Here is a 110,349-nt window from a genome sequence, read left to right as displayed (position 1 = left end):
AAGCTTGTGTAATCAAAGAACCGCTCCACTGCCAGCAAGCTTCCTCCCTCACCCACGTACATTCATCTCATCTCATGCAGAATACGTCTCTGGGGTTGTTATATAAAGAAGGACAGATAAACGCTCTATTTCTTGTGGGAAGGGTTTGCTCTTCCTGGTAGGTAATGAAGCCAAACTGAAGACAGAAGCACAGATAAGAAGACAAAGAGATGAAAAGGGTGTGTTCTGATGTTACCGCAAGAGCAAACCAGCTGGTCCCTGGAGCAGCTGGGATTCCTGCGGCTCTGGCTTCTGGGATTGACCCCCTGCAGTCTCTCAATTTAAGCTAGTGATTTTACAATCTAAACTAGTAAAAGTTGATTTTCTCTCACCGGCAGCTCCGAGAGTCGCCGTGTGAGAAGCCGCACGGAGGAGGTTTTATTTGGACCTGACATTGACTAAGGCTAGCAAAAAATTCAGAGAAGACTTTCTAGGCCAGAGGGTGACAAACCTTGGCCCATAGGCCAAATCCAGCCCACTGGATCTGAATGACTGCTCTTTATGTGTTTAAGTGATTACATTTAAGTGGTTGTAGAAAAACAACATAATATTTTCAATTTTGCCTCTTAGGACTCAAATGATAAAATATTTACTTATTGGACCAATTTCAGAAAAGGTTAGCCAAACCTATTACTAGGCAGAAAAAACACCCAGTAAATTAAATGTGTAAATAGAAAGGAAGTAATATTAGAAAGGTAGTTTTGTGGGGACTTTTAATTTGCCTGCCTCCTGTGGTCATAGAGAATGTTTATAAGAGCAGTATTATCTGTTTCCCTCCCCAGAACCCATTGTCTTCACTGCTCTGTCATGCTCTGCCCTGGGAGGCTGACATTTATGAACTCATCACCAGGGCCTGCATGCCCTGTGGCTTCCTTTTGAGTTGGACCAATGCATGGCACTGGCAGAAGATCAAAAAAAAAGGGAGGAGAGAAATATCAGGGTGTGTATTACACTGCTTTCCTTTATGCTAGGCCACTGTGTCCCTCTGACTACAATTCCTGTCTAGACCCCCTTTACCATGGTTCCAGCTCTCATGGGTCTCTAATAATACCATTTCTTTCCAGTGCCCCTTCAGGCCTAGGATATCATGGGGTCACTGCTGTTCCCGCAACCATATTCATGCCTTTGTAAGTAGTCCCTTCATTATATGCTTTCCAGTTATACCGTTTTGAGTTTGGCTTCTGTTTCTTGCCTAGACTCTGGTTAATATGGTTAAGATATGCCAGAGGGTCTTTGCTTTGTTTTCCTTAAAAATATCTATATTTCTTATGATCTTCATAAGATCGAAGCCATGCTCATCTGTTCATATGATCTCCACTTCCCCTTCTTTCATTCTTTCTGGAACCTATTCCAATCATACTTTTTAGCTGCACCGCTCCAAAAACAGCTGTTTTTAATTAGAATTAACAATGACCTTCACGTTGCCTGGTCCAGTGGTCAATTCTCAGTCCTCCTCTTATTGGCCAACTATTACCATGTAATAGGTATGAGTCTACTCACCTTCTTGAAACACTTCTTGTTTTGATTTTTGTATTTTTGCTTATCTCATTTATCTCCCAAGACATCTCTACACCACTACTCACTTTGTTCAAAAATGACCCAAACCAATGACAGCTCATTTTGAGGGTTCTTCTGGATAGTGGTATCTGCCAGTTATTGGAGATAGTTATAGGCTAGCAACTCTATCTAAATTGTTTCTCCCAGGTTACAAAAAAAGGATGTCTGAAACCAAATTCATATATATGCACATTTATTAGCAAATAGATACAAAAAAGTCACAAAACCTGCTCTGAAAACTTAAGTCTCATTCCCTTATCCTTTTATAGGCTCTAACTACACAGTCCATAAAAGATTTGTGCAAACACAGACATTATTTTGAAATCATGCCTTGGGTACTGTTGCATAGATTAAAGGCTGAAAGGCTCTCTTGGTTCTTATACCCTATTCAAACAAGAGTGGGGAATTTCTTTAAAATATTTCAACCAATCCACATATCAACATATTTCAAATATCCCCAATTTTAAACCCATTTCTAATATTCATTAGATTATGCTCTACAAGTTTTGTTTTTAATCTAAGGTGTTAAAAAATAGCTTATATTCTTATAATTTTCTGTAGAGTGTAGCCTTCTGGTAAAATCTTAGGTTATGGCACCTGCCGTTTGTATTCCTAGTTAGGCAGCTAACCACCTCTAGAATGTACACAGAAACTGCACACACACATACTCCTATATCACATTCTTTAGGGGCTCCTCCCAATTTTCTAGACCTTTATTTTTTTTGGGGGGGGGGGGCACACCATGCAGGATCATAGTTCCCTGAGCAGGGATGGAACCCGAGCCCATTGCAGTGGAAGCACAGAGTGCTAACCACTGGACCGCCAGGGAAGTCCTTTCCTAGACCTTCAAATGCTGGAGTGTTTTCAGACAGCACTTTAGTTCTCAAATTATTCCTTCCTAACTATTCTTATTACTTGGGTAATTCATTCAGTCTCTTTGCTTTAATTACTAACTCTTGGGGTAAATGGAATTGCCAATACGGCACCATTTTGACTGAAAAAATTGGCAGTTAATATGGTTCAAACTAATATTCTGACAACTCCAAAATTTATATTTTCAACCCAAACTCTCCCATGAGTTCCATATTCATGTATCCTACTACAAATGTTTCATATTCCTTTGAAGGTTTAATTGGCTATACTGTCAAATACTGTTGAAAAAATAAGGGCAGCAAAGACTGGAAAAGAGGACTTGTGATTTGACATCTAGGTTATTCAAAAGGAAAGAGCAATCATAGAGCTAAGAGCCAGTAACGAGATTACAAAGTTTAAAAAACGAATGAGGGTATTTCAGTAAAGATGGTGAATTGAACCTATGTATCTAATTCACTCTCTCCTGAAAACCCACTAAAGCCACACTCCCATTGAAATATCAATTTTAAAATTGTGTACTGAGTTATAGTTTATGTACAATATTATGTAAGTTACAGGTGTACTATATACTGATACAGAATTTTTAAAGGTTATAGTCCATTTATAGTTATTATAAAATATTGGCTGTATTCCCTGTATTGTACAATATATCCTTATAGTTTATTTTATACCTAATAGTTTGTGCCTCTCAATTCCCCTCCCCTATACTGCCCCTCCCCACTTCCCTCGCCCCACTGGTAACCACTACTTTGTTATCTGTAACTGCAGAATCACCTACATTTTAAAATGCAAGTCAGAGAATGTCACTCCTCTGCACTTAAACCTCTAGGGGCATCTCATTTTCTTTAGAATACAACCCAAAGTGCTTACCATAATCTACTAGAAGTGCCGCTACCACTCTGATTTCATTTCCTTCCTTTTGTACCCTAACTCACTGGCCTTCTCTCACCCTGACATCTCGCTGTTCCTCCTTGACGTCCCTGCCAGGCTGTGCACGTTCTTGCGTCAGGACCTTTCACTTAACTGGTCGCTCTTCTTGGAAAGCCTTCACCCCACCCCACCCCTTGCCAAACAACTTCACGATGTGCTCCCCCAATTTCATTCAGGCGTCTATTGAAAGGCCACCTTCTCAGAGAGACATTTCCTGACTTTATCTACGATAGTAATCCAATCCCTGTCATTCCGTATCTTATCTACTCCTTTTTTTCTCTCCAAGTCAGTTACTCCTGAGGTATTATATGTTTATATATTTATTATGTCTGTCCAGTCTCGTAAGAGGATTAGAAATTTGCCTATGTGAATTATTACTGTATCCTAAGTACATAGAATAGTGTTGGCACATAAGAGCTGCTCACAAAATATGTATTGAATACATTGCTGAATAAAGCATTTGGTAAAGAGGTATTAAAGCAGATCATGACCGTGCTGATCAAACAATATGTTTTAAAGTAAATTTTTAAAATGTTTCTTTTCAAAAATGAGTTTTAGGAGAAAAAAATCTAGGCCTTACTGGATAGTAAACATCATTAAAAAAAAAATTTAGAGAAACAACCTGCTTTGCCAAGAGGAAACTTTAGCTTATACCACCATGTCCTGAAGTCTAACCTTTGTTTACAAGGCATTTATTTCTACGTATAAATACATCTCCAGTGTGAAAAACAATAAGGAAAATAAAAAAGAAGTACGGATACCACTGTCATTTGGGAGATTTTTCACGGCTACCACGAGAGTGCAGGCAAGAGACGGTGATGAGGAAGGTGAGTCCCTATGAAGCCAGAGCAAGGGACTCGCATCCAAGAGACTTGGCAGGGGCTAGGGTAGGATGTCAGCAGGCTTCACATCCAGGGCTATTGAACACACTGGCAAAGGCTCTGACTCGTGCAAGGAGAAACATGATCTAACACAGAACTAAGACAAGATTCAGCAGTGCGAGCTCCTGTAAAATGTTCCTAACCTCTGGGGGAAAAATATCTTATATGCTGGAGTTACTATCATAAGTTGCACTAATTTATATATATATATATATATATATATATATATTAGGAATTATCTGCAAACTGTATAAATTATAAATCTCTCATAAAGCATATTTCTATTTTTTAAATGAACTCAAGTACATTTGTGATTCATATACAAAAATTTATTTACAAGTATTACTAAGATCAGCATAACTTTCTGTGATCAGGAATTTTTTTCAACCAAAGATGACTAAAATTATGTAGGGAGGAAGGTCTTAATTAAAAGGGGATCTTTAACTTAGAAAAGATTGGAATCCACTCTTAAAGATGAACTGCATAGTCAGTTTTTCTCAGGAGACCCATAATTTAGGAATCTTCTTTCCACATGTTATTTTCCCCATGATACCTATAACTAAAAGGGCAGGACTATAAATTCAAATTGAGAGAAGGAAACAGAATGAAGCTGTGTAAGCCAAGCTGTCAGCAATGTAACAGTCTTAGTAGATACTTGGGTAAACACATCTAGGGAATCCCTGTCCTATAACACATTTGTGAGATTTTTCAATATTTTGCTTGGCTCTACGTGGAGGATGCTTGAAGTATGAAAGCTGTTCAGTGCCAGAGAGAGCTGTACCAAAGGTATAAAAATATGAATGAGAAGTTTACACATGGATTAAGTAGCAACCTCTGAGTGGAGGCGGAGGGGAGGAATGAGGGATGTGGGAAACTGTGAGTCGTAGATTACGTTTGCAAAAATGACCACAGCGTTGATCCCTATCACACATGCCCTCTCACACTATAACGTTGTAGACGCTCCTCAAAACATGGAGTCTAATTCTCCTCCGGTCGAACCTGGGCTGAATCTGTGACTACATTGACTAGTAAAACGCAGCAGAAGTAACATTCTGAAACTTAAAAGCCCTGGCATTAAGAAGGCTAGGCAGTTTCTGTGCTGATGCTCTGAAAGAAGTAAGTTGCCTTGTAAGAAATCTGACTATCCTAGCATCTCCATGCTGTGAGAAGCTCAACTAGCCACATGGAGAGGCTATCTATAGGGAAATGAAGATCTCCAGCCTGAGTCCCTGGGGGAGCTCCCAGTTGACAGCCAACGCCAAGAGGATTGCCAAGCATCTTGGAAATGGATCTTCAAAACTCAGTTGAGACATTCCAGATGAAGACAGGAGAGACAGAGATGAGCTGTCCTCACTGACCTGGAACAATCTGTTGAATAGCAAACGAAGTAGTGAATGTTACTGTTTAAAGCTAAGAAGCTGTAAAGAAGTATATTATGCAGCAGTAAATAACCAAAGTATGTTTCAATTATATCTGTAAAGTTTCAGTTCTTTGAGAAAAGGCCACATATTTGAGGCAAATATGGAAAAATGTTGACCTTGGTCTGGGTGTGGTGATATTTTCCATTTTTTTCTCTACATACAAAATATTACATATTTCATAATTCAAAATTTAAAAGCATATTTAGACTTGCACTTCTTGCTAGGATAGAGTAAATAGTTCCAAATATGTCCTCCCTCCATAAACAAGTATAAAACTGGAGAAAATGTATGTGGCAAATGTTTACAAGTTCTGGGCTTTAGGTAGTATGATCCCTCAGAGAAGAGAAATGCATGAAGTGAGCTCCCATGCTCTTATTAACTTTGTAGCTTGGTACAATTTTCCAACTTTTATAAAGGGAGTGGAGTCCAAGCAGAGTCGCTGTGGGGAGGCATAAAATAGAGTACAGGGCTGCTTATGCAATTGGAACTTGTCGGGTAGGGGACTGAAGAAGCAGGAGCTGCACACAGGAGTTCCCAAGTCCTTGATCAAAGCCAGCACTGCATATCTGCCAGAGGAAACCATAAGAGGCCTAACAGAAAGCAGTATCTACAGAAAAGAGGATGGAATGGCCGTTCTAGAGGGCACTAGCTTCTGGGAAATGTTAAAGACCCACTCAGAGTGGGGAGACCTCATTAACACGTCTGGTATTCAGGTAAGCTACCCAAGAGGCCATGAGTTATGTGGATAGCCTACTTGCAGAGGTATTCTGCAGCTAACCTAACACAGCCTAAAACCAGACTTGGACACAAGGAAGAAGAGCATCTAGCAAATAACTGCCTGCTGAGACAAAACTCAACAATCATTGAAAGAAAAAAAGGGCAATTTAACCCCGACTGCTTACAATGTATCATTCAAAAATGTTTGGAAAAAAAAAAAAGTTTTCCCACCAAAAATTACTAGACATGTTGAAGGAGTAGGGAAGTGTGGTGAATAATCAAGAAAAAAAGTAATCTGAGGGGACAAACACCAAGATGACCCACATGTTGACTTAGCAAGCAAGCCCATAAAGAGGCTGTTTTTAGCAGTATGAGAAATATTTTAGGGACCTAGAGCAAGGTATGTGGTCGTATGAATAAATACCTAGAAACTCTCAGTAGCGAAACAGAAATTACATCGAAAGCAATGATCAGATATAGAATTTTGGCAGATGAAAACCAAAAACGCAGATGGAAATCCTAGAAACAAAAAGGGAAATATCTGAAGTGAAAAAAAAAATCACTGATGGACTTGATATTTTGGAGATGGCAGATACAGACTCAGTGACATTGAGAGCAGATGAATAGAAATTATTTAATATGGGAGTCCCCTGGTGGTGCAGTGGTTAAGAATCTGCCTGCCAGTGCAGGGGACGCGGGTTTGATGCCTGGTCTGGGAAGATTCCACATGCAGCGGAGCAACTAAGCCTGTGCGCCACAACTGCTGAGCCCACGAGCCACAATTACTGAAGCCTGCATGCCTAGAGCCTGTGCTCTGCAGCAAGAGAAGCCACCGCACTGAGAAGCCAGTGCACTGCAACGAAGAGTAGCCCCTGCTGGCCACAGCTAGAGAAAGCCCAGGGCAGCAACGAAGACCCAACGCAGCCTAAAAAATAAGCAAATATAAATAAATAAATGAATAAATAAATAAAATTATTTAATATAAAAAAACAGAAAGATTTTTTTTTTAAAAAAGAGCCTCAGGTACCAGTGGAATAAAACTATACCGTTTATAACACAGGTACATAAGGACCCAGGAGAGAGAGAAAGATAATAAGGCAGAAAAACAAAAACAAAAAACAAAAAAAACTTGAGAAAATAATGGTTGAAAGTATTCCAGATTTTATTTCAAAAAATTGATCCTCAGGTCCAAGAAGCTTAGGTAACCCCAAGAAGGAGAAATACAAAGAAAAAACACTTGAGACCACTCTAGTCAAAATGGATGACAACCACGGAGGAGCAGAAAATCTTCAAAGCATCCAAAGAAAACTGGCATATTTTATGCAAGGGAAAAATTATATAAATGATGACTGATTCTAACCAGAAACAATACAGGCCAGAAAATAATAAAGTTATAACCGTAAAGTGGTAACAACAACAAATGCCTGTCAAATGAGTATTCAATATGTTACCAAATTATCCTTCAAAAATAAAAATAAAATAAAGATAGTTTCTGAAAAATGAAAGCTCAGAAAATTTGTAACCACCATATCTACATTACAAGAAATACTAAAAGAAGTTCAAGAGGCTGAAGGAAAGGATAACAAATGGAATTTCAGATTTAAAGGAAAGAAAGAAGATCTAAATGTGAGGATAAGTTTTCAAAAGACTAGCTCCTTTTCTTTTTTTTCTTTATTTCCCTAAAAGACAATTTATTGTTTAAAGCAAAAAAAAAAAAAAATTGTTATAAGGTAGTGTTTATAGAGTGTGTAAACGTAAGATTCATGACAACAAAAGCACAAAGTCATGGATGGAAAAATAAAATTAAAGTGCTATGAGATTGAAGTGTGGAAAGACTTGAATGAGTCAGGAGGAGAAAACGTGACCCAACTTATTTTAAGTGCCTAGCATAGCACTGAATACAAAACCTGATATAGATATTATATGAAAAGAGCAATATAGACTAATATCCCTGATGAAGATAGATGCAAAAGTTTTAAAAAAAATATTAGCAAATCAATAGAAATATACAAAAGGAATAACACATAAACATCAATTGAGGTTGCTCCCAGGAATGTAAAATTGATTTTATATTAAAAAATTGGTCAGTATATTTTAACAGCTTGATCATCTCAACAGAAATTATCAAAAAATTTTTTGACAAGATGGAACAGCAATTCATAATTTTAAGAGAAGTATCTCTTACCAGACCAGGAATGGAAGGAAGCTTCCTCAATATTGTAAAAGATATCTGTGAAAAATAAAGAAGAAAAAAATAAAGAACTTGGTGAAATATTGCACTGTTTCCTCCTAAGTTGGGAACAGTGAAAGGATATCAATTCTCTATTTTTATTTAACATTTTACTGTACAACATGCCACAGTGCAATAAGAAGGATAGAAAATAAAGTTCACTAAGATTGGAAAAGAAGTCAACTTTGTATTTGATATGATTGCTTACATAGAAACTATTTAGAAGCAAAGCAACTATTGGAAGTAATACATTTAGCAAAGACATAGAGTACAAGGTCAATATACAAAATCAATTGTATTTTTATATGCTAGCAACAAAGAATAAAAAATTTTAAATCAATTTCCTAGAGCATCACCCCCAAAACAATAAGTAAGAAACAATATCATGGAATTTCCCTAGTGGCGCAGTGGTTAAGAATCCACCTGCCAATGCAGGCGACACGGGTTCAATCCCTGGTCCGGGAAGATCCCACATGCCGCAGAGCAATGAAGCCCATGGGCCACAACTATGGAGGCTGCACTTTAGAGCCTGCAAGCCACAACTACTGAGCCCATGTGCTGCAACTACTGAAGCCTGCGTGCCTAGAGCCTGTGCTCCACAAGAGAAGCCACCGCAATGAGAAGCCTGCGCACTGCAATGAGGAGTAGCTGCTGCTCGCCACAACTAGAGAAAGCCTGCGCAGAGCAATGAAGACCCAACACAGCCAAAAATCAATCAATCAATCAATAAATCTTAGAAAAAAAAACAATATCACATTCCAAAGGAATGGAAGAGATTTGAGACACCATCAAATATCTAAAAGATGTAGCAAAGTTAGTCACCAGCATTTTCCTGAACCATTCATCTTTCTGAACTCTAAAAACCATGGATCATCGTGGATGATGGGAGACTAATGTAACCTTAACCAGATTATAACGCTGATTATTGCTGTCCTACGAGACATCAAGCACTGGGAAGGAAGGGTCTGAGATTTTATCCCACTTGCAAGCTAATAAGTTAGCGTGTTGCAGTTTCACAGACCCTGGCAGAAAACACGAGTTTCCTGGGTTAGAGACAAAATATCGTATTACTTAGAGAAATAGCAGTAGACAGAGTATCAACATCTACACCAGTTCCCCAGGCCCCAGATCACACAGGATGATGCAAAGACACTGAGGTGATCCTTTCACACTCAATTGGGTGTGTTACAGGAGAGGAACCTCAAGCTTAAGGATCCTGAATCTTTTATGTTGGAAGGTAAGCCTGCTTGACCTTTGCCTTGATGGGAGATACTATCTTTCTTCTACTGGACTGTAAATAAACCTACTGTTTGCTCTGAAAGGACTTTGTTTTCTCTGTCTTCCAAGGCTGTTTACTATACAATCATCCTTTGAAATATAGTCTAGGGTAAAGAAAGTCAATGTCTCTGCTTACAAGTTATGCCGATATGTGGGATACCCATTGAGCATTGATTATTATCTTTATTAACCCAGTCTCTGACATTTGGTGTGCTCTTATCAAATCAGTGATCCCTTTAGCACAGAAGATCAAATACAGTCTGCCTTTACATGGTTACGTTAACTGTAATACTCTTTCAGAATCTAGTCCTCAAGCGTCTTAACCATGATAATCATTCTCACATTCTACAGAACATCCCAATGGTCTGCTCTGCAGATAACATCAATCTGATCATTCTGATTGGCCTGGTAAGCAAGAGGGAACACGTATCCTCAATACTTTAGTAAGACACATATATGCCAGAAAGTGGAAAGAAACCCTACAAAGATTCAGGAGACATGTGTTTAGGGTCTGGTGATCTGGGGCACACTGAGTCGTTCCCTCTAAAGCAACGGTTATCAACCGGGGATAATTTTTGCTCCCAAGAGATATTTGGCAAGATCCGGAGACATTTTTGGTTTTCAAAAATCAGGGTTAGTGGGTACCATCTGGTGAGCATCAGGGGTAGAAGTCAGGGAAATAACTAAAGTGGGTAGAAGCCATGGAAGCAACTAAACGTGCTCCAATGCACAAGAAAGCCCCCTCCAACAAAGAATCATTCAACCCTAATTCTCAGTAATGCCAAGATTGAGATTGCTTTAAATAAAAGTAATAAATATGATTTTGCCTCTTGCGATTCCTACATGACAAAAAAAAAGATATAGTGCATGTGGGTCCCTTTAAGTTTTGGAGGTGACGTTTACAGCAGATGGTAATACTACTGTGACCTTTAACTGAGTGACTTAGAGGCTGCACATTTTGCATGTGGCTGTGCACAGGAGAGTGTTCTATAGTAGGTCCATGCTGCCATGCAAGCTGCCCTGTCACTTGGGACATGTTCATGTGACTCCTCTGCCTTTATCCCTGGCCCTAGCACTTGCCTTGCTTCCAGCCCACAGAGATTTTAGCAATAGCTCTTGTCATGCCCATGATGATGAAGATCCAGACATTTCTGCTTCTCCCACGAACATGAATGAAAGATCCCCAGCATAAGCTACTTGATGCCGAAATCTCAGCCTCTGCACACCAGTGCTGAATCGAATCTCGGGGACAGAGTTTGGGTGAAGCAGAAAAGAATAGCTTTAGTGCTTTGCCAGGTAAGGCGGAACACAGTGGGCTCCTGCCCTCAAAAACTATGGGTCCCAGCACAGGAGGATTTGATGAGAGGTTTTACAGCAATCGTTCGAGGGTAGGATGCTGACAAGATTCAGGGGAGCGCAGGGCCTGCACTCCCTTAATCTCATCTCAGGTGGTCATCTCCTAATCTTGACAGTTTCTCTGGCTCCTTTCATCTTGCCTCAGGTGGTTTCTTGGCTGTTCCTCCCTTGATTAGCAACTGTTTGCATCTGCCCTTTGGAACTCAGGGAAGGTCCTGGAGGCTGGAGTCTTGCCTATAAGAAACGGGGGACAAAAGGGCCTCTATGCCCTGGAGCCCCGCAAGGGCCTGCTTGACTTCATCCTGACTAACGAGGAGAAACAACTGCAATGGCTTATTGGTGAAAGGAAGTTGAGGAGGTTCTAGCTTCCCTACTGGAAACTGGGGAATGATACAGCCTGAGAGTTCAGCGGAGAGAGAACTCCATGGAGTAGACCAATGCTGACTGAAAAAAAATTGCACAACGTGAGAGTTGCGAGTTGAGTTTATTTGGGGCAAAATTAGGATTGCAGCCCTGGAGACAGCATTTCAGATAGCTCTGAGAAACTGTTCCAAAGAGGCAGGGGGGAAGATTAGCATATATGTATTCTTGGTAAAGGAGGAGTACATGCAATCAAACACATTTTTTTGCAGGGGGTTTCTGCTCGTCATGAGGAGCAGACGTCACCATGTAGGGATTTAGTGCTTTTCTAGATATGAGGAGATGCAAGGGTTGGGTGCGTAAAATCGGCTCCTGAAAACATCTAACTATCTGAAGACCTGTTCCGCGCATCCTCCAAAGCACAGAGTGCCTCATTCCTGCTCTCCACCCTGAATTCCCTTCAGGGGATGTGGAATGTCAGTAGTCACAGCAGCACAATGTGATTTAGTCCTTGTACAGGCAGATGGCAAGTTCCAATTTATAGTTGACACCAATAAGATACAAGAGATGAGATGGAGGTAACAGATTGATACAATACAACAATAACAGATAAAAGAGATGAAATGGAGGGTGAATTGCCCTTCCAATCCACCAAGGACTCCTTTGGGGTGCTATGATTCCTTGGAGAGAGTCCAGATGTATCCTGCAGGACCCAGGTGAGTCAGTAACAGATTACTCTGTATTTGGTTTCCCTCTTTCCATGCCTTACTTTCCCTTTTTTTAAAAATAAATTTATTTATTTATTTTATTTTATTGGCTGTGTTGGGTCTTTTTTTTTTTTTTTTTTTTTGCTGTGCGTGGGCTTTCTTTTAGTTGCGGTGAGCAGGGGCTACTTACTCTTTGTTGTGGTGCGTGGGCTCCTCATTGCCCTGGCTTCTCTTGTTGTGGAGCACGGACTCTAGGCATGTGGGCATCAGTAGTTGCAGCACATGGGCTCAGTAGTTGTGGCTCACAGGCTCTAAAGCGCAGGCTCAGTAGTTGTGGCACATGGGCTTAGTTGCTCTGCAGCATGTGGGATCTTCCTGGAGCAGGGATTGAATCCATGTCCCCTGCATTGGCAGGTGGATTCTTAACCACTGCGCCACCTAGGAAGCCCTACTTTCCCTTTTTATCTCGGGCTCCTTTGTACCATTTGGGAGGCAAAATGGTACCTCTAAGCCCCTTAGGGTTTTTGGCTGGGACTCAGAATTAAATTGACCCAGACAGATTAACACATGAGAAGCATAAAAGTGAAGTTCATATGAGTTTTACATGACAGAGAGCCCTCATAAGTACCTGAAGACCCAATGAAGCAGCTGGATTTGAACACATATCTATTCTGAATTGGACAAAGAGTAGTAAATCATGAAAATGTGGCAAGGTAGGAGGGGCTGGAGCTAGGCTCTCTTTTTAATTGGGTAGAAAAATGACCAGAAAGATAAGTGTTAGTTTAACGAGGTTTATTTTTATAGATTTCTCTCAGTGCTAAGAATGTTACTTTCCTCTTGGTATAAGGAGGGCATGTCCCATATGGGGATTTTATCTCCTGCTTTCAGGAAGAAAAAGAGGAGGTCACAGTGTCCTTCTTTCACCTGGTTTTTTTTCATGTCTTTAGCTCAAAATAATCCTTATGTCAAAGTGGCATATTTTAAGGTGGCATATTCTGACACCCTTCAGTACCCTCCAATAAAACATCAGCATGTAATTTTGCCTTAGGTTTTCTTTTCTAAAGGACTCAGGCTAAAACACAGTGTACTAGAATATGGATGGCATATGGAAATGTGGTTAGCAAGGGGACTATAGGGATAGGTTGAGTCTGGGTCATGGAGAGCCTTCAGCGTCAAGCTTAGCATTCAAATTAAGCTCAGGTTCTAAGAATTTGTGATTCCGTATTCACACAGAGTGGTCAGAACAGAATTCTGCATCGATAAAGTGACTCAGTGCCTGTCCAGGCATTCATTAGCTAATGAAACTGGGGAGCGAAGATTGCTGAGTCTTTCTCTTCACGTAATTCTTATGAGCTTCTCTTTCATTTAATTACGGGGGTTGCACTCTCATTCCTGTCAGTAGCCCATCTCTCATGTGCTGGGAAGGAAAGGTCTGCCAGAGGTGAAGCAAAACTTCTTCAGGGAATTAGTTAATGAGAAATCTGCAGCAACCACGAGAGTGGAATTTCCCCATCCTTATCGGAGGAAACTATGTAGTCCTCAAGAAGCTAAAGAACCCCAAAGCAGGTCTTTTCTACTATTATCAAGATCTCCATGGTGTTTTAGGCAATTTCTGAAGCTTATATGGAGTCTAGTAGCTATTGTATGTTTCTGATTTACATACAAGATAAAACAAGAATAAATATAAACTAACACAATATGTGACAAGTAGAGCCTTCCTGCAGGACATTTGGTCCTGTCCAAAATGTCCAAAGACACTTGGTCCATTAGATATTTGGTCCATGCCAAAATGTCCTTATATTTGCAGAACCATTAGATCCTGTCCAAAACCATTTGACATGGACCAAATATGCTGATGGAGGTTTTAGACAGGACCAAATGTGTACTAACTCAAATAGGTTATTTGCAAATTATGTGTGCTACAGTTAAATCATCATTATACCTAATCTATAGATAATGAAATCAGTGATCAGGTTGAATATTTCTCTGGCGTTAATATGTGCTTTTTATGTTTTTACAGCATGTAGTTTATCTTATATGGTAAGTGAGGGGAAAGGTAAGCAATATACACATATCTTGTGTTTGTTGAGTGTACAGTGGACTTTTAAGGTTAAAAACAATATGTGCATATTATATTTACATTGTATTAGAGGTGTCTTAATTTTCTTTCTGCAGAAGCACACCTTGAGACAAGAATTCAAGTACAGGTAGTTTATTTGGGAGGAAGTACCAGAAGAGATTGATGGGGAGAGGAGAAGAAAGCCAATAGAGTATGTTTTCAAGCAAGTTACCGTTATGGGCAACTGGAGTATAATCCATTGGGGAACTTGGGATTACAGGGAAGGACATGCTTCAGAGTTTTCCCAATCAAGGTCAAGAAAGCCAACATAATTATTTTTCAGATCCCTTTCACTTGATGAAAGCAGTTTCAGGAACTCTACTAGATTTCATTTTAAAGCCATCAGCTAGGTCTCTCTTCTGCAATATGTCCTTCACCAAGTTGGACCTAAACGAGTATGTCCCATCCTGTTCTATGTCTGGCTACACATAAAACTATGACTCCAGATGGCTTGGGTGTGGGTCAATACCATGTATATAATACTCTGCATACAATGAACAGTTGTTGATTATACCATCAGCTTGAAATACTGGGAAGAACAGTGGATGAGAAATAAGATAAAAAAAAAAAAATCAGGACACCAATGATCATGACATTTACGAGCAGTGCATCACAGATTCAAGTTAGGTGCATTCTGAATCTTAGTGCTAGGTTCTTATCATTATGGAGCACAGCTTCTTGAATGATTTTATCCCTCATATCACTTGGCTCACTGATGGTTACATGGTTGGGAATAAATAGATACTTGTGAATTAACTGTGAGGTTTTTTTTTTAGAAGAGAATATGTTCCTAGATACTACTGTCCAAATTCTTGTCTTAAATTCTCCCTCCTCAGAGAAAATATCTGTTTATGGGCTGTAAGGAGTGCCTGATTGCAGATGTCTCACTACAAAGCTAAGTATGGAGCTGAATCTCAGCAGTCAACAAAATTGATTTTTTTCTATATCCCCTACTTTCCAGGGACTCTTTTCCTCTGGACTCACAGTTCTCAGCAAAGCTCCCAGTGGTGGCAATAAATCTGAGTTCATCATGTTATAGTACTTAATGGACTTAAGAACAGCTGAGCTGAAAAGCCATACCCCGGCAAGAGTTACAAATTATACAAGTCAGGATAAAAGCTTCATAAATATTGACTCCACCTAATGGTTTGTGTCAAAGGAAGAAATCTCATTATAATAATGGCATCATCTCCCTAAAGCATTCCTCTTTGCACTGAGGTTCTCTAGATGTATTAATGTCATCAGGAATTTAGTTAATAAAACTGAATTGTTCAATATCTAATTTCATCCATCCCCTAATGTATTGATAACATAGAAGATTTCTCACAGTGAAATCTCGAAAATTATTGTGATAAGAAATGAAAGGGAATTTGTGGATGGCAAGGTAGCATCATGAATCAACCAGGACTGAGCAAACTGGATTGTGTGAAGCCAAGCATATTTGAATGACGTTGTTTTCCATTCAGATCTTCAGGCCACCAGTTAGAATGAAACAAATTCTTTTGTTTGTTTGACAAAGGATTATATAAATTCTTAAATTCGTTGAGCCACCCAAAAGACTCCCTGGGATCCACCAAAAGGAGAGGCGATGGCTCAATCAAGGAGAGGAAAGTGACATGTTGCGGGTAAGCAGTAAGTCACTACTATAAATGGAAGGAAAGGAATAATAAACTTGAATGCACACACACACAAAATAGATTTACTGAGGAAAAAGAGTAACCATTCTAAGTTAAACAAAGCAGTGATGTTTTCATAAATTAAATCAATGAATTTTTTGTGAGGCTGCTGTGGATCTATTATTGTGTTTGATATTATACTGGGTGTGAAAATGTATGACAAGAACCTTGAATTATCTTTTTTAAAGATGATTGTGCATGCTACAAATAGCTTATAAGAAAGTATTCAGCACAATATTGCTACAGAATGTTTAAGGGGAAAGGATCTCAGATATAATTAATCTCAACATCTTACATGGGGGAAACTGGAGCCCAGAGCTTGGAAGTACCAATATTACACGGTAGAATAAGAGGTATTAATTTTTTTTCTAAGGTAGGTGACCAAAGAACATTTAACCAGACTGGATAACAATGCAAATATTTCTTTAAATACATTTTATAATGAATAATGTTTTCTTAAAATTAATTTCTTAGTAAATAGACATCATTTAAATGAAGATGATGAATGGTGGAATAATTATTCGTTTTAACCAATAGTTATAACCATTATGGAACCCAGCTTCTTAATGATTTTATCCCTCACATCACTTGGCTCACTGATGGTTACATGGCTGGGGATAAATAGGTACTTGTGAATTAACTGTGAGATTCTTTTAGAAGAGAATATGTTCCTAGATACTGCTGTCCAAATTCTTGTCTTAAATTCTCCCTCCTCCCAGAGAAAACATGTGGCATGCACCCATGCTAAATTTTTTACATCTCATAATTTCTTGCTTAATTCTCACCACAGGCTGGAATATGTATATTACAATGAAAAATAAGGAATTAGTATCCTTGTCCTCAAGCAGCTCAGATTTAGAGGGTGACCTAGACACTGACTTAAGTAGTAACAAATATAATGTCACAAGTACAGTAACACATAGAATAACTATATTATACTATAAGTATATGGAAGAAGAAGCAATTTATTCTGCCCTAAGGAGATCTTGGAATTCTCAATTGGAAAATACAATCTTGGACTTCTAATTTTTTAAAAATGAGTTTCACAGGTAGGTTAAACGAAAGATAGATACCTTCTAGATAATGGGAACTTTCTGAACGAAAGAATGATCTCTTGAAAGTATTCTCCTATCTCCACTGCACAGTGGGGCAAGTTCTAAACCAGCTCTCAGAGTAAGAAAGGGAAAAGCTCAAATCAGGGTCAGAGAAGAGCAAATAGGACTCCTGAGATTAGTTCCTAACAAGAGTCAAGTCAGGAAAACAACCAAACATAGATGAATTACTCTGTGAGTCAGACACTTATAAGGGACAAAACCTTTAGGTTAATCTGCAGTCCAAATCCCAAAGTCACACACACAAGAAAAGGCAAAGAATTTATAGGGAAGCTATTCATTTGAAGAGATTCTCATAGAAAAACACTTTTTGCTCCTAAGTTCTGCTAGGAGAAGCCTTGATTCCGACTCTAAGTGAACTGCGGGATGCCTGACAGTTTCCTTTTCTGACATCACTTGGTTTCCAACACTGTTGTTCCTCACAGATAATAACATTCTTTCTCAAGCGTAGCAAGCGTCATTATAGCTTATTGCCTCGTCTATATACACATTAAGGTGTTCATATATTATTAGTTACTTTGCCTGTTAATTAAAAGTCATGTTCGGTTTCCCTTCACCTTATGTGCTCAGGGCCAGCTATTTCCTCATTTAGGAGAAAAACAAAGAATAATATATTCCAGGCTTTGTCTTCTCTTGTCCTCCTTTCCTCTGGGCACTGAGATTCTCAATTTGGAAATCTGAGCCCTGCCTAGTTTTAAAGATACCCATCCTTCCTCTTTTCTTGAGATAGCCCTTTTCTATGTCCAGAATAGACAGGAGCCTTCTTCCCTCTAGCAAGTGGAGTTTGAATTAGTCAAACTAACGGAAAGTACCCAAGCATAAACAGGACTACAAATGGACTCTTATTCTTCTTATTTATTCATTTGTTTAATCATTAGATATTCTTTGGGAGATACTTATGGGCCAAGATCTCTTCTGGTTGCTGGGGATATAGTTATGAATAAGGCAAACAAAACCTTACAAGCATACCGAATCTTATAGTGCAATGGAGACAGACAATGCACAGAAACCTACATGAGTAATTGATTTAGAGTTAAGATAAGCACTATTCAGAAAAGTACAGCACAGTGAGAGACTGTGATGGGAGGATACACCCAGTCTGGAAAATCGGAGATTTCGCTGAGGGAGTGACAATTTTAACTGAGGCTTAAACGAGAATGTGTGTGTGTGTGTGTGTGTGTGTGTGTGTGTGTCTGTGAATAGGAAGAGGAGAGTGTGCCTCCCTGCAGGTTCAAAGTTCTTGTGGCAGAAAGTAATGACATTTTTGAAGGATTGAAAGAAGGTCATTGTGGCTGAACTGCAGTAAGAAAAAGATGGGTCTGGACAAGATGGAAGATGTAGGTAGAGGCAGATAATGCAGGACCTCATAGAGCATATTATGACTTTTGATCTTTATCCTAAGTGTAATGGGAAAGATTGAAGGGTTTTAAGTAGGAGTATTACAGACTGGTATTTGCAGTTCCAAAAGATTACTCTAAAAGCTTTCTGGAGAACGGATTGAAGGGGACAAAAGTGGATGTGAGGAGACTTGGCAATAAGGGTACACAGTAATATAGGTGTGAGATGATAGCTTGTTAGTCTAGAGAGGTGATATGAAAGATAGAAAGGGAAAGATTTGAAAAAATACTTATGAGGTTTAGACAGAACTTTGCAGTTGATTGGAAAAGATGGAGAGGAAGAGGGAGGAAGGGTTTCTTGAATGAGCAACTTGGTAAATGGCCGTGCTACTTACTCAGGTAGTAAACATTGAAAGAGAAGTGAAACATGAGAGCGAAAAATGAATGATTCACTTTTAGATGTGGTTGAGAAAATTGTAAGAAATCCAGGTATGGTAGTCAAAAGAAAGGTGAAGTGAGAGGTATACATTTTTGAGTCACCGATATGTAGCTAATGATTAAAGTCATACATTTCCTGGAAGAGATTGAAGCATGATAAGAAAATCTAGAATCAAACCTTGAGAAAGTTCATCTTTTAAAGATGATATATCCAGGAAAAGGAAAACCTAAAGAATTCATTGCAAATAGCAACAATAAGATTATTGGGAAGGACTATTTCAGTGGAGTTGGGAAGAGGAAGGTGAAAGCAAGATTGAAATAGGCTAAAGTAAATATATAAGAAAGAACTGGAGACAGGAAATTGTTTCAGGAAGTTTGGTCTTGGTGGGGTAGAGAAACTGGGAACAGTAGGTGGAAGACTATGTGAGTAGTCTAATAAAGTTTGTTGTTTGTTTTAAGATGGGAGAGAAAAAAGGTTTCATTAAATGATAGTGGTACATGGAGGTCCTGATCCATGATAGGATAGACTGCCTTTACAAGAACCACCTCCATGGTAACTGAAAGAAGGCAAGTTTAGAGAGATTTGTCATTGCCCAGGGCCAAGGAGTTTACTCTTTAAAATGAGGGCCAACATTTTTTTTTTTTTTTTTTTTGTCAGTTTCTTCCTCTGATCTCAATTCTAAGTCTGGCTTCCTGCTGCTTACAACTTCATTAGGCTTAGAGAATATTTTTTCTTACACAGACACTGCTAATTTAATTTTGCTTCCTCTAGTAGAGCCTGGATTTTGAACCCAGTTTTTCTTCTCTTTCTGTTCTCATAGGCTATGTTTCATATGATTTCTTGCTCAGTGGTTTCACCTCAGTTACAATTCTGAATGCTGTTCTGTTCTGCATCAACTGCTACAAATGAAGAAGCATATATTCTAAGTTCCCAGTCTGGACCAGAATCCAAGCCTCTACTTAACTACTACTCAGACACTTACCATGCTATCAATCATCATCAAAAATGCTACTTGAAAACAGACTAAACTCCCACATTATATTGTGTTGGTGCCTAGAAATTCCTGCTGCCATGCTTTTCCCCTAGAGTAAAGCCCCTTCTGGATGTTAATTCTTGTTGGTGTTCAGCAGTAGTTGTATATGTTACTATTACTCTCCCCTGGATTCTGCCAGAGAGGTCTCTGTATCTCATGGCTCTTCTTGTTAAATAAGTGACCGATATCTCAGTGTCTTATTTCTAGATTTAAAACATATATAATCAAATTCCAAACTGCTAAACTTACAGAAATAAAAAGGCATATAAAGCAATATTAAGAAAAATTTTATGCCAACATTTAGATAACCTAGATGAAATGGACAGATTCCTAGAAAAATACAGACTGCCAAAACCAAATCAAGAAGTAGAACAGACCTATAAAAATAAGAAGATTGAACTAGTATTTCAGAAAAAATTCTCACAAAGAAAAGTCCAGGCTCAGATGACTTCACTGTCAAATTCTACCAAATGTTTAAGGAAGAATAAACACCAATCCTTCAAGAACTCTTTCTTTTTTAAATTAATTTTTATTGGAGTATAGTTGCTTTACAATGTTGTTAGTTTCTGCTCTACAGCAAAGGGAATCAGCTATACATATCCATATATCCCCTCTCTTTTAGATTTTCTTCCCATTTAGGTCACCACAGAGCATTGACTAGAATTCCCTATGGTATATAGTAAGTTCTCATTAGTTATCTATTTTATATATAGCAGTGTATATATGTTAATCACAATCTCCCAGTTGATCTCAACCCCGTTTTCCCCCTGGTATCCATGTGTCCGATTTCTACATCTGTGTCTCTATTTCTGCTTTGCAAATAAGTTCATCTGTACCATTTTTCTAGATTCCACATATAAGAAATATTATATGATATTTGTTTTCCTCTTTCTGACTTACTTCACTCTGTATGAAGGTCCATCCACATTTCTGCAAATTGCACAATTTCATTCCTTTTTATGGCTGAGTAATATCCCATTGTATATATGTACCTCATCTTCTTTATCCATTCTTCTGTTGATGTATATTTCGGTTGCTTCCATGTCCTGGCTATTGTAAATAGTGCTGCAATGAACATTGGAGTGAATGCATCTTTTTGAATTATAGTTTTCTCTGGGTATATGCTCAGGAGTGGGATTGCTGAGTCATGTGGCAGTTCTCTTTTTAGTTTTTTAAGGAACCTCCATACTGTTCTCCATGGTGGTTGTATCAATTTACATTCCTACCAAGAGTGCAAGAGGGTTCCCCTTTCTCTACACCCTCACCAGCATTTATTGTTTGTAGATTTTTTGATTTACATTTCTCTAATAATTAGTGATGTTGAGCATCTTTTCATGTGCTTGTTGGCCATTCTGTATGTATTCTTTGGAGAAATGTCAATTTATGTCTCCTGCCCATTTTTTATGGGGTTGTTTGTTTTTTTTGGTATTGAGCTGAATGAGCTATTTGTATATTTTGGAGATTAAGCCTTTGTCAGTTGCTTTGTTTGCAGATATTTTCTCCCATTCTGAGGGTTGTCTTTTCATCTTGTTTATGGTTTCCTTTGCTGTGCAAAAGCTTTTAAGTTTAATTAGTTTGCATTTGTTTATTTTTGTTTTTATTTTTATTACTCTAGGAGGTAGATCGAAAAAGATCTTGCTGTGATTTATGTCAGAGTGTTCTGCCTATGTTTTCCTCTAAGAATTTTATAGTATCATTTAGGTCTTTGATCCATTTTGAGTTTATTTTTGTGTATGGTGTTAGGGAGTGTTCTAATTTCATTCTTTTACAGGTAGCTGTCCAGTTTTCCCAGCACCACTTATTGAAGAGAGTGTCTTTTCTCCATTGTATATCCTTGCCTCCTTTGTCATAGATTAGGTGACTGTAGGTGTGTGGGTTTATATTTGGGCTTTCTGTCTATTCCATTGATCTATATTTTTGTTTTCGTTCCAGTACCATGTATAGCTTTGTAGTACAGTCTGAAGTCAGCTAGCCTGATTCTTCCAGCTCCATTTTTCTTTCTCAAGATTGCTTTGACTACTCGGGATCTTTTGTGTTTCCACACAAATTGTAAATTTTTTTGTTCTAGTTCTGTGAAAAATGCCATTGGTAATTTGATAGGGATTATATTGAATCTGTAGATTGCTTTGAGTAGTATAGTCATTTTCACAATATTGATTCTTCCAATCCTAGAACATGGTATGTCTCTTCATCTGTTTGTGTTGGCTTTGATTTCTTTCATCTTATAGATCTCTGAGTACAGGTCCTTTGCTTCCTTAGGTAGGTTTATTCCTGGGTAATTTATTCTATTTGTTGCAGTGGTAAATGGGATTGTTTCCTTAATTTCTCTTTCTGATCTTTTGTTGTTAGTGTACAGGAATGAAAGAGATTTCTGCGCATTAATTTTGTATCCTGTGACTTCACCAAATTCATTAATTAGTTCTAGTAGTTTTCTGGTGGCAACTTTAGGATTTTCTATGTATAGTATCATGTCATCTGCAAACGGTGACAGTTTTACTTTTCCAATTTGGATTCCTTTTATTTTATTTTTTTTTCTTCTCTTATTGTCATGGCTAGGACTTCGAAAACTATGTTAAATAAAAGTGGCCAGAGTGGACGTCCTTGTTTTATTCCCAATCTTAAAGGAAATGCTTTCAGTCTTTCACCATTGAGAATGATGTTTGCTGTGGGTTTGTTGTATATGGTCTTTATTATGTTGAGGTAGTTTGCCTCTATGCCCACTTTCTGGAGAGTTTTTGTCATAAATGATTGTTGACTTTTGTTAAAAGCTTTTTCTGCATCTATTGAGATGATCATATGGTTTTTATTCTTTATTTTGTTAATATGGTGTATCACATTGATTGATTTGTGTATCTTGAAGAATCATTGCATCACTGGGATAAATCCCACTTGATCATGGTATATGACCCTTTTAATGTGTTGTTGGATTCTGTTTGCTAGTATTTTGTTGAGGATTTTTGCATCTATGTTCATCAGCGATATTGGCCTGTAATTTTCTTTTCTGTAATAACTTTGTCTGGTTTTGGTATCAGGGTGATGGTGACCTTGTAGAATTTGCTTGGGAGTGTTCCTCTCTTTGCAATTTTTTGGAAGAGTTTAAGAAGGATAGATGTTAGCTCTTCTCTAAATGTTTGAGAGAATTTGCCTGTGAGGCCATCAGGTCCTAGACTTTTGTTTGCTGGAAGATTTTTAATAACAGTTTCAATTTTATTACTTGTGATTGGTCTGCTCATATTTTCTATTTTTTCCTGGTTCATTCTTGGAAGGTTGTACCCTTCTAAGAATTTGTCCATTTCTTCCAGGTTGTCCATTTTTTTGGCATATAGTTGCTTGTAGTAGTCTCTCATGATACTTTGCATTTCTGCAGTGTCAGTTGTAACTTCTATTTCATTTCTAATTGTATTGATTTGAGTCCTCTCCTTTTTTTTCTTGATGAGTCTGGCTAAAGATTTGTCAATTTTGTTTATCTTCTCAAAGAACCAGCTTTTAGTTTCATTGATCTTTGCTGTTGTTTTCTGTGAATCTATTTTGTTTATGTCTACTCTGATCTTTATGATTTCTTTCCTTCTACTAACTTTGGGTTTTGTTTGTTCTTTCTCTAGTTGCTTTAGTTCTCTAAGGTTAGGTTGTTTGAGATTTTTCTTGTCTCTTGTGGTAAGATTGTATTGCTATAAACTTCCCTCTTAGAACACTTTTGCTGCATCCCATAGGTTTTGGGTTGTCGTGTTTTTGTTGTCATTTGTTTCTAGGAACTTTTTTATTTCCTCTTTGATTTCTTCAGTGATCCATTGGTTATTTAGTAGCATATTGTTTAGACTCTACATGTTTGTGTTTTTTACAGTTTTTTTTCCTGTAATTGATTTCTAATCTCATAGCATTGTGATCAGAAAAGTGCTTGAGATGATTGCAATTTTCTTAAACTTACTGAGGCTTCATTTGTGACCCAAGATGTGATTTATCCTGGAGAATGTTCCATGTGCACTTGAGAAGAAAATGTATTCTGCTTCTTTCAGATGGAATGTCCCGTAAATATCATTTCAGTCTAGCTGGTCTACTGTGTGATTTAAGGCTTGTGTTTCCTTATTAATTTTCTGTGTGGATGATCTGTCCATTGGTGTGAGTGTGATGTTATAGTCCCCCACTATTATTGTGTTACTGTCGATATCCTCTTTAATGGCTGTTAGCATTTGCTTTATGTATTGAGGTGCTCGTATGTTGGGTGCATAAACACTTACAATTGTTATCTCTTCTTCTTGGATTGATCCCTTGATCATTATGTAGTGTCCTTCCTTGTCTCTTGTAACAGTCTTTATTTTAAAGTCTACTTTGTCTCATATGAGTATTGCTACTCTAGCTTTCTTTTGATTTACATTTGCATGGAATATCTTTTTCCACCCTCTCACTTTCAGTCTGTATGTGTCCCTAGGTTTGAAGTGGGTCTCTTGTAGATATATGGGTCTTGTTTTTGTATCCATTCAACCAGTCTGTGTCTTTTGGTTGGATCATTTAATCTATTTAGATGCAAGGTAATTATCGATATATATGTTCCTATTACCATTTTCCTAATTGTTTTGGATCTGTTTTTGTAGGTATTTTTCTTCTTTTGTGTTTCCTCCCTAAAGAAGTTCCTTTAGCATTTGTTGTAGGGCTGGTTTGGTGGTGCTGAATTCTCTTAGCTTTTGCTTGTCTATAAAGCTTTTGATTTCTCCATCCAGTCTGAATGAGATCCTTGCTGGGTAGAGTAATCTTGGTTGTAGGTTTTGCCTTTTAATTGCTTTAAATATATCTTGCCACTCCTTTCTGGCCTGCAAAATTTGTGCTGAAAAATCAGCTGATAACCTTATAGGGATTCCCTTGTATGTTATTTGTTGCTTTTCCCTTGCTGCTTTTAATATTTTTTCTTTCTATTTAATTTTTGTTATTTGATTAATATGTGTCTTGGTGTGTTTCTCCTTGGGTTTATCCTATATGGGACTCTCTGTGCTTTCTGGACTTGGATGACTATTTCCTTTCCCATGTTAGGGAAGTTTTCAACTATAAGCTCTTCAAATATTTTCTCAGTCACTTTCTCTTTGTCTTTTTGGACTCCTATAATATGAATGTTGATGCATTTAGTGTTGTCCCAGAGGTCTCTGAGACTGTCCTCGTTTCTTTTCATTCTTTTTTTCTTTATTCTGCTCCATGGAAGTTATTTCCACCTTTCTATCTTCCAGCTCACTTATCTGTTCTACTGCCTAAGTTGTTCTGCTATTAATTCCCTCTAGTGTACTTTTCTTTTCTGTTATTATGTTGCTCATCACTGTTTGTTTGTTCTTTAGTTCTTTTAGGTCCCTGTTAAACATTTCTTGTATTTTCTCAATCCATGCCTCCATTTTATTTTAGAGATCTTTGATCATCTTTACTATCATTACTCGGAATTCTTTTTCAGGTAGATTGCCTATTTCCTTTTCATTTACTTGGTTTTGTGGATTTTTACCTTGCTCCTTTGTCTGGAACATATTTCTCTGTCATCTTGTTTTGTCTAAATTACTGTGTTTATGGTCTCCTTTCCATAGGATGCAGGGTTATAGTTCCTCTTGCTACTGGTGTCTGCCCCCTTGTGGGTGGGGTTGGTCCAAGGGCTTGTGTATGCTTCCTGGTGGGAGAAACTGGTGCCTGCACTCTGGTAGGTGGAGCTGAGTCTTGTTCCTCTGAAAGGCAGGACCACATGAGGTGATGTGTTTTGGGGTGACTGTGAGCTTAATATGTCTTTAGGTAGCCTATCTGCTCATGGGTGGGGCTGTATTCCTGTCTTGCTGGTTGTTTGGCATGAGGTGTTCAGAACTGGAGCCTGAAGGTAGTTGGGTGGAGCCAGGTCTTGGTGTTGAGATGGAGACCTCTGGGAGAGCTCACACCAAATAATATTCCCTCGGGCCGGGAATTCTCCAGTGCTCTTACCCCAGGGGCTCAGGCCCAACCCCTGGCCAGGGAATTGAAACCCTGAAACCATGTGGCATGGCCAAAAAGAAAAGAAAAAAAAAAAGAAGAAAAGAAAAGAAAACAAACAGATAAACAAAACCCAAGACAAATGATAACAGCAAAACCAAGCAACAGCAACAACAAAAAACCAAAAGAAAAAAAAAAAGAACAACCAGCCACACAAAAGAACCCCAAAACAAAGGCAAACAATAAAAACAAAACTAACAAAAACAAAAAACAAAACAAAAACAGGACTCAAACTAAAAAAAATAAAAAATAAAAAAATAAAACAAACACACAAAAATGATGAAAAAAATCCAAAAGCAAAAAACAAAACAAAGAACAAAAACAAACACAACAAAAAAAAACACAAAACAACAACAAGAAAAATAAAAAATACATTAAAAATTAAAAAAAGAAAAGAAAAAATCAATAAAAATAATAAAAACCAAAACCCAGCAACAACAGAACAAAATGAAACAAAACACAAAACAAAACAAAACAATAATAGTAATATTTCCTGAGGCCTCTGCTGTCAATGTCCTTGCCCCCACAGTGAGCTACAGCCAACCCCTACTTCCCCTGGCAGCCCTTCAATACCTCTAGCTAGGTCTCTAGACCTGCTGTGAACACTGTGGGGGAAGCTCAGACTCAGACCTGGCCCAACTCCTACGCGGACTTGTTCCCAAAGTCCACAGCTGCTAAAGCTAGACCAGTTTCAGCTGGAACACTTGTCCGTTGAGATATTCCAGTCACAGGGTTTACCAAGCAGATCATGGGGATTTCATCCATGGCTTGTGCAGCTGCACAGGGAGATTTCCATTCCTGTTCTGTAGTTGCACAACCCCTGGGCTCAGCTCTGGTTTCGGCCCCACCTCTGTGTGTGGACACCCTCAGGCATCTGTTCCCTGCCTAGGCGAGAAGGGGCAGAAGCAGTAGCTGACTGGGGCACTCATTCACTCAGGCTGGGGAGGGATAAGGTGGCCGCAGCTGGGGTGTGCACAAAGTGCCAGCAGTGGCAGAGACTGGCAGGAAGTTGCCACAGACTGGGGCTCAGTCGCTCTGTTAAGCGTGCCTCCCAGTGCCCACAGAGGCAGGGGCTGTTGGGTCAGGAAGGGGGTGGCAGTGGTGGCCCTGCCCCTTGCATGCCACTCAGGAATGGTGCCTCACTTCCAAGGCAGACCATGCTTCCGCTAGGAGTATTCCCAGCCACGGAACCCTTCACTCCCATCCCTTCAGGTTGTCTCTGCACAGCCAGCAGTGGTCCTCTTCCTGGATCTGCTCTCCCAACCCCTGCCTTCGTACTCAGCCCCCGCCAGCATCGGCAGCGTCCTGTCTCAGGCTGGGGTGCCCAGGGCTGATTCTGGAAGAGGCTTTGGCATGAGCAGTGCATGGAAGCCCACTGGAGCCTGTGCAGCCAAAGGAGGTTTTGGCAGTGGCAGCGCTCAGGCCCCCGGAGCCTGGGCGTGCAGAGGAGGCCTTGGCTTGAGGGGTGGGCGAGCCTGCTCACATGGGTGCCCCTGCCAGTGCCCATGGAGGCAGGGGGTGGGGAAGAGGGTTGCAGTGGTGGCTCCATCCCTTGAGCACCACTCAGTAATAGTGCCTTGCTTCTACCGTGGCCCGGGCTTCTTCCAAAACCTTTCCCAGTTGTGGAGCTCCTGACTCCTGTCCCTTCAGGCTGTCTCTTCACAGCCAACAGCCGTCCCCTCCCTGAATCTGCTCTCCAAACCCCACTTGCCAGCACTTAGCACCCCCTGCACCAGGAGACACAACTCAGGCTGGGGTGCGCGGGGCTGTGGCATGAGCCATACACGCAGTTCTTACTTTGTGCTGACTTCCACAGACTGGTTGCTGCATTCCCCTCTGATCCCCCAAAGGTCCTTTTTCGTCCCAGCTGAATTCCCCACTGTGAATGGGCTTTTCTGAGTGTGGAAACCTCTCCTCACCTTCACTTCCCCACCAGGGGTGCTGGTGCATTCCCGTTTCCCCTTTTCTTTTTTTTTCTTTCTTTTGTTCCACTCGGTTGTGTGAGGATTCTTCTTGTCCTTTTAGGTGTCTGAGATCTTCCTCTAGTATTCAGCAAGTACTCTGTGAGAATTGTTCCGTTCGAAGATGTCTTCTTGATGTACTTGTGAGGAGAGGCAAATTCTGCAACCTCCTGTTCTGCCATCTTTTGACTCCTCCTCCAGAAGTTCTTAGAAAATTAAAAGATAAGAGAACACTTCCCAATTAGTTCTATGATGTCATTGTTATCTTGATACCAAAGGTGGACAATGACATAGCAAGAAAAAAAAAAGAAACCACAGAACAATATCTCTTATAAACATAGATATAAAAAAAACCTTAATAAAATACGAGCAAACTGAATCTAGTAACATATTCAAAGGAATGACATACCATGACCAACTGGAATTTACCCCAAGAATACAAGTTTCATCTGATGTACAAAAATCAATCAATGTAATACACCACATTAATAGAATAAAAAATAAAACCACATGATGATCTCAATAGATGAGAAAAAACATTTGACAAAATCCAGCACTCTGTTACAATAAAAACACTCAACAAATTATGAGTTAAAGGGAATTTCTTCAACTTGGTAAAGGGCATCTACAAAAAGCCCAGAACTAAGATCATACTTAAAGGTGAAAGATTGAAATCTTTTCCACCTAAGATGAGAAACAAGATAAGTAGGTGTACTCTCAACATTTCTATTCAACATTGTACTGAAGGTTATAGCCAGAACAATTGGTAGGAAAAATAAATAAAGGCACCTAGATACCCTGGCAATGAACAATGCAAATATTAAGTTAAGAAAGTAATTCCATTTATTTTAACAACAAAAAGATAAGCTATGTAGAAATAAACAACAAAATTAGTGTAAGACTTGTTCACTGAAAACTACCACAAAAAGTAATTAAAGTTGAAAGTAATTAAAGACCTAAATAGTTAGAAAGATATCCTTTGTTTATGGATTAAAAGATCTGACAGCAATATTTCCCAAACTGATCTGCAAATTCAAGACAATTCCTATCAAAAATCCAGTTGCCTTTTTTCACAGAAATTGACAAGTTAATCAAAAAATTTATATAGAAATACAAGTGACCCAGAAAAAAGGAAAAAGTTGGAAGTCTCCCAATTCCTGATTTAAAATCTTACTACAAAGCTACATTAACCATGACAGTGTTGTATTAGTATAAGGATAGACAAATTGAATAATGAAATAGGATTGAGAATCCAGAAATAAAACCACATATCTATAGTCAATTGATTTAGACAAGATGATGAGACCATTCAGTGGGGAAATTTCAACAGATGGTGCTGGGACAAGTAGAGGTCCACATGTAAAAGAATAAGGCTGGACCCTTTCCTCACGTCATATGCAAAACAATGCAAAATGGGTCAAATGCCTACAGGCTAGAGCTGGAACTTTAAAACTCTAAAAGAACCCATAGACATAAATCTTCATGAATTTGGATTAGGCAATGGTTTCTTAGATATGATTCTCAAAACACAAAACGACAAAAGAAAAAATAAGTTGGACTTTTATCCAAATAAAAACTTTTGTGCTTCAAAGGACACTGTCAACAAAGTGAAAAGACAATCAACAGAATATGAAATACGTTTGCAAATTATATATCTGATAAGGGACTGGTATCTGAGATAAAAGAAGTCTCACAACTTAAGAATAAAAAGACGAATAATTTAAAAAATTGTCAAGGTATTTGAATAGACATTTTTATTTGATTTTGGCAAATAAAGTCCATTCTGAACTCTTAAAAGAAATCCATCTACTCGTTTGTCAGAGTGCCAGAGCCTCTGCTTTTGCCTTCTTTCTTTTGCCTGCTGTTTTCATTCACTCATTTGACTGTATGTTGGGAATTTTACCAAGAACTAACAGGGTCAGAGAGAGGTCAAAATAAAATTGTTCAATTTTCCTACTTACTGGAAAAAGAGCCCAAGAATTTGATAGAGTCAGAAAGTAATTATTCAAATGTGTTCAAGTCGCCATATGGACCCTGACAATCTGCTCTTTTCCTGTCGCTCATTATGAGAAGTAGATAAAATGTACGTGAATCTTAAAGCTGTCTATAAATTATAACTTGACAATGTCTTTACTGACAAATTAGAAGTGTTATTTATATGCTATAATTGAAATACAGTTTGTGATCAAAAAATTGCTCTTGAAAACGCGATGTGAAAGTGCATAAGTTTCTTAAAATTAGAGTCTCTGTAATTGGAGCAATCAATCATTTTTCATCTCTGTTTTTCCCCACTTGTGGGCAATAGACAACTTGGGTTAAGAGCATGGCTTTGCAGTTGGGTAAGTCTAGGTTTCTCTTTTGGCTCTACCTCTCTCTCCCTTTGCTGGAAAAAGTGAAATATTATGACAATTATATAATTGTTGAGGGACTGTGATGGGAATTAAATAAGATACTACATGTGAAAAGCTTAGGACAAGGTCTGACATGGGATGATTGCTCACTGAATGGCAACAATAACAATAATATTATATTATTACTGTGCATACTAATGGCTCCAGGAACAAATATGCTGACTTCATGTATCTGTTTAATACAATCAATAATGAAAATTTGCTTTCCTTTGAACAATTAATTGAGCTATACATTCATGGGAAGAATTTAGTAAAAATAATTTGATTATTAGGGAGAGAGGGATGAATGATTTAATGAAAGGGCTTTGTAAGCTTTTTCCCAAAGTGAATGGATGGTCATGAAGAAGGAACTTATTTTTCATCACCTTGCCAACATCAACTAAAATATAACAGGAGAAAAGATTCAGACGATTGTATCAGGTTTCCTGAAACAAGCGTTTATGGAACAAACATCATACATATAATTTTATTTAGAAACAAGTCATCGGTACCCAACCTTATCAGAGAAGGCAAGCCAACTATTTTGCCTCTTTTAAGAAGGCAAGCTCCATGAGAACTGGGATTCCTTGTTCTGTATAACAAAATTTTAAAAAATCAGAACCATCATTTACATTTAAAAACATTTTTTTAAATTAAGGAATCCAGCTAAACGTCTTTAATATTGGCTCATATTTAATTTTCTCATTTCATTGAATAATTTATTCTCAGGTCTTCATTTTGGATTATTAAATTTATTTTCAGTATATTTTATATGAGATTTATCAGACATGATCTATATATTTAATATATGATTTTTCTTTTTCTTTAATATTTAACTTGTAATTATCTATTTTCATCATATTTGTGTATTCTTTGTCCATCAAGTGATACTGATATACCATATTCCATGTTGATATAGTTTTTAGAAAATAGTTCAAAAAGCTAATCTAAATAACTTACTGAATAAATCATGATAGATACCATCAAAGTATATTTGAATGACAGAAACATGATAATCTTTTAAAATCAGGTTTCAAAGACAGTGTTTATTCTCGACATTTTGAGGCTCAAGAAAAAACAGACATTTGAAAGGTTGCAACTATTCTTTTCACTTACTTAGCTTTATAACTAGATATAATGTTGAAGAGCATTACCCCATTTTGCATTTACATTACCACACATTTGTTATTATTTATTCACACATCAACTATGTTTTCACTTATTTTTCCTTCAGATCACTCTGATACTTGCAAATAGGAATAGAAATGACTATAACAGTAACTGCTTTCAAAGTATCAACAATTTAATAGTGGAGGTATACACACAAACAGTAATAAAAAGAATGGGTTTTTGAATTGTGATAGATTTATAAACAAAGTGTTGCAGCAGTCCAAAGGAGGTAAAAAAAAAAATGTAGCAGGGGGAACTATACTCTCATAATAACCTATAATGGAAAAGAATAAAAAAAAATAATATGTATAACTGAATCACTTTCCTGTACACCTGAAACCAACACAACATTGTCAATCAACTATATTTCAATAAAAATTTTACAAAAATGTTATGGCCGTAAGGGAAAAAAGGAGAGATGCAAAAGACTAAACAGAGCTGGTGACATTTGATCAGAGGCTTGAGGACTGAGGAGGTGAAATGGTGGTGGGATGAAGAGTCCAAGCACACAGAAATATATCAGCAAATCTCTGGAGTGTAGAAAAGTGCGGGATATGTCCCGGAGTTAGAAGTCTGACACGGCTGTGTACAAAGACATGTAGTGGAAAATGAGTCTGTGAAGAAAAAACGGTCCTGCATACCAAACTAAGGAGTTTAGAGTTTATTCAGAAAGTTCATTAAAGCAGTGGTCAGTAAAAAGTTTGGTCGCTGCACCTCCTTAACCTTATCACGTGCTGCAGTTCATGTACGTGGAACCGAGTCGATTTTAGAGCAGGGAGTCTCCTGGGAGAAGGAGTCAATGCCAAGGCCAGAGGTCATTATTGCATCTTCAGAGCTATAAAACTGGAACTATAGATATACTGAAAGACTTTGACCTAAAAAGAAAACCAGCATAATTAAAGCCAGTATTAAAGAGAGTAATTGACGGGACATTTGCCAACTTTGAATTAATTAGATTCAGCCTTAATTTTTAAAAGTGCTGCTTGCAGCAAAATGAAACCATCCTTCTCCAATAGAGTGAGATGTTAATGTTCCCATTATGATTTATTCCAAATGTGAGCTCTTCCCAGCTCAAATCTATTTAGTTGGTTACAAATGAAGTGGTGTTTGGGAATAACATCACTATCCAGAAGACCACATCAGGTCTTCTAAATTAGCCAAAGTAAAAGGCGTCGTTCCCATTTCATTGTTATGAAAGTCTAACCCACAGGTTCTCTAGTCCCAGTTTTTGCTTTATGCTGTGCATGTGTCTGAGTGCGTCTGCACGCATAGGAATGCCTGCTTTTAGTGAAATGGGCAACTGTGAGATATATTGATTGGGTTCTTCCTGTCATTGACCGAGTAGCAAATCTGTCACTTCTCCAAGTAGTGAATCACGTTGACAGGGTGCATTATATTTTATAAGATTTTTTTCTTTGGCCAGATCATTTGTAGTTGAAGCACATTTGCCACCTTTCAGAAGTGATCTCTGCAGCATTCCAGAGCCATTGAAATATTTGTCTTGATCTGGACAGTCAGTTTCTCCGCTAGCGCAGAAGAAGATTTTAAACATGAACAAGAGCCTCTCAGCCACTCTTTGCTTTGGACTCCTAACTTTATCTGTAATGATCTTCTTAGAATCGGTGCATGGGCTGCCGTATTTTATCCGAGGTATGTACATACAAATCTAAAACCCTACAGGTGGGTTAAATAATCCTTATCTTCCTCTTTGCATTTCTTTGATTTTTCTACCACTATGGCAGTAATGCGTTAAACATCAATATAATTTAATCATCAAACAACCCTTCAGTAGTTGCTGTTTTAAATTAAATGTAATCTGTGATGCTGTTCTTCTCAAGTCAGTTAATTTTAACTGACACTGTGCTAAGTTAATTTCAACTACATTCTTTTTTTTTTTTCTAATCAAGGGGGATCTCTTTCTTACTTCTATTCCATGATCAAAGATGGGAATGTATAAATAGTAATACAATGCTATGCATATTTCAAAAGTACATCTTGAGGAAAGAAAAATGAGATTTTCATCCAATAAGATTATTAGTAAGTTACTTATGAAAGGAGAGTGGTTCCTAGGAGAACATGTCCATATAGAAGCTTGTGTGTGAAGAGATTTGGGGAGAATAACACACGGGGAAATTTACGTAGTACTTCCAGGAGGATGAAGCCAACACCCACATTACCCATAGACTGTATTTTTCAGATTTCTAACGTACTTAGGGTACTCATGTTAAATGAAATAATTTAATTTATGACACCTACAAACAAATGCCATGATAAAGTTAGAGAAAATAAGTTTCTGCTCTTGTACTATGGTAGCTTGATCTTTCTTTAAAATTTTCAATGCATTCTGTAGTGGAAATATCTTTTAATCTGGGAATCAGTGGAGCTAGACTTAATGCTGATTTATTAGGCAAACAACTTAACCTCATCAAAACTTTTGTATATTTCTTTACATTTTAAAAATAGTAACTTAAAAATGTTGCTCTTTAATATCCCTTCCAGTTTGAAATTCTGAGGTGATCTATCATCTAACTGACCTCCTTGTCTAGAGAGAGAGAGCCTCTCACTTTTGTATTGCTTGGGGGAACCAAGACAGAATGTGATAAATTTTGTTTACGTGACACTGGGTTGAGAAAAGAGATTAAGTTTCCCCTTTCAGATCTAATTCAACTTTCCTAGACCATCTGCCTCAAATGTGGTTTTAAAAGTCAATGAAAATTAGAGCAGTTCTTTTGACAGTAGAAATAAAATTGCAATAACCCGTGTTATTTATATATAGGGGTTTTTCCTTTGAAAAACAAATACAAGCCCAGGGCCTAAATATAAGACAAATACAAGCCTGGGAATGAAAGATTCTGGATTTTATCCATGGCCCTCACATTTTTTCTTTGGTCAGTCAAAATCATTTTACTTGGTAGGACTTCATTGCTTTTCTTGTGAACTCATGGGATTTTCAATGTTCTTAACACAGTGTAAATCTGTGAGGAAGGAAACATCTGGCCATTCATAAAGGACTTTGCAAAATTAAGATGTGGTAACTGTAACTTCTGATATCATGTGTATATGAAATACAGAAAAATCCAGCTCAAACATTTTGCTAGATTACAATTAGATAACACCTCTGACCTCAGAATAGCATATATTGATATGTATATATCATTAGCAACATATAGGAAAGGTTTCTCTCTGGGACCCCTGTTGATCTCAGTTTCATTATATGTAAATGGAGAAGATTAGTTATTGGGAAGATTATTTTCTAATTTAAATTGTCCATAATTAGAGTGAGCTTCTCTCCATGTGTACATTTTTTGAAGCAACTAAATTCTTGACTAGTTTAGTCTTTTAACACATTGTTTTCAAATAAGCATTTGCCTGCTGACAGACCAGCGAGGGGCTGCCATCCTTCTCTCTGTGTTAGATGTCATCTAAGGTCAGTGGCGATATCGGCTGGCTTTCCTTTGCTTGGGGCCATAGGAAAGCCTGCCTCAGTGGGTAAAACTGACACTGAGCAAACTGCCTACTACAAAAGGTGGAGGAGTGAATATCATCACCAGAAAGACTATGGAAGTTTAATTTTTTGGTATATTATCATTTGAGGGGTTTCCAGGTTTCTTTCTGGCAAAATTTCCTGTCTATAATCCTGCAAAAAGCTTCACATTCATATGACAAGCAAAGAGACAACGAAGTCTTTTATGCTTCAGTATCTCAAGTAGTAATGAGTCAGTTTTTTCCTGTGTATTTGCAAAAGTAATCGCTCTTTCATGTCTGAGTAACTTTGCCATCCTTTGTGCTAAAGGGGCATTTGCACTCAGGTATTTTTTTATCCAAACATTTCCTTTTTCAATACTAACTTTTAGTTCAAAGACAGAAATATCAAAAGTATGTGCATTTTTTTTTCTTTTAAAGCTGTATCTGTTTTAATACTAAAAATAAAAGCAAGAAATAAGACTTATTTTCTATTATTTTTCTTAGCCAATATCTTGCCTAACTTTAGAAATAAGAAAATTTTAATTTCTTGAAAAAACTTTTTCCTCAGAGAGTCCTATAAAAGATGGTTTTCTTAAAAGGTAGTGACAAGAATTTCTGAGGACTGTCATGCAGATGTAATTACTAGAAAACAAACTGGTAAAAAATGGTAAATACATTAATTTTCTTTTTCTATTTTTTTCATTGATTTTCTTTTTTGAAAAACGTTCCACTTAAATATGCAGAGAAGTGGACTGTAAATTAAACTAACAAAGCTTCAGATTGATTCTTTTCTAGTTACTTTCCTCCTAGTCTTATAAATTCCCTAAATCGAAGGCGGTGTAACTGTTTCTTTTATCACAGTTCTCTTTCTGAAACAAATAATCATTATCAGCTGGCTATACAATGTTCCTTATTTTTTTTTCAGTTAAAGCATTTTAAAGAGTGTAATTTAACATTTTAGTGAATAGCTATAATAAAAATCACTACACGATTGCATAGTCATGTCTTTCTCTTAAACTAAATTATCTCCGAGGGTCCTTGTTTAATTGATGCTAAGCAAAATTTCCATTGATAGCCTATTATTTTACCTACCCAAAGAAAAAAGAACCCCAGAATTTCACAAATAATTTTTATGTCTGTGAAGTAATGGAAATTGAGGAACTTTGAAACTGAGGAAATTGAGCAACAATAAGTGCGTTTGGTCAATGTAGAAAATTTTGATGTTGCCTCCTACCCCAAGTCATTTATTTATTTTCTTTCTCAGCAAAGCTTTTGTTCCTTTAATTAGCCGCTTAGTTGTTTGAGTTCATGAATTGACATTTTGTAGACACAGGGAAAGAGAGACAATTTAAAGGAAGAATCTAGTTAAATTATGAGCCATTTCTCTAACAGAAGCCACAATATTCCCACTCCTAAATTTTAAACTCACTAATCTGCCTATTGTCCACACAATATCAGTTACTTTGAGGAGATAGAGGGAAGAATGCTCCTATAGAAATTATATGATAAAGGTTTGATTTTGTAGGCCACCTCACAAAGTTCATTTTGTTTACAACACACTAATTATTATTTTGATTGCATTAAAATCTTGTCAAATCTTCATTTTTTTATAGCTTGAATAAAATCTGCTGTCCTGACTTCTACTCCAGAATCAAAATATTTATGAAAATTTGGATGATTTTTCTGTTTTTAGAGTGCTGAGATTGCTGGGCATCTGACCAATGAGTAGGCTGGGAGGTAAATGGACAAAGATGGAAAGATATCAATATGGAAAAAATAGGCACCATCTTAGCTCTTCCACAGAGTTGCCTTGGATGGTTCAAAGGCAATTCCCAGAACACAAAATGGCTCATATTTTAATGTGTATCAAATAAAATCTCAAAATCAAATGTTATTTTTTCTTTTAAAAACAACTTTTAATTTATATTTCTTATGTTAAACACAGTAGTAGAAAATTAAAAAAAAAAAACACACATGAAAAAACAGAAAGTAAAATTTACCTGCAGTTCTACTAACCCGGAAATAATTACACGTAAAATTTAGGCTGTAACCTTCCAGGTATATCCTCTGGCTCTGCCTCCTTCTCTCTCTCAGTCACTCTTTAAGTGTTCACATACATTCAACGATTTTTAAAACCACCCATCTTTTTGGATTACACACCTCTCTCTACACACATTTTATTGGTGAGTATACACATTGAGAGTGTATATAGTGATTGATAGTGTTAGAGTTACCTGTAAAACCTATTTAATCAGAAACATGTTCCTGACACAGATTGAAAATGGAAGTTTCACTACCTTGAGGTAATTGTTACAGGAAATGAATTGTTCCCAGATAAAGAAGATACAGATCGTGGAGAACTATTGCTGGCTCTACTAAATAAAAATTTTGATTTCCAAAGACCTTCCAACATTGGTGAGTTAATAATGTCAAACTTTATTTCTTCCATCTTCTGATCTGTTCTTTCTACATGTTAATTTATATTAAATAAAATAATAATTACTAATTTTAATGCTGCATTAAAGGCTTAAGTGTCTTTCTTTTTTCATATTCACATTAAAAGCAATGGCATTATTAAAAAATATTAAAATCTTATTTTCTTCTATTAGAGGGTCCTAATGGGATCAGTAACTATCTAGTTACAAAATAGTTACCTTTACTCGTATTTTCCTTTTACCTAAGCAATTCCGCACTGGTACAATTATTTTCTTTTACTAAGTGCTTCAAGAGTATTACTAAATGTTCCAAAACAGGTTTCTACTAGAAATTTCTCAAATTAACTGTGGTTTTGTGGCAATCAAGTTAGCACTTTTTTTGCAATCAAATTTTTTCAATTTGGGAAATGGTTGGAATAGAAACTATTGGGAAATGTAGGCTACACCAATTGAGTTTTTTTTTTCTTTGAAGAATAAGAGAATCTGTTTTATAATTATGCATCAGACTGGTCTCCAAGAAATGACAAATATTGTCAGAAACTTAACAAGTCTAACCTGAGAGACAGTGTGACAATATGTTAATGTGGTACCTTCTCAGAAAACATCTGTTCTTCTAAAAAATTGTTTATTCATGGGACAGTGTACTGGTTAAAACAATACTTAATAAATACTTTAAAATACAGGATTTTAAAATTAGTAATATTTTCAGTGAAGAAAATGAACACCATTATAAAAAGAAAAATCTATACTCAAATTGTAAAACCCAGAGGGAGTTGATATTAATATTTCAGGAAATTTGCCTCGATTGAATTATGCAGATAAGATTTGTGTCCTGCTTTGTTTTACATAATGTTGTTTCATGAGAATTTCCCCAAGTTGATAAAATAGTTTATTTCTAAATAATAGTCCTTGTTAGAACTATGGTTTATTTAAAAAAAAACAAGAAACAAAAACTCTGTGCTTATTGATAGAAATTAGGTACTTGCTCATTACATTACTGATTATATTTCAATATTACAGGCATTGAAAAAATGTTTGGGGATTTATATTAGGGACAAGTAGGTATCTCAATTCATACAAAAAGCTACCTTTGTCTTCCTTGAATGTATGACCTGAAATGAATCAAATATTACTTGCAATGTACATTTTTCATATGACAAATGTGTCTTGCAGATATAGAACTGGCTAACAAATTGGAAGAACTTTACCAGGTGAGAATGTGAAATACTTGAAACTTCAATTTTAATAATAACTATAAGACACTTTCTTTTGACACATAGTTGTTGAAATTACTAATACTGTATTATAAAAGTTTTATTCCTGCTAGAGAAAGAGTGAAGTAATTCACTAGGAAAAAAATAATAAAATTCTACTAAAACAAAGAAGAAAATGAAACAAAACCATAACCGAAGTGACCATGGGATAAAATGTCTAGAAATCTGGATTCTAGACCCAGCTCTCCAATTACCTATAAGACCATGGAAGAATTAACATTCTATTAACCCAAATCTCCTCATCTGTAAAATGGGAAGCTATAATAGATTGGTGGTTTCAAAAGTTATAATTATTTTTTAAAGCAGAAAACTTTTTCCAAACAAAATTGTATGTGGTCTCAGTAAATGAAATATATAAAAGTGGGGCTGTTCTGCTTGAAGCAGCTAGTTTGGGGAGGGAGGGGCCCTGAAGTGCTGCTTTCTTGACCTGCATTTGGCCTCAATACAGAAAGCCCCTTAGCAACCTTATCCCCTGACTCCTTGCTATGAGAAAATTGGAAAATCATTGGATTAGATGATTTCTTAACTCTCTCAAACACAACTGCATGCAAATCCACTATTATACAAACTGTGTGGCTGTTTGTGAGAGAGAATTATATCCCATCAATTCTTAGCATCTAGGACATGGACGCATGCAGTAGTTCAGGCTGAATTCTATTTTGGTAGAGTTAGGTATTTAGGGTTTAGGCAGTCGGCGAGCTTGTTAAAAATTAACATGGCTTACACTCTAGATGGAAACCCTAGGGTGTCAAAATACCTCTCCTTTTCTGCCAGAAGGACAAATATTTCAGGAAATCCAAATATTCACATAACTCTTTGGAACTCCTTGAAAAGACTGGTCATTATAGGTGACGTAAAATCAAGTCCAGCTACACAGGCTGTGTTTACAGGCTCTGCGTTACTGAACACTCTGACTTGACTTCTGTCACCAAAAACCTGTTTGTTCCTGATCGCCTGTTAAGTCATGGACCTTTCCCAGCCAGTTTCTAAATGCCAGTTTCCTTTTATTTTTCTATTTAATTCTTTTTAAATTTTCTTTATTCCTCTTATTTCCTTTTCTGTTCCTTTTTTCTCCTTCCTTTCTTCCATCTTTCTTTCTCTTCCTCCTTTCTTCATCTATCTTTCTTCTTCAATAGAAAACAACAGTGTTGTTATTAAAGATTAATACTTTTCATATGTGATTTTTAACAGCTGGAAAAGCTAAAAGAGCAGCTCATGCAGGCAAAGGATGCTGAGATATCTTATGCTATCGGTAGTCTACCTTCTTCCCATCCTAATAAGCGAGGTAAGTTTTCACTTCAAAGTTTTAAAATTGACTTCTAAAAGATGACTTTTGCAATTATGTCCGACGGGGAAGAGATTAAGTTGACGTTTCTTAATCCTATGCTAATGATCAAGATCAAGGCTCGTATTTTTAAAACATTTTCCAATGAAAGTGTTGAACCTATCTGAGCTCTGTCATGTATCCAACAATGGGTATTAAGGTCATACATTCCAGATTTAAGTAAAATAAACCCTTATTGTTTAAAACTGTGTCCTGCCCTTGCTATTTTGTTTAAACACTGGAGCTGGAAGGATCACAAACAGAAATAACCGAGTTTTAAGTCAATTCAGAATTTTAGAGCATCTTCATTGAAGTAAGGAGTACCCTCATTGCTTTAACACTTAGTCCAAGTTTAATTTATAATATCTTATTTTAGAAAAACTTGACTTTTGGATCCCTATAACTTTTTATAACATCCTTGGAAAATTCTTGTTTCTTGCTGAATTAGTTCTTACATTTGAAAAAATTGTGTGTATGTTTCTTTATTCATGTAGTGATGTGAGATTTGCTAAGGCATGTTTTATTCATTTTTACTTGTCCCTTTCTCCCAGATTTGTCTTTAACTTCTGTAAAAACCTGTTTTTACAATGGAGGAGGATGAGCTGATATTATTTAGACACTTAGTCTCTACCAGACGTATTATATTTTACTATCTCAATATGTTATGGTTAAGAACATAGACTCATAGCTAGACTGCTTGGGTTTAAATATTAATGTTGATATATCCTACATGTGTGACCTTGGGCAATTATCTAACTTCCGGTGTCTCATTTTCTTTGTCCCCAAATGCAGATAATAATAATTATCTTTGTGGGATTGTTGGAAGGATTTTATGAGTTAATATATGAAAGGCACTTAGAAAAACGCCTGGCATATAAGATGTACTATGTAAGCCTAACTTATAAAAATAGTTTTTATCATTATTACTATAATTATTATTTTATTCTCATCATAATCACCATAAGATAGCTATTACTCTGCCTATTTTATAGATGGAAAAATTACATCTCAGAGCGGCTAAATTATATGCTGAAGATAACCCAGCTGCTAAGTGAATTAACTAGCGAGCCTGAAAGACACTGGTAGAAGATAAAATGGAAGTGGAAGGGAGGGAATCTTCAGGCTTTTTAAGGACTTTAACTTTTACTAACTATCATATAGGAAATCATTGAAAAGCTTGGAGCAAATGAGTGATATGAAATAAGTTTTAATAGAACCACTCGATGCTTTCTGGGGAATATACTGCAAAGAGGGGCAAAGATGGAAGCAGAGAGACCTCTAATGTGGTTAATTTAAAGGTTCAGATAATATATGGTGGTAACTTGAATTAGGTGACAGTAGTGAATTGATAAGAAGGGGTCTGATTCTAGGTATATTTTGAAAAAAAAGTTAAAATTTGCTCTAGAGTTATATTTGAGTTGTTAGAGAAAAAAAAAGAGGAAGTTTCAAAAATGACTCCAAGGTTTGGTTCTCAGTGACTAGGAAAAAAAGGGCAATTTCTATTTATTGGGCCATAGAGAGCGGGAGGAGGAGACAGGTCATGGTGGAAAGGTCTGGTGCTGGAAAACAGTTGAAACAGAGATTTGTTGGATCTTTCCATAGTATAGCCTAGGCTGTGATGTGTTACCAATTTTAATCTAAATCTCAGAGACCTTATACAATAAAATCCAAAGATAAAGTTCACCCCTCCTCTATTTTGTGACTATATCATCTAGATTGTTGCTGTAGCTTGACTGCCTCCAAGGTTACCAAGACACCGGGGAGGGAGAGAGGATGCATCCCAGCTCTCAACTGCCTCAGTTCAGAACTCAGTTTGGTGACATGCATCACTTCTACTGAAGTCCATTGCCTAGAATTAATCACTTGGGCTGCCACCAAAATATTGGCAAGACAGGCTAATAAATGTTAGAAAGCACTTATAGTACTTGGGGAGTACTGCCTCAATCACAGTCAATCCTTAGATCTTTTCTTAACCAAATAGGCTACATTCTACCAACTCCCATTAGAGACAACCCCAAACTCCTTTAGCTGCTGCACCCAGAGCACAGAATAGGCTCCCCAGGAGATACTTACTAATCTTTGTCAAATACAATGTGGTTCCTCTTCATTCACAGACCTATTAGCTAAAAGGAGAAAATCAATAATTGGCCGAGGAACAGGGACTGGATAACCACAATCAATAATCTTATTCAGAGAGGAAAAAAACAAGAGACACACAACATCAAGAATGCTGGCCTCCAGTAATTCTGAAATCCCACTGGGCAAAATATTACAAAGGTTTCTTACCCAGGTGATGGAGAAAGGTTTCTTGATTAGACCTGCTAGTGTGTAGGAGGAGTGCTTTGTCCATTGTGCTATTTCCCCTGGCTCCACCTTTCTGAGGTTTTTCCTTGATTGGCTTTTTCATTTGCATTGCTGGGCACATGTTATGTGCTCCTTGGGGAATATTCCCTTCTTGAGGGTTGCACAGTTTCTCAGGTCTCCTCCTACTCTCACAAAGTTGGAGGCCCAAGGTTTATTTTGTCCTAAGGAGTCAAAGACATTTTTTATTCTAGGATTTATGGTCTCTTTGACAATGAGGTTCTCATAACAATCTAGAAAGCTTCTCAGCTATTTGCTACACACAATCTTTTTTTAGACAATTTTAACTCTTTTCCATTTTCATCCCCAACTGAGTTGCCTTGAAGACATCTGGATCATACTTTGAAGGCTCTACACATAATCTGATTTTTGCCCCAAGCTCTTTATTCCAATTGATATTTACCTGGCATCACTCAGAGTCAGTTTAAAACCCATTTTATAGTTTTGAGATCTAGAAATAGCGCTTGCAATCTTTCAAGATTTTGTATTTCTGAACAACCTTTATTTCCTTTTTATTTATTTGCAAAGATACTATTTTCTTCCTACGTGCACTATTTCTTGCAATACCTGGTTAAGTGTATCCAACAGCAACGTAAAAAATATTCTGTTTTCCTAGTTTTTCTTCTAGAAGTTCAAGAGGAGCGCAATCTGAACCTGAACGGTTGCAGATGTCAGTTTTACCACATACTTCGCTACTCTGTAAAATTGCTCTTCCTGTTTCCAGCCTATGGTATCAGTTTCTTTGTCTGCCATTAATCAGTTGCTGAGACTGTGCCATTACTGAAGATCTTCTTAGAGTACCATCCTCCTTCAGGTTATCAAAGTGTATTTTGGGGTAAATGGGGCAAAGCACATCAACAGAGTAACCTTACAATCTCATTGGTGTAACTTGGTTTCAGATTTATTTTGTGTTTACATAAAGCCATAAGTACCTTGGTTGTTTTCCTTTGCTTTGCCTGCACAAAGTGTGTCCCCGTAGCAGGATAGGAAAGACATGGATGTAAACGCACTCTTACCTGACAAAATTAGGCACGTGATCTCAATCTAACTTGATGGGGTTGGGGACGGACCTGGGAAATGTCAAGAAACGCAAGGAACTGTTGGAGAAGCCTACCTCTACCGTAGATATTTTGAGCTTAATTATGACATGTATAACAAAATCTTCCCAGTAATGATTTGAGTAAACCACTGAGTATATAACTTTGAAGTTTAGGGAAGTAGCCCAGATTGGAGATCTAAATTTGACAGTTATCTGCATATCAATATTGCTTGGTATTGTGATGAGACTGTCTAGGGAATCACTCTAAGACAGATATAAAACAAAAGACATCCAAGGCCAAGTCCCAGGCCATATCAAGGTTAGCGACTGGGCAGATGAGAGAGAATTAGAAAAGGAGGTTGAGGAGGAGCAGCAACTGAGGAGAAAGGTGACAAAGAAAGAAAATGCCTCAGAAGTCAGAAAAAAAAACCCGAAAACACTGTTTCCAGGAAGACATGGTTCAGCTGTTCCTAAAGCTATGACAGGTCCAATAAAATAAGAACTGAGACTTTCCATCTGAACATCAATGGGAAGGCTTTTAATGGTTTTGACAAGAATTATTTGATGGACTTATGGTTAAAAAGAATATGATGAAACAATAGGAATGACTAAAAACAGACAAAATTCCTCAAAAGGGTAGTAAAACAGGATATTAGAGCAGCTTGAGAGGGTCAGGGAAACTTTGTGTTTGTTTTTAAGCAAGGAGATATTAAAACATATATTATGTAGTAGGAAAAAAAGTAAATATTTATGGTGATAAGCATATGAATTAGATGCCTAGGTTAGGTGAAAAAAACAACCCACATCATATCTGAAGTGTGGTTTTTATTGGCATAACTAAAATCAGTCTACCATGAATAGCAATGTATGAAGGTAAAATGGACTCGGAGATTCAGCTTAAAGCAAGAGTATCTTATACTTACTGTGAAATATTGTAATTGGTTTAATCATTTAATATATAGTTGACCAACACCTGCTAAATTCTTCCATTCATTAGAAATATAGCTGTCCAACACGTAGCATCATGCTGAAAACAGGGATTACAAGAGTGAACCAGATAGATGTCAAGAGACACCAGAATGCTGGCTAGGGTTTTTCCTTCATGTAAGTGATAAATAATAGATAAGCATTGAGGAGTTGGCTGTACTGGTGATACCATTCATGAAAGTTTCCTTCAACTGGTCCAAAATTTTCCAAACTATATTCCAGTGCATACTTTAGTCAGCTGCTCGTGTGGTGTAAATCTTGGATATGTGTACATGTATATTTTCCTTCCAGACCACTTTATTCAAAGATATCCAAAGGGACAGAAAGGGACTTTCCAAAATACTATAAAAAGAACATTGGATTAGAGGGCCCAGTTCCTCAGTTTACGGTCTGAAAATAAACTTCTGCTTGCATAGGATTCGAGTGTGGTTTTGTTTAAAGAAAGCTCTGGCTCTTTTAGGAATGGAGAGCAGACTCTGAGTGCTATCATAACACTGTGTGTTCATGGCAATGAGCACTAGGGTAACACCGCTCACGGAATGAGCGGAGGTAGGGAGAGAAACCTAGGCAGGAAGATAGACTTTTACCATGTATGGCAAAGAGTGTCTTAATGGTACTGAGTTTTTCTACTCATTTTAATTGTGCATCACATTAATCAATAGTGAATCAAAGACCCATCTCCCCAAGGTCTTCATTTTATAAACCACTTAGATTGAAGGAAATTAGAGAAATTTGTAATTAAGTAGATGAAGCTAACGTAAGTCAGACAATTGATTGGGAGCAACCCACAGAAGATTTAAAATGACTCATTCGTGCATTTGAAGATTAAAATGCTGTTCGAATTGGTTTGATTTTTCTGAAACATCACTTGATGATCCCAATGTGAAGACTCCATGTGATTACCAAAGTATTTAAAAATCTTTCGGTGGTTTGCAAAGGGAACTTTAAATTCTCGTCCTTCTTTTTTCTTCAGTAAACGGAAGCATATTTATCTCTGATTTTGCTTATGTGACTTCCTTTTTTGGGACTTAAGTTACCCCAACGTTAAAATAGAGGGGTGTGTCTAATAGGATGGCCTACTGTATTCTCTGAACTGCTTTATATGCATTACAATGTAGAACAGTGCTGTCCAATAGAACTTTCCTTGATGGTGTGACCATTCTCTAAATTTGCACTGCTCATTTCGGTAGTCACTGGCCACTAGGCACTATTGAGCACTTGAAAGTTGGCTAATGTGATGGAGAAGCTGAATTTTCACATTTTATTTAATTTTAATTAATTTAAAGATCCACATGAGGCTAATAATTACCATTTGAACATCCGTTTTAGAAAACTCTCTGATACTCATGCATACATAAACTATTTTATACAAATGTAATATGTTATCAAAAATCTTCCTACTAAAGAATTTATTTTCTTTCTTTTTTAGCTTGCTTTTGGAAATACTGTGTCTAAAGTTTTTCCTCTGGATGCAAAAAAACATAAGAACATTAGAAAAAGTTATATAGCTACTCACTCTACTGCCTAAAGATGGTAGCTATTTCAAGCATAAAGAAACGGTGGCAGAGTTTATCCAGCATATTACATGCTTCAAGTTGATGTCGTGAATAATGATGACACATCAGTTGCACTTTTGAATGGCATGGGACCATCAGAATGGCTTTGTAGAGCTAAAGTTGGGAGTGCTGTATCTATTGTATGCTTTCCATAAATTCATTGTCTACATATAGTTTTGTCCAGTGGAGACTAGGCTGTTGAGCTATCAGTTAAAACATTTTTAAAAGTGTCTTGGAAAATTAAAGTAAATTATATTGTCTCAAATTATATGGAAAATATGCCTCATTGTCCTTTTTTGTGTGTGTGTGATTATGCTGGCTATTATCTCTTTTCTGTTCATGAGAACAGTGGTCACTGAGACAACTACAACCAAATGAATACATTACTAGGAAGCAGAAATCTATTGTTTATCAGATTCTAGGAGAAAGTAGTATTAGATGTTTCAGAGATAGATATTAAGAAAATTTTCTTACAGAACAATTTGCTTTTGAGTCCTTAATTCTCGTTTCTGCCTCCTCCACAACAATATCAGAAATTGTTTGAGACTCTCAGCATGTCTGTGAGAGCCTAGACTCAGTGTACTAAAAACACCAAACAAAACAAAGCAAAAAGCCATTGGATTTTCCTTCTGAACAAGCTTATTTAACCAATTCAAGGCTGGGAGTCCGATTTCACTTTTGTTTGCCACCTGTTGTGGCATAAAAGCAATGTCAAAGTAACTTTATAATTAAAGAATATCAATGTCTAGCTGTCCAGATGAGCCTACGGGCATTCCCTTACCTCACAGAACAGGGGAAATGCAGTTTATCTACATGATGTTAATTGTGCGATGCTTAAAGATAAGACTATCTCATGAGCTAGAATGAACAGTATTACTTAAACTAAAAATAAAATTTAAAAATACATAAAACAGACCAAGTTGAGTAACATGCCTGTAGGGCTTTAAATACACTTGTTAGGAGCCAGTTAAATGTACATAAATATTAGTTGCTCAATAATGCCTGAATATTCCCACAGATTTAAACCTGTTGTAAACACAAGCATGATATTATCATAAAGAAAGACAAAACTCCTGTTTTCATCATCTCATGTTTATTAACTTCGGAGCATTTGAACAATATTGAATTATTTTTAAACTTTAGGGGTAATGTCATTCAAAAAAGCTTTTGATACTTCCTCCTTTTAGAGAAAGTTATCTTTTATAATTTGTTTTCTTTTTATAATTTGCTTTAAGAAGTTTAATTTCCTACAGATATCTGTAGATTACAGGTAGAATTTGCTAGATATTTGTGTGTGTGTGTGTGTGTGTGTGTGTGTGTGTGTGTGTGTGTAGGAATTAACATCCCTCATGAAAAACTGGTTATATAATTAACGCTAGAACTCAGAAATCCGTATTCACAGTTTGATCTGTGAAGCTTCACACAGGAACAAAGAGAAATAAAAGGTAATCTATTTCTCTGAAACTAAATGAAAAGTCCTTCAAGCTGGTGACTTTCAATGAGATATAGCTGGATTTAGTAATATACAATGTGTTGTACAAATAGATGAGATGACTCATTCTTAACAGAAATTATGTCTTAATTTCCTGCCACGTTAAAAGAGTGCCCTATTTTAAACTAGCATACTGCTGACATTTTCTGTAAAGTAGTGGTAAAAATTAAAATATGAAATAAAACAGTTATAAGTGGAGGAAACATTTTTCATTTTTTCTTTATATAAATCTTGTGTACATGCTATGAGACTAATGCATGACACATTAGAGTATAAATCAATATATTGTGACTTCTTACTTTAGTTAAAATCGAGTCCATAAGCATAATTTCGACTTTAAAAATTAAAGGAGATAGGAAATCAATTTGTTTAATCCAACTTTAAGTCTTTACCATGAGAAAATTTTAAGCTAAAGTAGATTTTAATCTTTTGTCAAAGCATGAAGCAGTAGTACCCAGTTGAATTAGCAGCTGACATATATCCAAATGGGAGAAAAGGAAAGAAAGAGCTTCTAAGGAATGACACATTTCTATAATTCATCAGAAAGTTGGGCAAGAGAAATTATAACAAATAATTTTTTCAAATAGTGAGTTCTGCAGGATATTTGTTCATGTACCGCTGCTAACTTTCTAATGCAAGTTTCTGAACAGAAATCGAAGAATCAGAGATTTCTCAAAATTCATTTCTCTTTGCTAAAGCTCCTCTATTACAATTAAAAGAACCATTCATTTTCATTTTTTCCCTAAACTTAAAGATTTTCATCAGTTAGAAAATCCATCTCCCCCCAAAAGAAGAAGTTATATACAAAACCACTAAGTATTCTAAGTACATATGTTCATTTCTACATCTGAGTTTATTTTATTCTTTGGATCGTATGTTAATTCATTTTTACTTAAGATCAACAGCTACCCATTTCTCTCCTCTTCTTCTAATATGACTATACCTTCTCATTACAGTCTTCCTTTTTAGGCTAAAATAAACCTTTTCTCTACTGGCCAAACTTTTTTCTTCCCACATGTCAGGTCTGTTTGACAGTGATTACTAGGGTTTAAAGCAGTGTTTCCAGAGGCTTTTTAAACTTCTGCTGACTTATGCTAAATCTCTGGTCCAAGGAATAAGTTATCTTTATGTTTTGAAAGCATATCCAATGCACAGTGGGTTTATGCTCCAAAATGACAGCAGCAACGCAGTTTTGCTGAGACGTGAGCTTTCCAGAATACCAAACCTTATGCTTTCATAGGCCAATTAAAAATAATGTGAACCATTTTAAAGAAATCATTCTCAAATATATTATACTCATCAATGCTTTATTAAACACAATATATGAAACAAACGGATTCTTAGATGAGTGATTAACATCAAAAAGACTGCTTATTGTCATGTGCTAAAATGTACTCTGCTACAATTAGGTGAACTTCTCTGGCCCCAAGAGCTCTGGTGGTTTCCTATTTGGTGATTCTTTGACTTCCTGCATACTTTCATCTGTTACTTCCATGTGTAGTTATTCTCATAATGAGCCACTGCTACTCTTAATTAACTATAAGTTGTAATTTAGAGAAATGGAAAACTGTTAGGGGACACGAGATAGCCAAACTTGGCAAATGAGTAATATCCTTCATTTCCTAATTCTAAGTCAATGTGCTCTGATCTACAGTGTTACTCAGTTCATTGGGAGAATAAAGTGTATAGGCTTAATTACTGCTGTTTCTTCTTGCCCAGTGATTTTTTCTCTTATTTCTCGTACTGGGAATGTGTTTTATTTGGTTGAACTGGATTGACATTTGAATGGAAGGAAAGCCTAATTTCATAATCATTATCCAAGAGGCTCACAGACAAAGGATAAGAAAGGAAGAAGTAAAAGTCTTCAAGAGAAAATATACAGCATAGTCTTTCCTTATTTGCCAATGATGAACAAATGGATTGTACCTAAACTTTGCTGAAAGAAATCAGTCTTCAGTTATTATTCTTCAGTAATATATGCAAATGGTAAATGCACATAGAAAGCATTTCATGCATTGTGTTTCTTAGAAAAACAAAGTTTGGGGCCAAATAACCATTAATGAATAACTAAAATATATATTTTAAAAATATCCATGCATTGAAATTATCTGCAGAATTTAACTGAAGTTGTAACAATACTGTGATGTGATGAACTGAAGTTCAAGCTCTGGAAAGGATTACAGAAGGTTCTTTAAAAGTTTAATCATTAAGGAGTGTGAAGAACTTGACCGAAGCATCTTCTGTGTTGCTATGATATTTCACCCAAGGAAGTTGTGTCTGCAAAGATGAAAGTTGAAAATGTTAAAGCTAATGAGAACTCTGTGGATAAGGGGAAGCCCATCAACTTCAGTTCAGAAGAGCTAAAACTCTAATTACAAGAGTTTTCATTATAGCTCTTATTTATGCACCATATTTTTATTACAGAGACAATAATGCAAAATGATAATTTCAGATAAAAATTTATTTAAAAAGAGTATTTTTAATGTAACAGCTAGGCACTTATGTTGAAACCACACTTCCTTTCTTCAGGTGTCTCTATTTCTTTTGAGTTTTCAATTTTGGGTCAAAGGATGTTGCCATGACAAGCAAAAGAGAAAGAAAAGCTAATTACTACTTTCTGTTTATTGTTATATTAACATGTTGATTGTTGTATATTTTGTTGTTTTTAAAGGGTCCAACCTTATACTCATATTTAAATACAATGTTTCTGTTATTTGAGATTTATGTTAATTTATCTGAATGATAGTATGTTCATATTGTTCTAAAATAAAAATTGTCAGCAACATGTGTCTCACAGGATTAAAATTCTTAAGGTATGTGGCAGCCGGGGTAGCGCAATTAATGGTTATATTTCTACCACATTTCATCAAGTGGGCATCCTAATTTCAACGGCAGAGACCTAGAACTTGCTAATTGCATCTGGAGAAGTTATGAAACTTTACCACTCTGAATTTGAGTTGCTTAGAACGGAAGCCTACTAAAAACTCAAAACTTTGGTCCAATATATTAACGATTTGGGGAGGACGCTGTGTAAAGATCAGATGATCTTCCTTTCCAAAATGCCCATCAGGGAAGAGATTAGCATTTGTTCTGGAAACTAAGTAACACACAGCAGCGTGTCTAGAGTTGACCTCAAACCAAGAAAAGCTTCCACGATTAGTACCAGCTTCATTTTTAGTGTGAAGACTTATAGTGAAACCCAGAAGGTGAAAACCCACAAGTAAAACTGCTCCACATGAGCGAACATCAGCTCCCACAGAAGTGAAACAAAGATCTTGGTAAAGTCTGAGAGACTGCTCCTGTTTGTTTAAGAAATGGATAATCATTGAAGTTAGCAATAACAATTTAGCACACAGACCTTATGGGTCATAAAGAGAATGTTGGCTTAGAAGTCCAGAGACTGGGTCCTGGATCTTGCTTTATCCAAAGGTCTGTAAAATTTTTGGTCAAATCAATTTCGTCTCAAAGCCTGTGTTCTCATCCGTTTAAAAAAAAAGATCCAAGTTAAATGAGACTTTATGTTCTTGAATCTCAAAAGATTTAGCTGCATGATTATGTGAACATTATTTAATGACTCAAATTATCTATTAAATGATTCACATAGTGCATCTCCTGTTTAATTCAAAGAAATGTGACAATAAGAAATAATATAGCACAAATAATTTTGAAAAGTTGACTGGTAATTCGAAATATATGTTGATGGGCTTTATTACTCATAAAATATAAAACATGAAACTTCACATGAGGAATTCAAAAAATGTCTGAGAAATCTTGGTGACAGTGGCAGGAAGAAATGAATAGGAACAATGGTTGACCCACAATGATTGAAAAAAGGAAGAGAGAAAATATATCATGTCAAGTTCTTTTCTAAACATGTTTTTAGTGATACTACTATCTTGAGGTTGTAATAATAAGGACAGTGATTGTCATGATACTCTATCAAGTCTGTTAAGTGAAGGACATAATATACTAATTTGGGTTTCACTCAACAATGATTCAGAAAACTTTATATTAAGTCAACTGCCTTTTCATAGTTTAGTAGCTCTCTGGAGTTTTTATGGTCTAAAACTTCATATAAAAATTTATAGGAAAAATTAGTTTCTTACATGATTTTTCATCATGACCTGTTTTGAATTCAGAAATACAAAAATGGGTGATCATCGAGGGTTGCAACGGCGATAGGATACATGTGAAAACCGACTGAACTTGATTATTTTAACCTCAATGTCATAATGTTCTCAATACATCAAGAAACTAACGGACTGTGGCCCTGAGTTCAAGGAGTTACTTCCTTTTTAATAGCAATTAGTTAGTTCTCACTGAAATATAATGTGGTGATCGTTAACAGCCCTGAAGAGGGACCGTACTTGGTATATCTCTAGATATAAAGAAAGAAAGTTCCATCTGAGTTTTGAAGATGGTGCTGTTCAAAAGGCAGTGATGTTGGCTGTATCGGTCCTCCTGTATTTATGGACATTCAGTAACTTCATAACTTCATTGATCGACGACCCCACAGAGAAAAAAATTATTTTAAATAGGTCATTCTGAAAACGAGAGAGTTGAGGTAAAATACTGACTTTTCATTGTGGTTGAGAGTATTTGATGAGGAGAAAAAAAATGGCATGACAAATTAAGAGAGGGTCAAGGTTAATGTGATGCTTTTGGGGCATCATTGATCTGAAGATTATCTTGAGAAAAGCAGAAAGCAGAGTTTTCTCTCTGTAGCCTGATACTATCGAAGCAGTTCTGGGTTGTCTTATCTGTTTGGGAAGAAGAATGCACCCTCTGTAAGCCCTACTGGGAGAAAATACATTGCCTAGATTTTATATCCAACAAATATTTAGTGTTTACAACATATAATATGTGTGATTAAATATACTGATTAAATATACTGTTTAAATATAAGCTAACAATTTAAGCTTTCTGGAATTGAATTCTACTTGTATCACTTTCTAGCTATGTGGCATTGTGGGTTAATTAATATATTGAAGCTTTCCATTTATTTGTATAACAATTATTGAGTGCTTAACACGTCAGGCACAATTCTAAGTGCTTAATGTATATCAATTCATTTATCTTCAGGACAATGCAATGTGGTAGAACTTCTTATTATTATCCTTATTTTATAAAAGAGGATTTTCAGAATTTAAGCAAGTTGCCACAGCTAACAGATAGATGACCTGGGATTTGACCCACAAAGCCTGATCTCTCTACCTGGCACTTTTACCCCTTGTACTGTACTACTTCTCAAGATATGGGGATAGTAATAGTATTTACTTTATGGAAGATGATAAATAAATGAAACAATGCATGTACAGCACTAGTATAGGACTCAGCAGAGTGTTAATTTTCAGAACTGTAATATAAGCTATCACTTGCACGTATTGTATGTGTGATTCATTCTAGGATGAGTACAAGACTCTAATCTTCACAACACCCTTATGTTATTATCTAAACATACAAGCTGTAGAGAAATAAGGTATCTTGATGGGAATGAATGACAAAACCAGGATTTGGATTATGTGTCCTGATTCCATGGCTAATACCCTTTCTGCTATACCATTCTCTCTCCTGTGTTCACGATGATAATTCTCGTAATGTAGCTATTAGCAACAAAATGGTGTGTGTCACTACAATGTGTCTTCTTCATAGCAGAGGGAGTGCTACACACATATATATATATTTATGAAAGTGATTTACTGTTAATTAGAATTTTAATCTTTGTTTGTATATTAATATTCAGTAATTACATAGAAGTCTGTGAGAATAACCAAATCTTCTTTTTTTAGGGTGAAGTAGGTCTGGGAATTGTTTTTTTAATGTCATTTAAATTATTGAGCTTCAATATACTAATCAAGTACAGAAATGTTTGAAAAAGTGAATTTATAAGCTAAGAAATCAAAAGGGGGGTTTATAAACCAAGATGGATCAGTTAGCCCATTGTGAAATGTTAATCAAGCCTGCAAGTATTGTTACTTCTCCAAACTGTACTCACGATTGGAATCAGTTAGCCTCTGGAATTGGAAAGCCGGTTTCTACCAATCCGATCCATAGGAATACCAAATCGCCTTTTTGGGTGATCTACTACTTTCCTGAAACAAGTTAAAAAGAACATTTTTAAGCTAAAGTCCAAGTTATCAATCATCAGTTTTGCTCTTTTATTTCATGCAGATCTGGGGGCTTTCTTCTGGAGTTGGAATAACTATGATAGTTCTCTTTCATTAGCACTCACTATGCATCAGACACTATCTCTTGTCTATTCAACATCAGTTGAAGTAGGTTTGATTATCTCCATTTTACATCTGAGGATACTGAGACTTAGAGAAATTAAATAACTTATCGGAAATCAAATAGCCCAGATGAAAAGCCAGGTCTTATCAGCATAACAATCTGTTGAGTGTTTAGTTTGGGTAAGTCCCTTTCCCGTCTTCAGATTTTGGTATATTCCTCTGTTAATTGAGGAAGGTTGCACTAGGTCAGTGGTTTTCCTCAACCTCTCCCTTAGAACAGATCTCCTAGGGAAGGACGGAGAGGAAACTGATGCCAAGGATGCTGAGGCCAAGCCTGAATGTGGAGTAAGTGTGCCTCTCAGGTCTTCACTCAGATTTTACCTAGAGAAGCTTTGTATGTGATGCTCTATGTTTGTTATATATGCTTAAGTATTGTTTGGGAAAAAATACTTCATTATTAAAATAAAGTTAAAAAAGGAGGCCTTACAGTTTGTATGTTCTACAAATTACCTCTTTAAAAAGAAACATTTTAATTTAATTTGTTATTGCCATCACAGTGCTATCAAGTCAAGATCCTAACAGGAGAGGTCTGAGCGCTGTGAATGCATGACATTCACTGGCCTTTGCATGAAAAGAAGTTTTCAGTCTTCTTAATGGAGATAGAAATAGGGAGAAGCTAAGAAGCCTATATAAATAAGTGACATCTCATAGACAAGGGAGTTCACTCACAGATTTGTTAGGCTTTTTATTGACATAATATACATACAGAAAAGAGGATAAGTATTTTATAAGTGAACAATATGAGACATATAAATTGTAAGCACAATAAGTACCCAGATCAAGAAATAGAACATTGCCAGCAGTCAAATACGTTTGGAATAGGAAAGAGTCTTAAAGTAAGAATGTAAGAATTTAATGTAAGAATTTCTGCTTCAAGTTTTGACCAGCAATGATACAGCTCCTCAGTTGAAAATCTCAGTGATGAACTAATTACCTCACAAGACAACTTTGTCAATATTCAACAGTTTAAAGGGTTAAACAGATTTGTTTTAGAACATTTTCAATAGCTTCTTTAGTTCTTTCTAATTATGTGCATTATATTGTCAGCATTATACTACCTAATTTAAACAATAAAAATGAATGAAAACTACAATATCTATGATTTTTTCCTATTATAATTTACTATGGACCTACTATGTATAAAGTTCCTTTTGTGGCTGTCTTGGGATTAGTAAGTCAGAAACAGTCTTTGCTTTCAAAAACCTATAATTAAGTACTATGAGATTGTCAAGGATTTAATACAAATAGTAGAGGAAAAAGTTCTCGCATTTTTCTTGATGTCAAGTTTTTGCCTTAACTACAAGGTCTTAATGTTTCCCATATCATTATTAGTTAAATAATTCATTTATAAAGCTCTGAAAAGTATAGAGAACAACGGAAACATGAGGGCTTTTATTACTGTATCTTGCACATAGAACATTTTATAAATATAATTTAATTCTATTTAAAACAATTAATTTGAATTTAATATTTATTTTACATTTTTCAATTAATATTTCTTTAATGTGTTCAATATGCTAGGTACTGTGCTTAGTGCTGTGCATACAAGGATGATTAAAAATTGGAAGTGAACCTGATCGGGCGCTTACCCTCAAATGATGTTGTGGAAATAGAACACATGTGATGTTTTTTAAATTTAATCCAGCCTTCTTTTCTGCTGATTCACATCTATCTTCCTTCTTGGGTTGGCCCTTAGTTTTGCTAGTCAAAGCAGGTAGCATTGTACGTAGGATCTTATAGGACTGTCTCCTAGGCAGCAGTTTGACCAATAGGGAAAAATATGGGAAAAAAATACGTAGTGCTTATCCTTAACCTCCGTGCCTCTGCCTCCATTCTTCAATTTTCTGAAAAACACACCCTCTTAAATGGTGCTTATTGTTTGCACTTCTGGATTTCAAATTGACCACATATTTCTTAACGTGATAATCAATTGGAAAACATATTGTTTATAAAATTAGCATAAAATGGTCAAGAGTCATAGGAAACTTTGCATATCAGTTGTCATTATAAACTACTGAAAAAAAAAGAAAAATATCTTCTTGATGTCTTAACATTATTTTTATTCACATAAGTAGATTTACAGACTCCTCACTTAAGCAGTTATTTTCCTTGTCAAAATAATGGTCACTTGCCATCTGTCACCTTGTAAATGATGTCCATGTCATAATCCACAGGCTCTGTAAATCATTCACCTTACAATAGCAAAAGGGACTTTGCAGATGGGATTAATAAAAACCTTGAGCTAAGTAGATTATCCTAGATTATCTGGGTGGTCTCAATGTAGTCAGAGAAGTCCTTAAAAGTGGACAGTGACTGAAGAAAAGTGGATCAGGGAGCTGCAATCAGAGGAGGACCTAACCCACCACCTCTAGTCTGAAAGATGGAGGAGAAAGTCACCAATCAAGCAACGTTGTGGTCTCTAGACATTCTTAAAAGGAAACGAGGACCTACGTTCTATAACCAAAAGGAACCAAATTCTACCAACATCTTAAAATATGCAGGAAATGAGTTCTCCCCTAGAGCCTCCAAGAAGGAGTACAGCCTGCCAATCTCTTGACTTCCTCCATATCCTGCTGGCAGACCAGGTGAAAGAGAAAGCCCAGAGCACAGAAGGAATTTTAGAGGCCACCCACTGGCAAGCCATCAATCATATCAAAGTTGTCTAGAATGGTATTTGGCGACTGGTGAGGATATACTGGACTTCTGACCTACACAATTGTAAGATAATAAATTTGTGTTCAAGTCCAGAAGTTTGTGGTAATTTATTGCCATAGCAATAAAAAACTGAATACATTTGTCTGTAAGATTTAGGGCTGATGTCTGAGTGTAATATGGTTAACACATAAAAACATTAAACTGATGTGATTTTTTATTCCTTGAGCCCTTAAATTCCTTCATAGACAACTCCCATATAACTCTAGGGAAGGGGTAAGGTAGAAGCCATCCCAGGACGGAGGAGAATGCTCAGGGAAAGTCCCAGACAGATAGAAGAGGAAGTGAGAAACCAGCCTCTTCCAGGTGTTAAAGGACTGATGAAAAGAGGAAGAAATGGCACCTGGGAAAAGAGTAGAGCCCCACATGTGAACTGACCTCCCAAAGCTTCTGTGGGAATGGATAGTGTCATAAAAAATAATCCTTTTACTTTTTTAAAGAGAAGGATGGTGGTTTCATGCATCATCATAAATTAGAACAGAACATTTCCTGGTCCATACTACCAATGTATATTTTCAAAAGGGAATGTAGAATTAATGAAAATAGCATTTTTTGCTTTCTTCACTATGGTTACTCTACCTACTCGAGTAAATGAGAGGGAGTTGTGGTATGGTAAAAAGCAAAAATAAACTATTTTTCTCCTTCCTTCTTCCCTCATTCCCTATTCTTTCCTTCCCTTCTTTCCCCCAAATCTGATCCAAAAAGTATTAGCAACCAGGAGATGTTGACTTGGATTCTATTTATTTCTTCTACTTACCAAAAACCAATAATAGCTTAGTAAGTTAAATAATTTCTATACAGTTTCTATCTATTCAGAAGTAAAAAGGCAAACTAATATTTATCTTAACATTTTTGCTAATATGAAATATATATAACCATACTATAATTTACAACACATACACTGACATTAATACACTGTGTAAAACATAAATGTTAACACAGAAACATATTCTTAAGACGGAAAGGGAAAACCATGTTGATTATCTAGTCCCTCTTGTGACAAAATAACAGTATGACATGGCTTATATTATATATCCATTTAAAACCATCCACATTTTCCTTTCTAAAATATTCTGAAAGTAGTTTAAGGATACAGAATATCTATTAAAGTAATATAAGGAGGATGGATTATTTTAAATATAATTTTAAACTTCACACTAAAATATAGACTTCCTGAGTTAAATAGGATTTTCTTTAAAACATATTTTTTGATAATTCAATTTCTAAAGGTGTTCACCATTCTAAAACAACTGTTAGAAAACTTGTATTTAAAATTTTTATTTAGAATCACTTCACACATACCAAAGAATCTATAAATTTACCTATGTTCAGTTTAAAAAAATAAAATAAACATCCCTATTGGTAGCACAAAGTTAAGAAATAAAATATTACCATTACTTTAGAAGTCCTCAGTGTTCTTCCTCCCAAACTGAATCCCTTCCATGACTTCGTCCCAGAGGTAATCTATAGGATGAATTTTGATCTAATATCTCCCTTGATTTTCTTTGCAATCTGTATGTATTTTTCAAAAGTCTCTTGGTTAATTTGGATGGTTCTAGAATTTTACTTGAAAGAAATCACGTGTGAATACTTCTTGACTTCTTTCAGCAAGTATGTGTTTTGAGATTTGTCCATGTCATGTGCGGATGTAGTTCTTTCATGCTCAGTGTTGTATGGTATTTCATCGTATGATTAATGAATATACAACAGCTTATTAATGCATTTTACCGTGGATAGGAATTTGAGGTATTTCTCCTTTTTTGTCATTTTTGTTATGTACTGTTTAGCTAGAAATTTTCTTACACGTGCTTGTAATGCACATTTAAGGATTTCTCTACAGTATATTTTTAGGAGTAGAATTGTAGCTATGCTACATTTATTACATAGTTCCAGACTGTTTTCCAAAAGTCGTTGTGCCAATTTACATACTCAACAGCAGTGTGTGACAGTTCCTATTGTTTCAAATCTATGCCAACCCTCTTCTTGTGGGCTTTCAATTTCGCCAATCAAGTACATTTGTTGTATCTCGTGGTCTTAGTGTGTTTTCCATGAAAACTAACGAAGTTGCCCACCTTTTCCTTTGCTTATTGGTCACTTGGATTTCTTCTTTTGGAAGTACCTAGGTCTGCTGCCTGTTTTTTCATCGGTTTGTTTTTCTTTTAAATGTTGATTTGTAGGAGAGTTTCTTATACTCTGAATATTAGACCTTGTCAGTTATAAGCAAATATTCTTTCCCATTTGTGGTTAATCGTCTTTATTGTGTCTTTTATGAAAATATCTAGTTTTGTTTTGAAAGTTATCAGTATTTTTACATTTTGTGTGTTAAATCACCTCTAATGCTACAAAAAGATTATCCTATGTTGTCCTGAAACCTTTTGCAGTTTTGCCTGTAATTTTCTTTTCTTATTCTCTCCACACGTGGTTTTGGTGTCCAGAGAATGCTATTCTCATGAAATGAGTTGAGAACTGCACCTTCTTTTTTAGGTATCCTTTGGTTACTTATTTAATTACATGGTCTGAGAATATGTTCTGTATGATAACTTAGCCTTTAAAAATTTTAAGGCTTACTTTGTGAACAGATAGTTCATTAATTTTAATAGTTGTTTCACGCGAACTTAAACCCAGTTGTAGGATGCACAACAACTTTTATTGATCCTGCTTGTGGTTTTGAGTTCCAAGGAAAGAAACTTAGGAATTCGAGTGTGGAGGGTGTTTCCTAAAAACAATAGTCTGATTTGCTGCTATATCTTAAAGGGAAAATAAAATGTTTGGCCCCTTTCAAGAAGGGCATGCAGCTCTACCAACATTGAATAATAGCAAAAAGAGAAAGTATAGTAGTGGCTAACAGAGGATGTTCATTTAAATCGTTCAGCAATTTAGATTAGTAAAACACAGAATTAAATAAGCATACTTTAAAGTTTAGGTGGGTATAGTAGCCAGGCTCCAAGGTAAAACCCCAATAATTCTACTATAAAGCCGTCTCCTTCCACATTGAACAGGGGTTGACCTCTGTAACCAATAGTATATTGTGGAAATGACTTCTAAAGCTAAATAATGAAAAATATTGCAGCTTCTGCCTTGCTTTATTGGATCACTCACTCCAGGGGAAGTCAGTTGCCATTTCCTAACGTCATCTCGCAGCTCTTTAGGAGGTTTACATGGCAGTGAACTAAGGGCTCCCGCCAACAGCTAGTGAGGAACTGACGCTCCCTGCCATCAGCCTTGTGAGTGGGCCGCCTTGGAAATGGATATCCCCAGGCCCCATACAGCCTTCAGATGACTGCAGCCCTGGCCAACTTCTTCACTGCAACCTTGGGAGAGACCCTGAACCAGAACCACCCTGGCAAACTTTTCCTAGATTTTTGATGCACAGAAACTGAGTGAGAACATATATATTTATTGTCTTAAGCTGCTACGTTTTGGATGACTTGTTTGCATAGCACTAGAGATCTAATACCATAAGATTCAAAGTGCTTTGGGATTCCACAAGAGAAGAGATCTCAGCCAAGTTTGGGGGTTCCAGGAAGAACTTGTGGGGCATATGAAAACAATAAAACAAATGGTGACCCCTAGGTCCTGCAATCTTGGTTACCACAACTTAAAATTACAGAATTAATAAATGACTATAAGAAGTTAGGTACAAATATATGAGCTTGGAAAAACTAACATATGAGACAGACAAAAATGAAGGAGACTCAGCAAGGCCCTATAAAGAAGGAAAAGAGAAATCATTAAAGTCCACAGAGTCATGTTTAAATTTAAAAGAGAAAATTAGACTTTCAAGTCAAATTCCAGAATGTTCTGATGAAGGAACACGTTAAGTCTGAGTGATGATGTAGTTTTTAGGGGCCAATACATAATGCTCTTTTTTTTCCAGGGTCCACCTTCAGAAACAATATAAAAATAAGATAAGAATGATTACTGCATAGAAATCAAACTGTCATTTTGATCAAGCCGAATGTCGAATAAGACTAATTTGCATTTAAATGACTTTCTTACGTCTCCTCTGAGGATTAGACGGATGTACACAGTCACAATTATCAAATAAAAACAGAAAGAAAGGGGATGAGCCAAACATGCTCAACTACTCTTCCCAAATTGACCTATCAGGTACGTATTTACTCCTTCTTTGGGAAGGAGTGAGTAGAGGGGTGGGGCTTGGGGCCAGTCCTTCCCTGACCGGAGTTCCTCTACATGGAAACATGAAGCTGAGAAATGTGAATTAATAAATGGGATACATTTAGAATGAGGAAAGAAACTGCTACTTCGTTAGCACACAGTTGACTTATGAGTTTTGGAGTTCTATCTCAAAAGTGGTAAATCAATGTTAAACAGATTCTATTAAATTTATGATGATGGTGCTGACCAGGCATAATGCCAGCCTCCGAAGTTTTATCCCAAGGAATGGGCCATGTGAACAGGCATTCAGAAACAAAGCAAGAGCACTGGAATCAAACAATGAGATTGAAGAGTTCACTGTAAAGTAAACCAGGCATGCTTGGCTTGGAAGCTACTGGAGAGCTGTAGGATGAGGCAGAAAGAATTTTCATTTGCTTTGCTCATGAGCCTCTAATGACACTCAAAACTTATACCCAGCAAATGAATTTACACAAAAATGTCTCCTAGAATTTGCTTTTTTGGAGGAGTGGGTTATATACATTTCAAAACTCACATATGGAATCAAGTATTATCCCTTTTAGGAGAAAGTTTTAAACTTTCACGTGTGAGTTAGGGTAGGGAGAAAAGGTAAAGGAACTGGCTCTTTCCATGGAGTTGAGCTGGGGTATCAGCGGCAAGCAATAAAGAATGATTATTGGCCCAAGATCAATGCTCAGGGGCATTTCCTATAGTACAGACAGGCTTTTAAATATGAGGAAGGAAACATGGCAATAGGGCACCACATTATGAGTCTTTTCTCTGTGTTCTTCACTAGGAAATGGAGCCCATTTTGAACTACCTCCTTCCGGCATTAGCAATGAAGAGCTGGGAAAAAAGCAGCAAACATCATGAGATACCTAGCTTGGCCTCCGTCTGTGGCATTGCTTCACAATGAATTAGAAAGGTGAAATGTTAGTAAATGCCTTTCCTCTTTGGCACGGTCATCTAGAAGGGCAATCATATCCGACAAATTGAAGTTGGAATTGCTGTTCTCAACTTTAGTCTGAACCTTCTGTCTGGCTTAGGATGGAAACACATATATCATTGGTACAGTTTTTCTAAAATGATTTATTTAACGCATGCATTCTAAGTGAATCTCACTTTTCCTGGCCTTATTCACACATAACTTTAATTTCTTTATCATAAGCAGCTTATTTCAGGGGAAAGTCATTGGACTTAGAGTTCAACAACCTGATGTTCTAGTTGGATTATAGCAAGGAAATCATCTTATATCTGTGAAATATACCAATAAAATGGGGATAATATCTTCTTAGGGTATGAGGAATTAAAAAAAAACAGTGTATCAAAATGTTAAAATGGGATTCTTTCTATCTCAGTTTCCGCTGTGGCTCAGAAAAGCTAAGGGGAAAAAAAAAACAGTGGTATTTCCTCTTGCATTCGAAAGTGAGGTGCTAGTGTTATGCAGTATTTGAGAGGAAGTTTGCTACCAAATAATTTTTCCAAGCTTAATCCAATAAAAAGATTGATATTGAATAGGTAAAGGAGGAGAATTTCTCTGGAGCAAGTTATTGGAGAACAGTGACGTTTCCCTCTTCTTTCATATAGAGAAAAGGCTTCAGGAAAAGCCTGACATATACCCGTTGAAGCAGGGTAGACCTCATAGAACAGACTATGAAATCTAAAGGGCAGAACGCTGTGAGAACTGGCTCGATGCCAGAGTGAAGTGATGGTTACATAAGCAACAGCTTTACTTTCAGTGACCAGAGTCAAGGATGTGGGTTTTCTGTGGAAGAGATGTAGAGCGAGCATGTGGGTAGAGCTGGCCTAGGTTAATTATAAAAGGAAACTTCCCCCAAGGGCTTTGGGCCAGAGGTTACGGGTAAGGCAGCCTCAGTGGGATGCTGGTGGTGGTGTCCAGTGAAGACACCGAGTGGGTAGGTTGAAGGTGAGCAGCAAAACTGTCCTGCTGAAAGGGAAGCATTGCTGGAGGCAAGGATATCTGTCAATGTTCCCAGCGGGGGTTATGCAGGGACGCCACAAAAACGGCTCATGGTGATGGGTCCGCTTTGAGCATCCACTGAGGCCAGAGAGCACAAAAGCCAAGTCATGATAGTATCAGCCAAGTAAGACTTCTCTGCACCCCCATCTCCAATACTGGAGGAGGCATAAGACAGCCCAGTGTGGTAGAGAAAGGGATGAGGATAAAGTGACCACAAACCCCTTCTCATGGCAGTTTTCCAGCATGAAAAGCAGAAACTTTAATAATACTCATAGTTTGGGCTAAGACATATGAATGGTTATTTTGATTACTGAAATATGGTTGTTTTTCTAATGAAAGGGATCAGATGAATTTTTATTATTTCAATGTGACCTGTCAAGTCATAGAACCTGCTTTTGTTTTTACCGAAGAAATAGGAAACAACTCCTACTGAATGGGTTTGAATGCAGGTGGGTGAGGAATAAAGTTGCTTTTCTAATTACGTTCTATGGAATCCTCTTTCAGTTAAGTGGTTATGATAACAGTGTTATAGGGCAAAGTGTTTATTGACCTGAATCTACAGAATGCATATAACTGTGCTGGGTATCTTCTGTCTGTTCTCCAGATACACTCTCTGCCTTTTCTCACCCTTCTTTCAGTCCAGGAAACTAACCTCTCTGGATCCCAGAAAAGTTCCTGTGCTCCTTGGCTTTGGTTTGGGGTAGGCAATGGGCAACCTTGGCAGGAGAGACTGGAAGGAAAGAGGAAGTGAAATCAGGATAATTTTCCCCTTGCTCCCTCGTTGAAAGATCACTTCCTCTTAACTGAAGATCATGGCTACTCCCAAGGCATCTGACTCTTCAGACCAGGGGCCTGGACTGTTGAGCCATCCATTATGATTTGCTTCTACCCAGCCTTTTGTAAATAGCCTTGCTGTGTCTAAATCCTTCTCAAAGTTTCCTGTTTCAAATGTGCTGCCTGTTTCCTGCAGGAACCCCAGGTGACACAATGATATTACTTGCTTTGCTGACCTCAAAATATTAATGGGAGAATTAAAAGAAAAACAGTTGTGAAAACATTTATCCTAATTAAATTCAAATATAAAATATGATTATTATTGTCAGTATTTTACAAGGTATTTTCAGTGTTGTGTGAAGAAGTGAGAGAAACCACCCTTTAGAAAAGTTCCAGTATCTTCTAAAATTAAGGTGTCATTCAAATAGTAGATACTATTTTGCTGGGGATATGGTCATAGCTGCTTCCTTTTATTTTTCATAAGCTGAGTGACCATTCATTAACTTCAGGCTTTAAACAGGTGAACCAAATGAAGAAAATATTTTGAACTTCAAAGCATAGTTGAGCTAACCCTGCCCTGAGAATTAAAGTAACGTGTGCATCCAATTGAAAATGAAGCTATTGTCATATTCAGGTGAAAAAAAGGTTAAATATGATACAAAATAGGAAATAATAGATGGTTCTTTGCTTCATTTTATTGTGATCTGACATAGACTTTGCCCTGTTTTTTTAATGTTGTTTTTTTTTCTCCAGCCGTTCATTCCGTCTTCCATTTTCATCTCTTATGAACCTTTTCAAAAGCAGAGTTTAAAATTTTTCTTTTCTGAATATTTTATAGTAATTGAAAATAAAATAATGCATTTCATATGCTTGAGACAGAGTTTTAACATCCGGGGTCAAGTACCAATGTAATTCAAGAATTCATAAACATGATGGGAAATGTTACACCTTTAGTCTCATTACCATCTAATTGAAATATAGCATTTGTTACAGTTGCAAATCAATAGCGTTAGTAGTAAGTAAACCCTCGTCAATTAAAAATCGCAGATACCTTCGGGTCACATTTTTGTCATTATAGATACTTTGAAATTATATTCATCACTACTTGAAATAATTGTTATTTAGACATGTCTTTTAGATCTTATTTTATGCATCAATAAAGTAGTATAGATGTTGTCATGTTACAAATTCATTTTAAGTATTTTGATAATTCTGTTTCTATATATTGGTAAACTTTGAACTCATGAAGTCTGTCCACTTAAAAACAATATTCTGGGAAGGGGTCCACAGCGGCCCATGACACAAAAAGAGTTTATGAATTCTTAGATTAAGTGATGGGTGAAATCTTTGGGCTACAGTACGGAAAATGGATCTCAGACCTATAACCTTCCCTTGGTGAGTATGAGAAGATAGATAGAAAATGCATGCCCTGAGAAGGAGAAAAATTGATGGCTTATACATGAACATCACAAGTGCTTGTAAACAATAAAGAAAGTGTTCTGTATATGTTCATACATAGTAAGGTAACAATATAATCCTGGCTTTGTGAATAATTCAAAAACAAGTAAGGAAATAGTAAAGCTATCTGGACTAAAGGACCAAAGCTTTTATCTCATACAATGCAATCAAAGAACAGCAAATAACATTATGTACAGCTTTCCCAAGCAAAATTACTATAATTTTTAGAAATCTTTTAATAAAATAGTTGCAAAACTCTAAACTATATATTCTTGCTACTAAATGTGGGAAAACATGAATTTTAACCCTGTGACTTTATCATATACATGTCAATGATGCTCAAATATCTTTGTAACAGATGATAGAAGTATTTAACATTTAATCTTGCTTGAGTTAGCATTATACTTTGAAAGAAATCTAAAATTATTTTTCAGTTAAAACTCAAGAATGTGTGTAGAAATACTTTATGCAATATCTATTACTTATCTCCCATTGTTTTCTAATTCTCTAACATACAAATTTAATATTTGCTTTAAGACCAAGAACAGGAATTTCTTAATAAAAAAATGAATCATGAAGGAAAATCTCGCAGGAAGTGTCCCTGGAATCTCATTTGAAAAAGTATGAACCTGGTGTACCCCCCAAAAAAATAAATAAATTAATTAAAAAAAAAAAAAAAAGAAAAAAAAAAAGAAAAAGTAAAACATCAACTGTCAAAAATAAAAATATAAAATCTTTATAAATAAATTATATGTAAAAAAGAAAACAATTTGTATACATCATTTTAAATAAATTCTAAATGAAACAATCCTGATATTAGAGGCCACTTTTGTTGTTAAGCCACAGAGTACAAAGGAGCAGAGTCTCTGTATTCTAACTGTAGCCATGAAGCAAAATATAGTCTAGATTAGGGGAAATCCTCAATTTTTCAAGCTCATAAGTAAACTTCTGTGCAATTGCATTAGCTCTCATTAACATTTCCAACCTTCTGGAAGTAGTTGGAGGTGAAGGGAAAGGTAGAGAAAAAGGCAAAAGAAACTTGATCAATTTTGACTGATCACCAGTTACTGTACTAATGAGTAATTAATCACTCTTTAGTAGATCATTAATTAAGATCATTAATCTGAAGATCATTAATTACTCTACTAACATGCTTTCTGTATACAACACTCAGTGGGACTGTCACAATCTGGTTCCAGAGACACTGACTAAGGCTATATAGGTTTTGTGCTGCACAGTCCAGAGGGCAACAATATGAATGTTTGCTGAATACGACATCCCTGTGTGGTCTAACTCTCCTTCCCAATTTTATTTCTAATCCTGCTTCTTAATCCCTGATATTGAACCTACGCCATGCTGTTTAGTCCTCCCAAGAACATGCCCCGAATGGTCAAGCCTCTAAGCCATCTCTTACCTGACTTATTTTAACAGAATAATTGCTTTCAATCCAATTAATCTTTCAAAAATAGTACTAGTGATATGCGTCAAAATTTTCTGTTATTGCTGAATTTGACAAATCTTTTTTTTCCCCACCATTTCTGGATAATTACAGAAAAAAATACCCATAACTTCCTTAAATAATGATTCTCTTCTACTTGTCACCACTAAACTCATTAGATTAAATTGTATGTTATAATTTCTCATTCTATTCTCCATATCATTGTGATATATTTTGAGTCATTTTCTTAGCATTATCATATGACACATGTATTTACTCTTCTGCCAGGTCTAATCTGTGTTTATCTTATTGTTTAATTTTGTTTCTTTAATTTGTTATGAAACTTTTCAAACACAGGCCAAAACAGAATAGTATAATGGACTCCCGTGTATACATCGTTCTAAGGCACCAATCACTGATTACGGTAGGTCTTGTTTCATTTATTCCATTCCCAGTCCTGAGTTATTTTGAAGCAAAATCCCAGAAAAATACTTTCAACTAATATTTAGTTGAAATATTTATTAAATATTTATTTATTAAATATTTAAAATATTTAAATGACAATCTAATGTTTAATGTAACTACAGTACCATTTTCATATTTAAAAGAGAGAATAATTACTTAAAATCATCAAGTAGCCACAGGGCACATTCACAATTGTCTCTGACATATGTTAATTTTTAAACAAATCATTGCTTGAAATAGGACCCCCCCAAACTGTGACTAGTTAATAAGTCCCTTAAATCTACTTTAATCTTTTGTATCCCTTCCCTCCTCCATCTCTTGTTTTTCTTCAAATCTTTGTAATTTATTTATTGAAGAAACTAGGTTATTTATTCTGCGGTTTTCTGCAGTCTGATTTGTCATTGGCTTTCCTATAGTGTTTCTGAAGTCATCTCTCTGTTTTCCATATTTCCTGGAAATTGGCAGGTAGAGCTAAAGGCAAGAATTTTTTTTTTTTTTTCAATTGTGTTCTATGGGTAGTGTTGAGTTCTTCCATCAGGGGGCATATGATGACTTGCTGTCTTTCCTCTGGTGATGCTAGCAGAAATTGACCATCATTGTCCATCATTTCATTAGGGTTTGCAAAATAGAGACATTCTAACACTACCATTCCTTCTTCATTTATTAGCTGGAATAATTCTATAAAGGAGAATTTCTACCTCATCTACTAATTCTGTTTCCTCATTGCTTTAGCTATACAAATTCTATAAAGAGAAAATTCCATCTTTTCTTTCTTCTCCATGTCTGCAAGCAGCTATTTGTTGTAATATCGTTTCATACTCAGTTAATAATCACGAAGCAATCACAATTTTGTGTTCTCCCTACTGTCTCTGAATTGCTTGATATTTTGCTGAATCTATACTGTCAGACTGCATAACTATAACACATGACACTTTTTTTATTTTGTAACCATCGTTACACTTTAATTCTAAAGTTATGTTTACACCAATTCTTATGATGGTACCTCTCCAGTCATTTTGATTGTTTGAAGAATTTCATCCAGTAGCTTCCTCAGGAAATATGCATGAGAACAATATTCCTTAATTTTTTACACACTTATAATAGTTTATTTTTAGCTTTTATATGGGAAAATCTGTTCAAATGACTATTAAGTGCTTGCCAATTTCCCTATCTTACAAGCCAACCTATGTTGGGTAGATTGCATCTCTTAACATAGTATCTCTTTATGACACTTTCTAAAGAAATTGTTATGATTAAATCTCACTGTAGATTGTATATATTTATGAGATTTATGTAATACATATTTGGTATATATGCTGTGTATGCTATTACAAATTCATATATAAATACGTACATAAATGTTTACATGTTGACTTTCAAATTATTTAGTAGACTGTGCTGCAAGATGCAGGAATCAAATAAATACTGTTTATTAGAAGGCACAATATTTTCTCCACTAAACCTTTGGCTTTCCATGACCTTCTTCATAAATTGTCTTTAAATGTATTTCTTCTTGCTTTGTGTTATAATTTGTGTTTCTTATTGGTGTGTGATTTCTTTGAGGGACAGAGACTACATTTTCCTTCTTTCTTCCACCATAGCCCAACACACTGCCTAGAATGTAAGTGCAACTAAGTTGTATTTGTTTAATTAAAATAGGATCTGAATTTCAAAATACATATGTTGTATTTTTTTCAAGTACATGTTGGATACATTATAGTTCCAAACTGATGATTTTATTTCCTGGTGTAGCTTTGAGAACCTTTCAGAACAGAAGTCTGGCAAATTGCACCCTGTATGCTGAGAATCATCGAGCAAAAGCAACGTCATGGACCGGGAACAAATGTGATGAGTCCTGGAACTCCAAGGAACCAAGTAAAACTGGACTAAAGGATGTGGAAATGAGGGCAGGGAGAAATGAAGTGCCAGATTATGAAATTTTTCATAGAATTTCTTTAAGGAGTTTGCTTTTTATCTTGTAAGCAATGGGAACTTTTCATGAGAAGATTTTTATGTTAGATGATCCCCCGGTCGCAAAGTAAAGGATACATTTACCAATAAAGGGGTGAGGATGGTGGTGGAAGTGCAGATGGGGAAAGACTGGAGAAAGAAAACACATGAAAAAGATGATTTAGGCCAGAATTAGGAAAGGCTTAATGTGAAAGGATATTCTGGAGATATTAACATGTAAAACAAATAGGATTTAGAGAATTTAGTGAAAAATGAAATGTTTAAAGTAATAAGAAGGAATCCTGATGAGCAAAAGGCAACCTAGCAAATTCCCCAAGTTCCAGACTTTGGGAATTGGGTGGTCTCTTGTGCCCCTGCTAATGTGAAATATACAGCATAAGGAACAGATACTGAAGGGATAGAAAATGAATTAAGTTTGGAATGATTGCTTTAAAGTACTGACACTTGCTCAATGATTCAAGAGAGATTTAATTACTCTAATCCTATTATGGTAGTTAACAGTTTACAAAGTACACATTTGATTTTTGTAGATGTAAGTAACTATCCCCATTTTCCAGATAAGTAAGCTGAGGATCACAGAGACTAAGAAGTTTATACAAGTCACGTGGCTAGAAATGATCAGAAATTTGACTTAAACACACATGTTCTGACTCCAGGTCCTGAGAGCTCTTCACTACCTTCTTGGTACAGGAGAGTGGATCATTCACATCATTTGGAACACTTTGTATAAGGGTAAAAATGAAAATGGTATTCTGGTTACCTCTATAAAATAGAAAACTCCGTTGACCAGAATATTTATCTCATAGCACACATTTCCCCTTACCTCCCAAATGCTGCTATGTCTTGTAAGAGCTGCTTTATACCTCCATGCAACAGAATCTCCTTCAGAAAATATTTTGACCAAAATGTTAGTGCATACTGTAGCAGTCATCTGGCTCCCTAAACATTATTTCCAAAATGATGCCATCAAACTCAGAAATTAGCTAAGACACTTTTACATCTGTTTACCGACAAGGTTTTCATGGTATTTGTTTTACGTAGAATTCTGTTTCTGAACACAGAGTGGAAGAATTAGAAAATGAAAATGTTCCTTCTCTGAGAGTTCACTTACCTCTGTTTGCCTTTATGATTTACGGAGCCAGCTGAGAGTCTGTCCAGGGGCGAACCAAAACCAGAAAAGCTTCTTTTCTTCTTTGTTTCAATCACATCATTCTCCAGAGACACAAGTTCATCAAGAAGCAGGAGTTTTGCTGCCAGATCAGTGGCTGACTTCTCTTCCTTGACTGTGGGTGGTGACTGAACATCTAAGACTCTAGAGTCAAAGGCCTATAGGGCAGGAAAGGTGATTCCATTCATTAAGAAAAAGAATATACATACAGTCATCTGCATTTGGCTTTTGCTATTTTTAGCTGACGTGCCTGTCATGAAACTTGATTTCTTGTGGAGTTATGATCCAGAGAGAAAGACCATGGGGGACAAAAACACATAGAAATGAGGTTTATCCAAAAGAAATGAAAAGAGAACAAAACACACATACATACACACACACAAAGGAAAAAAAAAGGATAAACTCCAGACCTGCCTCTAAAATTTAGTATAATAACTCATTATTCTTTCAGATTCTTTCCTGGTAACAACTGCATCCTTCCTTATTACTCCAAAAGCACTTTATCTATAGTTCTTTCATCACTGCAATCATTACATTTTCCCTTGTAGTAGATTAGCTACAATATATTTGTATTGCATATTAGATTGTAACTTGAGGGAAAAAAGACTATGTCTAAATAGTCTTTTATTTGCTCTGTTCAATGTCTATCCCAGTATTTTGCTCATAGCTAGTGTTCAGTACATTTATCATGAATATTTATTGAATGAATTGTGAAAAAATCTAAACCTCTTGTTATTTTCTTTCCACCACACATTCATTCCTTACTGATTCAAGCACTAAACATCCACTATGCAGGTCCTGCATTAGACCCGAGAGATACAAAAATAAGCAAGATCCAATCCGTGCCCTGAGGGAGCTTATCATCTCCACCCAGGTGATTTACTCACAAATATTAATGAGTGTCTACGATGAGTCAGAGCTATTCCAAGGACCTTATTGTCCCATGTCAAATTTCTTGTTTATTTACACATCCTGCTACCTGGCATGTCATCCAAGTCATAAAAGTATGTGTCCAGTTTGTGAAGTTTATCTTCATTTCTCAGGCCCAGTTGCAGCATTTCAGAGAATGCTCCTATTAACAACCTGGAGTCATTTTGTAGTCCAGGGGAACACTACTTCTTTCCCAAGAGTCTGCGACTATTCCCCTGTGAGAAGAAACGTTAACTACAGGCATTTCTTCCCTTTCCTCCTTTAGTCACATTCTTGCCAGATGCTTGGTCTGGGAAAGACTCTTTTTCTTCACTTCCTGTCTTATTTTTGAATTATTTCTCTTACTTTCTGTCTATTCCCTTCATTTTTTTCCCCAACGAAATGAAACAGTTGCACTTTCCAAGCCTTTTCATCATCCACTCAAACAATTCTCTTTGCAATACTTATAGTCTGCCTCAAAGCTCTTGAGACTTAAAGCCATTGAGCTTCTTTTTTCCTAAACCAGTCAAGTCTGCTTTAATTCTGGCCAGTTCTTTCTGGAAAACCCCTCCTGTCCTGCTCTTTCTGATTCCCATGAGGAGAGATTTATTTTAGGTCCTCTTCACTGCTTAGTACACACTCTCAATTACCTTATAATGTATGTATCTCCTCTGTCTCTTTCTTTTGTATTCTGTCCTGAATACTGCCATGAAGTTAATTATCCCTAAACACTATTTTCATCACATAAAAACATTAAAAATTTCTATGGCTCTCTGTTACTCATAGCGCAAAGTCCACAACTTTAAAAAAATCTCAACTTCTATTATTTCCCTACGTATGGCAGCATAGAAACTAAAGAGGGAAAGGATGCTATAATCATGAGAAAGAAACTCTAAAGATCAGGAGGAAAACCTTCAAAGGGCAAAGTTTGGAGATCTTTTATTCTCTCTCAGAGCTTGCTCCAAAACACATGTGTTCATTCTCCCAACTGACATACAAAGAAGAGTTTTGTTTCTTTTTAAAGCTATTCTTAATCTTCAGGAAAAAAGTCACAAAACTTGTATAAAACTTGTCCTTCAGTAAAATGCATTTCAGATTCTCATTTTATGTTATTTAAGAAGTACAAAGAATGTATGCTTCTGTTAAGATCAAATGAGCCAAATTAACTTTTCTCTGTGTGGTGATGTCTTCAGATTTTTTTCCTTTGTAGTTTAGTCTTGGCAGCAAGAAAACATTTGTAGAGTGATAAAATTTTGGCCAAACTACTCAAACCTTGACATGTAAACAACTTCACATTTCACATTAAAGCACTTCAACTTTATGTAATTGATTCAATTGTAAACATGGATGAAATTATAATGAATTTCCTCCTACAGTTTTTGGTTTATGGAATACAAATCTTCATTACTTACAGTTTTTTTTTTTTAATAGTTAGATACCTGATTTTCTCTGAATCTACGGTGAGGACAAGGTATAGAAAGAAATGCCTATTTACTTGATTTTTGTGTTATCAAAGCTTCTCCTTATTTGTCAGCAGCACCTGCTTCTGACATTAGTAAAAATGGGCTATGTTCACAAAAAAAAAAGTATGGTCCCTTAAGCTAGTTTCCATTACCTCTGTTGTGACATCCACGGAGAGAACTTTTCCTGAGCTCCAGACCATCAACGTCACAGCCAGGAAAAAATGTGCACTTGCCAATCTCCAGTCCAGCATCTAAAGGTCACACACATCAGGGTTACCACTGATTAGTCTGGCATATAAAGATAGAAAGCAAAAATGCCTATAAAGCTTGTTATAGGCGAGTAATAAACCAAATTATTCAGCTTCTATGTGTTGGAGTGCACCTCTGCAAAACCTATAGTATACTTAATATAAGCTGTCAATCTCCCAGAATGAATTCTACCAAGGCTTCATTTCTATGGAAACCTAGATTGGGGTTGTACAGCTATAATCATATTTTAACTCAAAGTAACCCAAGTCTGAGAAATCTAGTTTTGTAACCTTATTCTTTGACTGTCTAATCCACTGACTATAACCTCATGTACCTAAGGGGAAATGTGTGAAATTGACCAGATATGAGAGACTAAGGCCTGGTGGGATTTGTGATGAGCAAGAGAGAATGTGCTGGGTCTAAAAGCAATTAAATTCAAAATTTCAGAAACATCACAGTTCCAATAGGAGACTCTCTGTATGTCCCATGATAGGTAAGGATTTCTTGAGCAAGATTCAAAAGGTAGATCTCATAGAAAAAATTAACAAATTACACCATATCAAAATTGAAAAATTCTACATGATAAGATACAGTAAACAAATAACAATAAAAAATAAATGAAAAATGGAATATATTTTCAACAAATATAAAAAACATTAACATTTGGAACATTTAAATAACTGACAAATAAAATTTTAAAAACAGACACACAAATAAGTAAAACTGGGCCAAAGTTTTAGGAGACATGTATCTGAAAGTTCATAGCCTTATTTTTTATAGTAGTAAAAATCAAATCAGCCCAAGCATGCTACTCAAGAGGAAATGGACTGATAAATTAAGGAAAATTGATACTATGGACTTAAAGCAAATAATTTAAATGTACGTGTTATCTACTGTTCAAACAAATGACCTAAATGTTATGTCTAATCATATGCATCAATTAAAAAAAAAGATTTGAGAGGAAATTAGAAGTTTTAGAACAGTACATATGCCATGCAACCATTTACCTAAATTGGAAATACATAAAGCAACTTCATATATTTTGAAATCTATGCATATAATTAAAATATAAACCAATGGAACTTGATTCATGACTAAGATTGCTTTTGGGGAGGGTGGAGAGTATATGAGATTATGGAGAAAACATAAGGGACCCAGTTTTTCTCTCTCTCTATATATATAGTGAAGCAAACATGTCAAAAGATTACATTTGTTAGAAATCTCTTGCATTCCTATATACTAACAAAAAAAGATGAGAAAGAGAAATTAAGGAAAACAATCCCGTTTATCATTGCAACAAAAAGAATAAAATACCTGGGAATAAACCTACATAAGGAGGTGAAAGGCTTGTACTCAGGAAACTATAAGACACAGATGAAAGAAATCAAAGATGACAAAAATAGATGGAGAGATATAGCATGTTCTTGGATTGAAAGAATCAACATTGTGAAAATGACTATACTACCCAAAGCAATCTACAGATTCAATGCAATCCCTATCAAATTACCAATGGCATTTTTTACAGAACTAGAACAAAAAAATCCTAAAATTTGTATGGAGACACAAAAGGCCCTGAATAGCCAAAGCAATCTTGAGGGAAAAAAAAATGGAGCTGGAGGAATTAGACTCTCTGACTTCAGACTATACTACAAAGCTACAGTAATCAAGACAATATGGTACTGGCCCAAAAACAGAAATATAGATCAATGAAACAGGAGAGAAGGCCCAGAGATAAACTATGGTCAACTAATATATGACAAAGTAGGCAAGGATATACAATGGAGAAAAGGCAGCCTCTTCAATAAGTGGTGCTGGGAAAACTGGACAGCTACATGTAAAAGAATGAAATTAGAACACTCGCTAACATCATACATAAAAATAAACTCAAAATGGGTTAAAGACCTAAATGTAAGGCCTGACACTATAAAACTCCTAGAGGAAAACATAGGAAGAACACTCTTTGACATAAATCACAGAAAGATATTTTTGACCCATCTCCTAGAGTAATGAAAATAAAAACAAAAATATAAAAGTGGGATCTAATGAAACTTAAAAGCTTTTGCACAGCAAAGTATAACAAGACAAAAAGACAGAATGGGAGAAAATATTTGCAAATGAATCAAACAAAGGATTAATCTCCAAAATTTATAAACAGTTCATGCAGCTCAATATCAGAAAAACAAACAACCCAATCAAAAAATGGGCAGAAGGGCTTCCTAGGTGGCACAGTGGTTGAGAATCCACCTGCCAATGCAGGGGACATGGGTTCGATCCCTGCTCCAGGAGGATTCCACATGCTGCAGAGCAACAAAGCCCATGCACCACAACTATTGGGCTGCACTTTAGAGCCCATGAGCCACAACTGTTGAGCCCATGTGCTGCAACTACTGAAGTCCACGTGCCTAAAGCCCGCAACAAGAGAAGCCACGGCAATGAGGAGTCTGCACACTACAACGAAGAGTAGCCCCCACTCACCGCAACTAAAAAGAAAGCCCGTGCACAGCAAAAAAGACCCAACACAGCCAATAAAATAAATTAATTAATTAATTTAAAAAAAAGTAGCAAAAAAAAAAATGGGCAGAAGACCTAAATAGGCATTTCTCCAAAGAAGACATATGGATGTCCAAGAAGCACATGAAAAGCTGCTCAACATCACTAATTATTAGAGAAATGCAAATCAAACTACAGTGAGGTATCACCTCACACCAGTTAGAATGGGCATCATCAGAAAATCTACAAACAGTAAATACTGGAAAAGGTGTGGAGAAAAGGGAATCCTCTTGCACAGTTTGTGGGAATGTAAATTGATACAGCCACTATGGAGAACAGTATGGAGGTTCCTTAAAAAATTGAAAATAGAATTACCGTATGACCGAGCAATCCCACTACTGGGCATATACCTTGAGAAAACTATAATTCAAAAAGACACATGCACTCCAATGTTCATTGCAGCACTATTTACAATAGCCAGGTCATGGAAGCAGCCTAAATGTCCATTGACAGATGAAGGGATAAAGAAGATGTGGTACATATATACAATGGAATATTACTCAGCCATAAAAAGGAATGAAATTGGGACATTTGTAGAGACATGGATGGACCTAGAGACTGTCATAAAGAGTGAAGTAATTTAGAAAGAGAAAACAAATATAGTATATTAGCGCATATATGCAGAATCTAGAAAAATGGTACAGATCAACCAGTTTGCAAGGCAGAAATAGAGACACAGATGTAGAGAACAAACATATGGACACCAATAGGGGAAGGTGGGGGTGGGGTGGGGTGGGATGAATTGGGAAATTGGGATTGCCATGTATTCATTACTAATAAGAAAAAAATATCAGATTGTACACTTTAAATATGGGCAGCTTATTGCATGTCAATTGTATCTTAATACAAGTTCTTGGGAAAAAAATAAAGTAAAATGAAGTAATGAATCATTTATAGGCAAGCAAAAAGAAGACTACATTTGTTAATTCTGTATAGTAAGCACAAAGATGTGTTATTTATGAATTTTTACATTAAAAAACCACTATAAGTCCAATTAAAGCTTATCTACGATCTAGATCAGGTCTGCTCTCTGCCAGTCTGGCCACTGGTCAAAGAGGGAGGACTTGCCCTGCTAGGAGAAGATCACTGGCTGTGAGCTACCAACAGAATGGGCTTGACTTCGCCGCTTAGTACATGACATTGGGAAGTCCCCCAGGCCATCCTTCATGAATGAGAAGTTTCAGTAAACTACTATTTCCTTAAAAAAATCATTTGGAAACCTATAGGGAGCAAAAAGAAAGGGATCCAAGGATCGAGCTGAAGACTGGATTTGAGACTCATATTTGCTTTAGTAATAGTGTGACCTGGGGTGTGTGTCACTTAACCTACTTGAGTTTTATTTTTTTTTTATCTGTGCAATGAGGAGTAATTCTGACCTCAGAAGAACTTTGAAAGCGTTGGATTAATTTATGTATAACCTCTCTATCCCAAATAGTATTTATAATTTGTAAGTGAAAGAACTTTTAGGAGATATTACTAAATATTTCTTTAACACTACATTCCCTTTGGTGTGATCCAAGATTTTCTTTATGATAGTTCCTTAACATATTGTTACTGTGAAACAAGTGTAGACTTTAGTAATAAACGTATCTGCTAGAATACAGACAAATAAGACATGGACAGAGTAGCAACTGTATTAAATGTGTGTTAAGACTTAAAATGGAGGTAAAATATTTTAGCTTTGTCTATAACATTTATTTATCAAACATAATTTTTTGGAACATTTATTTTATTATTTATTTATTTATTTATTTATTTATGGCTGCCTTGGGTCTTCATTGTTGCGCACAGGCTTTCTCTAGTTGTGGCAAGTAGGGGTTACTCTTCATTGCAGTGCGCAGGCTTCTCATGGTGGTGGCTTCTCTTGTTGCAAAGCATGGGCTTAGGTGTGCTGACTTCAGTTGTTGGGGCACATGGGCTCAGTAGTTGTGGCTCGTGAGCTCTAGAGAACAGGCTCAGTAATTGTGGTGCATGGACTTTGTTTTGTGGCATGTGGGATCTTCCTGGCCCAAGGATCAAACCCATGTGCCCTGCACTGGCAGGCAGATTCTTAACCAATGCACCACCAGGGAAGCCCTTATCAAATATAATCTTAATTTTCATCTTATGTAGTCTAAACTAGTTTTTCACTATGTCATCACTCTATTTTGGAATCTAGTCACGTAGTATTGGTCACTAGCTGATTTCTGTATTCCACACTTTCTGGAATGGAGCAGTAAATTCTGCGTTCTCTTTCTGACAAACTTATATTGAATATTTTAGTTTTTTGATAAGTATTTGGAAACAGCTAATTGGGACTTTCCTGGTGGTACAGTGCTTAAGAATCCTCCTGCCAATGCAGGGAACATGGGTTCGATCCCTGGGCCAGGAAGATCCCACATGTCATGGAGCGACTAAGCCTGTGCGCCACAACTACTGAAGCCAGCATGCCTAGAACCCATGCTTGGCAACAAGAGAAGCCACCACAATGAAAAGCCTGCGCACTGCAACGAAGAGTAGCCCCTGCTCGCCACAACTAGAGAAAGTTTTAGCACAGCAACCAAGACCCAATGCAGCCTAAATAAATAAATAAGTAAATAAATAAATTTATAAAAAGAAAAATAAAAAAATAAAATAAAAACTGCTAATCATGATTATTTCTGTAAATTGAGACAAGAGGCAAATAAGAATGAATATAAAAGTTATCCTGTAAAAATACCAACCAAAAACTGCATTATTATTCCTTTAGAAAATCAGCCATTGAGATCATATTTTTCCTTCTGATTCTGCTGCTCTGACTTTCCTCAGCAAAAGGGATATTTTAAAAACATAACTATATTTTTACAATGAGCTCATATTTCTGGCATATCTTTTTTTAAAAAATAGCTCTTTCATTCAATCAAAGATAAACTACAATTGTGATGTTTTCCTTCCTCTTTTTTTTTAATCACATTAAAAACAGGTTACAAAGTGTGTAACTGCTCAATTTTATGAGTTTCCCATGTGGATTTCCTTCAACTATTTTTATGCACATTTTGCTAACCAGGTTTCTCTTCATCTCTGCAAATCTTATAAATGGCACAGAATGATGGGTGTTTGTAACATTGATGATCATGTCTGAGGCATGTATTTTTGTGCTTGGGTGTATATAGGAAAAAAGTCATAACGTATCATCTTACAGATAACCACATCCTGATTATTTGGATAGGGAGATATAAAAATAAATGCTGAGTCTAAATACACACATTTAATGGTTTAAAGCCATGCTTGTAGCCAGTTAACCAAAAGGCCAAGTTCCTAAATATGGCATTTGGTACACTAATGAAAACAAACACCCTGGCACCTGCCACACAAAAGACATTTGATTAACTAGTTGAAACTTGATTGCTGCAAAATTAGAAACATAGGAAATTATAGGGAGGGAAGGAAAAGACCAGGTTCAGCTCTGTTTCCCCATTTTGTTGATAGTGGATAAATATAGCCTGTGACTAAAAATCTACTTGGCCCCATGTACACCCCAGATCACAGAAAGCACACTCAAAGGATGTTCATTGTGTGAATACTTGGTAGTGGAAGTGTTTGCAATTTTTTTTAGTACAGCCATAATTTTCATTGAGTAATTTTTGAATAACATTCTTCTAATGTGAGGAGCTTCAACAGAGACAGTGGGCACAGAATCTACCTTATAAGAAGATTAATTGTGTGCTTCATTCATTTTCAGCCAACTGGTCTACCCTGTGCACACATCTTCACTAATGATACTGCTGGATCAACAAAGGTCTTACCTTGTGTAACATCTTAACTCTTGTTTAAAAGATTTTTCACATGTAAGAACTCACTATATTCGGAAGGGATCCTCCAAATTTGTGGCCAGAATGGTGGTGGAGGGAACAAGGTGGAGAGGTACGAAGTTTTGTCATTGAAGTTTGGGAGGCAGATATATATTTACTGTATCTATATATTCCTTTAGAACATTGACAGTGCACACTGACATCATAAAGGCTCTGAAAGTCCAGTGGTAAAGTGTAACTCCTTTAATTACATTTAAACTAGCATTAAATGAGATGTCTGTTACAATGCAGAAAGATATTTGCATTATTGAGAATCAGTGCTATGAGTCATTGTTACTGTGAAAAATAATCTCTCAAGTGGGCTGGGTTAGAAAAAGAAAAGATTGGTAATCACAGATCCAAACTATCTGCCTTTGAGCTCTGGTGTTGAAGAAAAACAAGTCATTCAGGTGACTAAGAAAATTTCTCTTCAACAATGTCTGACTTAGGGATAGTAGATCTAACCATTAGAAACTCACAAGAGGCCTGAGTGTTGGGGGTGAAACTTGATAACCTCTGGGAATTTTCATTTACCCTAATTTCTTGATTGGAAATGTTCCAAATAGACTCTATCCACCCTATTTTCAACAGAAATTAAAAACAAAGACTTAATTAAAGATAAAGGACTTAGAAAGTAATTAAACTTTTTTTTTTTAACCTTCTTCTACTTTGGCATTGCAGACATTTAAGTAAGATTTAACTTAAATCTCAGTGTCCTTAGTTCTGACACTGGGAAATGAACTTGTGTGCCTGCACACAGCACTCCCCAAATCTTCTTTTTCGGAAAACAGGGGTGGTCTTCTAGGCAAGAGGTAGGTCAGCTCGGCTCCACAGCAAATCTGTAAAACGGGGTAAGTTTTTCTTCAGTGTACCCTGTCCCCTGCCCCATAAAGTTATGGTCACCCGGGTCTTTTTGGTACAAGAGGAAAGCTTCCAGGATAGTAGATAACAGAGTAACCATCATTTTTCACTTTAAAGGCGGGCTTGAAAGGGGCAATGGTTAACGCAAAGCCTGTGTGGCTTGCTGTGATAGAAAGAGACCTGATCTAGGGGTTCTGAGACCTAGGCCCTGCCCTGACTTGGCTGGTATTTCACTGTGTGATTTTGGGCAAGCCCTTTCCTCTCTAGACTGAGTTAAACTGAGGTTGGTCTCCCTGACCTCTCGAGTTGCTTCTAGCTTTTGTAAAGTCCATTTCTAAATCTGGCTCTTTTCTGGTGGGAGCACAGACTCTGCATGTAGGTAATGATAATAGTTGGTGTAAGTTTGGCTGGGAAAACCTTTCCATTGTCCCTCAGATGAGCTGAGTCTATGCCTAAGGTTTTGCATCTAGGTTTTCACATAAATATGCTCCTCTTGAATTTTAAGTATTTCTAGCTGAAAAGAGAGGGCCTCCAAATCTTTGGTTTTAAGATTTCATTTACGGTAAGTGACCCCATTTTATAAACGTATTTTAAGAAAGAAAAAATACTACCAAGTACATTATGACATGCTACCAACTGTAAGACATTCCAATTTCAGGTGTTAAATGTGCGCAGAATGCATGAAATATGCTATATCTATTTACATTCAAATGTTTACTTGGGTTTTTCTTTCATCATGCTTAAGACAGAACACCCAATTCCCCCACACTTTGAAAACAAGCATTGTTAGAGCTGAGGGAAGATCCAGATGCCCCAGCATGCAGCAGTTACATCGTTCTTTTGGGATCAGAGAAAGAAAGGATTGTACAATAGTCGTGCATTATCAGCTATCAATTTTAAAAATCACATAATGTTAAAAAACTTAAAGATTTGATTGAGTCCCTATCCCTCTACATTTGTAGTTAACAGTCTGCCTATCATGGTAAAATAATCATTTGAATATTTTCAGAGTACTTACAAACCTTAGTGTTAGTGAATACAAAGTTACTATCATCAAAAGTTCCTATTTTGGATACAATTTTCAGATATCTGAAATACCACCCGTTTCACATATATACATATTTTTCACGTATGTACACATATATTTCACATAATGTTTTCCCAAAAATCTTTAGATAAACTGAGTATTTTAAGAATCAAACTTTTTCAGTCAATAAGTAGATATTCAGCATCCGAAAAAATATTTCTCTGATGGTGAGGAGAAACTCAGAATTAGGCTTGAAGGCTGGAGATAAGTGTCCATGCCGTGCTAGGTGACCTTGAGCAAGATGTTTAAAACGTCAAAATTGCCTAATAAAACTCATTTAATGAACTCATCTTTTAATTAACTAATTTTGCTTAATTTAAAATTATTTAATTAATTTAAAAATAGCACAAATCATTATAGATTTGCCTTGTTTGCCAAATAAGAGCAATAAAAACATTTACATTTATATTTAATATTATTTATTAAAAATGTATAAAGATGTACATTTGTGAAAAAACTGCATCATTTTTATTCTTATTGAATCACAGGTGAGACTCTAAAGTTTGCATAGAAAACATTTTGAAAGCTATAAGATAATATGGAGAGATTAATTATATGATATAAAAATGATTATTACTGAGCTGAAGGCAGGTGTTTGAAGTTAAGTCCTTCCAGGGAAAATAAAACTTATACTCAACAACTACCTAGGGAATCTGAGGCCATTCATAGAGACAATCCGCAAAGCTTATGTTAAACAATCAAGAGGATAGATAACAGTTTGACATTATACCGACAATCTTGATATTTCAATGAGTGACATTTGAACAGGGTGTTAAGGTCATTTCTTGTTTTCATGGATGAGAGAAGCAACCAGGTGTTTAAGACACTTTCCTGCTAGAAAGCAGAGATTTGGATGCTGGAGTCTCTTCTTTATTGGTGCTGCAATTACATAGCCTTTGGTGCAACCTGCTCCACAAACAAGAGAATTAAGTGTGGCTATAGCACTTAGAACTTCAGAAGTGGGGATTAGTTTTGGATCCTCATTAGCTCAAATACTGGATTTAAAATCATTGAGGATTTTCACCCAAGAGCAACTGAATTACAACGGGTCGCTTCTGTCACTAGCATATATCATCTATAGCATTCTTACAGAAATACATGGAGAAGTACTCATGGGGTTTAGCCATTTATTTAAAATTCTCTTTGTGAAATTTGCTATTTCCAGTAGATTATGTGATGGGCATTTGCCCACATTCTGAGTATGATTTTGAAAGGCAGGTGCAAATTGAGACTGAAAAATTTAACATTTCCTTTAAAAAAATGTCAGGAATGTGTTCTTTCTCATTTCTTACTGCTCTTCCATCGGCAGTAATCAGTTTTCCAAAGTCACAAAGCCAGTTACAAGAAGAGCCAGAACAACAATGTAATGCTTTCAGACTTTCAGTTTCATGCTCCTTCAATTATAACTTATTTGTAGAAGGGTAGAACATTTTCCCATCTCCAGAACAAATTGCTTATAAAGTCAAATGTTTATAGATGAGGTATTCTTAATGTGGCAGACACCTGTGTTTTCATATGACTTTCCCTGAATGCTACAAATCAGGAAGAATGATGATTTACTAGTATATATGTGTTAACTGATTTTATTCTATCTGGCACCATTTTTGTTCTTTTTTAGACACTATTGCCTTCCAAAATCATAAAATTTTGTTGTTAAATATCTCAACTTTTTTTTCTATTTGGAATTTTCAATCATACTAGTATCTTTCCTGAAGAAATTTAAGAAGGCAGAAACCTACAACACCACTAGTAAGATCCCATTATTAAAAAGCCCAGGTATGTATGTTTAACAAAGTATTTAAATGTTCCTATAAACTCCTTGAGGGAAGGAACTATGTCATGCTCATTACTGTATCTCAGCACCCAACACAATGTCTGTCAGAAAGTCAACATTACGTGTTGAATGAATGAATGAATGAATGAATGAAACAGCCCTATGTGGTAGGTAAGCAGAAATGTGGGACAGATACTAGCATCCGAGTTTTATTAATATGGAGACTAAGGCTTAGAGATGGGAAGAAATTTGCCCAAGTTTTACACCTACAATAATCTGTGATGAAGTTCATGCCAAATTCCTGGTATATCTGTTAATGTCTCGCATCATAGATTCTCATTCTAATACATCATTATTCCCTAATCATTGTACCAATAAATTTTAAGATTTCTCCTTATCAAACAATAATTTGCACTCAGACCCCTGAATTGTTAAGTTTCTTTATATAAAACTATGCCATCTAGAAATAGAAGAGAACTTGGTGTACGATTGTGTGCAATTCTGGTAAGGGAATTTGTTGTTTAATTTTAATAATGAATAAAGGGAGAAACAAGAATCTTCAAAACTAGAGATAGGGAACGCTGGTAGAGTTGCACATAAACATGCTGTCTGGCCATTTGATACATAAGATATTTTTATGTGGTATAAAAAGGCTTTCAAAGCATAAAGCTGGATAAACGCAGTTAAACGTGGCATATATAAGCATCAGGGTAATGTAGAATGTTACTACCTCCTTCACCCTTTATCCCACTTCGTACTTATATATACTATTTAATAAAATTGTCAATTACATTTCAATTATATTAAACTAGCCAATATAATCAATGAAAAAATACTCTAAAATGTAAATAGAGAGCCAAAAATATAAATTTCATAATACTCAACAACAGGTGCGTTTATTAGGTATACACTGTATATCAGGTACTAGGGGTATAAACATGAATGAGACACTCTCCCTGTCGTCCAGTTGTTCACAGCCTGGTGGAGGAGGAAACTCCTCAAACACTTGCCCTGCCCAGCCAATGATTTCCTCCTGCAAGAGCAGACTCTTCCTGGAATGCTTTCATTTCCTTCAAGTATAATGGTTGTAAATAATCTTTTTTTTTTTAACATTTGCAAAGTACTTTATTACTTTGAAATCCATCTATCTCCTTTCATCCTCCCAATATTCATGTTGTAATCTACATGGAAAATATTATAATTCTATTTTTTTAATAGATGAACTGACCCAACTCAGGTTACTTTGGAACCCTCATCCCCTGACTCCTGGTATTGTAGTTATACTTTCTAATACAACAAAAGCGAATTAGTAGAAGGAGGCTGCTGGTTCGTAGGTTACATAGACCTGGGTATGACTCCTGACTGGAAATGTTACTTAGCTCTTCGTTTTAATATCTTTATCAGGAAAATGGGGCAAAGACTTACTTTGTAGGTTTATGATAAGGATTAAAGATAATACAGGTAAAGGGACTGGCACAGTAAATAATAGCTATTATTATCCTGATATAGCCTTCTAAAAGTGGCATCTCTTCAGAATACGTCTTTCTACTCCTCTATTTCTATGAAAAATTATTTATCCTTGTTCATTTTAAGGAAAAAAATTTGTCCTTGGAATCTAGAGTTATAGCAGAGTGATAGAGAATAAAATTTAATAAAGAAGGTAATACTGATTAGGGGAAGGAAATTTTACTAAAGAGAGTTATAAATGGCAATCACCCTTAACATTTAATGTTACAATGTATTATGCGTTACCATTTATTTCAGCCATAATATTTCTATGAAAATGTTAGCATACAGCTATAAAGAATACTGTAATGAGAAGAAAAGAAGGAAGAAATCTGTTATACTGAAAACATAATTATTCTTCAAGCTCTAATTATAGTAACAAAAGGAAGTTTTTAATTGAATTTTAATATGATTTAATATGATTTATATTTTGTTTTATAGTTTATAAGATATCTCTATCAACTATTTTTTTAAAAAAATCACTAATTATGTTGTTAGGGTCACGGTCTTCCCATAGTTTTTGTAATGTTGCCAGTGTAGCATAGTCAGGCTGTGTCACGGACGCAGAGCCAGCATGGGTGTTATGGGAATTAAGGACCTTGTTACAGGTACTAGACCTTACACAAGCATGGGGGCAGCGGGGGAGGGATGGACTGCGGAGGAGGTATGAGAAGAGACGATGTCGCTTTCCAAACCTCCTAGTGCCCCAGCATGGATGGACAAGTCAGAGTTTGCAAGGAAATGCAACCACCAAAGTGGGACCACAGGGAAGCCACAGAGAGGTCCATGGAAAGGTCCATGGAGAGGTCCATAGAAAGGTGCATGGAGAGGACCATGGAAAGGTGCATGGAGAGGACCATGGAAAGGTCCATGGAGAGGTGCATGGAGAGGACCATGGAAAGGTGCATGGAAAGGTCCATGGAGAGGTGCATGGAAAGGTCCATGGAGAGGTGCATGGAGAGGACCATGGAAAGGTGCATGGAGAGGACCATGGAAAGGTCCATGGAGAGGTCCATGGAAAGGTGCATGGAGAGGACCATGGAAAGGTCCATGGAGAGGTCCATGGAAAGGTGCATGGAGAGGTCCATGGAAAGGTGCATGGAGAGGACCATGGAAAGGTCCATGGAGAGGTCCATGGAAAGGTGCATGGAGAGGACCATGGAAAGGTCCATGGAGAGGTCCATAGAAAGGTGCATGGAGAGGTCCATGGAAAGGTGCATGGAGAGGACCATAGAAAGGTCCATGGAGAGGTCCATGGAAAGGTGCATGGAGAGGACCATGGAAAGGTCCATGGAGAGGTCCATGGAAAGGTGCATGGAGAGGACCATGGAAAGGTCCATGGAGAGGTCCATAGAAAGGTGCATGGAGAGGTCCATGGAAAGGTGCATGGAGAGGACCATGGAAAGGTGCATGGAGAGGTCCATGGAGAGGTGCATGGAGAGGACCATGGAAAGGTCCATGGAGAGGTCCATAGAAAGGTGCATGGAGAGGTCCATGGAAAGGTGCATGGAGAGGACCATGGAAAGGTGCATAGAAAGGTCCATGGAGAGGTGCATGGAGAGGACCATGGAAAGGTGCATGGAAAGGTCCATGGAGAGGTGCATGGAGAGCACCATGGAAAGGTGCATGGAAAGGTCCATAGAAAGGTGCATGGAGAGGACCATGGAAAGGTGCATGGAGAGGAACATGGAAAGGTGCATGGAAAGGTCCATGGAGAGGTGCATGGAGAGGACCATGGAAAGGTGCATGGAAAGGTCCATGGAGAGGTGCATGGAGAGGACCATGGAAAGGTGCATGGAAAGGTCCATAGAAAGGTGCATGGAGAGGACCATGGAAAGGTGCATGGAGAGGACCATGGAAAGGTCCATGGAGAGGTTCATGGAAAGGTGCATGGAGAGGACCATGGAGAGGTGCATGGAAAGGTCCATGGAGAGGTGCATGGAGAGGACCATGGAAAGGTGCATGGAGAGGTGCATGGAGAGGACCATGGAAAGGTGCATGGAAAGGTCCATGGAGAGGACCATGGAGAGGTGCATGGAGAGGACCATGGAGAGGACCATGGAGAGGACCATGGAGAGGACCATGGAGAGGTGCATGGAGAGGACCATGGAGAGGTGCATGGAGAGGACCATGGAAAGCCACAGCTATTACGTGGTGGGTCAGCAGCCAAGTTATCAGCGGTAGCCCAGGTGATATTTTAAAGGTGCATTCTTCACATGTTTAGAGTCCTATGTGTCATAGGAACCTAGAGTTTCAGAAAGGAAGGAGGTTCTCATTAGAGACTGTGGAATTTACCATCCTCAACAGATGGAGAAAGCCAGACTCAGAGGTAGTTAATTTGTCCGAGGGAGAGGAAATGAAGGGGAGATACAAAATGGAATAAGAGGAGGAGAGGGCAGGGGGAGGTACGGCAGAGGAGTTCCTGGAGGGAGTGGGCGCTTTGTGCTGAGACCAGAGCTGATGAGGCATTGGTTAGGGAGAAGAGGCAAGGCTGAGCCACAGCCTGTTCAAGCCAACCAAGGCATCAGCAATTACCGACCGGTGATGGTGACCACTGCCCCAGAGAGGTACCCTGAGAATTATGTGGAGAAAGGAGAAGAAGGACTCAGCTAAAAATAGCTCTAGAGATCCTCAGGCACATGGGAGTTGGCCTGTGTAGAGAGGTGCGCAGGGCCAGGAGGGACTTGTAACTCATCATTTGTACCCACGCCAGCCCTAGTTTTACTGAGGACAGAAAGAAGCCCCTAGGAGGCTGAGGAAAAGCTGTTGAAGTCAGGACTGGGATTAGAAAGCTGGTTTCCTGACTCCAAAGCTTGTGTTCGTTTGACAGCACCATTGAACCCAAGCAAAAGTTGTCTGGTGGGTAGAGGTCACAGTGGATGAAATATTGGCAGGGACGTTAAGTTAGATGTTGTCTAAGGATTAGCCACAAGATTCTGTGATGTTGAGTCCTCATTCTCTAATACAGAGAAAAGTGACTGATGTAGGAGCTTCCCCAGGTCATTCTCACATTCACTGTCACTGGCACTTTTGGTTTTTTCATCTCTTTCAATAACAACATGTTATCGAGCCCCACTCTCTGCTTAAGTTTGCCCAAAGTTGCACAACTACTTAGTGACAGAGTTGGGGTAATATTTTGAGACTGCTTACTTTGAGTTCTGTTCCTTTGAGATAAGCTCAATCAATCTAATTTATTAATTAATGTTCAAATCATTGAAAGTATTTGAATAATAAGTTAAAATTACAGCCCTGGGGTCCCCAAACCTAGTCTACTAAACATATCTGATTCTTTACTGCCCGTAATTCATTGTATCAGAATCAGTTTAAAATCCTGAGAAATAAAGGGAAAAAGCAAATAAACTTAAATACCTTAAATAACTTATTGAATGAAGCCACAGTGCAATTCACTTACAAAGAGGAGACGTGAATAAATATCTACAGGAAGCTCTCCTTAGAAAAGCTCTATGAGTGCTGAAGAGTAGGACCAAAGTAAAGAGGAGACACAAAACATGCCTGATGTCTGTGGGAGACCATTAATATAGTGCTATCAATTCTATGAGCACTAAAATCACCATAAATCGTTGTTTCAATTATCTAAATTCTAGAAAGACAACTCAGAAATAAATAATAATCATATTCCTAAACCTATAGCATCTGTAATTGTAAGGCAGTACATTGTGTTTTGCTAGAACTGAATTTATTGAGTGGACACTATTCCCACAGATCAAAACCTGAAACAAAATTTTAAATTTCTTCCTAAACAGAACTCACATGTATGTTTCAGATTCACTCTTAATTCAATAACTTAATAGCAAGAGCACTCCAAATACTAAAGAATAGATATGATCTAAGTCTATAACTGTTATTAATATCATATTTGCCTATTTGAGTTTTGTTAGAATAAAAACAAAGCATAGTACGGGTTTGAAGAATACAGAATATAGAATTTGATTAATTTAGGGATGTTTCTTAAGTTCCAATTTTAATAGAAATAAAGACAAGAGAAAAACTTTCTTTTCTATCTAGGTTTTTAAAATTAGGCCACTTTGTACATTTAAAAATTCCTAACACTGAATATATTTGATGAAAGCAAAGTTAATACACCTAATACACTTACAGGATCATTATCTTGAGTTCCCTTTCTCTTTGTTTCAGAATGGAATATAAAAGCAAAAATAACGTAATAAGTATAAAATGCCTTAGCAATTATCTCCACCCTAAGTTTGCATTACAAAAATATCTTAGATTTTTTTACTCATTTTTAGAGAGGATATTTCCAAAAACATTTCTAATTTTAACAAAATCAAGATATAATCAAAACATTTAAAAAGTATGTGAAAATTTCTTAAAAAGTTAAAAGGAAAAAGCCTAACTTTATCAGCTTTTATATTTAACTTACCTTGTGAAAAATCAGGAGATTCTAACTTTAGAATCCTGTCTGTGCAGTTTCTCCCAAACTCAACTCTGATGGTGAGTTTTCTCTCTGAGTTTTTATAGTCTCAGCTATACACCCCTTACTCCAATCCCTGCCTTTGCTTTCTCTTACATCATTTCTACAGATTTTCCACTGAACATTTTCCCAAGCTTCTCCTCAATCTCTCTCTCTCTCTTTCTCATCCTTTTCTCTTTCTCTTTCCCAGTCTCTCTCTCTCTTTCTCTATTTCCCTCTCTTATTCTTCCTCTCCATATTTATTCCATGGCTTTGACCATGGAATTTAAGTAGCAACAGGAGCATGGGCTTCGGAAAATTTAAGTATACATATGGATACTAATTGTGTTCAGCCTAGACCCATCACCTCTTCCTGAGGTTTTAGCCCATCTCTGATAATTACAAATCACAACTGAGAAATAAAATGCACTAAGATTTATTAAAAAGAAAGTCACTAGCATATTTCAAAGTAAGATTTAGGGAAACAAATCAGAAATGCAAACTGATTTATTGGTGTATATTTTGGACCCTTAAAATTAATGATCAAGTATGGAAACGGTGAGTAGTTTCATCCTCAGTCAGGTGCACAGCTGTGTCAGTGAAACTGACAGCTACTTCGTAATTAACATTGCTATACTGGGATGGCTGTCACTAACAAACCTATAAATACAGAACTGTGACACGTGGGCTATAAATGCAGACGTTGTAATCATTTTTATCTTGCTCTTGTTCTCCAGTATTTCAATTTCCTTTTAACCAAAACATTCCTGCCTCTGTCTGAAAGTTTCCTTCATTCCCATTTCCTGCTAATCACATTTGTAACTTTACATACACGAACTGTAAAAAATAAGTTATTAAGTCCTAAAGGTAATATGTTGTCAAATCATTATTAGCTCATTTAATTTACCAGTAGATTCCCTATTTGACAGATAAAGAGACCGAGGCTAGACAAATTAAGTAACTTAATGAGGTCACACAGCTAGGAAGTAGCAGCAGAGCCAGATTTCAAATACAGATCTTCTTAATTCCATGCCCAGTTCTTTTCCCACGACTTCATTCTGTCTCACTATTTAAAAAGCTGGAAAAGAGAATCCAAACCAGATTATGTTTTTGCACAAATAGAAATAAATTTGTTCTTTTTGGTTTTGCTTTAAAAGCCATTTAAAATACTACTCACTAATGTAGGAACTATTACATGGTTAATTTAGATCTAGATGGAGAACTGACCAGAGCATACTGAATTGGTGGGACAGTAAAATGTTTCATTTTTATGAAGGGTTTCCAGGGATAACATATGTCTCAACAAGCTTGAAATTTGAGTAGTTGGCAGTGATAGTTCACAAGTCAAGATAAAAATACAGCCTAATTCTGGATCCTTGTTTAGACATTACTGCCATAAAACAATTATGTTAACTTGAATCCACATGATGGAAAACTCTCAATATAGATTTAACGGATTCATCATAATGCTACTAGAAGCCAATATTCCTGACGTACTTTCTACCCTTATTTGAAATGCCTCCCTTAGCATGCTGACAAGTGATATCTGCGGCTGATTTATTCCAGATCTGTCCCTGCTTAGACAGGCCAAAGATTCCACCCTATTTGTGGATTTTGTTGACCTAATTCAAAAGTTTGACTTAACTGTTCTGTAGCAGTAGAAATAGCAACAGTTTATTCCAGGAACATAACCATGGTACATTTAAGCCATTTATACAGGCTTCTGCACATTATAGAGCCCTACATAAATTACTTATGCATTTATCCATGATAAAGAAATTCTGTTACTTGAGAGACTAGAAATAGAAGCATATGAAGAAGCAGGGAATAAACACCTAGCAATAGAAGGAGAAAGTAAGCTGAAAAAGGGAAAAAAATATTACTGAAAACTTGCTACTTAATTCTCATAATAACTTTGCTAATGAGGTATTATTATTCATATACAATAGATGAGAAAACTAAAGCTCAAATATGCGAAAGGGATAGCCCAAGTGCTCATAGCTTAAAAGTGACGAGACCAGGAGCTGAACCTCACTTTCTTTATCAGTCAGGATTCTGGCAACAAAGAAGGCACATTCAAATTGAGTAATTTGAGAAGAATTTAACATGGGCAGGGTGTGGATGAACCAGAAAGGATCATGCAGAACACTGAACCCCCAATAATAGCCAGGTATTCCTAAACCTAAAGGATTAAAAGTGAGATTACAGGGATCAGAGGGATCTGGATAGAGAAAGTTGCCTGGCAGAAGTGTCAGCTTTCATCAAGGGACACAGGTGGTCAAGAGTGACCTACAGGGGCAGGAAGCCAGGAAACAAACACTGAGATCTCACTCTGCTTCCTGGATGCAATCTCCTGTTGTGTTTACCTCTGGTCAAACCCCGAGAGATACAGGACCCAGCACGTTGTTTAATAATTGTGCTAAGAGACATACAAATGGGATCCTCTGTAAAGATCAACAGGACTGCAAATGCCACCATGCGCAACCCCCCCCCCCCACACACATTGTTATGCCATACTTCCTAATGCTTTTTTTCAAGTCGGATTTATTGAGGGATAATTTACATACACAAAACATTCACCCTTTAAAGTGCACAGTGTGATGACTTTTGACAAATGTAAACAGTATGTAACCTCCACTATTATCAAGATAAAGACTGTGTCTATAACGCACCCTCCCAAATTTCCCTCCTGCCCTGTACAGTCAATCCTCTACCCCACCCCAAGGTCCTGGTAACCACCAATCTGATTTCTGTCCCTATAATTTTGTCTTTTCCAGAAGACTGTAGGAAATTATACAGTACATGGTCTTTGGTGTCTGGCTGCTTTCACTTAGAATAACGCTTCTGAGATTTATCCATATTGCTAAATATATCAGCTCTTGGTTTCTTTTTAATAATGAGAGTATGTGATAGGATGGATGTGCCACAATTTCCTTACCCATTTACCAGCTGGGGAAACTTTGAGTTGTTTCCAGTTACCATAAATGTTAACATAGAGGTCTTTGAGTGGATATATGTTTCATTTCGCCTGGGCAAATACATAAAATGGGATTCCTAGATCATGTGGCAAGGGTACGTTTAACTTAGTAGGATATAGCCAAACTGATTTCCAAAGTGCCTCTACCATTTTGCATTTCCACGAGAAATGCATGAGAGTTTCAATTACTCAGCCTCCTTGCTAATAGTCATTACCATTTTCAAAAAATTAGCCATTCTAATAAATGTGTACTGGCATCTTACAGTGTTTAATTGGTGTTTTCGTAAAAACTAATGATGTTGAGAATCTTTTCTTGTAGTTACTTCCCCTTTGTATATCTACTTTGGTGAAGTGTTTGTTCAAATCTTGCGCCTAACATTCAGTTGTGAGAGTTCTCTATATAGTCTAGAAACAAGATGTTTTATAAGATTTGTGTTTTGCAATTTTTTTTCCATTCTGTAGCTTATCTTTTCATTCTTACAGCAGTTTTGTTTCACAGAGCAGGCATTTATAATTGTGAAGTACAATTAGCCATTTTAAAAAAATGGAGCATGCTTTATGTGCCCTAAGAAATCATTCCCTCACTCAGGTTTGCAGTAATTTTTTCTTGTGTTTCCTTCTGGAAGTTTTCAAAATCCTTTTATCTATTCTAGGTCCTTTACATTTCCATATAGATTTTGAGAGCAAATTATCAATGTACACAAAAAAACTAGCTGGGATTTTATTGGGATTTCATCGAATCTACAGATCAATTGGAGGAAAACTGACATCTTAAAAGTATTCCGATGTGTTTCTCTTTCATTTAGACCTTTGATTTCTCTTTACAAAGATTTTAGATTTCAAAAGTGTACAAGTCTTGTATGTGTTTTGTTAAATGTATCACTAATTATTTGATGTTTTGATGCTATTATAAATGTAGTTTCTAAAATTTCAATTTCCAAGTGGACATTTCTGGTTTACAAAAATACACTTGATTATTGTATATCGATGTTTTATTCTGTGATCTTGGTAAACTTACTTATCAGTTCCAGCAGGTTTTTATAGATTAAACAGGATTATCTGCGTATATAAAATCCTCTCGTTTGGGAAGAAAACCTGCTTTGTATCTTCTCTTTCAACTTGTATGTCTCATATCGTTGTTTACTGCCTCAGTCAGCTCCTCCAGTGCAATATTGGATAGAAGTGGAGGGCGAAATCCCCGCCTTTGTTCCTGCTCTTGGGTTGAAGAAGGCATTCATTTTTCACCATTAAATATGATAATGTAGGGTTTTTATAGCTGCACTTTATTGGGTTGCAGAAGTTCCCTTCTGTTATTAGTTTTCTGAAAGTGAATATAGCCTTGCTTTTCTGAGATAAACTCCACTTGATCTTAATGCATTATTCTTTTTCTACATGGCTGGATTTGGATTGCTAATGTTTTTTAAGGATCTGTATTCATGAGGGAGATAGGCTTTTCACTTCCTTAAAATATATTTATTAGCTTTTGGTATCAGAGTCATCGTGGTCTTATAAAATGATTGGGAAGAATTATACACTTGTCTTAGTCCCTTTAGGCTGTTATAACAAAAATACCATCAACTGGAAGGCTTAAACAACAAACATCTATTTTGCATGTTCTGGAAGCTGGGCTGTCCAAGATTAAGGTGTTTGCAGATTTGTAGTCTAATGGGGGCCTACTTCCTGGTTCATAGATGATGAACTTCTCAATGTGTCCTCTCATGACATGAAGAGTGCAAGAGGTGTCTGAGTCTCTTTTGTAAGAGCACTAATTCCATTCATGAGGGTTCCACCATCATGACCTAATCACCTCTCAAAGACCCCCACCTCCTAATACTATCCCATTGGGGGTTAGGATATCAACATATAAATTTCATGGTGGTGGGGACAAATATTCAGCCCATAACAACTGTCACCTATTTTCGGGAGAAGTTTGTATGGCATTTGTGTTATTTTCTCCTGAAATATTTGGTAGAATTTGCCAATGAAGTCTTTAGTTGCCTTTGTGGGAAGGGTTTTAACTAAAATTTAAAATTCTTTAATAGGTATAGGGCTAATCATTTTATCTTTCTCTCCTGAGAATACTCTCATAGCTTGAATTTTTAAAATCATGTCCATTTCATTAAATTATTAAATTAAAAAGATTTAGATTATTCTATCTTTTGCTGTTGTTATTTGTGCAATCTGTGGTGATATCCTCTATTTTATTCTTAATCCTGGTATTCTTTTTCTTCAGTCTTTTTTTCTTGATCAGTCATTCTAGAATTTTATCAACTTTGTTTGTCTTTTTAAAGAATCAGCATTTGTTTTCATTGATTTTCTCACAATTTTCATCCTTTTATTTCACTAATTTTGGCTATGTGTTGTTTTCTTCCTTTTTTTCTGATTGGGGTTTAATTTGCTCAACTTTTTCAATTTTCTTTACATGGATGCATAGATTATTGATTATAGATACTTCTTTTCTTCTAATATAGGAATTTAGTCCTATAAATTTTCCTCTAAGCACTGTTCTAGATAAATTTTATACATTTTTATATGCTCTGTTTTCAGGCTTTATTTAATTTGGGATGCTTTCTAATTTTCTTTAGAATTGTGACTATTAGTTGTTTAGATATTTGTCATTTAATTTCCAAACATTTGGTGATTTCCATCTATTTTTCTGTTATTGATTTCTAGTTTAATTGTTTTATACTCAGGAAACATACTTTATATTATTTCAATCCTTTAAATTTGTCAAGATTTATTTTATGGCTGACGATATAGTTGTCTACTTTGGTGACATTTCATGTGGGCTTTAAAAAGAATGTGCAGTCTATTATTATTGAGTGAAGTGTTCTATAAACCTCAGCTAAGTTGGCTTATAATGTTCAAATCTATATTTTTAATGATTTTTGTCTACTTGTTCTTTCAATTACTGAGGAAGACTTGCTGACATTTTCAAGTACATGTAAAAATTTCTCTGTTTCTGTTTTCATTTCTATCAGCTTTTTCTTTATGAATCATAAGCTCTTCATTAGGTGCATACCCCTTTGTCATTATGTGATTTATCTTTTTAACCCTAATAAAATTCTTGGCTTTGAAGTTTACCTTGTCTGATATCAATATGTTCATGTAGCTTCCTTTTGATTATTTTTGGCATGGTATATCTTTCCCCACATCCTTTTTCTCACATCTTGGACTTCCAGGAGCTCTAAACTCCCATAACACTGACACATTTACCTTAAAAGTTTGTAAAACTTCAACTGTTACTTTGTCCTTAACCACTTTCATGTTGGCAGTGCTCTCCTTCAAAGGCTCTACCAAGGGTGAAACAATTTGTATGCGCTCTCCTCCTCTTCAAACTGCAAGCATTTGAAATTCACTAACCCTGTTTGTTAGCTACTGACCTCAAATCCCTGGTGGTCTCAAAAAAAGTTTAAAAGTTTTGCATGATTTTGTGAAAGTGACCCTACCTTGTGGCTTCCTATGTACTAAACGGAAACACAAGTCTTCTTCTTTATATTTTTATGCTTGTTTTGCTGTCTAACAATATTGCAATAATTCCTTTCCATTTATCTTTTCTGACAATATTGTATTTATCACCACCCCAGTTTTGTAGATGTGAAAAGATTTTAAAGCACTCATATTATGGAAATAAGATGCAAAGCATGTCTCTTAGCTATGTCCTACCTTTTCTGCACCATTTTTCATCTGTATAAATCACCTCTTTAATGATGAAATTCAGAAGTGTGAGAACTGCTTTCATAGGCCTCCTTGTACTTCCCTTTTATTTATATACTGGAGGGAAATCCAGGAGGCTACGTTTCCATATTCTAATCTCCCAGGTCAGAAGACTGATTTCTAACTCTAGACTCCATAGAACTCCTCATATTACTCTGGTTTGCATTGGTTTTTTAAAAAAAGTATTTATTTATTTATTTGGCCACGCTGGGCCTTAGCTGCGGCATGTGGGATCGTCTTTGCCTTTATGCGGTATCTTTTAGTTGTGGCATGGGGGCACTTAGCTGCGGGATGTGGGATCTAGTTCCCTGACCAGGGATCGAACCTGGGCCCCTTGCACTGGGAGCGTGGATTCTTAACCACTAGACCACCAGGGAAGTCCCTGCATCGATTTTTTTTTAATTAATTTTATTTATTTATTTATTATTTTTTGGGGGGTACACCAAGTTCAATAATCTGTTTTTTTTTTTTATCTTTTTAAAAAAATTTTTTTTATTTTTTTGGGGGTACACCAAGTTCAATCAGCTGTTTTTATACACATATCCCCGTATTCCCTCCCTCCCTCGACTACCCCCATCCTCCCTCGACTCCCCCCCACCCTCCCTGTCCCAGTCCTCTAATGCATCTTCCATCCTCGAGTTGAACTCCCTTTGTTATACAACAACTTCCCACTGGCTATCTGTTTTACAGTTGGTAGTATATATATGTCTGTGCTACTCTCTCGCTTCGTCTCAGCTTCCCCTTCACCCCTCACCCCCCCCAAACCTCAAGTTCTCCAGTCCATTCTCTGCATCTGCGTCCTTGTTCTTGTCACTGAGTTCATCAGTACCATTTTTAGATTCCGTATATGTGAGTTAGCATACAATATTTGTCTTTCTCTTTCTGACTTACTTCACTCTGTATGACAGACTCTAGGTCTATCCACCTCATTATATATAGCTCCATCTCATCCCTTTTTATAGCTGAGTAATATTCCATTGTATATATATGCCACATCTTCTTTATCCATTCATTTGTTGATGGGCATTTCGGTTGCTTCCATGTCCTGGCTATTGTAAATAGTGCTGCAATAAACATTATGGTACATGTTTCTTTTGGGATTATGGTTTTCTTTGGGTATATGCCCAGTAGTGGGATGACTGGATCATATGGTAGTTCTATTTGTAGTTTTTTAAGGAACCTCCAAATTGTTTTCCATAGTGGCTGTACCAAGCATTTGCGAATCTTGCTCTTCATTGGAAATAAACTCTCACTCACTCGTCTGCCAAGTCTTAGAATTCACTGACCTGCCAAAGGAGAACTCTGTACCTTTTGTTAAAATGTATACTTTAGCCTTAAATCTAATTATGAAGTGGACATGGTAATGACATTGAATATGAAGTTGGAATTTAACTTTGCAGAGAGTTAACAAATGAAAGTCATGTCTGTGATCAAAGCCATCCTCTTCCCAGTCTGTTGCATAATTCTTTCCAGTTGCACCCAGTCCTCTCTGAGCAGCACTGAGGCACTATCACTTCGTCTTTGTTTTTTACTCATACTTAAAGTCTAGCATGAAATAACGACAATAATAGGTTAAATTAGTGGAAGAAAAATTACTTTCATTGTTTACGTAAAAAAACAGAATAAAGGAAAAATCACTCAAAGTAATAAGCGTTGAAGTTCAAATATTACTGTATTAAAATTACTTAATTAAAAATTTAAAAGAATGGATCTAGCTAGTTCACTTATTACGATGTTTAAAACACTTTTCAAAGTGTCTGAGTTCATTAAGCAACAAAACTCCCAATAACATATTTTCCTTAACTATTTTATTTGTGGAATTTTGAGCATAACACTATTAAATAATCATGATTTATTGAATCTTGGTCTCCCTGAGGAAAAATCATCTATCTATTTAATTATCTACTTGGTTATAACTATGTACTCTAAACAGCTTCATGACATCCCCCTCCCCCAACCCCCTGCCAATCCTGATATTTCGAGTAAGGTAAAGGAAATTGAAACAAAGAATAGCTCATTTCCATATTACCAAAATATGACATCTAGTAATAATGATAATAATAACCATTAACATTTATTCAGTTCTCCTTCAGAGCCACCCCTCTGCTAATAGTGTTACCTTCATTATCTTGTTTCATCTTCCAAGAAGATTTAAGAGGTGGGTATTGCTATTAGCACCATAAGTTTGAAAAGAAGTAACTTTGACATGGAATGCTTAAATGCCTTAAGAGAGGTCACCAGCTAGTAAGTGGTGGGGGGATTCAAGGCTGACGTGTTTACAGCCCACATTCTCACGACATATCGTAAGCCTCCTGAATATCAGTAATTCCTACTCACCCTTTAAACTAGAATTAAAGTTACCTAGAATTGCACATGTATCTTTTCATTCTTTCTTTTCCTTTTATTCCAGAAACCTTCAGCTGGATGAAGAAAGCATTTGGGAAAATTAAGAGAAAGTGTGTGGAAGAGGATATCCTGATCACATATGTGTATAAAAATCTCTTTTTAGAGACAGGGCTGGCTAGATTAAGGAACGAAAAATTGGAGGTAGGGCTATAGAATCTGGCCCAGTATCTGTTTACCTTGGTCCAAAGAATTCAAGATCCCAGGGAGAAAGCTCTCTATAGAATGGAAATTTAGAATGCAAGGGCTATTGGTATATCGAACGACTCTGAAATAAGTGTCTGTTGGAAATGTTTTTCTACATTTAATATCTTAAAATTAAAGCTTTATCGATCGATTGATTTAACTCAGTAAGCAAAACTTTATTTAACTTAGTATTTTTTTAGTTAACTTAAAAGTACTGATTCTCAGTTCAAAATATAACATTTTATGCTTAAATTCAACAGCATTAAAAGTGAGTATAAATATGAAAATCAGTACAATTCTTTTATTGTTACCTCATCTGATTTAGACCATCTTAAAAAATCAGCTTTTACTTTCTCAAAAGCCTTGTTTTCACTATCAACACACCCTTATTAGGGTAGAGAAAAAACTTTGATTCTCCAAATGTTTCTTTTAAAAGATAGGCTTGCATCTGCTTCAAGAAGAGATTTGCTTCTAAGGACTCTAGACAGACCAAGCAGGCTTAAGTTAATACCTGAAAACTGAAATTGAAAAGGGGGCTTTATTTCTGGCACACACTGTTCATATCTCCTGATATGAAGGGTTAGTACCCTTTCTGTTCTTCTCAGGCTCTATCAGATGCTCCTGACCTACAAAACCCTTACTTGCCTTGGGTTTGGCTACTGGAGCCATCCGTGCTCCATTTCAGGAACATTTCTAGGTCACTTCCGTTTTGGCCACTCCACAACTTTCTATCCTTAGTTTTTCTGGTTTCTCAAATTACAAGTTGGTTTTATTACTGACTTCCAGTGGTCACCTTACTATTTGGTTTGACTATTCAATTTTTTAATTGCCATTGGATTTTAATCTTTGGTGCATGACTTCTGGGATCTTTCCCCTGTTTTCAAGTTATCAAGGTAAAAATTTCCCATTCTGAGCTCTATTTCAGTCATGGGGAACATGTCCTACCTGGAATCACCTTTCACTCATACTCTAGCTGACGAGGGGATAGAAAGTATTATTTTCCTTTCCTAGGTGCAGTAAGGTATGTGAAGAAAGTAGGCGGATGGTGCTTGGGAAGAAAAGTATCCAAAGTACTGGTGGGAAAAACCAGATTATTTGCTAAAATATTCTTAGATATTAAATTATTTTGTTTAAAAAAAAGCCAGCTCCCATTTGAAAGCTGATTGCTGTTTTTTGATCTTAACAACCTTATTATTGCACTTGATAAAAATCCATATTAGTTGAGTGGTCTTATGTCCCTACTCCAACCTGGCATGTTTCAATTAACTGTGACCAGATTACTGTACTAAATATAGTCTCGTACACACACACACACACACGCGATTGCGGGTGCACACACACTCACACACACATTTCTGTAGAAAGTGGAGGACTTCCTAGGTGGTGCAGTGGTTAAGAATCCACCTGTCAATGAAAGGGACACGGGTTCAAGCCCTGCTCTGGGAAGATTCCACATGCCATGGAGCAACCAAGCCTGTGCACCACAACTATTGAGCCCATGTGCCACAACTATTGAAGCCCATGCGCCTAGAGCCTGTGCTCCACAAGAGAAACCACTACAATGAGAAGCCCAAGCACCACAATGAAGAGTAGCCCCTACTTGCTGCAGCTAGGGAAAGCCCATGTGCAGCAATGAAGACCCAACACAGCCAATAAAATAAATAAATAAATTAATTAATTAAAAAAAAACCCAAACCCTATTAGTGGGTGGCAAGTGAAAACAAGCTCAGGGCTCCCACTGATTCTGCATTATGATGAGTTGTATACTAATTTCATTATACATTACAATGTAATAATAATAAAGTACACAATAAATGTAATGTGTTTGAACCATCCCGAAACCATCCCTGCCCCCCTCAGTCTGTGGAAAAAATATCTTCCATGAAACCAGTTCCTGGTGCCAAAAAGGTTGGGGACCACTGCTCTAGAGTTCCTTAAAGACAACAGAGACTAGGTCTCCTATACTGTCTATCAACGAATGTCTTCTGTCTCAGCCAAGAGATGGGCCATGCAGACTGAAACAACTCTTTGAACCAAATTATTGTGACCAAAAGTGTGAAAAGTTTAAAAATGGTAAATATTCCTCTGTGTCTGAAGCATCATGAAATGCATACGTGGTCCTGGGGTGAGGTATTATGGGAGATAAGATGCAGAAGGCAGACTGGCTCATTTAACAAATTATTATTTTTGTCAACTATGTTCCAGAGCTAGGCTAAACAAGCCACTTCTGCATTTGAGAAACTCATTCCAAGAGAAGAGAAGAATAAGCTCACTATTATAACAAGTGTGATGGCTGCTGTAGATTCAGTGGAAACGGCAAGGAAATAGCCTGACTGCTTCTGCCTGGGGGAGTGGAGGATGGTTTCATAAAGTAGGAGTACATGAGTTAAGATATGAAGGATGTGCACAAGTACTCAGTGTTGAGAAACACATACAAACGCATTTGTGGATTAAAGTGCACTTTCTAGGAGAAGAGGGTATTATATTTGAGCCAGAATATACAATAATTGTATAAGCTCAATATCAGAGATGGAAAATAAAAAAATCTTAACAAGTAAGATGGTTGCCTCATATTTAAGGTAAATTTGATGCAGCTCTCCTACCTAGTCCAGATTTAATGCACACTTGCCTCACGCCTATTATTAGAGTATTTTATCATCAACCTGGGTTTTTAAACTAACATATGAACTAGTTAATAATCACAACTTGCTTATTTGCCTTGAGCTATACAATACACGGCATTCTGAAGTAAGATCAGAGAAGTATGAGGTATATATAGTCAGAAAGACCAGAAACCTCAGTAACTAGAACAGACATTTGCTTATTGGCATAGGTACACTGAAGGATGTTCTCTCCTCACATTACCAACATGTCAGGATTTTTAACAGATGTTATTAGGATGCCACAGTAATGCAGAGATGTATGTAAGCTGAGAGCATAATCACTATGAGGACTGAAGGCTGATGATTTGACTGTGTTGAAATTACTCTGGTGTCCCGCTAATTTGTCACATGACTTAAAGTTTAACTCTGTTATATGGTTTTAAAATCTGGGCTCTTGATGGTTTCTTTTTCTTTTCATGAAGTGGATAATGATTTGTAAACTGACTCTTCATGTTCCTAAACCACTGGGCATTTTAAAAATTAGTTTCCATGAAATAGAAGTGGTTTCAAAGGAAGTCTTGGCTCTAGTAGCTTCTGTTTGTGGACTTTGACTGTCAGGATATCCATTCAATGAAAGATTGTGATTTCTAAATTATTCTATTTTTACTTTGATATCCTCCCTTAACTCTACAGTTTTCGCCACACTACTTCCCAGGATCTCCCTCCTGTTTGTCCTCAGGATATGTTACCATTAGCAACTGTTATTACTGGCCCTCCATGTTCCATCAACTACCAAATCGTTGGGTAAAAGTGGAAAAACCTTGCAAATATAATTGCTTAAGGAAATATTTCCACACATATTACTAGGGGTGATCTTTAGCATTCTTTTTTAATATGTTGATATACATGAAAAGCAGGTGAGAATAAAAAAATGATTTTGATTATTTAGCATAAACTAAGCCAAAAAATTAACCTTAATAATAAAGAAACAACAGTGGATTTTCCTGTTGCTCTTTTGACTTAATTGTCTTCATTTCTATGAACACTTGAACAAAAAACATTAACTGAATGCTTATTTGTCCTAGGCACTATGTTAAGTCCTTTGAAAATGATCAGAAAAATCAGAACAAACATTCTGCTTTTGAGAAATTCACCAGCTAGAAGGAGAGAGAGACACAGATAAAAAGATGATTTTTTAATAAGAATACTAGAATAATTCACATGATGCAATCAATGTTAAATTTCTATTTTGGGGGTAGAAAAACAAACTTCATTTTTACGTATTAGGGATTCACATATTTCAGCATAAGCTGTGACTAGAGGATTTAGATATGTTTGGGACATGTCTGGATGATCAACTGTAGGGACTCATCTGGAATTTCTCTGCATGCAAACCATAGAGTTTTATAGTAAAGAACTCCGAGTAGCAGAGTGGGTTGAGATTTGTAAAAAAATTAGTTCTAATCTCTTCGGAGGAGGGAATTTTTCTTTGTCCTTTCTCTTGTGAACATGTTCTTGAGTCTTAACAAGAGGAGTAAACTAAAAAAAAGATAGTCTCTAGCTTTCTGTTTAGGGAGAGTACAGAACTTGGTAGACAGAACCTTAGCTATGGAGTCAGACTTTGAATATGGACTCTGCCATTTTCTACCTGTGTGCTCATGGGTAGTTTAATTTATCTCTTGAAATTTTATCTTCCTCTTATTCAACATGTAGATATTAACACTTCACCTTAAAAGCAGATGACAATGGTGAATTTTCACAAAAATTTAATGAATGGCTAGTCTGTAGAGCAGATTATTTTAGGCAAGAGAATCAAAAATAAAAGGAAAGTTAGACATGAAACCTGAACTTAAGGGAAATAATATTGATTTGGGGACTAGAATAGGTACATGCGGATAGTTTATGTATAGCCTCAACCAAGTCACGTAGGTGTACTATGACATCTACTATTTTAGCACTGCTTAAATATTATAGTCTTTAAATATTTGTTCAATATTAATTTAGAGGAGATGCTGACTACAGTGTCAGGGGAGGGATCTGGGCCAAAGAAGAGAGGACAGCTGGTGCTATATCTAGTCTAACTACCCAAAATAGACTATTTTTAAAAAGAAGAGATTGAGACACCTTTATTTGTCAAGGTCAAGTGCTACGCATTATCAGTTGTCGTAGAGGCTTGATAGTATGTTGACTTCAATTAGAGAAAGTAATGTCATCTCATACTCCATGTTCTGATTATGTGTATATGGGTATACATATATGCATATATTTTTCTTTATATATACACATACAGTCATACTTTCTCACATATAATTGTGATGTATAACATATATATGAAAAGAAAGGAGGGAAAACATATCTGTAGAGTTAAATTAACTATCGCAAAGAGAACATCTGTGTAATCATTACCCTGTTCAAGAAGTGGAATGTTGCTAGTACCCATTCCCCCTTCAGCCACTATTTCTTCCCTCTGAATAAACAACGATAATACTAATTTCTAATATCACCCTTTAGTTTAGCTTTTACTACCCTTTAGTCTTCGCATTTCATACAAATGGAAACATACACTATATATTATCCTTGACTGAACACTTTTGATAAATATCAAGTTAGTGATATTCAAATAGGTCATTGTGCTTGGCTGCAGTTTGTTTATTTTCATTACCATATACTATTCCAGTGTATAAATGTGCTCTCAGTTAAATAGCCATTCTTTTGCTACGGGGTTTTTCCCATTCCTGACCGTTATGAATACTGCTGCTATGAGTAACTTGGTATGTGTTTTTTGATGCCTCTATATATGATTTTTGAAAAATATAATACTAGTGGAATTCCTCTATCATAAGGTAGGGCAGGTTATTTCAACTTTAGTAGAAAATGCTAAGAGCGTATGATCTAAATTATTTTGTTTAGTCATTTTCTATGGATATTCCAAGCGTTTTTGAAAGAAGGTGTATTCTGCAGCTGTTGGGTGCAGTTTTCCATATATTTCTATTGGGTCAAGTTTGCTACTCATGCTATTCAAATTTTCTCTATATTTACTGATCTTTTTTTCCTGTTCGTTATATCAGTGAATAACCTGCATTAGAATATCCCCGTCATATATTTGTCTGTTTCTTTTTGTACATTTGTTATTTTTTGTCTCATTTATTTTGAGACAATAACATTATGTACAAATGCATATTTTATGTTTTTATTCTCTATAATCCTAGTGGATAATCTTTTACCATTTGATGTGTCTGGCTTTATTTCTAATAAAGTTTTTGTACTACAGTCTACTTTGTCTGATACAGATAGAACTTAGAAGCTTTCTTTTGGTTAGTGTTTCTATTCTATATCTTTTCCCAAATTTTTAACTTCAACCTTGCAGTACTCATATTTTACAAATTTTTTTGTAGGTAGTATATTATTATTTCTTGATTTTTATATTTTCCCTTTAATTAGAGCACTTAGTCCACTTATAAGTAATATAACTATTGATATAGTTGTATAAAAATCTATCATCTTCCTATTTGCTTTCCGTTTATCTCTCCTCTCTATTTTCTTGTTTTCACCTTCTGCTTCTTTCAGGTAGATTACGTATATATCCGGTTCCATTTTTTTCTCTGTTAGATGAAAATTATTTATTATTATTATTTTTGTGAACACTTTAGGAATACAATATCCTTGACTTAGTCTAAATTAATTGTCACTTTCATCTTAAAAAAATCCAAGACACTTAAAACATTTTAATTCCTTTTACCACTACATTTCATCTATATGCAACTGTTACATATTTTAATTCTCTTTCTCTCTCTATATATATGTATCCTAAGACATTATTATTATTTGATATAGTCAATGTTTATTTAGATTCACCCTGATATTGAGCACTTTAATTGCTCTTCATTTCTTCCTGTATCTCTGATCTTCCATCTGTAATTATTTTCCTTCTGCTTGAAAAATGCTCCTTGTAATTCACTTTTGTCTGTTCAGAAAAATTCTCATAATTTTTATTCATATGAAGGTAATTTTATTTCACATTAATTTTTGAAGATGTTTGTTTTATCATTTTGTTTTTCTGGATCTAGAAATCTAGATTTTTATTTATTTTATTACTGTAAAAGTATACTTCACTGTTTTTTATCTCATTTTATTACTTCTGTTGAGAATTCAGCTCTCAGTCCAATTATTGCTGCTTTGAAAATATTTTTTGTGTGTGTGCTTTTAGCTTTTCTCCACACTATTATTGTTTCAAGTTTTCAGGAATATCAGTAAAAAGTAGTTAGGTCAGAATTGCTTGGATCACACATACCTTCCTAAGTTTTATCTTTGGATAATTGTCATCTATTATCTCTTCACATATTGCTGCTGCTATATCTAAATCATTAAATTCTATTATTAACTATGGCTAAATTATTAAATTCTATCATTAAATTATCAATTTTGTTTTAAAAATCTTTTAGTTGCAGAATTTCTACTCTATAGATTTTCAGTCTTTTATTTATTTGAATATATTAAGAACAATTACATTAAAACAGTCTAGCAACGCCACTGTCTGGAGCTCCACTGAATAGGCTTCTATTACGTTTTGTTTTTGCTGGATGCAGTTCATGTATTCTTTTTTTAAAAAATTATGTTTTGGGTGCATTGGGGCTTCGTTGCTGCATGCGGGCTTTCACTAGTTGCAGTGAGCAGGGGCGACTCTCTGTTGTGGTGCGTGGGTTTCTCTTGCTGCAGATCATTGGCTCTAGGTGCACAAGCTTCAATAGCTGTGGCACGTGGGCTCAGTAGTTGTGGCTCGTGGGCTGTAGAGCACAGGCTCAGTAGTTGTGGCACATGGACTTAGTTGCTCTGCAGCATGTGTGATCTTCCCAGACCAGGGCTTGAATCTGTGTCCCCTGCATTGGCAGGCAAATTCTTAACCACTGCGCCACCAGGGAAGTCCAACAATTCATGTATTCTTGTGGCCATGTGTTCCTGATTATTTTTGATCATGTATATTTGAGAATTTTTGAGTTGATTTGAAGTTGGACTATAGTCCCTGAAAGTGCCAGTTTACTTTGAGTGCACATTTTCTTCCAGGATATAGTTCTTTCAAATTTCAACCAAAAATATGCAGAAGTTTATCAGACACCTGCCACCTCAGTAGGTCCTCATCTCCAATTTTTACCCACCCAGCCCTGTAAGGCTGTCAAAAATGTGACTCAAATTGTTTTCTTCTAGTAGCCTTTGAAAGAATCAATAGATACTTCCAGGAGCAAAGTGTATAAAATGCTAGACTCATTTTTCCAGAGTCTCATTTCCTTCCTTCTTACATAGTCACACTGAAGAGGCAATTCTTCACTGTCTTAGTAGCTATGCAAAGACACTCCAGTGGATTATTCATCTATCTTTCTCTTTATCTATATATCATCTAGCTATCTGTGTATCTATATTTCTCTCTATCATCTACCTATCTATCATCATCTATCCATTTATCTATCTCTGCTTATCTATCATCTATCCCGGTTTGTTTAGTTATTCTTGGTAGTTTAACTAAGTTTCCTTAGTCAGAAATGGGCTCCTAATTGCCAAAAGTCTTTATTTATTGTTTTGCTTTAGAAGATCAATATAAATAATGTTCTACTGTGCTATCATACAGTTTTGCTGAAATATTACTTTTAAAAAGATTCATTCTTACTTCAGTTTTTATTCTAAGAATTATCGTGTAATTGTGATTATACCTTAAATTGTTTGAAATGAAATAAACTCAAATTACTTTTAGTTTTATTTTAGTTAAAATTGATTTTTATTATTTATTACGATATTTCCCCTTTTAAGGAGATTTATTATGTATCTTTTAAATTAATTAATTAATTTTTAATTTACTGGATGTGTTGGGTCTTCACTGCTGCATGCAGACTTTCTGTAGTTGCAGAGAGCGGGAGCTACTCTTTGTTGCGGTGCGAGGGCTTCTTATTGCGGTGTCTTCTCTTTTTGCAGAGCACAGGCTCTAGGCGCACGGGCTTCAGTATTTGCGGTGCATGGGCCCAGTAGTTGCGGTGCATGGGGCTTAGTTGCTCCATGGCATGTGGGATCTTCCCAGACCAGGGATCGAATCTGTGTCCCCTGAATTGGCAGGTGGATTCTTAAGCACTGTGCCCCCAGGGAAACCTCTATTTTAAGTATCTTTGGATGATGAGGACTTTCTGCAATTTGATGTCCACAGGATCTTTTTAGACATAAAATTTGCAAAAGACTTGTTTAAATATTACTTTAAATATCTGTTTAAATTTTTTTTAAGATCTTTATTGGAATATAATTGCTTTACACTTCTATACCAGCCTTTGAGGTACACCAAAGTGAATCAGCTGTATTCATACATATATCCACATATCACCTCCCTCCCGTGACTCCCTCCCACCCTCCTTGTCCAGGCCCTCTAAGGCATCATCCATCATCGAGTTGATCTCCCTTTGTTATACAGCAACTTCTCACTACCTATTTTATAGTAGGTAGTGTATACATATCTATGCTGCTCTCTCACTTCGTCCCAGCTTCCCCTTCAGCCCCCACCCCCCCCAACCCCGTGTCATCCAGCCATTCTCTGCATCTGCATCCTTATTCTTGCCCTGTCACTGGGTTCATCAGTACCTTTTTTTTTTCTTAGGTTCTGTATATGTGAGTTAGCATACAGTATTTGTTTTTCTCTTTCTGGCTTATTTAACTCTGTATGAGAGCCTCTAGGTCTATCCACCTCATTACGTATAGCTCCATTTCATTCCTTTTTATGACTGAGTAATATTCATCGTATATATGTGCCACATCTTCTTTATCCATTCATTTGTTGATGGGCATTTGGGTGCTTCCATGTCCTGGCTATTGTAAATAGTGCTGCAATGAACATTATGGTACATATTTCTTTTTGGATTATGGTTTTCTCTGGGTATATGCCCAGGAGTGGGATCACTGGATCATATGGTAGTTCTATTTGTAGTTTTTTAAGGAACCTCCAAACTGTTTTCCATAGTGGCTGTACCAACTTACATTCCTACCAACAGTGCAGGAGGATTCCCTTTACTCCACAGCCTCTCCAACATTTATTGTTTCTAGCTTTTTGGATGATAGCCATTCTGACCGGTGTGAGGTGATACCTCATTGTGGCTTTGACTTGCATTTCTCTAATGATTAGTGATGTTGAGCAGCTTTTCATGTGTTTGTTGGCCATCTGCATATCTTCTTTGGAGAAATGTCTATTTAGGTTCTGCCCATTTGTGAATTGGGTTATTTGCTTTTTTAGTATTAAGCTGCATGAGCTGCTTGTATATTTTGGAGATTAATCCTTTGTCAGTTGCTTCATTGGCAAGTATTTTCTCCCATTCTGAGGGTTGTCTTCTTGTCTTGTTTATGGTTTCTTTCACTGTGCAAAAGCTTTTAAGTTTCATTAGGTCCCATTTGTTTATTCTTGATTTTATGTCCATTATTCTAGGAGGTGGGTCACAAAGGATCTTGCTTTGATGTATGTCATAGAGTGTTCTGCCTATGATTTCCTCTAGGAGTTTTATAGTGTCTGGCCTTACATGTAGGTCTTTAATCCATTTTGAGTTTATTTTTGTGTATGGTGTTAGGAAGTGTTCTAATTTCATTCTTTTACAAGTAGCTGTCCAATTTTCCCAGCACCACTTATTGAAGAGACTGTCGTTTTTCCATTGGATACTCTTGCCTCCTTTGTCAAAGATAAGGTGCCCATATGTGCTTGGGTTTCCCTCTGGGTTCTCTATTCTGTTCCATTGATCTTCCTTTCTATTTTTGTGCCAGTACCATACTGTCTTGATCCCTGTGGCCTTGTAGTATGGTTTAAAGTCAGGAAGCTTGATTCCACCAACTCCATTTTTCCTTCTCAAGATTGCTTTGGCTATTCAGGGTCTTTTGCGTTTCCATACAAATCATAAGATTTCTTGTTCTAGTTCTGTGAAAAATGCCGTTGGTAATTTGATTCGGATTGCATTGAATGTGTAAATTGCTTTGGGTAGCACAGTCATTTTCACAATGTTTATTCTTCCAATGCAAGAATATGGTATGTCTCGCCATCTGTTTGTGTCGTCTTTGATTACTTTCAACAGTGTCTTATAGTTTTCTGCATACAGGTCTTTTGCCTCCTTAGGCAGGTTTATTCCTAGGTATTTTTTTTCTTTTTGTTGCAATGGTAAGTGGGAGAGTTTCCTTAACTTCTATTTCTGCTTTTTAGTGTATAGGAATGCAAGAGATTTCTGCACATTAATTGTGTATCCTGCTGCTTTACTAAATGCATCAGTTAGTGCTAGCAGATTTCTGGTAGAGTCTTTAGGGTTTTCTATATACAATATCACGTCATCTGCAAAGAGTGACAATTTTACTTCTTCTTTTCCAGTTTTGATTCCTTTTATTTCATTTTCTTCTCTGATTGCTGTGGCTAAAACTTCCAAAACTATGTTAAATAATAATGGTGAGAGTGGGCACCCTTGCCTTATTCCTGTTCTTAGAGGGAATTCTTTCAGTTTTTCACCATTTAGAATGATGTTGGCTTTTGGTTTCTCATATATGGCTTTTATTATATTGAGGTAATTTCCTTCTATGCCCATTTTCTGGAAAGTTTTTGTCATAAATGGTTGTTGAATTTTGTCAAAAGCTTTTTCTGCATCTATTGAGATGATCATATGGTTTTTATCCTACAATTTGTTGATTTGATGTATCACATTGACTGATTTGCATATATTGAAGAATCCTTGCATCCCAGGGATAAACCCCACTTGATCATGGTGTATGATCTTTTTAATGTGCTGATGGATTCTGTTAGTATTTTGTTGAGGATTTTTGTATCTGTATTCATCAGTGATATTGGCCTGTAATGTTCTTTTTTTGTGACATCTTTGTCTGGTTTTGGTATCAGGGTAATGGTGGCCTCATAGAATGGGTTTGGTAATTCCTCCTTCTGCTATATTTTGGAAGAGTTTGAGAAGGATAGGTGTTAGCTCTTCTCTAAATGTTTGATAGAATTTGCCTGTGAAGCCATCTGGCCCTGGGCTTTTGTTTGTTGGGAGATTTTTAATCCCAGTCTCAGTTTCCATGCTTGTGATTGGTCTGTTCATATTTTCTATTTCTTCCTGGTTCAGTCTTGGAAGACTGTGCTTTTCTAAGAATTTATCCATTTCTTCCAGGTTATCCAATTTATTGGCGTATAGTTGCTTGTAGTAGTCTCTCATGATCTTTTGTGTTTCTGTGGTGTCAGGTGTTACTTCTCCTTTTTCATTGCTAATTCTGTTGATTTGCGTCTTCTCCCTTTTTTTCCTGATGGGTCTGGCTAAAGGTTTGTCAATTTTGTTTATCTTCTCAAGGAGCCAGCTTTTAGTTTCACTGATCTTTGCTATTGATTCCTTCATTTCTTTTTCATTTATTTCTGACCTGATCTTTATGATTTCTTTCCTTCTGCTCACTTTGGGGTTTCTTTGTTTTTTTTCCTCTGTTTTAGGTGTAAGGTTAGGTTGTTTATTCCATATTTTTCTTGTTTATTGAGGTAGGACTGCATTGCTGTAAACTTCTCTCTTAGAACTGCCTTTGCTGTGTCCCATAGGTTTTGAGTTGTTGTGTTTTCATTGTCATTTGTTTTTAGATATTTTTTGATTTCCTCTTTGATTTCTTTAATGATTTCTTGGTTGTTTAATAGTGTATTGTTTAGCCTCCATGTGCTTGCATTTTTTAACAGTTCTTTTCCTGTAATTGATATCTAGTCTCATGGCATTGTGGTCAGAGAAGATGCTTGATATGATTTCAATTTTCTTGAATTTACTGAGGCTTGAATTGTTACCCAAGATGTGATCTATCCTGGAGAATGTTCCATGTGCACTTGAGAAGAAAGTGTATTATGTCGTTTTTGGATGGAATGTCCTATAAAAATCAATTAGTTGAGATGGTCTAATGTGTCATTTGAAGC

The 110,349-nt window shown here is 36.4% G+C and overlaps 2 protein-coding genes across 2 annotated transcripts; one reads left to right on the top strand and one right to left on the bottom strand.

Annotated features, from left to right (window-relative positions):
• The first annotated feature begins 33,121 nt into the window (after window positions 1-33,121).
• UTS2B (urotensin 2B) lies at window positions 33,122-45,930 on the top strand. The gene is made up of 5 exons (XM_057740239.1): window positions 33,122-33,221; window positions 37,353-37,451; window positions 38,645-38,682; window positions 39,937-40,030; window positions 45,886-45,930. The coding sequence occupies exons 1-5, from the start codon at window positions 33,122-33,124 to the stop codon at window positions 45,909-45,911; spliced, it is 357 nt and encodes a 118-aa protein (XP_057596222.1). The 3' UTR covers window positions 45,912-45,930.
• Window positions 45,931-48,794: 2,864 nt separating this feature from the next.
• OSTN (osteocrin) lies at window positions 48,795-88,558 on the bottom strand. The gene is made up of 5 exons (XM_057739726.1): window positions 88,506-88,558; window positions 72,423-72,521; window positions 69,842-70,056; window positions 53,500-53,596; window positions 48,795-49,781 (listed from the first exon to the last, which is right to left on the bottom strand). Exons 2-4 carry the CDS (start codon window positions 72,519-72,521, stop codon window positions 53,512-53,514), a joined length of 399 nt encoding a protein of 132 aa, XP_057595709.1. The 5' UTR covers window positions 88,506-88,558; the 3' UTR covers window positions 48,795-49,781; window positions 53,500-53,511.
• Window positions 88,559-110,349: the final 21,791 nt, after the last annotated feature.

Source organism: Hippopotamus amphibius, chromosome 6, assembly GCF_030028045.1.
Source record: "Hippopotamus amphibius kiboko isolate mHipAmp2 chromosome 6, mHipAmp2.hap2, whole genome shotgun sequence".
In the NCBI taxonomy this organism is placed as follows: domain Eukaryota; kingdom Metazoa; phylum Chordata; class Mammalia; order Artiodactyla; family Hippopotamidae; genus Hippopotamus; species Hippopotamus amphibius.
Note: the sequence above shows the minus strand (reverse complement) of the source record. Positions and strands in the feature narration are given on the sequence as shown.

Coding starts and splice junctions, on each gene's coding strand:
- OSTN (XM_057739726.1), bottom strand. CDS start 72,521: ATGCTGGACTGGAGATTGGCAAGTGCACATTTTTTCCTGGCTGTGACG. Junction 70,057..72,422: donor CCGTGGATGTCACAACAGAG/GTAATGGAAACT, acceptor CCTGCCCTATAG/GCCTTTGACTCTAGAGTCTT. Junction 53,597..69,841: donor AATCATAAAGGCAAACAGAG/GTAAGTGAACTC, acceptor AACTTGTTTCAG/GAAAGTAGTAGATCACCCAA.
- UTS2B (XM_057740239.1), top strand. CDS start 33,122: ATGAACAAGAGCCTCTCAGCCACTCTTTGCTTTGGACTCCTAACTTTA. Junction 33,222..37,352: donor GCTGCCGTATTTTATCCGAG/GTATGTACATAC, acceptor TAATTGTTACAG/GAAATGAATTGTTCCCAGAT. Junction 40,031..45,885: donor TTCCCATCCTAATAAGCGAG/GTAAGTTTTCAC, acceptor TTTCTTTTTTAG/CTTGCTTTTGGAAATACTGT.